General features: G+C 39.7%; 4 protein-coding genes across 11 annotated transcripts; 2 read left to right on the top strand and 2 right to left on the bottom strand.

The window, feature by feature from the left end:
• Positions 1–23282: 23282 nt before the first annotated feature.
• On the bottom strand, positions 23283–51861 carry MEMO1 (mediator of cell motility 1). 2 transcript variants are annotated; one of them, XM_051614170.1, is made up of 9 exons: positions 51457–51861; positions 39007–39088; positions 36752–36820; positions 34638–34750; positions 33109–33220; positions 32021–32163; positions 30808–30884; positions 25305–25409; positions 23283–23992 (listed from the first exon to the last, which is right to left on the bottom strand). In XM_051614170.1, the coding sequence occupies exons 1-9, from the start codon at positions 51515–51517 to the stop codon at positions 23861–23863; spliced, it is 894 nt and encodes a 297-aa protein (XP_051470130.1). In that variant the 5' UTR covers positions 51518–51861; the 3' UTR covers positions 23283–23860. The 2 variants fall into 2 exon arrangements, with proteins under 2 accessions (XP_051470130.1, XP_051470129.1); XM_051614169.1 differs by lacking the exon at positions 51457–51861 and adding an exon at positions 51333–51370.
• A 4636-nt stretch (positions 51862–56497) lies between these two features.
• Positions 56498–62189, bottom strand: DPY30 (dpy-30 histone methyltransferase complex regulatory subunit). The gene is made up of 5 exons (XM_051615369.1): positions 62064–62189; positions 61547–61618; positions 61415–61462; positions 59977–60119; positions 56498–56794 (listed from the first exon to the last, which is right to left on the bottom strand). Exons 2-5 carry the CDS (start codon positions 61580–61582, stop codon positions 56722–56724), a joined length of 300 nt encoding a protein of 99 aa, XP_051471329.1. The 5' UTR covers positions 61583–61618; positions 62064–62189; the 3' UTR covers positions 56498–56721.
• A 3670-nt stretch (positions 62190–65859) lies between these two features.
• SPAST (spastin) lies at positions 65860–103467 on the top strand. Of its 5 annotated transcripts, none has more exons than XM_051615818.1 (17): positions 65860–66340; positions 70274–70360; positions 71625–71708; positions 77124–77219; positions 83110–83294; positions 84341–84474; positions 84787–84880; positions 86444–86518; positions 87768–87839; positions 88337–88412; positions 88942–89033; positions 90805–90884; positions 91687–91729; positions 92357–92436; positions 94877–94947; positions 96648–96688; positions 98242–103467. In XM_051615818.1, the coding sequence occupies exons 1-17, from the start codon at positions 65941–65943 to the stop codon at positions 98362–98364; spliced, it is 1833 nt and encodes a 610-aa protein (XP_051471778.1). In that variant the 5' UTR covers positions 65860–65940; the 3' UTR covers positions 98365–103467. The 5 variants fall into 5 exon arrangements, with proteins under 5 accessions (XP_051471778.1, XP_051471779.1, XP_051471780.1 ...); XM_051615819.1 differs by having other exon boundaries at positions 65867–66340; positions 70277–70360; XM_051615820.1 differs by lacking the exon at positions 70274–70360 and having other exon boundaries at positions 65867–66340.
• A 3096-nt stretch (positions 103468–106563) lies between these two features.
• SLC30A6 (solute carrier family 30 member 6) lies at positions 106564–120749 on the top strand. Of its 3 annotated transcripts, none has more exons than XM_051615814.1 (14): positions 106564–106649; positions 108925–109011; positions 109640–109724; positions 110665–110707; positions 111896–111961; positions 112360–112440; positions 113626–113661; positions 114484–114578; positions 115427–115475; positions 117396–117515; positions 117793–117895; positions 118178–118225; positions 118771–118839; positions 120231–120749. In XM_051615814.1, exons 1-14 carry the CDS (start codon positions 106647–106649, stop codon positions 120726–120728), a joined length of 1383 nt encoding a protein of 460 aa, XP_051471774.1. In that variant the 5' UTR covers positions 106564–106646; the 3' UTR covers positions 120729–120749. The 3 variants fall into 3 exon arrangements, with proteins under 3 accessions (XP_051471774.1, XP_051471775.1, XP_051471776.1); XM_051615816.1 differs by lacking the exon at positions 106564–106649 and adding an exon at positions 107085–107158; XM_051615815.1 differs by lacking the exon at positions 112360–112440.
• The last annotated feature ends 986 nt before the right edge of the window (positions 120750–121735 follow it).

The raw sequence follows: 121735 nt of genomic DNA, 5'->3' as shown, positions 1-121735 counted from the left end.
TGTAGAGGAGTTGATTCTCTCCACATGGACCCTTGACTCAAGCAGCTATGTTCCCATGATGGCAGCCAGCACTAGTGGTTTGCCACTTGAGTTTCACAAGGTCTGTTAGTCTCTTTTCTTCAGACCATGTGAAAGAGACTTGGGGAAAAGTTTTGCCTCTTAGTTGTCACCAGAACTTTACCCTGAGGCTTAAGGAGAGATAGAGGAACCTCTGAGGGATGAAGCAGTGAGATTTTTTGTCCCTTCTCTGGTTGTCATCTTCAGGCAAATAATTTGGCAAATAGACTGCAAATTGTGTGTGGTTTGGCTATGAACCCTCATAATTCCTCCTTTGTTCTCAGTTGGATTTTCTCTCTGGAGCATGCAACTTTTGCCTAAAACACATGTGATTCTTCTACCAGGTTGACTTCTGTTGATGGGGGATGTGTTCTCAATAGATAGGTTTAGGGTTCTTGGTCTGTATTTCAGAATTACAGCTTCATTTCCCACATCAACACCTACAAAGGGTAATTTCAAAATCACTGTTTGACACAAAACTACCATGAGGCCAGTACAAAACTGGTTGCACATGTGACTTCAGAATACCCACTGGTGTTCCACTATTAAACCGTAAAATATATGGAGGTGGTTTCTTTGGAATCTCTTCTAGGTTCATTCTGTCACTAGGTAATGAACCAAAAGTCCGTAAGTCTCTAAAGTCACAAACCATAGGTAGGAATGTTGTGAAGCAGTCTCCAGAAAATAATCTGAGGTGATTAAGAAGGTAATTGAAGAAGCTGAACTTTTATCAACAGTGTTGATCTGGTGGCAAAAAAGCAGATACTGCTCTTGTAAAAGCAAGACTGTTGAGTGCAAAACATAAGAAATTACTATTCTGCTCTACTCGGTGCTTGCTAATGACTCAACTGGAATATTGCCTGTGTTAGTCTGGCTTACATCCCTACAGATGGAGAAAGTCAAGAGCAGAGCAGCGTAAATGACTGGGGATCTAGAAAATACGACTTAAGAAAAAAGATTTAATGAACTGGGTTCTCAGGCCAAAAGAAGACTGAAGGAGTCAGAAAGACCTTTTATGTCCTTAAATCCATATAAGGTTGCTGTACAAAGGAAAGGAATAATCTGTTTCTCATATTCACAATGAAAAATACTAAGCTTAACTTACTGCAAAGGATATTCAAGATAAACATTAAGGAAAACAGTATGGAAAATATTACAGTATTAAGGGTTACAAAGTGGAGCCTTTGGGTTTCCCAGTGCTGCAGGTCTTTTTCAGGAAAGGTTTAAGTACATGTGATGTAGCCTTAGGGAAATAGACTGACTAGTTTCAGAAGTCCCTTTACAGCCTTTGTTCCTAGCAGCCTGTGAAGCTGTACCATTTAAGATAACATCTGAGAGTTGGCCCACATAGCCAACTGTCTCCAGTTTAAAGAGACAAGATGATTTACAATAGGCAGTTCTTCATAATACTGATTTATAGTGCTGTAATCAGGTTTGTGTATTATTTTAGTTGAAAATTATGTACATGAGACTATTCATAAATCCACATTGTAGCTGCTATTTGTTTTGCACCTGGGTTGTATTTCAGTTATGTCTTGAACTTCTTATGACTTTGTGCCTTTTCCCTGTTAAGGATCTGCTTGTAAATCATTATGTGCCTTGAAAACCTTGACTGAACTCAGATGAACTTAGTCCATCCAAATAGCTTTTATAATCAACAAACTTTGTTGCCTCACTGTTCACACACTTCTGATTGTTTATGCATACGCTGAAGAGCACGAGCCATCCCACTGATTCATGAGGGATTCTGCTGACATCCTTTCTCCATTGAGAAAACTTTGTTTTCTATTATTCAACCATTTTTTAATACATAAAATTATCTTCCTTCTAGTCCCCTGGCAATTTAATTATTTTTGAAAAGCTTCAAAGGAATCTGACACATGTAATTCCTCTTCTCTACACAGGGTGAAACCTTTCCCAACATACCACATTTGTCTGTGTGACTGCTTCTAGTCTTAGCCTATGCTATGGCCCTGAGTGGCAGTCAAAATTGCTGATCTGTTTCCTGGATTAAAAATTAGTGTCACATCTGTCATCTTCCATTCCTTTGGCACCACTGTTGGTTTAATGTCTGGATGGATTATATATCCACGTAGTAGTTTCATTATTTTATATCTGAGTTCTAGCTATATTCAGAACTCCAGTGTGAATACCTTCTGGTCCTGCCAACAAGCCATCATTCATATTATTGATTCTGAAGACTCATTTATTTATTCTTTAGTTTTAGGAAGTTTCTTTGCCATAAAGAAAGGCTAAGGTTCAACACAGGGGACACCAAAGCTTTTCTGCTAAACTTATTGCCATAATCTCTTACCTGTCTTGCTTGATCCTTTTACTTCTTGATATCATATCAGTCCTAGAGACTTTTGGCTAGTTTCTGTTAGAGGAAAATATATGCTGGATCTGACAGCTCGAGAGAGGCAAGGCTGCCACAGCTCCGTACCCCAAATCAAACCAGTAGCGAGGCTGAAAATGTATTCCCAGTAGGCACATGCACACAAATCACCCCCAATCACCTAAATCCCCACCTTTTCCACTTTTAGTTCCTCCCCTAAACACCTCATAATGGTGGGATGCTCTTCCCCAGCATCCCATAATGTGTCCTACAGCTCCAGGCAGTGACCTCCGCAGTCTGAAAGGAAATCTGGAGAGCTGCTTTCAAGGTCACCTCCTGATGACACCCTCAGCCTGAACACTGACTGGGACTGAAGCCATCCTGGCACAGCTCTGGGAAGGGCCCACCTTCTATTTGACAAACTTCATGCTTTATTCCTTGCTTGAAATAACCTCTTTTTTGTTGTGGGGGTTTTTTTGTGGGTTTTTGGTTGGTTGGTTGGTTAGTTTGGTTTGATTTTTTGTTTGTTTGTTTGTTTAACTTTTGTTAGCTTATGCTGTTTAACCACACTGACTTATTTGGTTTATCAGGGGTCTTTCAGAGTTTTTATTAATTGGAGAGACACATTTATTCTAAACGTTTAAAGTGGTGTTCTTAAGCAACCCCTGTGATACCTGCAACTATATTATCCTCAGTTTCCTTTTAATTTCTTATCAAACAGCTTCTTCATTTCTACATGGATCTCTTTTTGAAAAAAATGTAAGTCATTATTGTGGTGTTTATGTGTGCGTTTGTTATTTTTGTTCCTGTCAGAAGGCTGGATTTCATACATTATGATACTTGCATGGAGTACTGCTTAAATAGTTACGCACTGAATCACATGCACTGTATCAAGAGCTATGTCTCTGCTGCAGGTCTTCTAAGATCATGGCTACAGCATGACCTTAATCACTTTAATTAGTTTGTGCTGCCACTGAAGAGGGTGGTCTTGCCTTTTCGCTTTGCTGCTGCTCCTTCCCTCTGGATGGGGAAACAGAGAACTAACTCAGTAAAACTGTGTGACACTTAGCAGTGCCATTTAAAATCTGCTGTCTTTTACTTTGGGAACAGCATGTTAAACAGGGATTTGAGCCATCAAAAGCTCAAGCTCAGTTCCCTTTCAGGTTTGGCTGGGGCGGAAAGTGATGCCAACAGCAAAATTTTAAAAACATGGCCTAGGCCCAGCTCTGGTCCAGGTTCCTGGTCCCAGCTTACTGCAGACTGTTGAGCTACACGTCCTTTAATCTGTCATTTGCTGTGCTTGAGCAACAGTGCCTCTAATTGGCTTCTAAAAAAGCCAGTATAAGGTAGAACAGGTTTATCAGGAAGAGGTTCAGCACATTTTGGAGAAGCAGCCTTTTGCAGTCTTCCACAACTCTCAGGGAAAAGCTTTGGCCTCTGCAGCTGGTTATTTTACTGCAAAGAAAAAGAGATAGAAAACATCACACTTTTTATCAGCTTTGCCAAAAGCCCTTGAAAACAACTTCAAAGAATGACACCTCCCTCCACGCTCAGAGTGCAAAACATCCCTTTGTAAGGAGTTAAACCAGACCAATGAGATGGGGGAGAGGCATCTTTGATCATTTGTTGCTCAAAGTCCTCAGTAACAGTTTCTAGGTTAATTAAATATTTCTTTGTACTGACAACAGCTGAGCTTGTGTCAAAGCCTCATATAATTTCTTTCTGGGGCAGAAAGCTTCCTCATAGTCAAGGCATAAGACACAAACCTTCCAGTTGAGTAACACACAAACATAACAGCAAACAGGAAGGTACGAGACATGCCTTTCTGGCTTAGGCATTAGAAGTAGTGGAATGAGCTTCCCATGTCAGAGAATTGGTTATTTTCTGAAATTTAGAATTATGAATGCATAGCTCTCCAAAACCATTTCTTTACTTTAACAAAAGGAAGCATACATTCCATTTCTATGAACAATTCCTTTTTTTCCCCACTGTTCCATGATCAGGCTGGCTCAGTCAACTCACTTTCTCTACACAAAGGAAGAAATTAAATAGGAGGAGAAAACAATTCTTCCCTTTCCTTTAGTAAGAGGAACAAGCAAGTTATGTGTGGAGGGCTCTAGGAGCTCTCTTACTTTCCTGAGGATTTTCAATGTCTATAAGTCAAGTCTTGCAAAGTTTAATGATAGTACAAAACCCCTGCTGTCTTGGGAAAACCATTATTTGTGCTACCTATAGTCTATCTGAAATAGTTCCTGTCATAAGGGAACACTTAAGACAGAAGTTCAGCTGTTACTTGGTCAACATCTTCCTTTAGCTGTACTTTGTTCTGGGCAGTTGTTCAAAGATTTCAGAACGCTTCAACTACAGGAATGAACTGAGCTTAAAAATACCCTATGGTGCTATGAATGTCAAGGCCCTATATTGGCAAGCCTGTGAATGCTACCCCTGGAAAAGTAGGGTCTCTAGTTTTCTTTCTATAGCTCTAGATACCTCAGGTAGCATCAGGTCCTGCAGTGCAACTACTAGATAATGCCTGGCAGTGTCTCCAGAACAGATCCAATGCAGCCAGGAATGGGAAGGTTTAACTGACAAACAGACATCAGGGTCCAAATTTCTAAAATGTGCATATGGTAAAGCAGACACTAACTGAGCTAGCATATGCAGAGTATTCCTATTCACAGAATTGCCAACTACACATGTCCAAACATCACAAATCAGGCTCTTCCTTCATATAAAGAGGCCAGTTTTAAATTAATTACCTTAAAAAATAAAATACCCATGATCTTTTTCTTGTTTGAACCCTTTAATCAAAACCAAGTAAAAATTTCCAACTTCTCTCTAGTTCATGGCAGGTAGAAACTGAGTTATTACTTCTGATCAATTCTGGGATTGTCCTCCATTTCCTGAGCTGTTAGAGTTAAGGCTCCGAGAGACCCTCTGGTAGTCTGAAAATTGCTATAAAATGCCTGAATTCCACAGAGCACACCCTTGGCAGTGGAAGGGCAGATCTGCTCATGAATTTTATTCTAAATAGCTGTTGGATTAAATTCTGTTCTCCTTTGGTTTTTTAGGTTTAGAAAAATGTGTGCTTCTCCATGAATGGGCTCAGGCCTCTTACACCAGGAAAGACAGTCCCACTTTCATCCTGACCAGTGAGGGTCATGGAAAACCATTACCAGAGTTTGTCCCCATGGCAACACAGGATTTCTGCTGTCTTTGCACTGAGGAAGGTACAAACAGCTGACAGGGTGGCTTTCATACAGAACATATTCCAATGGAGCCACTCTCTTTTAAAGCATCTGAGTGCTGTGCAACCCTTTTGAGCTGGTATTTCCAGAGAGAGGAACTGCATGTCAGCATTTAAATCAGTATGTGTGGAGCAAAAGTCTGCTGTTGTTGTGACCACCACTTGCATTTTTACATAGAGACACTGACATCTCTTTCATTGGAGTGACGGTAGTTTTTACCACAAAGGTAGATAGATGAAAGTAAATTGAAGGCTGTGAGCACATGGCCGATCTCAATAACTCACAGTCAGTTACAAAGCACCTGTGCCTTTTTTCTGGGAGGTTTCTATCAAGGCAGTTTTATTCCAAGGTAATAATTTTAAGTATCTGTCCCAGGGTCAGCAGCTGCTCCAGAAAGCACAGAAGAAAAGACCAGGCAGGAGGAATTATGACTCAGAAGGCTAGCTAGGCTCCAGTCTTCCCAAATTTATTTTTGCTTTTCATCCAAAGGCTAGAGTGCAATGTGTAAGCAGACCTGCCCTCTGTGCCCCTAGTGCACTCTCTCATCCCCTGGCTACAGGCTCTTCCTTGCTGAGTCTCTCTGATGTGGGTTTGAATGTTCTCCAGCAAAGAAAGTCTTAAAATGCATATGTCTCATTTCCTGAGCAGGTGTTCAAACCACTAATTTAAAATCTAGTCATTACCACAAATGCCTTTTTTTTTTTTTTTTTCTTTTAAAGGATCCCATGATCCTATTTTTGGTTCTGAAAAAGCAAGATGTTATCACTGGCCATAAAGATAGAACAAAGGTTTGGGTGCTCAAGGTCTGGAGAAGAGCACTAAGTCAGGACCTTTGCAAGTACATCTCCTGGTGGCAAGCTGTAAAGGATCCCTGACCCATAGAATCACCTGGGTTTCAGTCCTCTTTAAAGGGTACCACAATTTACCCATTGTATGTGGCCTTTGAAAAAAGTGGCAGGCCACAGCAGGGAAAGAATCAGAAGGGCTGCAGCTGTCAAAGATAACAAGAAAAGCATTAACAACAAAAGGAGGACTAAGAAGACCCTCTATCTCTTATTGGATGCAGGGGGAAACAGTAATTAGGTATGAGAGAAGGCTGAGGTGCTCAATGCCTTCTTTGCCTCAGTCTTTAGTAGTAGGACAAGTTGCTCACTGGGTACCCAGTACCCTGAGCTGGAAGACAGGGAGCAGTTTGAAGCCCCTATAATTCAAGAGGAGGTGGTTAGCAACCTGCCGCACCACTTGGACATACACAAGTCTACAGGGCCAGACAGGTAACACCGAAGGGTATTGAGGGAGCTGGCAGAAGTTCTCACCAAGCCACTTTCCAAAATTTCCAGGAGCCCTGACTAACTGGGGATGTCCCAGTAGACTGGAGAAGGGCTGGAAGGAGGATCCAGAGAACTACAGGCCTGTCAGTCTGGCTTCAGTTCTGGGGAAGGTTATGGATTAGATCACCTTGAGTACCATTAGGCAGCATGTGTAAGACAACCAGGTGATCAGGCCAAGTCAGCATGGGTTCATGAAAGGCAGGTCCTGCTTGACTAACCTGATCTCCTTCTATGACAAGGTGACCTTCTCAGTGGATGAGTGAAATGCTGTGGATGTCACTTACCTGAACATTGTTTTCCACAGGATTCTCCTGGAGAAACCTGGTTAAACATGGCTTAGACCAGCATACTCTTTGCTAGGTATAAAACTGGTTGGCTAGGCCCACAGTGTTGTGGTGGAGTAAAACCCAGCTGGTGACTGGTTACAATTGGTGTTCTCCAGGGCTCAGTTCTCTTTAATATCTTTATTAATGAGCTGGGCAAGGGGATCAAGTGCACCCTCAGTAGGTCTGCAGATAACATCAAGTTGGGAGGGACTGTTGATCTGCCTGAGGGTAGGAAGGCTCTACAGAAGGACCTGGACAGGCTGGATTGATGGGCTGAGGCCAATTGCATGTGGTTTAACAAGGCCAAGTGCTGGGTCCTGCACTTGGACCACGACACCACCATGCAAAGCTAGAGGCCTGGGGAAGAGTGGCTGGAAATGGGCTCATGTTGTACCAGGGGAGGCTTAGATTACATATTAGAAGAAACTTCTTCATTGAAAAGGTAATTAAATACTGAAAGTCTCTCTAGGGAGGTTGAATCACCATCTCTGGAGGTATTTAAATGAGTTACAGTGTGCTGCTTCATAACATGGTAAAGCACTGGACTTTGTAGAGTTCAGTTAATAGCTGGATTATGGTTGGGCTCAATCTCAAAGGTCTTTTGCAACCACAACTGTTCTGTCATTCTGTGAACACAGCAGGAAAAGCATACTACTCATAATTTAGATTTGATGTTTGAAAGCCTGAGCCAACTAACTAAAATATAAGAAGAATTGGAAAGGAAGACTTTTCTGAACCAAGCCAGTAATAACTTGTTCTTGAGCATGGGCACTAGTGCACACACATGTACAAACCACATTTTACCAGGTGCAGCTCTGCAAAACAGTGTGACACTACTTTGTCCCAAGGAGAGCGATTTATTTGTGATGCCAGTCTGATCTGAGGAGGACCACTGTCCTGCTGCACTCACCACTACTTGCTGTGGGGGGAGCAAAAGCAAGCAGTCTTCATTCATAAAAAACTGGACCAAAAAAAAAATTAAAAAAAATCCAATTAAAGGTCAAGATGAAAAACTCTTTAGTTGTCAGGATTTGAGGTACATGAAGAGCATGTTCTGGAGCAGTGAATGCTTGCCTTAGTTGAATGTATCTTTTATTGTGATTGATAGATAGATATCTGTGTGCTTAATATAGAAAAAAAGACAAAGATACTCCACCTTCATTCTCTTCACTTCTTTGTTGGTTCTTCATATTTTTACAATTCACAAGGAATGTTGGGGGCATCTGACATTCTATTAACACAAGGTGTAACACATCAAGATTAATAAAATGTCACAACAAAATTAATAAAAGCAGAAGAAAAAATAGTTGCAATTTTTTTGAAAGTGGCATGGCATGGCCATTGCCAAGGGGTTCAGCACAAGAAGGCTGCTACATCCAAGAGGTCTTCCAGCACTGAGTCTCAGGATAGGCACCTCCAGAAAAAAAAAAAAAAAAGGCAGAAAAAACCCAAATGTTGCAACTAAATACAGATTTCATGACACAGCAGAACTAATATTAATACTAATGCTAACATAAAGTACACAAAGCTATACTCAGCCCAGTCTACACACAGCACTCCCAACAAAAAGGAAAACAGCCCCTAGGAGAAATATTCTGAGAGTCCCTCCAGTAATGATGGCCCTTGAAAGGAAGGGAAGGGTATTTCCCCCTTTATATCTAGCCTGTCATTTATGGTATGGAATACACCTGCTGGCTAATCCAAGCCACCTGCCCGGGCATTTACCCTTCCTAGGTTCAGCTCCCAGCTGACTCACAAGTGCTCACAGCCCACATGGCACAGTTGGCCTAGGATTCTATCCCAACCAAACCAGGACAGCATTTCTGTGAGTAAGAGGTTGCCTCTGGAGGTTTGAAAGCTGATTTTTTGTTTTTTAGAGCCTTTAAAATCATCCAGTTGAACATTGATGGAAATTACTCTTCTGTTGTCAGACACTCCACTATTAAAATACCACCAGAAAATAAATATTTAGTGAAATTACAAATTTTAATAGATTGCTATCTTATAGCAAGAACCTGGATTAGTTTCCTTTTTAATAAATAATCTAAGACTTTTCCATACAGATTTAAGAGGCTAATACGACTTGGAAATCCAAAAAGAGAAAGCACTTTTTAAATGCAAAGCAGTAATTTTCTAAGCATTTAACTTTAGGGCATGTTTTTTGTAAAAAAAACAAATAAATTACCATTACTAAGAAAACCTTGTGTGTTGTCACTCTAAATATAGAATCCACCTGCTGGAGGAATACTGAATACTCCGTTCTGATCTTCAGGACAAATTAATATTTTTCCTTCAGCATGAAACAATATTCAAACTTCAACCCCTTTCTGATTCAAATTAAGACAATTGCCTGTTGCAGACAGAAGGAACTTTTCCTGAACTGACATAGAATCATGGTTTCTTATTCCAGGATTAATATAAAAGTGGTATTCCTTCTCAGGCTGAGTATTTAATGGTGCTAAAAGCAGAAAGAATAACAGATAAATGTTTATTTTGTCATAAACAAAGTGTTGCTTTATTCTCTGAGCATGACAACATCCAAATAGCATTTCAGATTCCCAGAGCAGTGTAGTAATCCGCTCAAGTTCATCAGACATCCGAGGGGATTCACCACACAGACCACCATGGAAGGTGGTATCATGCTCTGAAGATGGCAAATTCTTTGTTTTAGTAAAAAATATCTGCTCAACTGTTAGTTGCAGGGCCTCTCCTGCCTTTTTAACTTTTCTGAAGCTGATGCCTGCGTAAGTAACATTGCTCCCTGAGCAGCAGTATTGATAAATCCTGGTTTCATGTGGATTCACCTCCCTTCTTGACCCCTTTCTGCAGACTTTTTATAGGGTCCCAATCTCCTCCTCCTTCGCCCATAGGGCTGGTGTGCAGCTCTGCTTTCCCCCACTGAGTCTGTTCTTGTATTCCCTCTCCCCCGACTACCTGCTCCAGGCGATGCCCTCAGCACCTCAAGCTGCTGGGGCAGCTGGCAAGAGCTTCAGACCTTTGCAGCAGGTTGGTTGAGTATAAAATTGCTGGTCTGGTGGGAGAGGCAGCGATAGTGGTCCAACATCATCCCTTCAGGTGTTGCACTGAGCCAGGCACACTTGGAGGCAGAATCTCCAATTCTACCTTTCTGTCAGGGATGCCCCTCCCTCATACCAGAAATCAAGGCAGGTGCTGATACGGGACCTTCCTTCAGTAGGAACCAGAGCTTGAGCGAATCTGTCTGTGAGGGATATTGCACTTTGTTCACAGGATTTTTTTTTTTTTTTTTAAATGCTTCATAACAATGAAGGGAGAAAAACTGTTCAAGGCGTTAGTTCTGTCTGCAAACTCTTTCCCACTTCTTGGCAGTGGAATTTATTAGTGGTGCTTTGGCACCATCATTTACTCCCAGGATGAAAAGAATAGTTTTAGTTGTTTCTAATGAATATACAATTTTAAATCAATTTTCCAGACCTTTACACTCTTCAGTAGTGCCAGATGGACAGAGCCATCTGTCAGAGATTAACATTCATTAAAGGACCACTTAGTTGTTTTTTTCTAAAAAAACAACAATAATGTAGCATTCTAAGAAAATTTTTGCTTTGTACATTGATTAAAGTAAACAATTGCATGTGAAGCTGCTCTTTTTATTAAAAGATCAGCATTTATGGCTGCTTGTATAATACTTCACTGAATTGGAAACGAGATCGTTGGACGTTTAACCCGTTTTTACAGCCTGGGGACAATTCTGAGGGTCTTTGATCAGGGATGATGATGCAAATGCTGGATAAAACATTGAAGAGTAAGACATAGCATGGCCAACACAGAGCCTTGAGCAAGTCCCAAGGAAATCGGGGATTGTTGCAGGAAAGGGTAAAGCCCTGAATAAAGTGTCTTTCCCTTTGAATTGAGAACAAGAAGTGGTACAAAAATTAGCAAGAACATTGTTTAGTTGATGAGCATTGCTGTTATCCTGCAGGTTCCCTCCTGGACATCTTATTTGTATTTTCCCTCCTCACTGTGCCACCACCAGCCCAAAGCCCTGCACCTAGCCCAAGCCTTGCACCTCTCCCTCCTTGCACCAAGGGCTGAGGGAGAGGTGGATCAAGAACTGGTTGAAAGGAAGAAATCAGAGAGTTGTAGTCAATGGGGAAGAATCTAGTTGGAGGTCTGTGACTAGTGGAGTCCCTCTTGGGTCAATACTGGGACCGGTGTTGTTCAACATCTTCATCAACGACCTGGATGAGGGTACAGAATGTACCCTCAGCAAGTTTGCTGATGACACTAAGCTGGGAGGAGTGGCTGACACACCAGAAGGCTGTGCTGCCATTCAATGAGACCTTGACAGGCTGGAGAGTTGGGCGGGGAGAAACTTAATGAAATTCAACAAGGGCAAGTGTAGAGTCTTGCATTTGGGGAAGAAAAACATAATGTACCAGTACAGGCTGGGGGCTGACCTGCTGGAGAGCAGTGTAGGGGAAAGGGACCTCGGGGTCCTGGTAGACAGGAGGATGATTCCATGAGCCAGCAATGTGCCCTTGTGGCCAAGAAGGCCAATGGCATCCTGGGGTGTATTAGAAAGGATGTGGTTAGTCGGTCAAGAGAGGTTCTCCTCCCCATCTATTCTGCCTTGGTGAGGCCGCATCTGGAGTATTGTGTCCAGTTCTGGGCACCTCAGTTCAGGAAGGACAGGGAACTGCTTGAAAGAGTCCAGCGTAGAGCCACAAGGATGATTAAGGGAGTGGAACATCTCCCTTATGAGGAAAGGCTGAGGGAGCTGGGTCTCTTGAGCTTGGAGAAAAGGAGACTGAGGGGTGACCTCATCAGTGTTTACAAATATGTAAAGGGTGAGTGTCAGGAAGATGGAGTTAAGCTTTTTTCAGTGATGTCTAGGGATAGGACAAGGGGTAATGGATGCAAACTGGAGCATAGGAGGTTCAATGTGAATATCAGGAATTTTTTTTTTTACTGTGAGAGTGACAGAGCACTGGAACAGGCTGCCCAGAAAGGTTGTGGAGTCTCCTTCACTGGAGACATTGAAGACCCACCTGGATGTATTCCTGTGTGATGTACTCTAGGTGACCCTGCTCTGGCAGGGGGGTTGGACTAGATGATCTTTCGAGGTCTCTTCCAACCCATAGGATTCTGTGATTCTGTGAGAGGCCCTTTGGCCATGACAGCCCATGCTGGAGCTTCACTCCTCAGGCCACCACAGCAACCTCCTGCCTTCAAAACTGTTTCCCCTGGCCTTCCTTTTCGGCCACAGCCTGTTTTGCCACCCAAACAGTGGTACCTGGAGGCTTGCAAAGGCTGTTCACCCAGCAGGGTGGAAAGGCAAAAGGCAGGGTAATATCTTCCAGGCAGGAACTTGTTAAAGTGGGTTTGGCATGTTAGGTGCAGAGACTTGTGTAGTCTGCATTATGTTATACCTGTATGACCACTGGAGTGAACTGGGTAGTCCTTTCCCTACTCCCATTTCTATCACTGAAATCTATCAATGCAAATAATGCCAATGTTTAATAGATTTATTTATGTTTCCACTGAAAGGGTCATGTGATTGGACAGCTGACAAAGCTGCCTGAAATTTCAGGGTGCTAAAAAAAAAAAAAATAAATAAAAAAAATAAAAGAGGTATCTAAATCTGTCTTAAAAGACCATTTAAATAAATTAGATTTTTCAAACTGGCTATGCCTAGTGAAATTCCCCACAGGTATTTCCACCAGTGGCAGAAGCTATCTCAGTGCTGCCTGAGGTTGCCTGAGAATCTGGGGAGGGTGACCAAGGTCATGGCAGACTGACTACAGTAAAGCTTTGGCATTTTCTCATTTATCATACTTGTAAGTGGAGGTGACTTGAGTCAATGTGACACTATCATAAGAGAAGTTCAGACTTGATTAGAAAACTTGTTCTAAAAAATCATTGTCAGAAAATCCCTGGACAAACTGGAAGGGTGCATCAAGCATAGATTTCACTGAAGCTGTTCTATGGTACTACACTGTATCTGCATTAATGCCTTGGACACAGAGAGCATGGATTATGATTATTACATTTGCAGATTAGGGCTAGGGTGGAAGGACTTCCAATACACAGGAGACAGCCTAGGAATTCAAGATTATCTAGCCAAACTGGAGAAACTCTAACAAACAGAAGGCAGTGTGATAAGGACAAGAGAAAGTGAAAACCTTGCATGGGTTTCTGGATGAGCAGACATCTGACAAGGCGACAGCTGGTTACACAGCTGTTCTGATGAATCTAGGTGTTAGTGTGTGTCACCACCTTGCTGCTGCAGGGAAGAGTGAGCATCATGCTGGGTCACACCATCCCATGGTGAGATGTGTGAAAACATGAAGTGATACTCCCCCCATTTGGCACCAGTCTGGCTTCATCAGAAATAAGTAATTTAGGATGCTACATTTTGAAGAAGCATTGACCAGCAGCCTGGAGGAAAGCAGCAAGAACTACTAGTCATGGCATAGCAAAGGATGGAGAGAATTAGGGCTGTTCCTGCCAGGGAAGAGAAAACTGAGAAGAGATGCAATAAGATTTTCACAATCAAAACTGGTAGCTGCAAAGGAGGTGGGAGAGTTTAACCAGTCTGCTGGGATAGGAAGACAATTGGAATTAAGTTGCAGAGAGGACATCCCAATGCAAGTGCCCCCTGGGAACGGCAGCAAAGCCCTGGCAGGCCCATGCTGGGGAGCTATGGGTCACCACACCAGAGCTTTTCATGTGCGCATTGGAAAAGCATCTGCCAAAGGCAATTTGAGTGTGCTCTGAATGTAAGATGGCATGGAGGACCTCCCAGGTGTCACACAATATAATACTGCTATTTCTCCAAATGCCTGCAGACAAGAAAAATACCCTGATAGCTGTGGTGGAGGTCACTAACATTTCTCTCCTGCTGCTTCCAAAGGGAAATCAAGTACCATTGTTTCTGTTTTAAGGATGAAGAAAGCGAGGAATATATCTCTGCTTGGATGAAAGTCTGGCATTCTGTAGAGCACAGAGCTGGGAAAGAAGACCAGTGCACTCTCCTCAAGAACATGCCACCATGTCGGCATGGGTCTAGTGGAGAAGTTGCCAAGCTGGGAAATGCTTTTTTATACCATGATTGACATCAGAGCCAGGGGTCATTTTTATATCTCTCTCATGTTTGTCAGGGAAATAGTTAAGAAAATAATTGTGTTTCATTTATAGAACAGTTTAGAAAATGTTTAATCTATTTCATTAGGTATATGAATAAAATAAAACTGAAGATTTTGTTGCATTTCATGTTTCTGTAAAACTGATGCATCCTTCTTACTCTCCAAGAGGGTCTTTTCTCCCCTGTACATTTCTTTCTAGAGTTACACACTGCAGAAGATGAGGCATTTGTGTTTTGCCAAAAGGAAGAGGGCAGTTAAAATAATAGATTTAATCCTTCTGATCTGTAGATGAGAGGGCTGAAGAAGCTTTGACCTCCTTTGAAAAACATCATGAGGACAGAAGCAGAGAGCTGTTCCTAAAACATTCTTACAAAGCATTTTGAAATCCCTTGATGAAATATATCCTATGCCAATAACTAAGTCAGTACCTAACTCTGCTGTATCAGCAAGAGTGCATCCAGCAGATCAAGGGATGCAACTAACCCACACTGCACCTGAGCACTATGTCCCATTTTAGTCCCCCAGGTCAAGAGGGACATTGAAAAACTGGGGAGAGCCCAGGTGGATTGAGAGTGGTAAGTGCACCAAGTTAGTCATGGGGTTGGAGACCTTGGAACATGAAAAAAGGCTGAAGGGATTGGGTTCATTCAGCCTAGAGAAACAAGGACTCAGGGGGATTTAATCCCAGTCTTTCAGTCCTGGAAATGTAGAAATGATGAAGGCACTCTCTTCATGAGGGTGTACTGTAGTGCACAGTCAAGTCATTTCAGGCAAACTTTTGTCTCTAGACACAAGAAAAGCTTCTCTACTGTGAGACAAACTGAAGGCTGAAATAGGTTGCCCAAAGGTGTGGCAAAATTCCCCTAGATGAAAATCTGCTGAATTTAGCTTGGCAATGCCCTAAATCACTTAATCTAAGGCCCTGCTTCCAACATGTGTTGGCTTAGCTGCTCTCCCTGGCCCTGGCCAAGGTGGGCTTTCCCCCAGTTTTTGTTTCTCTCAGTACAAAGAGTTGATGGAGAGTCAAAGAAACAGTGTCTTCACAAGACTTACTCTTACCTCTGCTTTGTCTTTCCTCCTGTGGAGATACAGCTCCACAGTAGCAACAGCCAACAGCAAAAGTGCATCTTTAGCATGCTGTCAGCTACGCCCATCAAAGCTGCTGTGTACAACACAGACACAGTAGCTACACCACCCATTTTAGCACACATCTTGCTGCTACCTTAGGTAGAGCGTCACTGGTGCTAGGTCTGCAGTGGCATGACTCTGGAAGTGACTAGTGATGGCAAGCTCCAGCTGTACAAGGTGCCAGGGCCTGGATGTTCACCAGTGGCAACAGCAGCTCAGCAATGGAAAGCGAAGAATATGAATTGCAAAATGTCTTCACTGGCCCCACTTTATTCCAGATGGAGTCAGTTGGAAAAAAAGTGGACATTGTCTCTTTTTCTTTTTTTTTTTTTTGTCTTTTCCAGCCTAATGTTTTACTCCCTCACATTCTGACTTCATTTTCATGTTTGAGCTCTGCTTCATTATAAAATAAGCTGGATCCAGCCTGAGATTTCTCCCTCAGATAAGATGAATTCAGTTAAAAGAAACTCTAGTCATGGAAAAGCTCATATGTCAAGAAAATGGAACCTAGCAGTACTTTAAAAAAAAAAAAATAATAAAGAAAAACAGCAGCTTGGCTCCTATCCCCCTTTTAATGAACAAAATAATCTTGTAAAGTCAACTGGCAGATTAGAGAAACAAAACTTCTGCTTGGAGTTAAAAAGTGCATCTGTTTGTCTCCAGATACAATTTGAGTGCATCATCTTAAGCTCCAGTTTCGTTCCACTGCATGAGCTGCCCACAGTGTCCTTCCGCAGCCTCCCCCCAGGTTACACCAGCTCAGATCTGGCTCCCTCACTGCCTTCTTCATGAGCTTCATGTCTCCTTAAGAATGTAAAGCATGATCCCTTTCATATTGACTTCAGTAGGAGCTTGGTCAGACACAGAGGGTGCTTTTTTTCAAGCTTTGTGAAAATAAGTATCTGTGCAGAGACAGGATGCCACATCTGTGGCCTAGTGGCTGCCCTCCTGGGTGGCCAGCCCTCCACGTGCCAGGCAAAACCAAAGCACATGGACTAAAGTCTGGGAAGCATCCTGACCCTGAATGCAAGGGAGGGAGATGCCACAGATGCTCACAAGATGCTCACAAGGGTCCTGCCACCCCCAGCTCAGTGCCTATGGGTGATGGCTCCAGCTGCTGTCTCAGGCTTTCTCTGCTGAAACCCACTACAAGAGTAGGAGTGCATCCTTAACATCCTTACCTGCAATGCACCTTGCAGTGCAGCTTGGGGGAAACCTTTTGCTTTTCTCACACAACTCATAGGGTGAGAGTAGGGTCAGCTTTTAGCCCAAATTCCCACCTCACCCCTAGCAGAAGGACAGCCTTTTTGAAATAACAAACCAAGTCAAGTAATTTTTGCATGACCTGCAGAAAACAGAGAGATAAAAGAGAGCAGAATGGTCCCTGTCCAGAGACACAGCTGGAGATGTGCTTTATTTTGAATGTCTGCTTTTTCAACAAAAAAACATTTATATTTAATAGATGCCGTTGCCATTTTTTTACTGTAATTTGTGACGAAGGCAACTCAGGAGGTGATGATCTCAAATGTTGGGGGGGGTTAAGGTTGTTTTGGTTTCTATTTTAACACAGTATTGTAAAGTGACCGTTGAAAAGGGGGCTTTTGGATACGGCCACAAAGTTCAGGACAAAGGGGAAAACGAAAGGCTCTAACCGATATTTTTAAAATCCCAGGAACTCCTGCTGCCGGCGCGGGGCGGGCAGGGCTCTGTCCCCGCCGGGGCTCCGGTGGCTCCCGGGTGGCAGCCCCACACTGACACCTAGTGTCGGCCAGCGCCCCTAAAACACCGAACTGCCAGCGAGAAACCTACACGGGGCACCGAGGAAAAACCTGCTTTCCACAATACTCTGCCACAAGCCGCTGGAGAGGGTGGCGAAAGGCAGGCGAGGGCAGGGCTGCCCCCGCTCCCTGGTGCGAGGCCGGTCGCAGCCGAGCGGACAGCTCTCGGCGGCTTGGCCTACTGGAGCTGCCACGGCACCGGTACCCGGCCCGCACTTGAGGGGCCCTGACAGCTGGGAAGCTTGTCGTCTGGAGAGCGAGAAGTAATGGCAGCAGGAAACTTCTCCTAGTCAACTGCTGCACAATGATGCGAACACATCCCTGACCCCCAGCACTTCCATTCAGTCTCGTGCAAGACTCTTCTTGCAGAAGTGCAGTCTGCTTGAGATTCTTCCTAAAGTTCATTCTCTAGTATGAGCAAAGGCAGTTTTTCTAAACACTTGCTGATCAGAAGATACTTCACCTGCATTTAGCAGAAAATGCTCTTCCTTCTGGACCAGGAATCTTCAGCCTGCCCTGAGGTCCTCCTGATCCAGGAAGACCCACCAAGGGCACCTGCTCTCCAAGAGCCTCAAAAAGCAGCTTTAGTCCCAGCCTCCATGAGGAGGTTAACCCTTGAGTTAAAGTTTTCCCTATTCTTTGTAGAAATATGCTTACAAATTTTTTAAAGTTTTTGGGGGGGCTTGTTTGTCTTGGTTCTTTTTGTTTTTTGTTTGTTTGTTTGTTGTTGGTTTTTTAAGTGAACATAAGAATAGTCTTGTAGCTTCCATAAAGTACAGGTTTACACCTGCCACAAGTATCTGTTACCCACTTTACTGGAATTATTTTCCCATACAACTCTAGTAACACATCCCCTTGCCCTGCTGTCTAGGCAACCTCTCTGATGGATGAAAACCTGTGTACCAGACCTAAGTGCTTATGCTTGCAATAATCAGCTCAGTTTATTTCAGAATGGCTTGAAAGAAGCATTTGGTTACATCTCAGCCCAGCAAACACAAAACCATTTCTTGTGATTCCTCCCTGAAAGCAGTTGTGATGCCAGTTAGCATTTCCAGACCAGCTATTTATAGCAGACAAGTTATTTGTAATACCAGCTCTTTGGACTTTGATCAGAAAGGAAAACACATTCTTATCATAAAAAATATGTATGAGCTCAACACTGATTGATCACAGCTGAGCTTCAAAGCTCACTTGTCAAGCCAATAGAGAACCTATATAACAATATATAACAATTCTGGAGACAAATGGAAAGTCAGTTTAAGTATTTAAGTATCAGCCAAGACACCCCAGGGAACACCTTTACCTACCTGCCCGTGCAGCCTGGCAGCTCAGTCAAGCCTCTGTGTCCCAGGCACTAAGATGATAATACCCCTCTTTATGCTGCAAGAGTTCAGCAGAAAAATATAATAAACACTTTTTACTTAAGAAAGGGCTTCACCCAAGAGCACTGCTGCTTTCAGTCTTGGGAATCTGCAGTCACAGGCTCAGAAAGTAATTGCTCATTTTTAAAAAAATAACTAGAGAAAAAAAGTAACTCCAAGAAGTTAGGTTCTCAGAGTTCCTGGAGTGTTTAATACTTCACACAATGTTTTAGGTCTTGTAATTTAGGTCTTTGTTATATACCAAGCAGATACTCTATCACTGAAGTCTAGTTTTGTTACAGGCTTCACTCAAAGCAGATTTTAAGCCCTAGCTAATTCTGTAATAGGATTTATATATAACTACTCAAATTAGGATACATTTTTGTTTGAAAACAGTAATAAAGTAACTTTGGTTTCACAAGCTTTGAAAAAGGTGTATAAAACTGTTGGGAGGGAATACATATTTTACATTAGCGTCAATGGAAATCACAAGGCTGAGATAATTAGTTTCTTCTCTTACATCCACAGAGAACCAAACATGTCACCTTAGAAAGCTGGGGGTGTGAAGGTCCATCTGTCACTCTTACATAAAGGCCAAGACAATTTTATTTCCCTTTAAGGGGAATTTAAGGATGTCAGCATAGGATTCTCACCCTTGAGCCTCAAAAAACTGAGCTACACTTGACAAAGGATCTCCATTTTTTCTCTTTGAAGTACCAGTAAAAGCCTGCCCACCACTGCACCGAGACCATAGCTGCGCTGGGCACTATTTTGCAGCATGTCAGCTCCCAAGCAGAGTAGCAGAACAGTTGCTGACTTTCAATTGGAAAATAAACCATTTTCTTCCACATCTATGCCCACTCTCCTTATCTCTCTGCCTTTTCCAAAAAGATCCAAGCCTCTACAACCCCTGCAACCAACCAAAACCAAAACATACAAGCAAACAAACTGACATAATCTCTTTCCAAATTAAGAGATAGCACTACCATGGCATTTTCATTCCTGGGGTATAAGCAATGAGAGTCTCACATCCTGGCACTAGGGATGCACATAATAAATAAATACCAAACAAGACAGGAAGAAGCCAATGCTGAGTTGTCAGCTAACGTTGGAATAAGATCATGCCAAAATGACACCAGGCATCTGGAAGTTGTCTGCAGTATGCATGGACACATTGTTTCAGAATTAGGCAAAATCAAATAAGAAAAATAAATGTTTTAAAAAAAAGCTCTAGAGACAATTAGAATAGAGGCAATAGATTTTGCATCACTGAAAGAATTAAGGCAGTTCATCCCTACAGACCAATTCCAAATCATGTTTTGCAAGCATCTATTGAAAAGGCCATCCATCTGGCTGCACTGTGGGCCCCACACCAAAAGATCTCATGTCTTCGGGGTGCACTAAACTGGATCCTGAAATTCAGTTTGTCTTCACACTGAAGATCTATCTTTTCATAGGCTAGCTTGAAGGCTTAATGTCAGAAAGTTTCTCACAGAAATAGGAAAGCAAAAGGTCACCCATACAAGGGAATTTAAACATTTCTCCATGAATGTAATCGTCTGGGCTGTTTCTGAGAGCAGATCAGATGCTAGTTAGCACATGGCTCCGCCTGAAGAAATAACTGCAAATCTTGGTGACTGATGTTAATTAAAGCAAGCCCCCTTTGATGCAGAGGAGAGCATTTTTCCTGAGGGAATAAGGGGAAAGGGACAAATGTGAAATGGAAAAAACCTATCCAAACCACCAAAACATGTCAAAGTACCAGAAAATGCCATGTGCAGGCATCAAATGGAAACCCCCTCCTTCATTTCAATGCCAGAGATTTCAATTCCAAATTCCCAAGTAAAGCCTGCAGCAATATCCAGAACCCCCCAGACACAGCAATGAGCCTATGTCTGAGAAACAGCAAGAGCTGGGTCTAAAAGTGCCCAGGCAAGCTTGACATTTCTGTAGGCTCCAAGAGAAGACCACACTGGAGCAAGAGCTCAGTTCAAACAACAGTGGATCAAAGCCACTCAAGTCACAATTTTTAAAACCAAAAAACAGTCATTATGAAGTGAGGATGGCTGAGAGTTGATGCAGCTTCATCCAACTGGCATCATGCTGAGAGAACCTGGGTGCTGCCAGGTGCACGTCTTCCCAGATGGTGTTAAGCTAGAGGTGGCTTCTGGTGTCCAGGGAGGCATTCACCACCCAGCAGTTAAATGATGCTTGTGCCTGTGCTTTCGCCCTGTTCTGCCCATTCAACCCAAAGCAGTGAAAATCTACTGCTCTGTCTAAATGTCAAGAACATTAACCTGAAGATTTAAGAATTCAGAAGATGGTACTTTAAAGGCACTTTCCAAAAACAGTATTTAAAAAAAAAAATAATGAAATCCAGAAGGCTCTTATCTGAATGAGAACGGAAAAACAAATGAGTACTTTAATCTTCATGCATTGAATATCTCTCTATAAAAATGCCAAAATCACAATCACAGAATGGTTTGTGTTGGAAGGGACCTTAAGGATCATCTAGTTCCAACCCCACTGCATGGGCAAAATTTTTAAAATGAGACTCATGTCCCTGACTGGGAGTATTGCACCAGAAGAGTGGTCAAAGCTCAGTCATCCTATGCATAGGATGAAACCTCCACAGAAGTGACCAGGACTGTAAACAGTCAATAGTCTAAATCAGACACTCTTTGGTCCAAAACACTATATTCAAATATACATTTGAAGTGAGAATAAAATGTGTTGTAAAACTAAAATAATGAAATGGTGATCTTGAGTGAAGATCTTTTCAGGAAATTTTTTGCTTTTCCTGCTGACACATTTTAAACTGACACACCATGAAACTAAGCACTTAAGTAGACTCCCTCCAACCCCACCAAAAGAGCAAAAACCCTGAGTTCTTCAAAGCCAGGTGTTTTCTGCTTTTAAACAAACAGGGGTTTTACAACAAATCTGAGTTACAGTAGATTTCACAAAGCTTTAAATTTCTGAGTGGGCTACTGAACTGTCATTGCAGTTTATTATTAGTAGGCACAGAAATTCCCATTTTAATTAGAAACTTTATTTTGAAATACATTACACAGTTTACATGTGAAGTGCTTTCACTCTAAGATACTTCATAACATTGTGCTGAGCAAAATGGCTGACCAATTTCCTTGAAGCTCTTCCAGTTATGTTTTATTTTTATTAAAACTGTCTCACACAACTAAGATGCACCTTAGGCATTCTATGCAGAAGCTAATTACTAAGTTTACCTTAGGGAGAAAGTATATACTTAACTGTTCCAATTAACTATGTGTTTCAATAATTACGATAAGCATTTGACGTAAGACTGAAAGAAACCTGAGTCCTAATTAAACTTGTATTCACCAAAGATTAAAAAAAAAATCTTCATTATCAAACTACTTTTTTAATAAGGCACAGTCAGACGAGTATTTAAAAAGACTGGCTACCAGTTCAGTTAGACCTGCACAGCCCTCCTGCTGGTCTGTCAAAAGTCAGCTGAAAGTTGTTTTCCATGTCTGCTGCTGAAACTTTTCAAGAACGAGGCAGAGGAATAAGGCAACTTAAAGAAGAGACAAATGCAAAGGAATTTAGCATTTGGGATGGATTCTGAACATCTGCAAAGTAGTTCATTTTGTAAATGGAGCATCCGCCTGTTACAATTAAAATGGTGGGCAACTGTGATAAGGAAAATGGAAGTAGTGCAAACAGTGCCTGTTTGCAAAAGGGTATTTTAATAGGAAAACACAAGATGTCTGGTATGCTTTCAGGTGAAGACTTTGCATGCAGCAAGTCCCACAACTTTCAAAGACAATCTAAATTGAATTCTGAAATTCCCTCTGCCACTCAGAAAAGCTGAAAGTACCAGAAGGTTGCTTGACAACAGGTGAAAAATCAGCAAATGAAGTCTCTATTTAGATAATGAGCCAGTATTGCCATCTTATTAGAACTAAAGGAACTCTTCAGGAATGATAACTCAAATAATTTGGCTAGAAGGAAGTTCAAGAACTCTCAAGATGTGATGACATTTAAATAACATGAAACAATTCTACCCACACTCAAAGAATAAAGAATAAAAAAATTTAAAAAGAAAAGTCTTACCTTCCCCTCCCAATCAAATCTTTGAGGAATATCTGCTTGAGCTGAGCACTGTAGGGCTTCTGTGGCCTATGAATGGCTGACAGATACTCTAAGAATTATCAAGCTACTGTTTGTTTTCAATTTTAAGTCATTTCAAATAAAAATACTGGATCTATTTCACTTTAATAATCAATTTGAACATAAAAATCATTGAAGTGTATTTCTGATACAAATTTGTATCCCATACTAAAATATACTATTTTATAGATAATTGTAAAACAAAAAAGAATTAGAATATACAAAAGGTTTTTTCAATTGTTTTGCACAGCTGAACTCATATTGCAGGTTTAAGATTAAAAAAATCTGTAAATGAAGTAGTTATAACAAAGGTTGAATAAAAAATACATTCTAAAGTATTTTTCAGAATGGCTGAATTATCAAGCAAAAGAACTGAGGATAAAGGATGTTCATGACAAGCAGCCACATACAGAACACAAAGCAATAAGTTTAAATCAGACTATTTTGGTTTGTGTAGCCCTTTATTAGCAACTAAAATAGAAGATATCTGTTGTACATCACGGGTAGTAACTGACTATACTGGAGTTTTATTATATTCTAATACAGGATCATTTATAAATGCATTGTTTTCCTTTTTTTCTTCTTTTATGAAAAGCTTCCACCCCTTTATCTGTTTACAACTTGCAAAACTATTCTGAAAGCTGAGTACATGTGCACAGGTCTGCAAAGAGTGCGAATTTAGGATATGGTAAATGCTTTACATGTCGTATTTGTAAGGACTGTCTGCCACCATGCCTTCATAGCCATTACTTTTACAAAGAAAAATAATAAAAATAATAATAATTAAAAAAAAATATCACAAAATGTTTCAACACCAGCCTTCCTTCAATTGTTCTAAACAAGAAAGCATTTTTAAATGAGTTTAAACTAAGGAAGGACTACACCTACTAGAAAAGAAGAGAGTTCTATTAGTTTGAGGTTTCAGTATACCCAAAGACCAGGGACTGTATCTTTGTAAGGACTAGGCTGGGACCCCGTATACAGAGTGTGTGCAGGTGCCATCCCTGAGCATTCTGCGGTTCAGTGGACCATGAGCGCTCCAGCTGCGTAACTCACGGAGCTGTCTTGCCAGTTTCGACACTGGCTCGACTGAGCATAATTCAAAAATGAAAAGCTCATGTTCATTCCATTCTTCTGGAGCTCGTTGATAGCCTGAGGAGAGTAAAAACAGCTGCTTTAAAAAGGTATCTGTGAAATTAGGGTATTTTCTAGATCTCAGTCCTGTCCACAGGCCACCCAGGGGTCCTTGCACCATCTCTCGTAACTGATGCACCTCCAAGTGGACCTAACCCATTTCTGTGCCGTTCCATTCTCTGACAGTCCCCCCACTGCACTATGTACCTCCATGGAGTTCTATAAAGCAATACTAAACAACCTTACAAAAAATACTTTAGAAACAATGTTTTCAGTTCCATGGGGAATTTAAACAGTAACACAGATGTAACAGAACAAACCTCACACTATTAACACTTTCTAGCTCCTTCTTCTTCCCTTACGGAAAAAGGATGTGTCATGATTATTTATTGAAGTATGACCACTGGTAAAAGTGAATTACCAGAATTTAGCTCAGATTCACTACAAAAACTAGTAATTTTCTGAAGTTAAGAGTTGGATATTTTTGCAGAGTTGTCATAGTACTGACTGTTGCTACATGCATCCTCAATATTGCCAGCTCATACAAGCTTTTCTAGACTCCACTTCAAAAGGTTCCTCTATATATTCTCTATATAGACTACATTTCCAATGAATTAAGTTTTCCCTTTTAAAAAGGTTAATGTGCTTCTTGTTTCAGATTTGATTTACAGTAAAAAAACAGTGAGATTAACTCAAGCAATCTGACAAATCTGCAGCATACCAGCAGTGCTGTAAAACTGCTGTGACCCAATTTAGACAACTAAGTTAAGCCAGGTTTATGTCTGCACTGCATCACCAAAGCAGAATAAAGCAACTAGAAAGTACCAGTTAATCTCAATTCTCATTGACGTTAATTTCCAAGTTAACAGTGCACTGCACTGATATTTACAGATGCAATCTCTCATCATATTTGCAAAACTCAAATGTGCTGCCAGACATCAAAAGGCACTCACAATAGCAATAATAAAAAAGTATATATATACACCTAAAGTACTGACTAAAAAGAATAAGTATGTATTTTTTCAGGAAAAGAATTTATTTGTTTGTTTACTTAGGGCCAAGTGAATTATTGTATTTCACTGAAATTCAAATGGAACATAGTACCTCAATCTCCCTTAGAGAACTGAAAACCTTCAGTCCTTGTAAAAACTTTTATTTGTCTATATGCAAGACATGGAAATTGTAGACTATGTTGAGAACACTTGGAAAAATAAGTTAATTGAAGACTTGCCATTTTAGAGCTAAGGAATACTCCAGAAATATTGTGTTTAAAACAAATGTAAGCATTTTGCTAGAAGTTACATTTTTCAACAAATCAACAGTTACTTACGTTTAATAATACGCCAATAGGATGTCTTCCACATATTGTGTTATGGTATTTCTTCAAGTAATTGCTAAAAGATACAGGATCTAGCTGCTCTATAATGCTCATACCCTGAAAAAGAATTGATAGCAATGATTACTTCACACATGCGTAAGCAGGTGTCTACGCAGCACCCATTTATGACAACACAGAATACTCTAGGAGGAAAAAAGCCTCTACTTTGTATCACGGGTATCAAGGGAATCTCAGCACACAAGCTGTAGCTTGTAGTCGTCTTGCTGCCATCCCTTGCCAAGCTAAAAGTGCAGGAGTGCTTCCAAAGCTGTCAATGATCCACAGATCTGTGAATCTATCTTTGCAGATACCAGTGAAGCTCATGTTAAAAAAGCTCCTCCTGCAGACTAGCAGATCCTTACCTCCACGGGTGCCCTACTTCCATAGGATTTTGTACAGTAATAACTAGACAAATTTACTAAAACAGCAAAGCAGGAAGAAATTTTGCCTCCAACCCCTCTCCCTGGTAACAGAGCTTGGGCTGAAAATTTGCCTGGGACCTCTGGATGTCCAAAACTCTGGTCAGACCATCAATATACACACATGCAATTCAAATATGTAGCAAGTGTAATGTATCTTAGACACATCAGGCATGCAAGGCAGTTGATATGGGCACAGGCTGGCCATCTGCCTAGAGTGTAACAGCAGATCCAGAACATCTCTAAAGCACTGGAAAGTTGGTGCACGACAGAAATATGAGAGTTAGGAGATGATGTTTCCACCTTACATGATGCAGTCACATATATACATCCTTTTTTCCATCTCCAGTGAGACTCATGATCTCATGGAATCATATTATGAAAATGAGCACATGTATGGGAACCAAAACCTTCCACATATATAAACATTTGCATTCTTAAAAGCAAAAAGAATCCTACAACTCTAGATACTGCCTATTCTCACTTCATCCCACAGAACAGATCACATACAATGAAAGTAGTTTAAAGCAAGACTACATCAATTATTGCCTGAGTTTTATTGTGGCTTTGCTGTTTTGCCTGTATTAGACTCCATCCTCTTGTCTTTTTCCTTCCTCTGAAAATTATTAATTCCCTTCACCAGGTAAATGAGCTCCAGACACTCACTAATCACAAATAGCTGTGCTTCTTTCCATGTAAGTTGATGAAATAGGAAGGTCTTCCCATACACTTTGCATGGGAACAGTGGGAGGGAGGTTGATATCAGCAAGTGAGAGAATTCCTCCTAAGGTTTCAGCAATTGTCCCAGCCCCTTCCCCTACTTTTTGGAAAGTGTGGGTGATAAAAGGAGAAACCACTATGCAGGAAGCAGCCAGCCTGTCTGAGGTCTCCACCTCAAGAGTGAAACCTCTTGAATACCCTGTAAGGGTGTTGGCCGATTTGGCAGATACACTAATTACTCAGATTGGATCACAGTTTACAGTGGAGAAAATGAAGATTCCCAGGAGAGTCAGGGAGGATTAGAAAAAAGCAACCATAAGCACCATCTTTGTGTACTTTTAATTAAAAAACAGACATCAGATTAATTCACAGAGATGCATTTTATGGAAAAATAAAACCAGGCTATGCTGACCAATTGCAGACAAGAGCTTGCTTCTTCCAGAGTCATGGAGCGGGTGTTTGGACCCCTGGCTGGTAATTACAGCTGTTACTCACTCCAGATCTACAGAACCTAAATGAGTGCCAAAAAAACAAAGGCAGCTATTCTCTAACCAGCAGTGATTACATAGATACCATTGCATTTCTAAAGTTTAAGCAGCATGTCTTGAATCATCCATTTACTTGCAAACTGTACATATCAATACACAGCCAAAGAAAGCAGTACCTAACTTAACTACACACTCAAGTGAAACTAAACATGCATAAAGCACTTTTATTCAGATATCAAATAGCTCCTAGGAATATATTCTATCCATTTGTAAATCCTTTCATGACTTTTCAAAAAATCAAAAAGGTCACTCAATTGAGAGACTCATTTTATAGCTGTAAGTCATTGGAACATACTGGGCAGAGGCATTTGAGCATTTGCCTCAAATGAATGGACATGGATTTGTCAGAATGCCTAGTAAGCTTATGTCAATGCATAGTTCAGCACCGCAAAACATGCAGAGCTATGCAGTTCATCCCAGCAAATGCTAACAGAGCTCCATACATCACAGACTGGAGAAAATCCATAGGAAATGGAACACATCCTATAAGCATTCAGCTGTACAGAGCTTTTCAATCTTTTGGATTGACAAAGCATTTGTGGCAAAGTAGCAAAGACTACCAAGCTTACATCTCATTCTAAAATGGTGTTGAGGAACAAACAAAATGTTTTTGTGAGGTTGTGTTTTATTTTTCTAAAAAGTACAAGTATTAAGCTAATTATCTTCAGTACTCAAAGTCAGCCAGGCATGGTTTAGAACAGAGTTAAAATACACAACAAAACCCACATGATAAAAAAGCAAACCATCACACAGTTCTGCAGTTTATCACATGGTTATAATGGGACCACATAGAAATTGCATATCCCAGTTAACCAGACACTGTAAATAGCACCTACAGTATCCTAGAACAGTGCACTAAATATGATTAAAAGCAGCTACATTCTTAAATGTCATCCTCTATAGGATCAAGGATCTACAAGCTTACAAAAAAAGCCCAAAACAAAACAAACCAACAACTCACAGGTTTGTTTTATACTATAATCCCATACTCCTTTGGCTGGTTTTGCCATCAGTTAATTCAGCTGTTTCTTCACACTTAAAATAAATATAAACTAGTATCACACTTGTGGAAGTAGTAACAATCTTGGGCTTCGCACTAGCCAGTCCAGCACTCTTTGTGTGGGTGAGTCACCCACCCTAACCAAGAGGAAGATTACTGGCTGGGCAGAGAGTCATGGTCTTGCATTATGTCCAAGCTAAGAAGCCTTCCCAGGCTGGAGCACTGTGGAAGGTGCAGCAGTGCAGAAGCCACCAGAATTCAGCAGGTCATCAGAGCCACCTGAGAAGCCACCAGTGCTGGGCACAGCCCCTGCACAACAACTGCTGGCTGTTCCTGCTCAGCTCTCCTCAGCGCCTGCATTATCCTTCCCCTTCAGCATTTTGGTAACTGAATCCTGTTGACTCAAGTGAGGCATAAGGTTTCACAAATAGATAAAATGAGCAGTCTGGCACTGAAGATTGAAGCGAGCAGCCTGCATTTTCTGGCTAGCCATCATAAAAAAAAAATTATCCTTCAATGACATCTTACAGAATACTCCTCCACTTTTATTTCAAAAGATGGTAGGTATCAGGTTGTGATATACAAACAAAATATTGCACATCAGCTGCTCAATTATAACTCTTCATTTGAGGATTCTTCCCTGAGGTACCCCTGCTAACTGTGCGGCTGTTTACTCCTTTCACTGTCCCTTCACAAGGTGCACTGTGGTACCTCCAGGATAACAAAGCAGTCATACCAGGAGCGACCATGGAGAAGTCAGTGGCTGCCCAGCAAGATTTACTTTTTTTTTTTTTTTTTATGCTGGATTCTAAGGGTTCTGATTTAAAATTTCTCACAGTAGTTACCAAGTTAGCAAATCTTCAATACCCTAAGTGTTTAGCACTGCTATGCACTACCTAGGAAAATCACTGTACGCTTGTACTTAAGGTTCACTTTAAATAAGGAAGAGCCTGTTGTATTCCCACACAGGCATTTCTAAGGAAGAGTAATTTCATCTTAACTCACAATATCTTCCTGCTTACAAAGCTCTCAGTCAGCTGCTTTTCCAGTTAGACCCAATTAAATTATTGGGCCAGTAATCACAGAATTTAAGACCTCTGATGGCTTTAATACAGTTTTGTCTCTATCTTAATGCTATTTTCTCTGTGGAGAGGCCTAGTGGCTACAACAATACAATTTAAAAAATTCAGTACTTATCTAAGGAAACAAGAAGTATCCAAGTGGGACACGCACACAACTGAATAAACTCCTTCCAAAAGCTGGAAGAAACATGACAGGGAGATCGTTGTGGCACGATGGATAGCATCCCTAGTGTACCCACAGTACTGCTAAAAGGAAATTTCTGAAATTCATGGAAAACAAAACCCATTCTGTACAGAGTTTGAACATGGAGTCATGTGTTCATATAAGGCATGATATAAACAGGCAAAAAATAACCACCATTTCCTGCTACACGGCATGTTTTCCAGTTAAAATTGAGATTGAAAAAGTATTTTAATATTTATTAAATAGTAGACAACATTTTCAATGTTACAAAAAAAATTTCATTTCCTTTTGGCTGAATAACTTCCAAAAGAAAGAGTAGGTGCAGCAGTGTATTCACTAAAAGTAATTAAATGCCAAAGTCCAGTCTTTCTACAAGCTTTCACCACAGAAATTAATAAAGAGAAACTAATGTTAGCTAATGCACCTTAATCTGCTCTCCTGGAAAAAAACACTTAGAGCTGCAAACCCTGGAACTCTGTACAAAAACACTTGACTTTAAAAAGAAACCTCTCAACTGACAACAAGAACTATTAAAATTGGGATTGAAAGAATGAAGGCAAGTTATTTACTGTTTCCATTCCAGCAATGAATAGTAGAAAAACAAAGAGATTCAATATGGATACCAAAGCAAAAATCTCCAGAGATCTCTCCAGCGGATAGGATTTATTTCTTCAAGATAAGGAAAAAAAAACAACATGCTCTGAATAACAAAAGTTCTTTCTTCTAACATATTTTACAGAAATTATCCCAACAGTTTCATAACAAATTTAAGGTTACTTATTTCAAGAAGAATTACTTCTATTCTGTGCCTTAACTATAGTCTTGAATGTTAACACGTTTTTTTCATTTAAAAAGAAATCTTTGGCTCCTGTGATGGCAAAGAAAATGACCAATAATTGACATCATGATCTTTATGTATTTAGCGTTGCTTTCAGCCATTTGCCAAACTCAGACCAAAGTGTGGTCCTACTGCTTTTTCCCACCACCTACTACAGAGCAAGGGGCTGGGGGAAAACTATGCCCAAGGAACAGTGACTCCTGTTCTCCTGACCAGCACAAACCCCTAGAGCCTCTCCCCCTCAAAGGGATGTTGCTCAAACCATGAGCATAATCCCAGTGCCATTTCAATATGCAGCTATCGTAGCTATCAGGCCTCAACTACCGCAATACTAAATTCATCATTCTTATTGTCTCTTGAAAACATACAAGGTTATGTGGACAGGAATTGCATTACACTAGGGCATTTTAGGTAGGCAAACATGCATTTATTTTCATTAATTATGCTTACTAGATTATACCAGCAGTATATTGTACACAGTCAGTACAATGGAGGACACTAGGTAAAAACAACAGCTAAGTTGTTACTGTGGTAAACAAAGGAAAAATATGCATTCCATAAAATAGCTAATCTATATTTTATTAGAGAAATTTCTAAAGTGTTCAAAGAAATGTAATGTACAGGAGAAATTTGTTAGTTAGTTCCACCAAATCTGAAAACTTACCATTTTATCTAGGTGCTCAATGGATCTATAAATTTCTCCTTGGGATTCATCATAGTAACTGTAACGGAACCTCTGACCTTGAAACAAAAATCATGTATAAAATAAAAAAGGGAAAAATTGTAGCTAAAACACTCCCTACTACTTACTAAATAATTGAAATTCTAATATTTTTGAAGCAGTAATCTTCATTTATTTTATACCTTTTAGCTCCACTGAGTAAATTTCTAGGACATTCATCAAAGTAGCAGCCCAGAAGTGAACAGTACATGACAGGCAGCTACGTCCCTAAATGAAAACCTACTACACAGAACTGACACTGCAGCATCACTTATTGCCTGCTATTGCCTTGAAATGCAATTCAATAAATTCAAAAGTAAAGCAACATTTCATTTTACTATCCCTCTTGACAAAGTCAACCCTGGACACAGGCTACTTCTGCGTGCACAGCAATTTCCACAGTAAATGAAGAAAAAGTTCATGATAATTCAATTAGCAGTTAAAGATGGTTCATTAGCCACAGTCATTCTTGTATACCTCCACCTATTCCACAGTTCAAAGACAAGTAAAATATGCTCTTAATTTCCTAAGTCGAACAATGATTGCAAAGAAAAAAGGGAAGAAGGTCTGTTGTGTACACAAAATGTATCTTTCTGAAGCAGTCCCTTTTCCAGCTATTATCACACCTAAAAGACAACGTATTAAAGCAGGACAGAAGTCAAGGCTTCTGGAGTCATTATAGCTTTGCCACCAAGATGAACTGGGATAGCTCTGGTGAATTTGCATAAATACCCCATCTGCTATCTTACCCAGCAGTAAAACATACTAAACTTTATTTCCATCAGAGGGATGTTGCCATGACCAGTGAATTTTAGCTAATTAGTTTTGCAAGTTGCTTTGAGGTGCTTAAAAGAAGAGTGAAAAAAGCAAGAAATCTGAGACACTTATTTCATTGCAACAGTAAAGAGATGCACATAAACCCACATACCTTCACCATTTATTTCCTCTGCTACACTGAAAACACATCACCATATTATTATTTTTAATCTATTGCTCCAAATTAAGAAAAAATACTTTTTTAGCTTTACAAAGGCATTTAAGTTCCAAAGATACATTAACAAAAGTTAAAATGTTCAGTGTTTAATAAAAGACATTATTTGAAAAATCACTACAAAATATTTATCATACTGTTATAATGAAGAGATGTGAAACTTACCCCAATGGCAAAAGTCAGAAGAAACCACAAAGAGGTTACTAGGATCAGCTAGGTATTTACTGAAGAGTTTTCCAAATTCCTGCTCTTTTGACTCACTCAGTGCTCCGACCAACACAGGAATAATAGTAAACTCATCCTTATGGCTTATAAGCAAAAGAAAAGAGGTTGTAATTCAAGTAATATATGAATTTTTTTCAGGGCTTGCTAACTGAAATTGCAGAATGCTTTAAAAGGGCACTATTGAATTGAAGATACAGTTAATTTGGAAAGGTCATACTAGGAAGTTGTTTTAAAACTTGAAACTACTTTCATTTCAGAAACCAATTTCCCCCCCAAACAGTATTTGTCTTTGCTGCAAAGTGAAAACACCAGGCAAACAAAAAGACAAAACACAATGAAACCAGCAATAAAAGTAAGAACAAAATTCTCCCTGTATAGATACTGTACAGATGTTGGGTAATTTTCCAACATATACGAAAATGCTCAAGATAGCACCCAGATGTAGATTGATACTCCAGGGAAAACTACAAGTACTATGGAAGAAAATTAAAAAAAAACCCTGAATTAAATAAAAAAAAAAAAGAGGGAGAACACACCACAAATTGACAAAAATATAATCACCTTAAAAGAAAAATTACTCAAAGTATTCATCTGAAATAGCAGATGCAAAGAGAACCCTGATTTCAAAACTAGCATTAAGGCTCCAAACAAACTTAAAATACCACAGAAAACACCTACTAGTATTTGAACTTTCAGAGACATCTTGCAAAAATTAAAAATAAATAAAAAATCAGCCATTGAGAAAAGACTCATGAAAGAATGTCTAATAAACATATAAACTTGTTTGTAAGGGGTGTTGCAATTTCATCATTCAAGTGTTTGCTCCACTCACTGTTTCTATTACAGCAACTACACCTAGTCTCTGATCCTCTACCCCTCAGAATTTTTACTAGGGGGTGTGGAGGTATGGGTATTACACACCATATACCATAAAGGATATTATTACTTCCTACTGCACTTCACATGTGGTTCAAACATTTAATGCACATAATGTCCATTCTTGTAGAATAACTAATTAGCCCTAGTACCTTTCCATGGCTTTAGCAGTATAAGGCAAATGCATTTCAATACTGTGTTCATCTTCATCTGTCTGTAGGGACATACGCTCAAACATTCCAGTCTTCCACAGTTCTCCATAAACTGAAATGAATGAAAGATTAACTATCACTACTTGTTGCTTTTTTTTTTAAAAAAAACCAAAACAATACTGTAAAGCAGCCTACAGTGCATCTGTATCAGAAGAAGCCCACTATAATGAATTACTTGCTTCCAAGGGCCATCACCATAAATCACTTGTTTTCAAATTAAATTCAGGATTAAAATTATGTTCAAGTCATTCGGATACAAACATAATTGATTCAGATTTAAAACACTTATTTTATTAACCAGTTCACCTTGTTAGTATACAGAATATTTCCAGTTATGACACAAAATATAAGTAACACCAACAAAACACATTTGAAAATATGCATGCATTTGCTCAGTCACTGAATTCTTATTTTCACAAGCTACACCATCATATGCTTTTAAAAAAATAAAGAGATATATATATATAAAAATTGCTGATCAGCTGACCCATTGCTGGATATGTTACTATTTAATACAGTTCATTACCAGCTGAATCATGAAATCTAGAGACAGTAAAAACTGATTAAGTAACCCACGTTTATAAGTTATCTTTTCTACTCTCAAGTGCGCTTGGTGGTGTGCAGAGTCATCTCTACATTTCCAAAACTCTCCACTGGATGAAGAATTTGATGTAGGGCTGTGCCTCCTTCTCCACTCCATAAAGGAGTTCTACAGAAACCAAAACATTTGTTACCTAAGGAAATTTCTGCAGGCATTATGTAGAAAGTCTGAACTAGCTTGCTTAATCACAGTTGTGACAGAATAGCAATATATCTGTGCTAATTAGCCCTTCTGAAAAAGATACCGTATTATTTAGGTATACCTCACAACACATGAAAGTCAAAACAAATGTATTTTCATTGCACCTTCAAGCTTAGTCTGAAAGACTGGCATTTCGTGGACTGACAGTGTATAAGTTCTGTAGGTACTCTGCCAGTTTTTTTAAAACAAAAAGGTCACATGCAATAATGCATCCAAATAAAAGCAGCTTTTTGTTCCTCTATTATTCCTCTACCAGAAAGAAACTCACACCAACTAAAGCACTATCTTTTTTTCAGACTACTTCACAGAATAATGGAGCAGGTATGCAGAGGACTGTTATTCAAAAGTAACACTCTTAAATTTTGCGATCCCTTTTAAACATCACTTGTCCAAGAGGCACATTCTCATAATGGAAAAGACAATCAAAGGCTGAGAATTCTTTGCTTGCATAAGCAAGAGAGAGATTAAGGTTACAATATAGCAGTGCCTGCAACCACCCAGGATCTTTCAGAAGTTAGCTTTCACTGCAGTCAAAACATATTTTTACCTGCATGCCACTTAAAAGCAACCAAGAGACCAACAAGAGAGTCCTCAGCACTGCAGTACCACAGTTAATACTTAAGCCTCAGCAATCTTCAAGATGTAAGCTTTATCATCATGCACTTACTCTTTTGGTCAATTCGGAGATCATACAGAGGTGTTCTATAAATGTCCACACTGGAAAGTGCACATCGGGAAAGGGGCACGTGATGGGAAGGCCCAAGAATGAAAATTTTTCGGCTACAACAATTAACACAAAAGCCCACAATTTAGACAACTGCAATTGTACAGAGACTTGGTTTAGAGTAAAAAGCTTAATATAAGCGCACAAAGTGATACCTTCTCATGGTTACCAATATAATTTTACTCTGCTGTGTGTAAGAACACAGCTCAAATCCATGGCCTAGCCTTGCTCAGCATCTTGGAAATGATCATGAGATCAGTTCAGTAATGCTTCCTGTAGCCTTAAATCTCTAAAGCAGGTTATATATCAGAAGGCCCTCATCAGCCAGAAATCTGTCTGGACTCATTTGGAGGCTGAATGATCAATTATAGCCCCTCAGTATAGATGTTTTTTATTCTCTTCTTGGACCAACACAACCTTCAGTTACACACCACCTTCAACAACTACAGGTACATGCCCTCAAATGAGGATTACGGATTTATCATCTATTCAGAGCTTTTCACTTATTTACTTGATTAGCCTTACTCACATTTCACCAAATTAAAATTTAAGTCATTCTCAAATGCTGTTTTTATCCAGCTGTTGCATCAACAACAGGGCCTTGGACCCGCACAGTCGCAGCTTTAGCTGATACTGCAAGCTTTCACACATTTCTTGATGTTATTTCATCAAGTCCTCAGTTCCTGGCTCTTGATTAGATGTTAAGGGTCTCCTGCCACAGGACTTGGAGAAAAGAAGAAAAAACCCTATTGGAAATTCAGTTTTTCTGATTCAAGATCATATAATCTTACTTCTGGTGCTGAACTAAAGGGGTGGGGAGACATGTAAAGATTTTTTTCTTTCTCCCCTTACACGTGGAGTGCTACAGTAAGTTATATTAAATGCTAAAACTTTGTACAGAGCTCATAACAACAAAATATCCAAATGTGCAATACTTCAGCTGAAAGACGAATGACTGGCCAACTCTAAATATCATATGTAGTAAAATAGCAAATTATCCAGAAAGTTCAATCAACTCCATGTCACTGAACCTGGGGAATGTAACTTGTTCTAGAAATTTTAGAAAAGCTAGTTATTACACTGTTAGTTTCACTTTGTTTACAGTAGTTGAGAAAGAGTCAAAACCATTGTCTTTGGAGAGCGTTACAACATCTCATAAGCAACTGAAAAACATTGCCAGTTTTTATTTTAATGTTGCAAAATACATACTTTGAGTGAATACCGCAGATGTTTTAAATTTTTGTCATTTAAAAAAAACGTTGCAGTCAGCAGAACACAAGAATTATATTCCTTTAACTGAGAATAAGTGGATTCCTATTTTCAGAGGCAGGCACAGACTAGAGTAGCATGCTGCTGGTTTGGGTTTTTTTTTTAATATTTGGGGTTTTAAACTGTTGTGATGTTAGAAACACAAGTCCATTTAAAATTATTACAGCGAGTAACTTTCACGGACTTCAAATATTATATACGCACACTGATCACTTTCTCCACAGCAGAAGAGAATCCTGGTAGCATTCAGCCCATAATCCTGCACTGATAAACCAATGCAGAACCATAATCAAATATTTTAACATACTTAAAACCAAACAAAGCTTCATAATAAAAATAAAACAAAAAAGAAACAAAGAAACCCTGCAACCAGGAAAAATAAACAAACTAAAAAAAAACCCAAACAAAACAAAAAACCCAACAAACAAAAAACAGCTTGGGCTTTTATAAAAGCAGTGATACCTCGAGCAATAAAGTAAATGATATTATATGCAAAAAAGAACACTTTTAACCCCTCCCTTCTACAAAGTTAGTTACCAATAATTCTCAGTGATTTTTGAAAATAGTGCTTTACATTTTCATTTTCTACAGTACAACATTACTTTTTATTTTGTAACATCCAAACAATTTCAACATTAATAACATTAAAACAGAAGTGATGCTTAAAACCTTAAAAGAGTACAAAATGAAAATGTGAGTCCTTTGAGAGGCAAGAATACAAAGAGAACATTCAACTTCTCAGAAAAATTGCAATGGCATTGTCTTACACTCTGTAAAGAAAAACTTACGTAATATTGGGATCCACTTGTTTGTAAGCATGGGCTGCACAAGATCCACAATAGGTGTACCCTGCATGGCTGCAAATCAAGGTGTACAAAATGTTAGCCATCTTAAATACTGTTCAACATCCTAAATATGTTGATATTGCTATTAAATGTCAGTTTCTTAAACATTATCTGTCCCCCATGACCTCAAAACAGTAAGAGTGATCCAAAAAAATCAACTCCTGAAACAGCTGGAGAGCACTGTTCCAGTACTGAATGTACAAGGGATGTATTTGCTAAAGAGCTATCAGTGACCATTTACTTGAAAGTTAGTAAGTAAGCATCCACACCAAAGCACCTTCCATTACTTGTAAACAATACTAGTAGGCACACGACACAACGGCTCATTATCAGTAGCCCACGATAATGCTAAGAGTGCAGCCAGGGGACATGGGAATAGCAGGCTGCTGGAAAGAGCTCTGCTAGCCACACTGAATATGATGACAGTAGAGGGGTTTGGCAAAAAGAGACCACACGTTATAGCAGGTAAACAGAAAATACAAATGCTGTCGTCAAAGAATACCTCAGCAACAAAATGAATACACAAGGAAAGGAGTGAAACAGCTTGGTAGCTTTTACAGCAGAGAACATGACATATGCTTTATCATTTCCAATCACTCTGGCCTGGAGCATTTCTCAATACGTGCTCAAAAAACATCTGTAATTATTCTGACTACTTCTTTCAAATCTTAACACCTGTTCCCTTCAAGATTGTTACAAACAGGAGAAGATTCAATTTACGGTGCTAAAAGCAGTAATCCCAGGGAATGTTCATTGTTCAGGCCAAGTGGTGGAGAACAGCTCCCGGTCACTCTGCAGTATGTCCACAGCAGAAGGCCGTGCCCACATCGCCCAGTGCTTGGGCCACATCACCTCTGGAGCTCATCTGAAGTGCCTGTGACCCATTGGTCAATATTTATCATTTATTTTGAGCCAAGTATGGGCAACAACACAGCTACAGCTTTCTAGATGGTCTTTTTATACAATGACACTGAGAACAACACATGCTCCAAGTCCTGGGATGTAAAGTATATTTCGAGATGCAAGCTCCCCATTGACAGTACTGGAGGATTTTTCATTTACTTGTATGTTTGCATACATGCATGTGTACAGATCCTCAGAATGACACCTGGAGGAAGTTATCCTGAAAATTACCCTGGGGTTTTACTTCACTTACTCATTCTGAAGAGCTCAGAAAGGTACTAAATACACACGCTAAAGGGATAAGCAGGACACTGAAACTTAATGAACCAGCAAGATATGTTATATGACAATGCCAACAGAGCCTTACAAAGGGTTCTCTCTGCTGCAGGCTTTTTGAATCCTTCACAAAAGTATTATTAGCCATATCCCACTTCACAGGTGGGAAAACAAATGCACGGTTAATGAAACAATTTGGTGAGACCACAGGAAGACCTCCAGCAATTCTGGAAAAAACCCAGACCTAATCCACAGCTGAAGGGCCCCTTTCCAGAAATTCCTGTGAGAAATACCAAGGCAGATTTGGGACAATTTCTTCTGCATATTCAACAGTACTATGGAATATTTCAAACATGATGTCAATGCTATGTCAGCACAGGAAAAACATTTTTAAGGTGCTTTTTCTAGTGTTTCCTTCCCACTCACAATAAATTGAAGTGACCAACATACTTTTCTTATTATGTACCTCAGCCATCTCCAGTAAATTGAATTCTACCTAAATAGTCTATTGATGATACCTATTTCTCCTGTGGACTAAAAACTCCAAGCAGAACCCAAATAAAATAACAAAAGTAAACAAATTTGGATAGCTGAATAGTGTTTCATTACTTCTGTTAGAAGCTTTGCTAAGATTTTAGTTGGACTTGATGCTGATGTTTTGTTATTTATTTTGTACGGGTTTTGGTATTTTACAATGTGTAGCTGTTCCATATCAGAAACGTGCTGGAAGAGCCATCAACTTTATAGACTACCACTCCAATAATACACCTCTTATCCGTCTTACTGGATCACAAGTGAATGTTATGTCTTCGGACAGTCAACAAAAGGAAACTAATCATATTACCAAAACGAGCACAGATTTCTTCCTTTCAATGCCATTTTCAAAATACTTTTGTAGAAGCCACATGAAATTCCTTACAGCTAAATATTAGCTTTCACCAGTTTTCAAAATCACTCAAAATAAAGAAGCATTTAACTAATCAAGTATTACATATACTAAAAACAGATTTCAAACTTACGGTGCAATAATGGCTCTAGCAGGTCTCTTTGTGGACTGTACTTGAGAAAGCCAGCCTTCTAGCTGTGCATTCAGCTGTGGTCCTATGAAGAGACAAGGAAATATTGAAGCCATGAAAGAAATTAAAACATCAGGTCAAAAGTCCAACAGATTTAAAATCACTTAAAATTTAAATTTTAACATCAAAGCCTGTGTTTATATCTCAAAACAAAACAGAGTAAACCCAACATGCCTGCAATGTTGACGGCTACAGCAGGAAAGTTTCAACGTCCTAGTCCAAGAAGTAATTTATTGCTGTTATGGTTTGAGTGGACCCAGCAAGTTGTTGACATCTAGAAGAGGAATTAGAGAGAGAGGGTCTGTAGGACCCTGAGGGACCTGAGAGGGTTGGAACAGAGAGGGGTCAGGATTCCCTCTCACTTCCTGCCATACTCTATAAAAAGCCAGGAGAACCAGAAGCTTAGTCCCTTTTTCCTGTGTTTTTCTTTCTTGCTGCTGATGCTGCTCAGAGGTTCTTCAGCTTGCCATGTGCTCTCCAGAATCCAAATCCACCAGGTGCTGTGTGGAGCTGTGGACCCCTCTCCTGAAGCAGCCTTCCACAAAGGACTCTGACCTACTTACTCCTGTGATCATCGAGATCAGTTTTGTATGTATCTGTATATAAGTTTATATATCTGTTCCTCATCCCACGTGTTACTCTCTTTGTCCATGTTACAATAAACTTGTTCCAGTTTTCAATTTCCAACCTTTAAGTCTGTCTTACTTATTCCCCTTTTATCTTCCCTTGGGAGGGCAGAGGGGGTGTAATAGAGAGCAACTCTGCCCTCTAGTTTGTGGTTTGCAATAACCACTCAACTGGGACAACTGCCCAACCAAACGCATACTTTTTGTTTCTTCTTCTGTGGGCTGATGCACATATCATCTCCTCAATAGACAGGATGGCTGCTGACCTCAAAAAGAGAGGCCAACAGATGATCAGTTCCTCTGGTAACCATATTTCCAGAATACAGAGTAAAAAGTTAAGATGACCTATACCAAGAGAGCCCATTATGGGAAGATTATATAATTCAAAGACCTTACATACTGACATGTATTCAATGGCTATGGTATTTAGTCCTTTCCAAGGATAAGAGCAGAACACAAAGCACACTGTAACCTGGAAAACATGTAAATACACAGGAAAAAGCTAAAAGTAAGAAGACACCGTCCTTATACTCATGCTTCCACAACTTCCAAACAACGAGTATATACTATAAGCACATAAACTTATTTGCAATATTAATGTTGATAATTTGTCAATCCACTATTTAACTTTTTTTAAAAAAAGCTAAACCCTGTACCTCAACAAGTGGCAAACATACTCAAATGGCCGATGGGTGGTAAAAATGCCTTCTAAAAATACAACATTAAAAAATACCTTTTGGTTACTTCCCATCACAAACTTTTTTAGTGTAAAGCTATTCCTGAAGAAGCAAGTCTGGCAAATAAGAGTGCAGCATTCTTTAAACAACACAAAACAAACTTTCAAATAAAGCTCATTCAGCTGCTATTGGTACAAGTAACATATCAGTAACAAAAACAGATGCACTTTTTCAGTTGACACTAAGCTTTTGACAGAACTGCATGGTACAGTAAGCAGTTTTCCTTCTACCACACACATAGATTTTTATATCTTCCCCATGCAGCTGTAAAACCACCAACTGCAGGAAAAGCCAAAACCAAATGAAATACCTAAAACTACTTCCCAGCTATGTTCAAAACAGCCCAAATCTCAAGCCAACAGCTCTCCAACGAGCTGACAAGAACCACAGAGAACTGGAGCAAAAGCATGAACTTTGTAGAATCCCAGCAGTCACTCACTAGTGATAGCCAAAAAGGTTTTTCCAGAAAACCCAGGAGGTGTCAAAGCCACTAAGTTTTTTTACAAAACTTAGATCGATGTGTTTCATCAAAACAGGACAAGTTCTGTGGTTGTAAAGAACCCTGCCTTCTTACATGAACAAGGTAAACTAGTACAATATAGTTTTCATTAGAGTAGAATCATCTTGAATGTCTTCATTGCTGTCTACAGCATTGCTGTAATACAGTGACTTTGTGAAATTATGTCCATGTTGTGTCCCCCCACCTCCCTCCCTGCCAAAAGAAACAACAACAACAAACCCATACCAATTTTGTTCTGCTGCTTCTGTTGCTTGGGGAAATTATAAGCAGCACAGACACATGATAGTGATAAGGATAATGACATCTTAGAAATTGGAGCCTGATAGAGATCTATTTATTTGTACTTAGCTTTACTCTTTCCATTCTCTTTCTAAGTTAGTAGGAGGCTAACAAAACAGTGTTCTGTTGTAGTCTTACCAGTTTTATTTTTTATATATTTAGGAGTGAAGACACAAATCACTTAAAAATATGACTTCCTAATTCTCCTAAAGTATGCAGAAGGATAAAGTACTTTCTGAATTTAGCTCTTTAGAAGGACACTTTTTTCCCCAAGCACCTACTACCTAGAGATTTAAAATAAAACATGTCTGTGCCCAACCTGAGCCCTTCTCAAAGAAAATTATCCACAGGCAAGCACAACAGCAGAAGGCCCAGAACCTCTCAAGCAGAGTGAGACAGCCTGGGGACTCTCTTCCCCAACGAAGCACAGTGCTTGCCCTTCCTCCACCCCTTCTTTAGCAAGGATTTTTTATTAAGAAGGTGGTTAAGGCGATTTGTCTTTGGTTAAGACAAATCAGATAACTTGTTGAACAGTTTAAAGACAAAGGTCAGAATCTCTGATAATATTCTAAAATTCCATACGACTGTTCAAATCTGGCCAAAACTTCTGGTCTTGCAGCACAGTAGCAGAGTAAGAAGCCCAGGTTTGCTTAGTCTGCTATTACAGACACACATTCTGACAAGGAAACAATCATTTTTTGCCTAGAGATAGTAAAATAACAGATATGTTTGACCCAAGAGATGAAAATTCTATCAGCATTTTCTTAAGGATCAGGTAACACTGCTTTTCAGACTTCTTCCCTGTAATGCAACTACAAGGTGCCTTTTTAAATCATTGACTCCAACCTAATATAAGTTTCCATATCAACCAATATTTATTTGTATTATTTTAATAAAACATGTCATCAAATCTCTCTCTTCAAAGGACTAAGGGAAAGAGAGAATGGGGAGTACAACATACGCCCTGACCTTTTTTATCTGAAGAAAAAGAATGAAACAGCACCCATATGAACTGACAGGAGTCTAGCTTACCTGCAGCTTCCTATGCTTAGAAATACTTTAATACTGTAACTTTCTTTTTACCAAATTAGCATCAACTTTTCATTGAAGTGTTCAGAGAAGCCTTTCATCCAGTTTCTCAAGCATGACAAAGCTTAAGTCTAAAGTCAAAACATTTGAATTGGATATACAAAATGTAAATAAACCCATACTACCACAGTAGATATGCTCTGCCATATGGAATTATATTATAGATGAGTAGCTTCTTCATGAAGTGCTCCATAAGTAAGTTTTATTCATATGTAAATTAAGTTAAACTGGAAAAAAGTCTTTGCAAATAGTCACTGAGATAACTGCAGTAAATACCCATCTCCTAAGCCAACAAGCATGGGTGAGAAAGAGCACTGCTTCCTATGGATCCTCCTACTGCCCATGTGGGAAGTAGAATTCCCTGCTCCTCGAACCTCAGGTAGAAAATCCAGCCTGAGGAAGCTGGCAGCATGAGCACAACAGGGTTTTAAGACTAACTCAGACAGAAGGATAGAAAGCTCTATGGATGCAACAATCAATACAATTCAGCAGTAGCCCTGTAAAATCAGACTTTTTATTGATTAAAGTAAGATTAGGCAAAATAGTAGGAGCATCACTGAAGCAAATAACATTCAGGTCTGCATTTCAGTCCTATGAAGATACAAATATAAGTATATAACTATAGAATGCTCACATTACTTATGGATATTTCACATCCTTTTTGGTTTTTTTTGGAAACCAGTGCAAGATATGCAGAGTTAAAAATAATTGCAAGCACAGATCAAGTCTCCACCAGACAAATGTACAGACACAGCTACAGGCAGCATTTTTATTCAAGCATCTTGCATAAAAGGATAGATTATTTTTGCAATCAACATCCCCTCACAAAGCATTAGAGGAAGTGAAAAGGAATCCTTCCATGTTAAATGCATGCCAGTGTACAAAGACATCTGGTAGTCACATGCTTAGGCTCATCACTTCAGTTTACAGCTGTCATGGTCCATGTTTTGTAGATTAAGCCAAACCAGCACATTCTTTCCACAGTCAAACTCACCTCACCATGTGAGGCAGACAATATGCCAAGTGTCAACACAACAGAACAGGAACTTGCTCCTGTCCCAGCAGCCACCATTACTACATTGGTAGGGATGATGCAGTGCTTGCTCTGAATCCTCAGTCTCAGGGAAGGCTATTTTTACTGGAAGAGCATAAGCCTCAACCAAAATTAAGAGCAGCACCAGAGAAAACTGCTCAGGTCTCATTTGGTTGCACATGTACAGCACGTGCAGCAATGCAAGTAATGCCAGAGCACACTGACAGTAATGCTGCAGTCCCAGCTTTCACATTTCTACTTGACAGCTTTTACTTGTCTAAGCATGTCTCCTACCCTACAGGAGCCTTACTCCATTTATCTTTTAATTCCCTTTACCCACTGATGAAACAGTTTACACCTCAAAAACACTTCTAATAAATATTATAGCATATATACATACTAGGAAGTATGTAAGTCTTGATTCTTGCAGGGTGTTAGAAGATTTAAAGTAAGTAACAGTGAAACTTTGTAGGCTGACATACAATTAGTTTAATAACTGGTACCAAGGGAACTCCACAGCTTTAGAGGAGATTCCAAAACATTTAATTCAGTTGGCAAACTCCAACCTGAAACATGAGAGGGGCCTAGCTAGTTTCTCTTTTTAGTTAAAACTGCAGACAGTATAGAGATTGTTTTCAAGAACACAGGCCCCTTTCGAAAAAGAAAAATAACCTGTTTTCAAGCCAAATCCTTGAACAAAGAAAAGGTTTTATCTGTGCAAAGACTAGGATTTGTCAGGAATAGAAGGTGATTTCCAGCTTATGTTGATGGGCACATTGTCTACTGCTACCATATACTTTCTTTCAATACTGAATACTGATGAAATGGTGAAATCAGCCTCTATAAAAAATTACGTATGCAAACCATAGGAGTGGGGGGAAAAGTTAACATACAAATAAAGATTATACTGATACTACATAAACTCTATTATATGCATTGTCAGACCAACATAAAACAGCAGGTAATGCTTGAATGGGGGAAAATAAAATGGAAGCCACAACAGAAACATTCAAATCTGCTTTTGTGGCAGTTCTCACTTGCAAGTCCCAGTTTTCCAGTATTCCACTAACTCTTTAGTTTTCTTTACTCAAAGGCTTTAGAAAATAAATAAACTGTAACACCACACATTAAGAATATCAACTGACAAGCACCTATCTAGATTTATTAAATACCTTAGCAGCTAGGTCACCACTCGCATGTAAACAAATGACCTTCTGTTTTACAGCTCTGAGAAAGTTCTTTTGTCTCTAATACATATTAAATGTAACTTGAATTTGTGAAAGCATTCATTAAGTGATACTTGCAAGCCTCTTTAAACAAATTCAGGACTGCACCAAATGTGAAGCACTTTTTCAGCTTTAATTGTACAATAAAAGTTTAATCTACATTCTTGACTTGCAGTATCTTGATTCTGCCTGTATTTAAATGATTCAGCTAGAAATAATAGCCTGGAAATTGTATGTTAAATTATTCCAGTATACTTCTGCAGTATACAATGTTAAATAATACAGTATGCATATTAATACTGTGCTTAATGATTAATTCATAAAAAAGCCAGCAATTACACACCCACTTTCTCCATAAAAAGTCTAAAAAGATAGAAGACCAAGAAGGGAGAAACGTTACATTTAGTATTTAACATTACAAAACGAAGACTATATAAATGTGCAAGACACCATGACTAGTTGCTCACAGATTGCAAGGTAAGGACTTAAATTAACAGCTGTATTTGCAATGCTCCAACTAATGTTGCAACATTAAGATTTCATGACCAATACATTAATTATCCTGCTACTGCAGAAAGTTCCTTTCACTACAACAGCAATCAGGTCAAAACTTTCTCTTTTCAGCAACCCTACACGCTTTTTACGTGTTTTCCTGGATCCGTTTGTCCATGACCATCTACAAACAACATAGTGATTCATTACTTGTATGTTACATTTATGGATGAGCTGTGATTAGTTATGCCAATTCCGGGGAACACTCCAGGGTTTGTGGCAAACCCAAGTTAAGTACTTTCATTAAAAGACTCTTATGATATAGTGACCATCTTCCTCAATCCCTCATCTGCATTCACAGCCTAACACCCAGGATTGCACACATTAGTTCCTTCTAGCCACTTCAGCTGCTGACTCAGATCCAACACACTATGGAGAAGGGCTTCTGCTCCAAGTTAAGGTAGGATGCAGCCACTCAGTGAAAGACACCCCAACAGCAGTGTTTGTCCTCAGAAATCACGGGTAGTAGGCCTGGTGAACATATCACACATAATCAGCAACATCAAGACAGAAGAGAAACAGCTGTAACCAATCTACACGCTTTCCCTGATGCTCATCAGAAGTTCCAGCTCATACCAACCAGCACACAAATGCTGGGATTTCATTACTATTCACTTTTATGTCACTGTCCAGGGCCCCCAAGGCCCAGAAGGTGCAAGTGAGAAAAGCTGTACTGTCTCAGAATCACACTGCTAGTCCATGTTGAAACTGGCTACCACAAAGAGCTATTAACAGAGGGTCAGTGGGTTTTGGCATCAGAAAAATCACTATTTGGTACAAAATCAGCAAAAAGGCATTAGTGCAGGTCTTACTGGGGATCACAAAGGAGTAGAAGAGACTGCAAATATGCAAAAATAGTGGACAACTTTGAGGGAAGCATCATTTCCAAACAGATAATTCATGGCACACAACTGCCTTTTCATTTATTTTCTGATCTGCAGAAGTTCAGAATATTATCCTTTCCAGCTGACCTAGACACCATCACGCACACCTCAGCCCAAAGACAAGGTCTGAACATCCCTGGCTGCATTACAGTTCTGATGTTTCCTGTCCTAAGAAGTTAGAAGCTTTATCTTTACAAATGCTAGCAACAAGATGTCAGTGCCTCCCTCCTTTGGGGTTCTTTTACTTACAAGTCAGGGCAGCATAAACCCAACTCTGAAAACAGGAGTATCATAAAGTTTAAACTCTCTTCAAACATCTATGTGAAGACAGACCACTTACTTGGCCCATCATAAAAAATAGCTTTGAAGACAGTAAGTGCAATGGCCTTTCAAGTAGACACAGCAATTACTCTGCCAAGTCACATTTGCATCAATAAGCATATAGAAATTAAGGTTCTCCTACTTCAAATTACTTGGCATAGACTACCCAGAAAGCACACCTGATTACTGTAGCTTGTTCAAGAAAAAAAAAAAGATAAATAAGCCATACCTAATACAATGACAAACTAACTTTGCAGGGCAAGTTTCAGATCATGTACCTTGTTATTGACACTTTTTTTTTTTTTTACTCCAGTGACCTGGAACAGCCTACTAAAAACCTTTGTGTTTTGTCTGTATCAGCATGCCATTGACTGGGGAAAAGTTGAGACACAAAGTCTTACTAAAAGTTTTAATAGTATATTGAATTGAATAAAAGTATTCAATTAGCACTTGCAGGAGCTAGACAAGGCAGGCCAGCTGCCGGTGAATAAGCCATGGTAAGTGTTCTAATGTGTGACATAATGGCATTCTATACTGGAAAAAAAAGATGTTCATATGCTAATGTTACTTTCATTTCAAAAACATATGACTGATTCCCGACAGAACTGCCCAGCAGTTACACAATCTACTCATATGGAGGAGTAAATCAGGAAAGAGCATTAACACCCTGTCCTGCAAATAGTCCGTGCTCCGGTTCGCATGTCATTCCTGTTACATTCCAGCTGCTCCTTTTGTATCTAGGAATGTATCTGTTCTGCATTCAAAATAATGAAAATTATGCCATTTTTGTTTCAAGTTGTCCCTAATCTTCCTCTTCCCGCTGCTGGTCAAAATCAATTTCTCAAGAGGTCTGTACACTAGATTGTTGAATTAGCTCAGCATGAGTGGGACTTTCTTCCAAAAATAAATCATAGTATAATACTTTTCACTACACAAAGATTTTTTTTTTAAACACTCTAGATGACAGCAGTGCAACAGGGTGATACTATTATCTAAATGGTATGTCTTCATCTCATTTTTCCAAATGTTCTTAGCAGCCACCATGCACCAGGCTACTAGTTCACAGAAGCAATGGCACGCTACATGCAATTTTTAACTTTTTGAAAACACACTATCGACCAAGATCTGCAAGTGAAAAAAATAGGTTATTTAGACCAGTGGCCTACTATCAGTAATGATCATAGCACTATTTCAGTTTGGAAACTCAGCTGTAAAGGTTCCCATATTCAATGCTGTGTTAAGCAGGAGGAGGAACAACTGACCACACAGATTTCATTGTTAGCTTGCTGCCAGACAAATGCTCCACAGGTCTACATCTAAAGTCAATTAGGTTGCTACGAAGACTGATGTAGAATGAACATGAACTTCCTTCACTACACCAAGAATTCTAGAGCAGAAGACATGATGACAATTTAAGTCAGATTTTTTGTGCCAAACTCAACCACAGAAACTTCTAAGGAACTTGCTTTTAAAATGTTTCTTACAACAACATATTGTGGATGAAGAACACACAGCAAGTTAAATGCTAACACCACCATGAGCTCATCCTCCCCTCCCTGGCCCAACTAAGTTGTTTACTTAATAATTAGATGTGACATTCTAAGACATGTACATGCCTGGATGTGCATAATTGCACAGCCAGTCTCACCTGCTCTAAAATATTAATTAGCCTCATGCAATTAGGTGATGTATTTGCACTAGAATATAGTGTGTGTTTATATTTTCCAAGGCAGAACCTAAGCAGTGCATATCCCATAGCTGAAGACAGTAGGGGAGCAAGGATCTAGTTTCAGCTGAAGCAATTGCTGTCCCACAAAAATGAGCAGTCTCTAAAGACAAGAAGTGCTATTTCTTCTAAGCCCTCTTGCACACATTACATTGACACTCCATGAAGGGTACTAGCGCCCTCTTACTTGGTTGCAGCTTTACCTCTGATACTGCTTCCACTCCTGGAGCACAAAAGAACCAGCTAATCCAGTTCAAGGGTATCTTCTGGCCACAAAAGCTCATCTGCATTCTGGATCCGTCCTTCGTCCTCTTCACCCTCAGCTGGCTTCAGCTCTTTCTTCCTAGGACTGACTTCTACAGCCAGATCTCACAGATACAATTCTTTTTAAGCACAGCAACGGGTGCTCTACTTTTGCAGTTAATACTACCCCCCTGCCCGGCCAATCCAGGACAACACGCATCACACTGGATATTTTGTTGATGTTTTACTTTCAGGCACCAAGCACATCAGGATAAGCTGCCACTTGAAAACCGCATACTCACACAGCCTCTTTAAAATGCTTTCAGAATTAATGATTTTGAACACATCCTTCAAAAATCACGTTTCTCATTACCCTTTCAGACAGGGTCATCTTAACTATGGAGCAGGATGACAGTTTCCAGGGTGTCTGCTTGCCCTGTGTAATCAAACTCAGCTCTGTAGAAAGAGAGCAGTTTTCAGGAAATGGAAAGCTTAAATGCTAACCAGTTTATATATAACCCAGCAAATCGCTTCTGGGCCGAGACGGCAAGCACGAACAGAGTAGGTAGGAGGACCTGACAACACAATCCCCAGAGAATCAGGGGAATGCACGGAAGAACAATCATAATTTCAACTCTAATCCCTGCCTTGGCATCATCCTTGAAGCTATGCAGGTTGAAACCATATGGGAAAGCCCCAACTTTCTTCAAACAGTATGGCTGAGGAAACAAGCCTATGTTACCAGCTTGAAATAGCAGTCAATGTGTGCGTTTGGCCTAAAATACATGAAGATTTTAAGTTAAGCCTATGGCAAACACATACCCTCTTGGTCCTCACTTGTATCCTCTTGAGTTTTGATGGACCCTTCTACATGGCATACAAAAATTAGCTTACAAGCAACAAACAACAGGTAGCCCCTGTCTTGCTGAACAGGGAGAATTCCTGATCTCTCACACTATGTAAATGCACAATGTAGTTCTAAAGGAAGATACATAAATAATGTTCTTTTTTTGTTTACAGAAAATCCTACACAGGAAAAGCTAAATACACCTCCTAAAACTCCAGCCTAAGCAGCAGCAAACACTAACCCCACCACACACACACTAACAGTTAGAATTTAACTTGTCAGAAGTACAGTCACCCCAACTCGTTACAACATGATCCAAGTTTGTTGTTTTTCATGCAGTGTAAGTGTCTGGGCATCCATCCCACACTCTCTGAATAAGCAATACCCAGAGGTCTGCCCAAAAGTAACAGCAGCAACATGCTTTTTAGATGTCCTATAACAGACAAGTAGTACTGGCCAAACTAGTCACACAGACATACCAGGGTGTAGTCTAACAAAATTATTAACTGAATTTGCATAGAAAAGAAAACAGCCAAGCATGGCACCTGTGCCTCTTAAATTACAAAAAAATTAAAATTCTTATTTGCACATATCCTGCAGTAACTTGATATATCAAAAAACCTACAAAATTCATTAGTAAGGTCACCTAGCCATTCCACATCGCAAACTAATTTTATGCCTTATTCATAAATGAAAATATAAATAGCACAAGCAAGTTGGGTAGCGATACCAGAAAGCTTCGATGTTTTGATGTCTTAGCACGTGTTCAAATCTGTATTTCTGGCATGATTTTGTTTCCTTTCTGTAAACAGTTCTACCTACCTCTCCAGACTATTGGAAAAAAAAACTGTAATTGCAAGCTATTAACACTGGATGAAGATTTGAGAACAGTTTTGTAATGGACACAACAGTTACCTTTGGCACATTAAACTCGGAAGGAAAAGAATCACCCTCTATTGTTGTCTCCAAACTGCCTACCCACCATGTGAAGCCCAGCTACTTCACTTGCAGCCTGCTGCTTCCAGTGTTACCCTCCTCCCTGTGTTTCTCCCCTTTCAATTTCTGCCTATTACCTTAATTAATTAACTTGTGGAGGAGAGGGGAAACTGCATCTATTATAGCCAAGAGAAAGGTGTGACTTTTCATATCTAGTTCTTCTTAAATGTCAGTTTTGGATCCTAAACCCATCTCTTCTATTTGTTTGGGCTTTTTAAAACTCTATCTCTTCCCTCCCTCTGAACTATTCTTTCATGACAGCTGCTTGTTCATCTAAGCTTATCCACATGGAGTTTTGTAAAGATCTTTGCTCCCGAGGCCCATAAAAAGACCATTCCTTACAAGTCTCCTTATTAACAGCTCTAAAAATACAAATGTGCATCCTATCCACAACAGCAGAGTTCTGCCCCAAAATCCAACAAAACTTATTTCCAAACATACAAGCCATTAGTACACGTTTCTATCTTTTTCTGGGAGAGCAAGGGAGTGGTAATCCTCCTTCCAACAACACATCGTGTCTTTCTCCTGCTGCTTTTCTGCAAACACTAATTTTTTAAATGGACTGAGTCCATTCTGAACTCCTGCTTTGTAACTTTTCACTACTAACAGAGAACGTGCTCTAGAAGGTAAAAGCTCATTTTGGACTACAAGAAGCGAACCAAACCTTATTTCACCCCACGACCTGCCTTCTAACCCTGCAAGACACCTGTGTTCTCTAAGGGGAAAAAAAAAACAAAAGCCAAACCGAACTCCACAGGAGCACTCCGAAACACCTCGATCTACGGGTGTGCTTTCACACCCATTCAGCGCAGCAGCGGGTCAGAAGCCACGCCACACAGGCTGGATCCACCGCCGGCGCCTTGAGGCAGGAGGCTGCAGCAAGGCGGGGGCCAGCACCCGAGAAGCACCCGGGGGGACCGACAGCAGCGCCGGCCGAGCCCCAGGGTCAGCCCCGCGGCCAGGGCGGGCGCCGGGCCGGCCGAGCGGCGCCGCTGCCCGCGGGCAGGCTGCCGGGCCGGAGGGGCCAGGGGCGGCAGAGCGCGGTGTTCAGCCCCCGCTGCGGCCACCGGGGGCACAACGCGCACCCCCTCCCCGGCTCTGCCCGCCCCACCGGCCGCCCGGGCCGCTTGCCGCCCGGGCCCCCACCCGCCCAGCGGGCCCCGGAGGGCCGCGGCCCCACCGCCCCTCACCCGCCATGTGCCGGCCGAGCCGCGGGGGCGGGGCTGGCGGCCCCTCCCCACGCCCGGTACCGGCCCCGGCCGCGGCCCCAGCCACAGAAAGTGCTGATTCAGCCCCCGCCCCCCGGCCGGGTACCTGAGGCTGTGTACCAGCTGCCGGCGTGGCTGGCCTCCCGGCAGAGCACCCGGTTGGACATCTTGGTGCCGGAGCCGCCTATGGTGTTCGGGGGAGGCGGTGGGGGACGGGCCCGGCCGCGGCGGCGGCGCTGCTCCCCCTCCTCCCCCGGCACGGCCCGGGCCCCGCGGGCGGAGGCGGCGCTGCCGGCGGCGCCTCCGGGCGGGCGGGCGGGAGGGGAGCGGGAGGGGGGCGCGCGGAGGCGGCGGGCGGAGCGGCGCGGGCCGGGGGCGCGGCGGCGGGCTCGGCCGCAGGCGGTCACCCCGCGGGGGGACGTGGGGACAAAGCCCGAAGCTGCCGCCGCCGCCAACTCCGCGCTGGCAGGTAAAGGGACGCGAAGAGAAGAAGGCCGCGGCAGCAACTGGGTTTGGCCCGGCTCGGCTCCCGTGGACTAGGGGCTGCACGGCCGCCGCTCCCCCATTGGGCACGAAAGCAAAAGCCTCGCCGCCATTGGCCGCTCGCTCTCGCCGGCCCCGCCCACTTCTGGGACAAGCCCAGCGTGGGGGCGGTGCCGCCTCCTGGGGGAGGAGGCGGGGCCGGGAGGCAGAGCCCCCCTCTGATTGGCCGGCCGCGTTGCCGTGGCGACGGCTGCTGGCCTCGCTGATTGGCGGGGCCGTGTCTCCGTGGTGCCGGGGCAGATTCCCGGCGCGGGGCAGAGGAGGGGAGGCCCAGGGGGGAGCCCCGCCCCGCGCTCCGCCCCCTCCCCCGGTGGCGGGGGCCGTTACCCTCGCGAGACGCCGCCGTTGGGGGCGCGAGGCCGCCGGGTCCCCCTGCATCCCGGCCCCTCCGCCCCGGCGGGTCTCCCGGCGCGGCCACGGGGCGCGGCAGCGAGGGCGGCTGCCGGGGCCCCGCGTCACCGGCGGCAGGTGCCGCCGCTGTTGAGGGCTGGAGGGACGGAGCGTCGTTTCCCAAAGGCGGCAGCTCCGGGACGGGAGGAGGCGGAATTCGCTGGGGTGAAGCTGGTGCCGGAGGCAGTCCCACAGGGCCTGTCCGGCGCCCCTCGGCCCCTGCCTTTCGGTCGCTGGTGCTGTGGCGCCCTGCGAGGGCCGCTGAGGTCTCCAGCTCTCAGGTTGATCCTTCCCCGCCTCTGTAGCGTTATTTTATTAGCTGGGTGGATGGATTGCTGCCATGGAGACGTAATGGCCTAGTTCATAAGGGCTAAGGAGGCAGAACTGGAAAGGGGAGTATGGCCGGTATGAAAGCAGGGAAGGGAAAAAGCAGTTTTAGCCACTGACGTATGAGAAGCAACAAGGAGAGGGAAGCAACAACAGGAGAGGTGAGGGGCTGCAGCCATGAAGGTATCGAGGTGGACTGATGCTTTGTGAAGTGGAAGATGTTTGGCCAGGTCAGAAACACATTCTCCTTCTCAAGCTTGTCATTTTATGCTCTGAAAAGTCCTCCAGCCAGTTACAAATACATGCAAAATACAAAGTGATTGGTTTTATTTGGGTTTTGTTTTTAACAGTAAAACAAAGGAAATGGCAGAGGCAAAGGCATCGTTTTTGGTGTGTCTTGAAGATCAAAAAGGCTTGTGCTGCAGCTGATGTCATTTTTTATCAGTGAGGATCCTCCTCTGCACCCATGACATCGGCCTGGGGTCTCCATTTAACTGTATTTGTTATACGTCAATGGAGCCTGATTATCCCAGCAAATGTCTAATGTTATAAAACATTGGCCTTCACTTTATCTGTCCTTATAGTATTCCAGTGCTATTTTACAAATAGTGTGTTGGAAGAGTTTAATGTGGGTTATAACTGCTGTCTAGACTGGAAGATCTATCCTGCCTGACGGCTTTAAAATAAAACTATATTGGCGGTTGTGATATCCATTTGTAAGTCAAACCTTGTAACTTCAGTATTGGAAATAGTTCCTGAACTGACTGCTAATCCCTCAAGCAACTTAAATGCACCAGAGAATAAATTTTACCACACGGGGAAAAATAAATATTGTGATTATGTACTTCAAAAAAGTCATGCCAGCATGTAGTTCAAGTTGTTGATGCACCATTGTCCCACAATACACCAAGAACTGTTAGAGAAGACTGTCAAAAGGAACATTTTAGGGAAACTGGAGGTTAAGATAATTATTAATTATCTGGTATTCCTTTCTACCATTTAGAGGAAGAGCTTTCATCTCCTCTTAAGCAGTTACTCTCCAGTGAAAATAAAATTTAAGAATTTCCAAGTGGTAATTTAGATAGTTTAAAAAATAAAAACATAAGTATTTTCTTCTTGGTTTACTTATGTAGCATTTTTTCCTATTCAGCTTGGCTTTTTAGAAGTCTTAAATTTTCTTTTTGTTGTTGTTGTCATTGCTACATAACTCTTAGGCTGAATCCCTTTTCTCCTACTGCTTCCTTTCTTAAGTTTCCTTCCCCCTGGCTTTCATCCTTAGGCTTTCCTTCCTTGTGTATAGTTTTTTCTCACTTGGATTAGGTGTATTAAGTTTTTGCTTTAGGTAATGTGAACATAGTATCCATATAGATGCAGAGGAACAACTGCACCTCAGTGTTAGCAGATCATAGAAGGCACAGGCTTTTTTGCACATGCCACAAACAGCATGGCATGGCAGCCTGTCTTCTGGTGAGTTTCTGTCCTTCTCTGTTATCCATTAGCACTCTCAAACCAGAGCCCAATGAAGCTGGAAGACGTCCTCCTCAGTTTCTGCCTGCTCTTGCCAAAGCTTATCATCCATAGTACTACAGGAGGAATTTCTGCTGTTTCCACTGGCAAGGGTGACAGTAGGATTTTTTAATTTGTTCCCTGTCACAGGTGGACATAATACCACTGAGCAGTGTTTAGTGATTTGTGGGTTCCTTTTTAAACTTTTCACTATCACCTCCTGATCATGGATCATTTCTTTGCTTAAGGGATGGTGACGTGCTCCCTCAATACCATGTAACACAATTGGAAGAGGCAGAAACAGGAAAGCAGGCAACTTTTCAGTTAAATAGAATGTGGCAGTGCTGGGCTTCCTGGTGCTCAGGACATGGAGGTATGGAAGTGTTCTAGCCAAGGGCTGAACAAGGGGTTAGCTTTCAGTGAATGATGGGAAGCATTGGGGATGTTGTGAGATCATGCTGCGTGGTCTGCAATTATTCTGAGCACTGTTTGTACATGATCACTTGCCTGTTCAGAGCTATTTCAGTCATTTTTCCCCACGACGCAGGGGAGAGTTGACACAATGCATGGACAGGTCCCCCAAGTCAACATACCCTTGAAGCACAGACCACTGCTACACGTGAATGTCTGCTGGCACTTTGCTCCTTATGCGGAAGAAAAGCATGAAGGCAGATGTGGCAAGAGTGACTTGCCAGTGAGTATACCCTTAGCATGCAATTTTCTTTGAGTAACACCCTGTGCCCAGCTTGGGTGACATGCCTTCAGCTGGCTGAGCTTTAAAGGTATGTTGTCTTTTTTGTTTTGGCTCTTGTTGTCCTCTTGCATGTGGTTTACTTTGCCCTCTTTCTTCATGGTTTTCCAATTGTCCACTTCCTGTCTCCTCCCTTCTCAGGAAGCTGTTCACTGCCATAGTTATTCTAGGTTTTTCTTTTTTACACACTGTCATTCTCCATCTGAGGAACCTGCTGTTCCTAGCAGTCCTTCCTTCTACTGTTAGAAACACACACACCGCACCCCCCCCCCCCTTAGCTTCATACTCCTTACAAAGGAAATATCTCCACTGTATCTGAGACAGTATCAGTAAGTAATTGCCATCTTGTAAGTACCTCAGTGTACACCAGAGGAAAAGGAAGGCTGCATGCTCTCCAGGAGGTATTTCTCAACCACCCAGCAACCTTTTACTAACTCAGGCTCCTTTTAGAAAACTGGTTTATTATACACAATTGAAAAACTTCAAGAAGATAGAAGCCTGTTGGAAAGAGGAATATGACACATTCCTGGATGGTGTTGCCCTAGCAGTGCTGTTGCACTAGCACAGCATTTACATGCAAGTCCTCATTTAAAACTGTATTTGAATATTGAACATTAGCAGAAGCAACACTGATGCTTTTTTCATCACGGTGAAATGCTTCTTTGTGCAACAGCTGGCATTCTGTACTTCTGTGATCTAGGCTATGTAGTCATTCTTAAAATTAATTCTGTCTATGAAATAGAATAGGGAACACAGGCTAAGAATAATTTGTTATGTAATTAGTACAAAGAATAAATCAAAACTTGTATTCTGTCAAGGATGGTAGGCGTAAGGATTCTTCTCTTGTGCTTTCTTTCCAGCCTACTGGTGTCAACTGCTTGCATCTTTCAGAATTTTTCACATTTTTCATTTGTTTGAAAGCAGCTCTTTTATTTCTGGAAAGTCTGATGAGGATAGAGAAGTTTTTTTGATCAGGCTGCATTTACAACAGTGACAGCAGTTGAGAAAATACAATCAATGTGTAGCCTCCATCCCTACTGAGGAGACTACAGGAAAAAATAAACAAGGGGTCAAAGATGTTAAGAACAGGAATAACAAAAAGGTCTTAGTAATCCTAAGGGGAGAAAAATTCCCTCAGAAAACTCAGTATTTTACTCGCTATATTAGGGATTATCTTTTGACACAGAAGGAATGCTCCCACTAAGGAGTAGCAGTACAAAGAACTGAACTTTAGAAGTCCTTTCAAACATTATTCTACATTTCGGTTGAGTCCAGCACACAAGGCACAGGCGATCAGTGACAAATGCTGAGCACCTCATTCATGTAAATACGCAGCATGTTGGACACTGCAGGATACCTGTTCGGCTGCTGAACCTCTGTTTTCATTTAACCCTTTTCCTGCTATTCTGAAGCAAGATCTCTCCTCTTACTTAATCAATCCATCCTCAAAATAAATCGTAACTGCCCTTTATTGATTTGCCTTCTGTTTAGGTACTTTGAATGTACAGGATGCTATAAAAAAAAAAAAAATCGACATTATCACTCATGATTCTCATAATAAATTATTCCCCTTCGTTTCATGCATTCAGATGATGCAGCCCCACAGAATTCAGACTTTCATCATCAGTAGTACTGTTTCAATATTTTATTTTGAAATTCTCTCTTAATAGCTAGTTTAAAAAAAATGAACAAGTGAAGTGTAAAGTGTTCTTTATTAAATAATTCAAAAGATAAAGCAAATTGTGCGATTCAGAAAGACAACATCACTGTTCCAAAGGATTTTTACAGCAGAAAACAAATTGCGGCAAATGAGCATTTCAGTCCAGCAGCCAAATTGTCCTCATTTTTATGGAGTTAATTTCGGTCCTCAAATTGTGACTTGTTTTTTAAAAGATAGGCTGCTAGAAATTCAATGGGATTTGGCGGTCTGTAAAGAAAAAAGTAAATCAAAAGCAATTATTTTTGTTATATGAAAGTAGGCAGCTGAAGAACTAATGACCTTTCTTGAAAAGCAACATGACTCCTAAACACTTACCAGCATTGATTTAGGAATGACCAACTACCTACAGTTGCCCTGTAAATTTCTAGTTTATGTCTCATAAGTTTTTAATGGTCTTTTTCACCATTGGTTCAATGTTACTAAACTGCTAAAACGGTTACATGCCTGGAACCTAGGGTATACTCTGCAAATGTAAATACTGCATGTACATTATTGGAAGTTACATGCATTTGCCTATTCCTTTAACTTGTGCTATACAAAGTAAAAGTTAATCTCTCAGTACTTTCTTGCTTTTTTTCCTGAAATGCTTATTGTGTAGCTTCTGCATTAGAGCTGTTTTCATGGTTTCTGGTAACTGCTGCTTCTTTTTAAATGAATCCAACAAGAACCCAAAGTTTGAAAAGTACCGTAACTTGCAGTTAGTCCATAATACACACTCATGATCACTGGCCTTAGTCCTTAAGTTTTTGTTTTAAAGGTTCCTTCAGCTACAGTGCATGAATTCTGCTAATCTAGATTCTGTCTGCAGAATAAATGGCATGTTTACTTATTCCACACTGGCTCAGTCAGGAGGTCCTGGTAGTGAGCAAGCATGCCTATAAAGAGCATAAAGAATGGAAGAAGAGTGCAGAGACATTTCCCCCCCTAGACCATCTTTTTGGCCTCCAAGCCAGTACAGTTAACCAGCTTCCTGAGCTAGCACCTTTAATACTCCTGGGTGGATTCTTCTACAACTTTGACCAGTTGGACCTTGAGCCCAAATAAAACGTTAATGTCTACAACCTGATGCAAGTTATACAGCTTAATAATGTGACCTATGAAGGATCACCACTTTTTAATAAACAGTCTATCCCAATATAGCATCTCCATGCTGTTAATGATGTATCAGATTCCTACTATATTCTCTCTCAAAAATATCTTTTCCAGGTTGAAGTATGCTCTTCACTTCCTACTAGTCACTCCCTCTGCAGGTGGTGTTCCATAATTCTGACCACCTTGTCACTCTTCTTACTTTTTCACATTCTACCAGAATACAGTGGAATTGGAACTACACATAACATTCAAAAGAAGACTATACATTTAAACAGCAGCATTATCGTTGGTTTTACCCCTTCAATTTCTACATCCTACCATTCAGAATTTACTTTTGATTGAGCAATGCATTGACATATACATTTAACAATGTAAAGATATTTTTTACAAGGGTGATTGTCAACTTGGAATCTATCATCTTGCCACTAGCATCAGGGGATTTATTACCCTCCTAAGTGCATAAAATTATGTTTATTTGAATTGGATTTTTCTTTTTTTTCATAGAGTCAATTTTTCATAGCAATCTTCCATAGTTTCACATCAAATTTATGACATTCCTGTGCAATTATTTACAATCCATCAACCTAAAAACCAAACAAACAGAAAACAAAAGACAAAACCCCCCAACCTATTCACTGAAACTCAACAGCATTAACACATTTTGGCAGACACTTACTAAAATAGTTATAATTTATCCTACGATTCTAATGTTGAGCTCATTTCACCATGAAAATTCACCATTTACTTCTACCCTCTATCTCGTATCTTCCAATCAGTTCCTCATCCGTATAAAGGTTTTATCTTAAATCCTACAGCAATTTCCTCTTTTCAAAAGCCTCCAGGGAAAGACCCTGCCAGAAGCCTTTTGGAAATTTAGGCAGACTGTATCATCTGGATTTGTGTTCATGTGTGCTCACTGACTCCTTTGGTGAACGCGAAGAGACTTACGAGCCCTGAAAAAAGTTGTGTTGACTCCTCCCAAATACGTCATTTATTCATATGCTCACTATCCTGCTGGATGGTAATTTCTACTTAATCTCAGACAGTGATCAGATGTACTGGGCTGTTCCCTGAGGATCTCTATATTCCTTAGAAAAAAAAAAATTAGCATACATTAGCTACTTTCCAGTTCAAATTTAAGCAGAAGATTACACAACAGAACTGGTCATTCAGCTTTGTCAGCCCTAAGATTTGAATATGCTTGAATAGACAATTTGACCTTGGCAGTTTGTCCCTGTTAGGTTTTTTCCTATACCTTCCCCAACCTCTTCTACCAATGTTCCAATTTCACTCCTGTGGTGAGTCCCCATAAAGAACAGCTCCTTTCACAGTGAAGATTTAAATAAAAGTTGAAAAAATTGTATGTGACACAATGACCCAGATGGTAAGTGTGGGGTATTGACCTCAGGATGTGTTTTACATTATCTGCAGCAGAACTCCCACAGATGTCAAGTGAAGGTCTGCACACTGCTCAGGTGTGCACACAGGGTGTGCCTTCTTAGGTGACCTTGTGCCCAGTTCAAATTCACAACTTCTTTTGAGGTTAAGACACTGTTGATGGTTGTTGTGACTGTAGGTACTGTGATGCAATTACAGTCATCCATGCCAGCTTTTGATACCATTATTTGAGAAATGGTTTACATGCTGTAAGACTTGCCAATAATTCAGATACACGAAAAGGCTAGAAATTAATTTGGGCAAGATGAACACCTGTTTACTATTATCGAAGAATACACTTCTATATTGACTGCTAAGAGATTCAGGGCACCTTGGCAGCACAATCTTTACTCAAAGGTTTAACTACCAGCTTGCTTCTAGTTGTGTTGACAGTGCAGGGTCAGCCTTATCCTTTAGAAGCTGTTTTAATCTACAACAAAGATGCATGTCAGGCCCAATTTGTCTGTCTGTCCTTCTTTTAAATGACAAGCAGAACTCTAAATCCCTGCTACAAAAACCTTGTTCAAAACAAGAACTCCTTAATTCTATAATGTGAATTCTGTGATAAAATTAATTTCAAAAATACATTTTCCCCTGCAAAACCTTTGCAGTAACATACCTCATGGGGAGATCACAAATTCAGTACGTAACTTTTATCACACCATATGCAAATAAGTGAGGAACACATCCTGCATGGTCAATCACAGCAACTCATAGGTTCATGAACCTGTTGTAATGGCTCTCTTACGAGCAAACTAGCAAAACCATGTCTGGTGTGCAAGGTCTGAAAAGATTACATACTACCCAAGTTTGAGACCTAATTATTTCCTAAGAACAGGAGGAACATTGAAGCATCTTACCTCTCTTTTGCAAGAACAGCAAGTCCCTGTAGCAAGATAGGTACAACTGTCTGATCCAGGTAGGCACGGGTGGGTAATGACTGAAGATCCACCTTCTGCTTTGATGTTTTCTCTGCATTTATTTTCTCATTTTCTACTATCCTCTGAAGTAAAGAAAACAGAAGTGCACGAACATTGGTAATAGTGACCACATCTGCAATCAAGTGCAAGTGGAAGCAAAGTGCCCATTTCTCTGGCAATAAATTCTTTACATTTTAAGAAAATTTAAGTGCACAAAATTTGTCCTTGCTCAAAAATCTAACCCAGAGGACCCCTCTCTTAAATTCATGTTTTGGGGAAACAACGTTAGGAAGTTGTAAGTTTTTGAAAACAGAAGACACCCAACCCCTAACATTGTTATTTCAGCTTCTGCATTCAGATTCAAATGCTACACCACTGAGGCAGGAATGACTGCTAACAAACGTGGCCCCAGATACAGGGTTCCTGTGTGCAAACACTTGAACACAAAATGCTAAAAGTACTAGAAAATCAGGTGAAGTCTAACAAAGAGGATGCTGTTAAAGTCAGGAACTTTTAGACCATGCACTACTGAAGTACAGATGGACACTTTAAAGGAAGCATATGCAAAATGTTTCTAGCTGCTGTTTGGTCAAAAAGTGCTGACACCATTAACTGTAGTTAAAAAAAGATATCCTGCCACTGTCACTAAACCAAATGTATTCAGCGTAGCACACACAAATCTACCGACATGGGACCAAGGTATCCAATGTGTTCCTGGCTCAGTAGTGGAAGCTGAGGTATACAGGCAAGCAGTTATCAAGGAGATAAGTCCCAAAGGAGATTTAAGAAAGGTTTCTGAAAAAAGCTTTGCATAGAGTAGGACCTTACAATGGAGGAAGACTGAAGGCTTTTCTTTAAGCATAAAACAAATATTATAGTTATTATTCTAACCCACACTATTACCAACAGCCAAGAAAATGGATTTTGTCTACTCTTTCTCAGCATAATTAAAGATAGCTTGGGTTATTCCAATCCAGTGTTTCCACTGACTTAAATATGAAAATCATCCCTCCCTTTGATTGCTTTTTTGTAAATTGAAAAGCCATCAAATCCTCCTATTCCCCTCCCTGTAATAGAAGACTGGCTGGCTTTTTGTGGCATAGTATGTTAATATAACACAGCATACTTCCAAAACATCCTACCTCATTAAAATGTTCATCATTTACTTCAGTACCATTTAGAATAATCAAAGCAACACAACAGAAAATGTATTAATTAAAAGCCGGTTATGCAAGGGACTAGTATCTCTTGGTTCAGTTTCCACCTAACTTTCTTCGAGACATTACATCAGCCCAAGCTACATTCAAGACTCAACATCTTCCCCCTCGATCAGGAATGGGACTTCCACTGTACTTTACAGCAGCAAAGTCTTTGTTACCTCTACATTTTCAGTGAGACCATATTCAGCATGGGGATTTTCTGGAACCTGTAAAACAGCACATGGTCAGCAAAGTGGAAATTCTCCTTTTACACATATAGCATGACACACATGAAACATTTCTTACAATACCTGTGGCTGTCCCTCCATAATCTGTTCTGCCTCCATGATGTGGAAAGCAGAATTTGCTGGACGTGCGATAACCTTGGAAAGCAATAAAAGCATCGGTCAGTAGGCTGAGATGCAGACCAGTGTTTGCTGGCTGATATTGCATCACTTGGTTACTAAGGCACTACAAGGAGAGAGAAAACGGAGCTGCTCTCCGCTCCCCCCCGCCAAACTTGTGCACGTTCTCCCCGCACATAAGATTGGGAAGCGTCTTAAGGTTCGCATCACGCCCACTGGTGAAAACGGCAGCGGGATTAGAAAATACGGCGTTGGTCATTTAAAACAGAAGCTCCCAGGGATGGGCCCGCTCCCCTGCCCAGCCGGGAGCGCCTGCGGGATGTGGAGACCCTCCCTCATTTCCCCGGCCCGCACACCTGCCCGCCCCACCGCGGGACCCCCCGGCACCCCTGCGAGCCACGTGCGGACGGCCCCGGACAAACCGCCCCGCGGAGAGGAAGCCACCAGCCCCCCCGCCCCGCACCGCTCTGCCCCGCCGGTGGGGCCGGGCCCGGCAGAGCACCGAGAGCCTCCCCGCAGCCGCCGCCGCCGCTCCCGGAGCTGTCGCAAACTGTTTTGACGTTAAGCGAAACGGTCGCGCTGCCGCCGCCAACTGCCCCCGCGCCCAACTGCGCCTGCGCGCGGCGGAGCCCCGCCCCCGGGGCGTGGCCTGCGGGGGCTGAACGGTGCGTGCTGATTATGACGTCACTATTGGGCGGGGCCTCCTCCCGCCCCAGCCCTCTCCCCATTGGCGGGAGGGCGCGGGGCGGCGCGGGGCGGGAGCGCTGCGCCTCGGGGCGGGCGGCTGCGGCTGCCGGTGCTGGTCTTGTCTAAGTCATGTTTCTCTCCGACGCAGAGGACGCGTCGTGACCTCTGCTAGGTGTGCTGAGGCGTAGCCCGGGGCGCTGGGCTGGCTGTGGGGGAGCAGGCAGGGGATTCCGCTTGTAGAGGCCCTCGCAGGGCTCCCAGCTGGCCAGCTGTTCCTGCTCTCCAAACCAGCCTCAGAAAAACGCCGGCCCTTGCAAATCCTGTCGCACCGAAATCTGCTGGTAACCCATGCAGTTCGGTGTCTGAGGAGTTCACTGTGATCTCTGTGCAAAGAAACTTCCCCCAAGTTAACTTTTCAACTGAAGGGCGGTTTTGTTAGTGAAGCCACCTTTCAGAGCCGAGCGCGGTTTGCACGACGGTGACTGCTGGCCATTGATGTTGTCCTCCTGTGTGAAGGCAAATGCAGCTGCTCAGCTTTATCTAGGTACCAGCTTTAATCATCCTGTCTTGAAGCTACCAAGAAATGGAAAATGTAGTGCTACTTTGGTATGGTACTGCTAGAAATTGCACCAATATCTGAACATCTATGCTTGATTTGTTTGGGTTCGTTGTTGATGTTAATAGATGTATTAGGAAATTGGTAACGTCTGTCATAGTAGATTAAAAAGGTCTTTAGAACCTTGGCTTGAGAAATAATTACATTCCTGTACTCTAAATATTTAAATTTTTTTAGAAAATAAACTTTTTTGTTGTTTTACAACAATAGGTCTATTCTTTTTCCTGTCTTCTTGCTGCAATGACAACAGTGCACGTGAATGATGGAGCTGATGCTCTTAAAAGTTCAGTGATATGGAGAAACAACAGAAAATGCCATGGTCTCATTAGATTGCGCTCTGATGTAATCACCTAATTCCTAATAGTAATGATGAAGTGTGCTTACATTTGAAATTATGTTTACAGAACTGACAGTGTTACAGACTTAAAAACTGTGGTGCGGTTAGTCCCAGATTTGATACTCAACCGAAGGACCTGGACATGGGGCAGAAACACACACTGTCTTTGTGACAATGCTGAATGCTGGAGAACTTTGCCGGTGTTGGGGAGGCCAGCTGAAAACACTGAAGGCAAAATATGGAGATTTTTTTCTGAAGCTTAAACAAAGTAACATTAGGAAGAAGTTCTGTACTGTGAGGGTGGTGAAACACTGGCTAAGGTTGCCCAAAGAAGTGGTAGAAACCCCATCCCTGGAGGCATTCCAGGTCAGGCTTGATGAGGCTCTGAGCAACTTGACCTAGTTACACAGGTCACTGCTCACTGCAGGGGGGTTGGACTAGATGACCTTTAAAGGGCCCTTTCAACCCAAACCATTATATGATGAATAAATTCATAATGTGAACAGTTGTGGGTGAAGAGATGTAAGCTGTTCATTCTAGCTTGAGGCTCTCTTCTAATTTTTAATCAAATTCTCTAAAATGTCATTGATAGAAGTATATGTAGATAACCAGAATTTGTTGTACAATCATTACCAAGGGAAAACAATTGTTTTCCCCCTAACCTCCTATTTACCCTTTTATACATTCTCTGTTGTATTCAGTTTTTGCAATGATGTAGTGTTGGGAGTGAGCAAAAGTTTCCCAACTGGACATTTTGTATGGTAGTTAAGTTGTGGTGTCAGGGTAATTGCACCTTTCTAATTCCTATGTCTGTGGCACTTGTCTCTGATTCCAAAACATTTTGCATAGACACCAAGTTGTTGCTCCTGTGTGTTATGAGTCCTCAGTCCTCAGGCTGAAATCAAGTCAGTTGGATGAGCTGAGCTAACAGTTGCCTGCTGCTCCAGAAAACTTTTTTTTTTCTTTTTTTTTTTAAGAAAACCTAAATTCATTTTATGCCAGACTATTTATTAGAATACTTTGCAGGCAGGTTTCTATGAATGCTAGAGCCATCTTAAAGTATGAGGGGAGGGTGATTAAAAGTACAGATTACCAAAACTGTGAATTGATTCCACAGGTTCTCACTAAATGCAGTATCATTTGCTCACAATTTCTGACTAATGTCTGCTTCTGAAGCCACATTTTGGCTTAACAAGTTGTTATTCCCCTTACAGGTGCATTGTTTATTATGGCATCAGTCTATCTTTTATTGCCATGACGTTGTCAGGCGACTTACAAAGGTGGCAATCCAAATGCTTTTTTTTTTTAAAGTAAAAGGAATAGATTGAGTACCTGGGACTGTTTGAGACTAATTTTATTCCTATGGTCATTTAGTTTGTCCTTTAATTTATTAATAACCTACTCTTTCCCCAGTTTTTCTACTATTTTTCTCAGGCATGGGATGATACTTCAGATATCAGGTGGATAATAAGAGACTATAGATGGGTCTGTTCTCATGTGGCTCATTTCACTTGACATTTTTGAATGCTATATAATATTAACACTGCTTGAAGTTTCTGGAATTTTCTTGGTACTTCAAAATTTCTTAAATTCTACATAATTAAGACATTTTTTTAAAGGTTAGGTATAGTGGGAAAATTCAGAGACACTGAGTTATCCCCAGTTATGAGCAGACTGAAAATACTTAAAGACATTTTTCACAACAGATGGACGTCATCCTTCTTACACTTGGAAGAAGAAAAAAATCCTTAATGAACCTTATTGTATTTTTTCAGCACTGATAGGTCTACTATCTCTGTTTCATAATGGCTCTCGGTCATGAATAGTAGCTTCCTAAGTTAATAAAATTCTCTGTTTTACAGAGGAGTAAAATAACGAGGGCAGAAAAAGAATTACGATTCCTTCCCCCCCCCCCCCCCCCCAAATGATGTATCTGCAACGCACACCCACTGGCATTAGCTTCCTCCAGCTGAGGAGACAGCCTGTCACCGCAACTACCGGCGCAGAGAACGCGCTGAGCGCCCTCCCGGGGCAGCTCGGCCGCGGCGGGAGGACACACCGCCGGCCACGGGCTGTTGCACGTCCCGCAGCGGGATGGCCCGAAGGGGGAAATTCCCCTCAGCTCTTCTCGGAACGCGCCCGCCCGCAGGCAGCGATGCCGGGCGGCAGCACCGCGGCTCGCCTGCACGGCTGTCCCGCCCGCCCGTGGTAATAATTAATTGCATCCCGTTATTAATCGTCTGTCCGTTCGGTGTGCTTCAGCGCGCGGAAATCCAACGGCCTCGGTCAGGTCTGGAAGAAGACGATGCTTTCCAGCCACAGCGCTGACAGGACACGGACCTCCCCCCCGGCCGCCCCGCAGGCCCTTTCCCTCCCTCCTGCCGGCTCCCCGCCCGACACCGACACCGACACCGACACCGACACCGACACCGGCCCGCGGCCCCGCCCCTCCCGGCACCCGCGCCCCGCAGACCGGCCGGCACGGGCGCTGCCGCCGGGGCAGGCCGGGGGCTGTAGGCGCCGTCCCCGCAGCGCCGTCCCCGCCTCCTATTGTCGCTGGGGCGGCCGCGGCCCCGCCCCGCATCCGGCCCGGGCGGCCGCGGCCCCGCCCCTGGGGCCGAGCGAAAGGGGCGTCGGCGGCGCCGCTGCCATGGCCGGTTGTTGTCAGTGCCTGGCAGCGGGTTATGGCGACGGCGGTGAATGAATTCTCCGGGCGGCAGAGGGAAAAAGAAGGGCTCAGCCGGCTCCAGCTCCGCGCCCCCGGCCGCCGGGGCCTCGCCCTCCTCGCCGCCCGGGCCGGCCCCCAGCGTTGCGCCGGCGGGGGCGGCGGCGTCCCCCCACAAGCGGAACCTGTACTACTTCTCGTACCCGCTCTTCGCCGCCTTCGCCCTGCTGCGCTTCGTCGCCTTCCAGCTCGGCCTGCTCTTCGCCTGGCTCCGCGAGCGCCTCTCCCGCCGCGCCCTCATGGCCACCAAGGGCGGCAGGGCCGGGGCCGACGACGCGCCCGAGCCCGGCGGGGCGCCCGAGACGGTGCGGGCCTGCCACAAGCGGGCCTTCGAGTGCATCTCCCTGGCGCTGCGCATCGACGAGGACGAGAGAGGTAGCGGGTGCGGGGGGACGCGGGCCGGGCCGAGCAGGCCGGTGTCGGGAGGGCGGACACGGCCGGGAGAGCGGGGCTGCCCCTTTGGCTTGAAAATCAAAGCAGCCCGCTTTGAGGAGAAGAGGGGGCTGGGAAGGGTCTGTGCGGGAAGGCGAGCCGGCCGGTGCCCGCACGCAGGGCCGGTGCCCGCACGCAGGGCCGCTGCGTTGGGTCCGTCGCTGCCTCCAGCAGCCGGCGGGCGCGGGGCCGGGCAAGCAGCTGCTGCCCGGGCCGCTTTCCCGGGCAAAGCAAGACTCTGTGTTTCGCTCTAACGACTTTAAATTAAAGGGCGCGATGCAGAGGTCGGGGTGAGGCTGTTAAAATCGGGGGATGTGGCTGTAGCTGCCTTAGGGTTGAACGAGGCCACCCGGACAACAAAAGCAAGAGGGACAATAATAAGGGTGCCTTTAATGTACTGTCTGACAAATGGTGAAGTGAGTCTTCAGGCTTGGCCCCCAAACTACCCATTTGGAGTCCTCTGACTATTAAGGAAATATACATGTAGGCATATTTTAGCAGGTTGCTTTTACAAATATTTTTATTGGACTTTTCTGCATGCTTACTCTTAGAAAACACGAGATGGTAGAAGTAGTTATGGAGGATTTTGAGTGATGGATGAAATAAAACACAGTAGTAAGGATTCGTTTATTTTCTTCCGTCTAGAGGGTTAAGAAAGCAATTAGTAATGCATTTAATTTAGGCATTTAGTCTGAACGCAGCAGCACAACTCTTGTCAGCATCGAAAGGGTACTCCTTAGGGGAATGCCGTGCTGGATTTTAAAATTCTCCATAAGCATCAGAACACCTGATTATGCCCTTTCAGCTGAGCTTTAGAGAAGCTGCTATCCTAGAGGAGGAGGTTAAAAAGTACAGGAATAGGCCTTCGATAGAATTTACATGCAGAGAGCACCATAAAAGCGACGAATGTGTCTTGCTTTGTGTTGACAATTTGGGAGTGGCAGTGATAAGCTCTGGGAGAAAAAAAAAACAACCACCATGTGCAGCAAGGTTAGTTCAGAAGAGATGTACAGTCTAAGAGCATTAAGGGTCATAGGAGCAAAGCATGAAAGAAGGTGAGGTAGCAGGAAACTTCATTGTTGGTGGTGATTGCTCTGTGAAGAGTAGCTAAGTCTTAAATTATCAGGTGCCTGTTCCATTGTTGTGGCTTATAATTGTTAGAGGTTTCAAGGGTAAGCCTTCAAATACTGGTTTTAATCACAGGTCATGCATTTAGTAGGAAAAAAAAAATCTTTGCTGCTAAAACAAACAGTTGCAAAGCTGTTACAACCCTGCAGATTATTTCACTGAAAAAGAACTCACTTTGCTGTAATATACAGATTTGTTATTTGTTTATCTGCTTTTACTGGAACACATGCATACCTTTGAATGTATTTGAGATGTAAGTAAGGGTTTTTTTTATAACTTCCAACAGAAAACAATTTATTAGGCACAGTATGACAAATGGTTGGTATTTCTGGATTGTCTAATATCCTGTTAATTTTGTGGTGATTTTGCTGGCCTGGAAGCTATGCACGCTTCAGTAATTATGGTAGCACTTCTGGTAATTTTCATGCTTCTGAATTATTGGGGAAGTTAGTATTATTGTTTTGCTATTTTCCAAATCAAGCTTAATGTATTTTCCAGGGACTGAGAATGCACAGGGGTGAGTGGACCCCAGCCAGCAACTAAGCATCCGCACACGTTCATGTTTACTTTCCTCAGTGGGACATGGGAGAGAATAGAAAAAGTGAGAAAGCTTGTGATTCAGCATAAAGACATGTTAATAAGCGAGGGAAAGAGGTGGGAGGAAGACAGGTGATGCAAAGACTATTGTCTACCAATGCCCAGCCAGTTGTTGAGCAATGGCTGCTTTGGAAGACAGCCCCCCCCCCCCCCCCGGTCTTCTTTTACTCAAGCTGTTATTGTTGAGCATGGTAGGGAATATCCCTTTGGGTCAGTCATCATGCAGGTGTTCCCTCCCATTTTCTTGTGCACTACCAGCCTACTCACTGGGGATCTAGACTGAGAAAAAGAAAGCCCTCAGGGCTGCGCAAGCTGCTCAACAGCCAAAACATGGAAGTATTATCAACACTTAGTCACAAATCCAAAACACAACATCATAGGGACTACTATGAAGAAAGTTAACTCCATCCCAGCCAGACCCAGTACAGCAAATCAATGACTTCTAAGGAATGTGATTTTGAAAAATTGTAGTTTTAATGTCTCAATCACTGAGAGCTAGTGTTCTGTGTGGATTCAGAGCACTACCTTTGCAAGCAGCTCAGTTTGGTATCTTGCTTTTAAAACTTCTCCAGTTAAAAGTTGAAAGTGAGATTTTAATTATGACTTGGGCATGTTCACAGCTGCTGTTCAGAATAACAGAGCAATTCAGGCAACAGCAGTGGTGGCTGGAATAATCTGAAATTTGATTTCTAATAGTCATAGTCAGCATTAGATTTACACTGCAGTCAACACTGTTTCTGTAGGTGATGGGGAGAATCATAAAGAAAAAAGTCAAGAGAGAGGATCATGGTCACTCAGCCTCAATGACTTAAATTATCTAGCTTTGTCTTTAACAGTAAGGATATATGAGGCTGGTGGAGAAGGCGCACTAATAAAATTATTCCCAAGGTGTGTAATGTACACAAATGTAGGAAGGTGCTGCTCCTGTGATTTGTGTTAGCAAGAGCAAAGCATGGAATTACCTGCATAGGGAAAGTTGCCAAATATTGTTCAAAGATTTTGCATCTGGAGAGGAGCAAGAGAAAAACCTTTTAGGAGTTTCTCTAAACATATTGAAATATTTTTACTGGCACTAAAATTTGCTAGAAATCAGGTTTGAGACTAAAGTTAGCAAAAGATTTTAGTGCAGAAGCAATACGGTCACTGGTAACTGGCACTTAGGAATGGTTCTGTGAAACATTTTCTCTTCGGAAACAAGGGTAGTGATATCAGCAGGTTTCATTCTAGGCATTTTGGTTTTTTAGCACAAGCAGCTTGTTAATGCTAATCAGGTTTAGATTGTTACACCTAATACGCAGTATTACTGTGTTGAAAGGCAAGCTTAGTGTGACATAGTTACCTTGCAAAGCTGTTTCCATACATAGGCAAGTATATTTTTAACGCAAGGTATTTATAGAAGGGGAGCAATATAGAACAGGTAGGAGTATCTCTTCAGTGGATTATTTGCTGTCATGGTATGAGCAGATTCATGGTTGTATTTGCTGTAATGTTCATTTAGGGCCTTGTTGGTACAGACACATACTCTAATTCTACAGATATCGTACTTCGTGTGAAAGTTGACATATACCTGTAATGCAGCAATTTTGTGATAGGATGAACAAAGAAATACCCCCATGACAACTGTGAGCTGCTTTGTACAAACATTAGCCAGAGGAAAAGTCTTCTCGTACATCACTGGTGTAGTTTCATTGGTTTTCTTCTTGAGTTTCAGTGCTTCTTTTGTTACTTTGGCATTAGCTATCACTGAAAGTGATGTTCCAGAAAGAAGAACTATTTAATTTCACCATTTCTATGGTGAATGAATGTATGTAGGCTAGTTGTGGGGTTTGTTTGTGTTTTGGTTTCTTGTTTGTTTTGCTTTTCATTTGTTTGGGTTTTTTTAGGGGACTGATCCTTTAAGGTGGGTGGAAAAGTATTCCTAAAACAGGCAAAAGTGATTTGAGGCTGGTGTAGTACCCATTTTTAATAGAAAAGTTTATTTGAAAATAAGTAGATACAAAGTTGACAGTGTCCCTTTAAGTATTTTTTTAAATAATAGAATTTTGTTCAAATATCTCTTCCTTCCTCTTACTTGTTTTACACAGCATTCTGCAGAACCATTCCTAAGCTTTAATTTATTACAGAAAATAATGGGTTCACTTCCTTTTTAAGCAGGACAAAAGGAACAAGCTGTTGAATGGTATAAGAAAGGAATTGAAGAACTGGAAAAAGGAATAGCTGTCTTAGTAATTGGTAAAGGTAAGCGAGTTTTGAATTTTGTGGAAAAGATTTTGGTTTATGGCTTCTTCAAAGTGAGGAATCAATATTGCTAAATATGGTAGGTGCTGTCTGAATTAATTCATAAGAGTGTTTCTTATTTCTGTTCTAGCTGTAGGTGAACACTTGTCCTTTTCTTCTGTCTTGATGTCTGGTCTGTAATATGTACAAATCTTGCTCCAGATGTTTTCAGACTATCCAAACTAATAAGCAGTTCATGAAAATCCTAAAGCAAAAAATCTCTTATATCATGGGAATGCCAACATTTTGAGTTCTGATTTTATTTGCTGAAGTTCACTGTTGATGTTCTTCTCGTTTATGCAGAAATTTATATTCCCTTCAGTAAAAATAAAATAGAAACACCCTGATTTGGAATGGTCTGGCATTGTGTTTCTGAATCAGTTATGCCAAAATAGCTGAGCGTTTCCTCCCAAGGGAGAAAATCCATCTGTGTACATGGAAGTATTTTAAGCTGTAGTATAAAAGCAAGTATGGACCATAGAGAAATAGGTGTAATGAAGGATTTGTTGAAAACTTCTGTCCTCAAATTATTATTTATGATAATAACTCAACTCCCCAGAAAACCCCAAACCAGTAACTGCTTTTGCAGACTTCTTTTTTGTTCCTCAGCTGTGTTTAGGAGTGTTTGTGAACAGTATATGGTGAGGTGTTAACTTACACAGTGATACCAGTAGCATTTGATACAACCCATCTAAATTGAACAGTTTAAAACAAACCAACCAACTTTGACTTGAACAGACATTGATTTTTAGGAAGGGGTGATATTAATGTCTGTCATTATCTGTGTTTTGAAATGTAAAGGGACACAGTCAACTGAATTTAAATCTGTTAATTTTGCTAAAGTGAATTATTTCCAATTGTACTTGCCTCTCAGTCACTTTTCAAGCTTCTTAAAAATCTTTTTTATTTGACTTCTGTTTAGAAAAATGTGGGACAAAGAACATAGACAAGGTCAGCATGAGATATTAAAGAATATGCAAAGCAACGCTTGGGTTCCCACTGCTCTACGAGCAATATTGTAAAGAAGATAGTGTTAACTAATTTTAAATTCTTGATTAAATAGAAACATTTAGGTTTTTTTTCATTAGTTCTGCAATCACGTTTCTTAGTGGAAGGGGTAGATAAGGGGTGGGAGGAAGTAGAGGGAAGGCTGGGTGTCAGTATTTTAGCACTTAAATTAGTTAATTTGCCAAGTTGTGTTTTAACATTGATTTTTCTTTGTAAGGTGATCAGTGTGAACGGGCTCGACGTCTGCAATCTAAAATGATGACAAATTTGGCAATGGCCAAGGATCGCTTGCAGCTTTTAGGTACCAGTTACAATTAATGACTTTGGAAAGTTTGTCATTCGCACGACTTCATGTAATGCCTTCTTCTAAAATATTACTTTGATTTTTGAAGTCAAGGTGTCATTTTCTGTGTAGGGTCTCTTAAGTTTGGTTTTTAGCTGTGAGTAAGCAATAACTTTTCAATGTTATTGATAGATTTTGAAATTGGTATCTCATAACCTACTTCCCTATGCCTTAAGAAATAGGTATAAAAGTAACCGAGAAGTCTTTATTTCATAGCATGCATGACTTATGAACTGGAGAAGTCTTGACTAACTCTTGTTGGAGTTAGTTTAGGATTTCTGTGTTAGAAATGTAGTAAAATTTATGATATATCGTTGATCATGAGTGGAAGTGTGCCTTCTGTAAGTGTAACTACTTAATTTTCTGTTAATTTTGTTGTCTCTTAGATAACAATTTTCGCCATTATTTGTATACACTGTAATAATTTTTGAGAATTATGTAGACCATAAGGCTGTAAAATTATAGTTCAGTTTATCCTGTAATGTTCTATTTTAAGACTAGCAGGTAGGCTTACATTTCATAAGAATAGTGTTGTATTGTTTTAGCTTTATCAAAATTGTGTTGTATATAAGCTCTTAATGGACAGAGTAAAACAAGCAGGATTGGAAATAGCATCTTGCTGTGCATGATAAACAAAGATCATGCAAAAAATCCCCAGCTTTGTATAGTGTGTCCTCTAAACTGAGAACTTTGGAAATGCTGCTATTTCAGGCAGTAAAATAAAATTAAAGATATATTTTTTAATTGCTCTCAAAGGGGTAACTAACAAATGCACTTTGGTTTAACTTGTGTATCTGCAGCTTTAATCTGGCACTGTTGTTTTGAGTTCTGCTAACTCCCTCTCCTAGAAGTGTATAGAGCAGACACGAAAACTTACCTTCTTTTCCTCTTAGACTTTGTGATTCTGTGGTCCTGACTGGTGCTTGACAGGGAAGTTCTGACAACCACAGAAGTGAATCCTTTTTGTTTCCCTTGAGTTCTTTGTGTCCTTTGTTCTTTTTGAAAAAAAGTGAAGGGAACATGGGGTGAAAGAGGCTTCCGGCTTTTATGCTTTATTATGGGAGTTTGTCAGTAGAACTTTACTTAGCATATGCAGGAAAGGTATTTTCTAGTCCTAAGGGCTAAAGACTGACTTTTAGAGGTTATATAAACTAGTGAACAAAAGAGTGAAAACGATTGCATGTACTAACAAACTTAAGTAACTTATTGCTTATTACTGATGATGTAATTGCAAGTAACTAGGGTTCTCTGGGCCTTCAAGTAGCAATGTGTGTGTTTAGTGGGTAGAGCCTCATCCTTGCTTATGTCATTATTGTAGCACTTGTGATGTTCATAAGTGGCTTGTTTGCTGTGCTCTGATTGACAAGATAAAAAGGGTAAACATTGCAAAAAAAAATCTAAGGTTGAAGTCAATTTGATACATTCATCTTTACTACCAGAAGGTGTGATCACGTGTTATTTGTGCTCTTCATTCAGAGTGCAGATTGAGAAGCAGATAGGATAGAGTTTATTGCATAAGCTGATGTCAAATATGGCAAATTTTTATCTATCAGTTATCAGAAGTTTAGTACTTTGTTGTGCTTAGGTTCTTGTTCAGTCGCACCAAGAATCTGCTTCAAACAAACTGAGAGTAAAATTTGCATAGAAAGGAGCAAATGAAGTTATTAGCCCTTTAGGAAGGAGGATTATATTGTTTGGAGAGAGATTCTGGTGGATTTAAGTCCCTGCAAGCTTGACAATTTTGGATCTATTTGAATATCATCTAACCAACTTTTGAGTATTAACAGCATCTGTTTTTATTAATTACAAACATAACTTTTAGCTTGTTCTTTAGGGTAACAGATATTTGGAAGCTTTTAAGTAGTGTAGATATGCTTTTGTAGTTGAACTAAACCTGGGGCTCTTGAAACTCTAAAGGGTTCTGTTAAGTGATTTTTTTTTTTTCTATGAATCCAGCTTTTAAGTTCAAAGAGTGTTTCCTGTGAAATTTCTCCATTTATTAAGGGAGAATAGGCAAGTTCTTTACCATTAGCAGGATAAAACAGTAAACAATAACATAAAAGTAGATAATAACATTAAATATTACGTTCCACTAGCTAGGCAGAAATGTGCCTGCAGACTGCCTAGCTGAAGTGCCATCCAGTCAAGCAAGCTACATTGATAATACACAGAAAGTGACAGATCATATGGATTATAACTGTCCCTTAAAAGTGCTCAGTGTTTTGATTTTTTTTTTTTTTTTGAGTTGGATCATCAATGTAAGTTTAAGTTGCATGACACCACTGATGGGGGTGATCATCACATCACTGATGCCTTTTAATGTTAGACCAAGAGGATGTAGCTACTTGCTTTGGATGATGGCTTTACTATTTTCAGTCCTGTTTCCATCTTGAGTCTAAATTAGTGTAGCATCATATTCTGTTTAATGTACTGTGACATAGCTTGAAAGCTGAAGTTAGTCCAGGTAGGTTTCAGAGCACTTCAGGGTGCCACGATCACTTTGGCCATCCAGAGACAATATTGAGTTGTGCCAGCTGTCAGGGGACTTCTACCATTTAAATTGGTGGCTGTCCTTGTTTTACATGCTTTACGATGTGTTAGCTGTGCAATTATGTAGAGGAGTGGATAAATCTTGCTCTCATGGTCTTCATCTCTGATGATCATCCTGATCTCTCCTGGATGACTGATCACCCATATTAGAATCATTATATTTGATACATTTATAATCAGAAGAGAGTATTTGTTTTCTACAACTGATACATAAAACTTAGCAGTTTGCCATTCCTAAAGACAGACAACCACAATGCCCAGTGCAACACTATTCCATTCTGATGCTGCACATGTGTTGTACTTGTCTGTGTTCTCCTATGTCAGAGAGGCTTTGTAGGGGGACGTAGTTCTGTCAGCGCAAGTGCCTTTCTGTCTGCTAGATTCAGTATTTCAGTTGAAGGATGCATGTGGCACATAATTAGAGTAACTTCTATTAGTATCCTCTTTGGTAATAATTCTACCTGTGTATAGATAGGGGCTTTAATATATATTATTTAATATATATATTAATATAATATATTAATATAATTAATATATTATTTAATAGATATTATTTAATAATAATATAGATAGGGGCAACTTTGGAGATTCTTCTCCTTTCTGGGAGGTGATGGTGTTTTTACTTTAGACTTGTATTGTAAGGCAATATTTTTTGCTAGAAATCAATTACCTTGAACTCAAGGTCTAGTGTTGCCTAAATAAGACAACGGTTGCGCTGGTGTTTATTTGGCAGGTTTGTGTCAGTGTTGTATCCTCAAGGGGAAAAAATGAGATTCTGTAAAATTTTTGGTTTTCCTCCTGTCCCCATGTCTGGAGACAGGGGAAAAAGCATTTCAATGGAAGGTGATAAGGTGTCCTGTTAATTCCTCGGAATAATATTTAATAGCTCAATTTTGATTATTCCAGAGGGCTCTACAGCTACACTGTCTCTCAAGAAAAGTGATGTATTTGCTTTATGTACTTTTATGTGCAATATTAAACTTAATACATAATATGATGGGAAGACAGTGTGTGAATTGAAACTGGACAGCAGTTGGATTACTTTTTTTTGTTGCAGTTTTGAAGCTCCTGAATATGCATAACTTGTTAAGCAATTGATAATTGTGGTAAAAACCCAGTCACAAGCTGTAACATTGAAACAAGTAGCATTTCCTGAATTCCTGCCCAAGCCAATTGACTTTATTATCATCACTCACTAGGGAGTTTTTCTGTAAAGTTCAGAAATGTTTATCAAACCTTAACTGTTTATCTAATACCTTATCAAGTCTATTAATACTAATTTTGTTTTCTAAGCTTTCCTATGTACTTTAAGGTGGCCATGCACTCAGAAGGGAATAGACAATTCTTCTGTCTCCTTCAGTAGTGCTGTGCCTGTTAAAATAGTGCCCTGTGGTTGTGGTTAGTCATAGAGCAAGGATTTCCCTCAGACTTCTTTAGAGGGAGGTTTCTTAGAGTAACTTCTGGCAGGTTGCAAACTTTGTGGTTGGTTGTGGGCCGTTCTTGGGTGACTGATGTTTTTATTGTTTGACTGTGCCTGACTTCAGCGCTCTCAATTTAAAACAAAGTAAACCTTGTGTGCACTTACTAATCTTGAACTTTAGCTTTTCATGTTTGCTTGTGTGTGCTTAGTTTTCACCCTAAACCACATCTTGTTCAGTCTGGATATTATTATTAAACCATCATATAAACTATTGGGTCTAAGGATACTTTCCAGGGAAGCTAAGTGGTGAGTGATCAGGTGCAGACAGAAGAAAGGAATGAAGTAGAAAGACAGGAGGAAAAAAAAAAAAAATCTGTAACAGGCAATGAAGTGGAACCAAGGAAGTGTTGATGCCTTTTGGTTGTATGATCTACAACTTTGGAATGGCTGTTCTTCCTCCAGTCATAGCATTTATGATCTTGGCTGTGCACATTAACAGTAGCATTTGGCTTCTTTTGCAATATGTGCTTTAATGTTACCAGGGGACATCTCTCCTCTACTCGGCCATCTGTTTTCCTGCAGCTTCTTGGTAGTGTCGTATCCTGGGAGGCAGGAGATTAAAAAAAAAAAAAAAAAGGGGAGGTGAGGTATGACAATGTATGCCTTGCATCCTTACAAATAGTGCTTTGCTTTTTTAAAAAACAACCCCACACGTATGTGTGTGTGAAGTAAAGGTGGGAGAGGTTGTAAAGTACCCCAAAAGTAAGACCTAGACATTTTTATCTGCATTGGGAAAAGAAGGAGTGGTAGGTGAGCTGCAAAGGACACAAACTCCAGACACTCTTGTGTCATTTGCAGCGTTATGGTGACTTCTTTTAGTTAATTTCTTTGTCCTTCATCTTTAACCATAAGGAATGGTGTTTTGCTTGAACAGTTGAGGTTTCTGTAAAATGTTGACTGGCTGTTACTACTTAAGAGAAGCATGTAATATGCAGGAAAGTGATGATTCCTTGCAGTTGGTCAAAAGTAACGCTTTTGGGAGGACTTTCAGAAATGGGTTATGAACACAAATATTTAGCGAATGAAGTTGAATTAATCCTGACCATTGATTTTTGGGAAGTAGCTACAATCACTAGACTGGAAAGGTTGTTCTAATTAATTCAGCTGTAAATGGCTAGATTGAATGCTGTTTTCTGTCATGCCCGTACTGAGAATTTTCTTACAAATTTGCTAAGCATGTAGAATAGGTAGAAATACTCCTTTTATGTTTAACCCCGTATCAAGTAAAACAAAGCCAAACTTGACATTTGTGTGTTCAACATACATAAAATTTCTCGGTTCATTTTTATTTTTTGTTTGTTTATTTTGTCCTTTTTCCTCCCTCCCCTCTGTCTACTATGTAGAGAAGCTGCAGGCAGTTTTGCAAATTTCCAAGCCGCAAATGGAGGTCTATAATGACAGTACTAACCTGGCATGCCGCAATGGACATCTCCAGTCAGGTGGGTTTGGTTTTACCAGCGCCTATTGAGGGGATGTCTTTCAGTTTCTGGTGTATTACAGGGAAGAATATGCAATACTATGTTCTGGCCCCAATCAAATTTTAAAAAAAATTGTTTTCTATTTCTGTTTTTAAGGGCTTTATATAAAATACATTGCGTCCTTTCTATTACAACACTGTTTTATTTTGTAGTGTTCAGTTCTCTCTCACAATGACTATCCTAGAATCTAAAACTATTCACTAGTTGAATAGTGAATAGTTCACTATTTCTAAATAGAAAACATTTAGAAAATAATTCATGTGTTCTAATCTTGAAGGAATTAATTTAAACCTATTTAAGAAAGTGTCATAGTCAATGTAGAATATGTAGGTTATATATTGTGCCTACATAAGTCATTCTTCCTTTATGATATTGTGAGAGTGAATGTGCATTTTCATTAAACTGCCATAAACTTCACGGTTTTTTACCTCGAGAAAGTTAAATTAAAATAAGGAAAGAAAACAAAAGCCCAAATATCTTTTGCTTTTTTCAAATAAGGTTGTTTCTGTTCTTTCCCAGAAGACTGCAGCAGGGCCACTAAAATACCTGAAGGCGTAAAGTTACTGTGAGGATTGTGAATTCTCTTCAGGGAAAGTTTTAAGCCAGCACTAAGCTGTTGTCACAACAGTGATCTCAACCAATAATTTGTACAGTAGACTAAACTTGAAACTTAGTGTAAACCACATGCTTTGCTTTTGGCTCCATTTCTAGGTCTGAAGTAATCTTACTGTTTAGTTTTATTCCTTCTAATGTATGAGAAGTTAAAGTAGTGGAGCTATGTCATGTTAGGCACCTTTAGATTATTGTATGCGTGCTTGTTTTGTTAACTTATTTGTCAAAAAGGTGTAGTTAAAATGGATCTTTGTTATTAGTTCCTATGTGGATTGAGCTTGAGAACTCTACCTTCAATGATCCAGTACAACTCTTGTCTTTTTACCTGGTTGGCAAGAGATCGAATGGACAAATTCTTATTATGCACACAAAAACTGGCAACATGCTTCATCTGGTTCAATATATACAGCTTTTTCTTTATAAATCTTTCCTTATGTCTTTTTACATTTTTCTCAACATATCTCAGAACTGATACAGGAGAAGGTTAGACTGAACTTTCAATGTTAAAGCAGTTAATGTTGTTATTTGTTAGTAACAAAGCAAAGAATATCCATTGGCAGCTAATGGAAATGAAGAAACATTTTGCCAGTTCTTTAGCAGGTGTTCTTACTTACAGAAATTCCTGTAGCAGGAGGTGGTCACTGTTGGTAAAATTGTGGAAATTGGTATTAATCACTTTACCTGTTTGAAGTCATATTCCTGGTCACTTATAGAAAATGGGTGACTGAACCACTTTTGCAAAACTGTGGAGGCAACGGTAACAAAACAACTGCAAAGGGCCTTGTTCTTCTGGGATGCTTTTTTCAGAGAAGGTGTCTTCCAGCTTTCTGAAAAGGAATTAATGCAGGCTAATAGGAGAAGCTTTGATTTATGAGGCTCAATGTGATCTGAGACAGAAAGACTGAAGAGCAGGTCATAAAAAAGTTAGATACCTGGCATCTACTGATTACTTGGAACAAGACTAAGAGGCTTGTTCTATTTTCATTTGCATGGGGTTGTTCAGCCTGAAGAGAAGACACTGAGGGGACCTTGCAGTGCCTGAAAAGAGCCTGTAAGAGGGCTGGAGAAGACCTGTTCACAAGAGTATGTAACGATACAGCAAAGGGTGGTGGTTTCAAGCTAGAGAAGGGTAGATTAGGTTGGACAATAGGAAGAAATTCTTTATTATGAGGGTGGTAGATCACTGGAATGGGTTGCCTAGAGAGGTGGTGGAGGCCCCGCTCCAGAGACATTCAAGGTCAGGCTTGATGGGGCTCTGAGCAGTCTGTTCTAGTGTGAGATGTCCCTGCTTACTGTAGACAAGTTGGACTAGATGACCTTTAGAGGTCCCTTCCAACGCAGGACATTTTATGATTCTATGTTAGACTGCTTGTTACTGAGGAAGTAGAGGTGCTGCAGAAGTACTGAGCCACAAGGCTCTGGCATAAGCATAATTCTTCTGTTTACATAAAGTATTAATGGTGTTGTTGCCTAATCAAGATGAGCTTTTAAAAAGTCCAGATTTTATGGAGTGTGTAATATGGTCATTCACAGTTTTAACATGAAGGAAATGCCTTTTTTACCCATTCTTTGATCAAAAAGTGGTTTGTTTTCTTTCATTTGCCTTTGAAGACCAAAGTCATTGAAGATGTTTTTGCTTCTTAATTCTGTCTGATATTTTAGTCTCACAGCTATACTGCACATTTTGATATTACCAGAATGTTACTGATTGGAGATTTGTTCCTTCTTTCAAGATACCATTTGTCAAGCATTTCAGATCAATTCAGACCAACTTGATTCTAAAATTACTGTTTTAGAAATTACTAAAATTACTATCTGTCCCTGACTTCCTCATTCATAGTTCCCTAACTTACATTAATTGCTAGAGATTTTTCTTGAAAATTTATCTGATAGATTGATATTGAGGTTTAATATAACCTCATTACAGCAGTATCACTTGACTTTCAACTGCAGAATGCTATGCAGTAACTTGTTGTAGGAGTAATAATAAATAGCCTTGACCCAAAACTTTATTTTGAAATATGCGTTTATCCTTTATTATATTTTATTGTTTTTCCAGGGAACATTCCCTGATGATTTTTAAGGTTTCAAAACTAAAGGCTGGAAACTGTTCTGCAATATTGGAACAGCTGCCATTAATTTTAATTTATGTTGATTTTTGGATCCTTAAGAAGTTATAAAACAGCAGAAAGTGTTTTATTAAGATGAGCCTTAATCTGTTTTAGGTGCACAAAAGAAAATATCATTGGTTTGCTTTTTAGAAATATAAAGCATGTTCTTTATTAAATAAGCACGTTAGAGCTGCATGTCTCTGAGATTGTTTGTTTCTGTGTTTCCAGGTGTGTAGTATAATAAGGCTTCTCACTGAGTTGTTCAGACATATCCTCACTTCACTTTTCCTTCAAAAATGGTTAAATACTGTGTTTGGACATTTCTTTCTGTAAAGGAGTCTGAAATTGAACACCCTTCTCTGCAGCTTTTCACAATTTAACCAACACAAAACGTCAGACAAAAATTTGCTCCTTGCTTATTTGTTGTTTGTTGGCTGTGTAAATATTTGGATGACAGATCAAAGCTGCAGAGATGCTTTCATGACCCATTAGTTATTGTTTCTGTATGATCTAATGGCATTAGTTTGGAGCTTTGAAGTAAATTATTCTGTCCAGTCAAGAAATAGAGAGAAAATTCAAAATTATAAAGTTCCTATTATTATCCTACAAGTATATATGAAATAGACAATTGAGTTATTCTGTGTTTCAAATACATGTAAAAAAGTACCATGGTCTTTGTGATTAGAACTTATTTTAGGCACTTTTTTACTGTTTGATATGAAACAGTGAAACATTTGGCAAAAGGCTGCTGGAGATGCTACAAAGGTTGTAAGGCCACTTGCAGTGTATTTTCAGTCTTTCAGCACCTGACAAATACAAATGAATAAGCTATGTGTCCTGGGGGTTTTGCATTTGTTACAGCAAAATACGTATTTTACATAACAAGATAGTAGGGGCTGTTGATCTGCCAAGAGACATTAATGCACTCTTAAACACTTCACCCATTAGAAATGGGTAAACTATAATTCTGAAAAGTTTGATCACCTTTTTTATTTGCTTCTCCAATTAAAATTCGTAAAATTAAGCTTCGCTCTGAAGTTGGCAGTGAATATCCATGTTCAAAAGTAGTAAATCAGTGCTTTCTGTGTTACCCATCAGGACTGACCACAGAATGTATGTAAATTTAGTGATCTTGATTCCTGGAGGTACAGCTAGAATAAATTGTAATTTGTATTTAAGCCTGTTTCTTTTCCTTCCCCCAGCCCTTATTTCCAGCTTCCTGAGCTACTCTTTGCCTGTGTAGTTTTATGCTGCTCAAAACTGCAGTGTATGTGTATTGTTCTCAATAGATGGGGCTAGTTCTGGGAAAGTGTGATAATTGAGCAACATGTTAAGGTGAAGAAGATGGAGAAAAACTACTTCATCTTTTTGAAGCCTTCCCATGTTGAGTCTAAACCAGTTGTGCAAATGAGGATGAAGGAAAAAAAGAACCAGCCAAACAAGAGTTCCACCTTTTGATTAAATTAGACCAGGCAAAGTGTTGAGTAGCTAGGTTTTTTAGTAGATACAAATACTGCTTTTTGAACTTAGAAGTTATTAAGCATGCCTAATTTTGAAAAGTTTTTCACTTGGAAACTTCTGTGCAGGAATGGCTAAGTTAATTTAACCAACTCTGGATCTTTGTGTGATTTAGTCAGTAGCCAGTTTTTTGGGTTTTGTTTGGGTTTTTTTAACAAGGCATATCTTACAGGTAAATGTAGTTAATCTTCAAGTCCCCTTGGCTTTCACATATTGATACATCTGCATTGTTTTATGGTGACACCTGCAGAGTTTCTGTACCTCATAAAATTTGTGACTGAAGAAAGGCTTTAGAAGCTTATTAGCCATGTAGTTCAATACATATATAACTGCAGGCTGTGTGAAGATTTGTTCCTGTTAGGATGCAAGACTTTAATGTTTAAAGAGGCTGAGAACGTAGTAGTAATTTATAGAACCTTCCATGATACTGTTTCTCTGAGTTATTAATATTTGAATTTTCTAAATACAATATTCAAAATTATGACGTTTTCTCCTTTAAGTATTTTTCACTGTACTGCAATATTATAAATGAAAAATTCTATGTAGAGTTACTAACTTAAAAATTGGAGTTCTTTGGCCTGTTGCTTAAGACTAACAAGTCAAACTGAGTTGCAGATGTCTAAAGTCTTAGTGAAGAAACTGGTAGCTGGAATCCATCTTGAGCTTCCTCTGATGCCATATTTCTCTTATCTTATCAAAAGGTTCCTTAATCCTTTTTGAAGGGTATAAAATAAGGCAGTATTTACAGTTTCCATCATAGACAACAATACCGTACTAGACAGCTTCTAGTATTGTGTTCCCACCACAAAAAAAAAAACTGATCTGATTCTGTGCTCTAATAATTAACTAGCCTGACCAACCTGTGTAGAACGTTCTTACCTCTTAGTGTCTGTTTTGATGTTTTACACTTGCCATTTCTGTGCTAAGGAGCCTTATTTTGTATCCCATATGGAAAATGTAGAAATCAAGTGCTATTTCATTTACTCTGCACCAAAATGGCCTTTTGTAGTTTAATTGCCTGTAGCCAATATGTAAAATTTTATCTGTCACCTAATTTGAGACCTTCCTGCGGCATCATGGAGATGAAGCACAGTAAGGGTGAATGGAATTTGTGGTAGTGTTTGAATTCCATTGGATAATACAGTATTTTAAGACTTAATTTTAAATGTAGGAAGCTAAATTGCTTCAGAGCTGTTAATCCAGAATTTACTTACACCTTGAGATTCCTGGAATGAAACAAAGTTGTAAGAGAAAGATCCTTGTAGTTCCTTGCAGGTATAACTAATTTTCCCAAATTAAAGTGTGTTGGTGAAGCTTCTGTGTGGAAGGTGCCAGACAGTGTTAACTAGCTTCCAAAGTAACTAGCCTGCTAACAGCACTGAAGGAATGAATGTTCTCAATCTAATTTGTGAGTTCCTAAAAATTCAAAACTTAGCTTTAGGAGAAAGCTAAAGTTACTGTGCCCTTAAAAGTACTAAACTTCTTTAAAAACTTATAATACAGAACTGCAGCAGAATAATACATGTGTCAATAACATTATCTTCGAGTTAGAATTGATGGTAAAAGTAGGACTGTTAAAAATGTTCTCACAATGTTGATTTTCTTTGTAGAAAGTGGAGCGGTTCCAAAAAAGAAGGATCCCTTAACACACACGAGCAATTCCCTCCCTCGTTCAAAAACTGTTGCAAAAACTGGATCCACAGGACTTTCAGGCCACCACAGAACTCCTAGCTACAGTGGGATATCAACTTCTGTGTCTAGACCAGCACCTAATCCTGTAGCTTCAACTCATAAGGTATGGTGAGATAAACATAGCAGTATATACTTGGGAAGTCCATGTAAATTCCAGACTAAACTTTAGATTTACTGCCTTACTGCACTATCGTAGTAGCAGAAAGTGTTTCTTTTTTGGGGGGAGGGAAATCTAACCCCCTAAATATTTGGCCAAATCTCTTGAGCTTGACTGCAGAGTGAATTTCAGAAATTGGGAGGCATCGGTTGGCTGCATAGGCAAATGGATTTTAATTGTGATCACAGTAATAAATTATAATACTTGTTTTGAAAATTGCATGGGAAACTGTGGAAAGCTTATCTAGGAAAAAAATGTTACTCCCAGTATGTAAAAAATGGAGAAAACCCCGTCCTACTCCATAGCTACAGATTTCTGCCCCCCCAACCACATGTTCCTTGCCTTCCAAAGCATGTAATGCAAAGGTTGTATTGCAACCACATTAAAAAGTGAATTGTGGTTGGCTTGTGGCTGAAATAAGTCCTATACTGTAGGACTTCTACTAGTGTAAATGTGACTTAACAAAGTGCTATACTAGTAAGACACAAAAATGCCCCACTGCTTACTCCCACAGTAAAATCAAGTAAAGACCAGAATGAACAAAACATAAATTTGGTTAAGCATTATTGTTGCTGTAATATGAAGTCTTTAAAATCACCTCTTAGCAAAGTATGACAGCAATAGAAATTTTTGCTTATAGGTAATGAGAATCTGAAACAGTTTGTGATGCTTGTTTTCTCAAATGTGCTGAGGATGAAATACTGTTGTCAAATAATTAATTATCTTTAAAAAAAAAAACAACCACACAAATAATCCCCCAAATAAAATCAAACCAAAAAATCCCTTTCTACTGGAGCCTAAGATGTTCCACCTGTGGCTGAATATGATAGTATGATTTGCAGCAAAATACAGCACCAGACTATCTGATATGCGTTAACATGACAGGTTTTACTGGACCATATGAGTTGTAGAAGTAATTTTGTTAACAGTATGCCTTAAAAATATCAAGTTGGAGTTTTTAGCTCACTTCTTTATCTTCCCCCCCTCTCCAGGCTGCTCCTAAAAATAGCAGAACAACTAAGCCTTCTACTCCTACCCCTGCTCCTCGTAAAAAGAAAGATTTGAAGACATTTAGAAATGTGGACAGTAATCTTGCTAACCTTATCCTGAATGAAATTGTTGATAGGTAAGTAGGCTTTTCAATGCAGAAAACCAGGGGTTTTTTGTTCAGTACAGCCTTGGTCTACTTGAAATGAAAATCAGTACTTAGTGTTTGTTGTGAGCTTTTTGGGGTTTTGGGGATTGTTTTATTGTTGTCATTTTGGCAAAAGTATGAAGATTCAAATCAGAAATGTTTATTGTTTTAAATTCTTAGCAATGTAAGTTGTATGTTTCCTCAAAAGGGTTCTGTATAAATAGTCAAATGCATTAAATTAGTCAGCTGCAGCTGAAAGAGTATCCCATTGTTAGACTAATTAGTATTCCATTTCTTTGTTAGTGGGCCAGCTGTCAAATTTGATGATATCGCAGGGCAGGAATTGGCTAAACAAGCTTTGCAAGAAATTGTTATCCTTCCTTCCCTTAGACCTGAGGTAAGCAACTGGGTTTTGTTATCACTGTGTCATAAAATCAAATGTATTGTCCTGCATACATGAAGTGGTGATTCTTGAATCCTGTCTTTATTGGTTATGATTGCTGTCAATGGCTGTGTGGTCTTGGTCATCTTTGAAAAGGACAATGAAGAATTTGTATTAAAATACTGCTAGGAAATTCCTCATCTTCTGGTTAGTCAATTTTGGAGAAAGTGACTGAGGTGTTTGAGAAAATAGCTTTTAAAAAAACAAACAAACGCAAACCAACCAAACAAAACCCCAGCAAAGCACAAAAACCTAAAACCAAACCCCCCAAAATCCTGAAAATTTGTGAGGCTGACTGTTCCAGGTAGCTCTAGCTGTGTGTCCAGCCCTGTATGGATATGTAAAAGACAAAGCCTATAACTGGAAGAGTGAAACAGATGAGATTTGTGTAAGTAAATTAAGTCATGACATCTGATTTGAAAAGTATTACATTGGTAGTGTGGTCATATGAGTTCTCTGTGTGGATGTTGGTTAGACACTCTGAATAGTCTGTTCAAAGCAGGAGAGGATGCAAAGAACTGTAGTAGCAAACAAGCTACTCAGCTACACTGAGGTGTTTAACATTTGAGGGCATATTTCCTCCTGTCTGCGTGGAATTTGGTCATTTAGGCATTTTTTGTATTTATCGTAAGTGGCAGCTCAACTACTGTGACTGCCTAGATTGAGGTCTGGTCTATGTACTGCTGGAATTTTCTGAGACACTTTTTAAAAAAAATGAATTGGTCATGTTCTAAGGCTGGACTTGCTAGAAGCTGGATTTTTGCAGAAGTTGAATGTGATGACTTACTGCAGTGCTAATTATTCAAGCAAAGTTGCTGGTTATTCTTTCTGGTTATTCTTTCTTTAGTTGCTTGTGGGTTTCTTGTCAGGTTGGGAGGTGACTAAAGTTGCTCTGTGGTCTTCCTCTTTCCTTTAATGTGGTTTCTGGTTTTGAAACATTGCAGGGAGGAAACCTGGCATAGCATGATAACCCTGAAGAAAACAAAGCTTTGGCATCAGATATGTGTTCTCTGGTATTCTTATGCAGAAGGAAAATGTCATTGTTCCCTCTGTTTTACTACAGTGCTTTAGTACATCTAGTTTGTTGTTCAGTAACACTGATTCAATGTAATAGAAAAAAAAGAAAGATTAAGGGTTCTCCCATATGGAGTTAGTAGGAACGTTCCTTTAGCTCTTACTACATACTTGCAGCTTCCCCTTTGTAAATGCAATTGGTGCTTTTAACTTGTTAGGCAGTTCTCTCTCGTGGAATGTGTTGCTGCCTTTTATACTCCTTTCACAGAGCCTCTGTGCACAGAATAATCATGTAACTTAACTGTTGGGTGGGAAAGTGACATCATTAGGTCAAATTAGTAATAGTGTGTAGTTCTATAAAAACCTGTACTGTTGTAGCACTGTTACTATTGCTACCACTTATGGCCAGTGAGCCATTCCTCTACCTTAAACCATTTGTTTACAGAGGTAAATCAACATTTTCTGTACGTTTTTGAAGATAACTTATGATGCTGTACTTTTCAGTTATTTACAGGACTTAGAGCTCCTGCACGTGGTTTATTGCTGTTTGGCCCCCCAGGAAATGGGAAGACGATGTTGGTGAGAAAATCACTTCATTCATGAGTTGATGGGCTTAAAATGTTGCCAGGAGGGGTGGCTTTCTGTTTGGGTCTTGTAGTAAAAACCTATATATTCTTCCTGGATAGGTGTTACGGTGTCAATTTAATACAAAAATGCAAAATTGTTCTTAACTGTGGATTTTATGGGGGAGGAAACTGCGAAATTGTTGCCTATTTAAATCTTTTCAATATATCGTAAGTAATATTTTAAAACTTGAACCAGCAAGTCCAAGGTTAATTTTTAGAGAGAATGTGAAAGTACTGTGGTTAATTGTTTGTGTACAGCAGTGATAAGTCACAAATGGTCTGCTTTCCACTAAAACATACTAGATGTGCGTTTTGAAAGTGGGGAAGGAACACGGTAGCAAGAGAGGAGGTGGTCTCACTTTGCACACTGCTGTGCAAAGGGCATAAGTGTAGTGGAACTGTCTGGATGCTGCTTGTTTTCTCAGCTTGATGTGCTAGATTCAGGAACTGGAGTGAAAAGGCTGAGCATCAGCCAGGGAGCATTGTGTGTCCTGATGCAGCTGAGCTGGACACATGGTCCTGCATCACATGGCGTGGCTGCAGCTGCACACCCTTCCCTGAAGCTGGTTCAGCTCTGAGGTGCAGGCATGTGAATGTTGAGCACCTTGGGCTTATCTCTTGTGTTCTACATACTGGAACATAATTGCTAATTGCTAAAATGAGGCTGTATGACCAGGGAATCATAATTTCTTGAATATGGTTAAACTCTTAAAGAAGAAGGTACTGTGTATGAACATTCTGGCTAAACTGATTATTTTTCCTAGCTTTCCTCTGAAAACAGTTTTTCTATAGGTAGGGTAAGGAAAAAACAAAAATTCAATCTTTAATGGGATTTGTTCCAACTTCTGCCCTAAACTGCCACCCTAAATTACTTAAAGGTGTTTCAGATGTCTACTCGGGCTACGTTGAAAGGAGCTGAACACTCGTATTCTTCATTAAGCAAGTTGTGGTTGGCTGTGGAGATGATGTGATTAGAGAAGTCTGAGGGAGTCAGGAAATTTCTCTAGTGGTTCAACTGATTATCTGTTCTTATTTGTACATGGCCTGTACAGAAGTTTTCTGTAGCATCTACCACGTGTTCTCTTTGAAGGAATATGGGTTTTCAAAATAGTCAATCAGGAGGATGTAAGTGCAATCTACAGCAGAAAGCTATCTTCAATGTAAGGTTTTAAAGATTACTTTTTTCCTTCTCTCTCTCCTAGGCCAAAGCTGTTGCAGCAGAATCAAATGCTACTTTTTTTAATATAAGTGCAGCTAGCCTAACTTCAAAATATGTAAGTAGCAACTGTAAATTATATTGATCTGAAAACACACATGCTGTAACTGGGGCTTAAGAAGGCCTGAGACGTCAGATGAGTCCTTGGGAAACAGCCTATAGTGCACATTAAGTTGTAAAAAAAATGACTTGTTTGTGCTTGTCATAACGCAATGTCAAAGGCTTTTGCAGTTCAGAATAACTCTGGCTGTCATACAGATGAGTCATTGTGGATTTTTTTATTCTTTAAAGAGGAAATTAAGTGGGTCCCAGCTCCCTTTCACTCTGATAATTTAGGCACCAGAATCTCTTCCCAACTCAACTGTGATCATAAGTGAAGTTGTCATCTTTCTTTTAAGACATAACCAATACTGTCATATGTCATACTGAACTAGTGACAGTCTGAGTGTGTGTGAATGAACTCCGTGTGGTTGGTTATCAGTAAGATTTTCTGCTATTCTTCTTGTAATAAAAACTTTCTAAACCCCCTCCAACAACAGTTTATTGTTGTTTTAGGTGGGTGAAGGGGAGAAACTGGTGCGTGCTTTATTTGCAGTAGCCAGAGAACTTCAGCCTTCTATAATTTTTATTGGTAAGACCTTAAATGTTTTTGGCTTTTGTGTATTTTCTTGAATATTTTTACTTATTAAATTGGAATAATCAGGTAAACTTCTCTGGGTAATTCTGCAGTGCAGAGCAAGTGTTTTGGATATGACCTGCTTGCTAATCAGTAGTTCTACATAGAGCATGTTAGATTACTGGTAAGTTATTTGATTGGTGGTGATAGTAGGAAGGAATGCCCTCAAAACCACAAGTGTTGTACTGCCTTTAATAAATATATGGACTTACTTTGTACACTTCAAACATGAAAATGAGTTTTGCTTGTCTTGTGTTGCAGTTTAATATCAGCAGGATTTTTTTTCACTCATCTCTGCTTGGTGTTACATAGTCAAAGGACAACACATTATAAAAGCTTTTAAACTTTACTAAGGTCTGTCTGTCTCCTAAGGTACAAAGATGTGATCTGTCTTACTGGAACCCTATATTAGCAAAAGAACTTAGGCAAATATGAAGACTTTGATGTTGTATGCTTAATTAAGATGTATTTCTTTTTTTTTTAGATGAAGTTGATAGCCTTTTGTGTGAAAGGCGAGAAGGTGAACATGATGCTAGTAGACGTCTTAAAACTGAATTTTTAATAGAATTTGATGGTGTAAGTATTTAGTCTTGGGTATTGTTTGATTTAGCTGAATTGGCTAATGTAGTGGGTGCCAGTAGAAGCTACAGATGAAGCACAAAGGGGATTTGGCTGGTGGGGTTTACCTCTGTTCCCTTTCCCCCCACGTTGTTTGGCAAACAGCTTTTTTTCTCTTGCTGTTACTTTTTCACCTGCTAACTGTAGTATTCTGGAAAATTCAGTCTGGTGTGAAAGGTATTATCTGGAAACAAACTGAAATAATGGGCAGAAAGACAGAGAAGACTATGGACAGAGAAGGAAAGATAACAATTGGCAATAATGAAGAAGCTGGGAGAACAGATGGCCTTACAGGGCAAGAGGAACACCAGAGGGTTGGGCAGAGCTGAATCCTTGTTTTCAGTTGTGTGTTTTGGTGAAGCACATCTCTTCATTCTGGCAAAGTAAAAGAAGATTAAATGGCTTTTAAGTGGTGTCTTTTTGGTTTGTAAGGTGTATGTGTCACAAAAGCAAGGTCAAGGCATAAGGTGAGACTTGAGGGATGAAGATTTCAAACAGACTGGTTCAGATCATAGGTATACACAGCTTTGATACATCAGAAGGATTAATTTCTGTGTTAGTATGCTTTCTATTGAGCTATAATTTTTTTCTTGACATCATGACCTAGAGATGACAGGATGCAAGCTATGAAGAGTATTTTTAATAGCATGTATGTAATACCCAGGAAAAGGCGCTGGCTTTCATAATTAGGGGGAAACAAATGAATATTAGAATATTTTTCTGTCACACAGCACTGTTTTTTATATCAAACAGTCTTAATTTATATTCCACTTAGTACAGTGGAATGTTGCTATGGTGGTGAAGCAATGGTAATGACATACAAGAAGACAAGATAACTAGAGAGAGAGAGACAATGAGATCAGGAAAAACTTCTCCAAAGTGGGATGAATCAGGACAAATCATGCAATGTGACAAGGATATGCAGAATTTTTTACACCAACAGTTTTCTCTTAAAATGAAAAAGGGGAAATGAAACATAATTAGTAAGTTAGCAAACTTTGGATCAAGGTGTAACAGTATTATACAATGTTTTTATAGTACTTTTTGGACTCGGTAAGGCAGCAATGAACTTAAGTCAATGAATGACTGGACACCAGGTGAATAATAACATACCTCTGATACCCAGTGTTTTCTCTGAAGCTGGAGGCTGTAAGTTTCCAGATTCTTGGATATAACTTGTGATTGAGTGAACTGGGAGGAGAATGACTGTATCTGTGGACTATTTGATAGCTTTTCATTCTGATGACTAGCTCCTTGTGAGACCTGTAGTAGATGAATCTCTGAGCTGCTTACCAGTTCTGGTTGTAGCTTAGTCTAAAGTTTTGTTTCTGTCTTTATAGGCTTTAAGATAATGTTTGATGTTAAAATTCACAACAGCAGAAAGTCTCTTTTAAACATAATTATCTCTGGATGACTAAACTTCTGAGTACTTTTTGTAGTCCGTTTTCTTCAGGCTTGTAATGGGCAACATCTGAGCACTTGCAAGTCTTTTCTAGCAGCGTGGACACAGTGTCCTGCATTTAGGTTCCTCCTTTTTTTTTTCTTTTTCCATTTTCCTAGGTTGACTTCACATTTATCTAAATAATGTTTTAAATTGTGTGGAAAAAAAAATATAGCATACAGTAAGATCCCATCAGTGTGCTGAATGCATGGCAAGTCTCTTAACTGGTTTGGTTGTATTACTATTTGATGTAAACTGAAAGCTGTCTTACCTTCCTATATTGTATAGGTGCAGTCTTCTGGAGAGGACAGAATACTTGTGATGGGAGCAACAAACAGACCACAGGAGCTTGATGATGCTGTTCTCAGGTATCAAAATGTCTCTTCCTTTATTTGAATGCAGTAATACAATGTTCATTATGAAGAGCAGGTTTTGTTACTTGGTGTTTTGATTGTTAAAAGTTTTGGAATAAGTAGCAAAAGCTGTTTGGCAAGGTTTAAATATCTAACCTCTCAGAGGTATCTGTCTCTTCTCTTTTGGGATATACCTGCACAAGCATGATGCCCTTGGAATTCTCTAAAAAAAGCATTACCTGTTAAGACCAAGTCAGCATTTTATAACCCTCTTGCATCTTACGTATTGCTTTTTTTTTTTTTAATTTGGATCTTAATGGCAGGATGAAAGAAAAAAAATTTACTGGTGAAATCCAGTATTTGTTCTCTGTGAATGTTGGACTTTGATGTCCTGTGCCATCACAGACCTTGCTCTTGATTTGCCTTAGGACTTTTTTGCTAAAAGTTCTCCTACATTCTCCTCTTTTCATTTTTGATTGAGGAAAACGGGCATGTCAGCACTGTCTGAACAAATAAAATACATGTGTAATGATTCCAAAGGCTTTTTGTGTACCATGAAGAGATGCTTCTGTTGCTGGTAGTCAGTGGTATTTCTACCTGTAGAGTGTTTCCTCTCTGGGAGGAGTAAGGTGGCACCATGCATGTTTGTTTGGGTTTGTTTGGTTTGTTGGTTTTTTTTTTTTAAATCTGTAGTTCTACTCCCAGAATTTGTTGATATAAGTGAAATTTTGACATTTACTGAACCAGGTATAAGTTCTGTATGTGCTTAAAAGTTATAAAAATGTGTACATATCTATAGATGTCTTTTTTATTCTAGACGCTTCACCAAACGGGTATATGTGTCTTTACCAAATGAGGAAGTGAGTATTGATTTCCATGCATTTTCTTTATTTTAAGATCAATTTTGTTTAAAAAAGTATTAAATGTATGCAATAGGCTATTCTTAACTTGCCAAGTCAATTATTACAATTCTGTGAGTTAACTTCTGGCCCAGCTTGGCTGTATCCCTCGTGCTTTAACTCTGGCAAGACTCTTAAGTTTTTGCCTTTTTTTTTTTTTTTTTTTTTGTTCATGCTAGTAGCAAACCTGGTAGTAGCTACTCAGTTTTCTTGGCTAGGGAGGTTTCCTTACATGCTGGCAGGCATGGACAAGTCTGAAGTAGGGGCTTGCAGGAGCACATTTAGTTGGCTGGAGAAGTGTTTATTGCAAAAGATGAAAGTAGCATTCTTAAAGTAATGTTTGTCAGCTCAACAGCAGATTAAAGTTTGTGATGAAGATTCAAATGTATTATTCTTGAAGTAGTTTGACAGAGATTACCAAATCTGTCTCTGTCAGCGTACAGTCTAATCACAAAAGCACTATAGGCAAGTTTAAACTAGCAAAGCACAAAAGCTAACCTGACAAACACGTTGTTTTGTTGTTGCAACAGAATTTTAAATGTACCGTGAAAATTAGTTTTACATCTTACAAGTGTGTGTTCTTTTCAGACAAGATTAATTTTGTTAAAAAATCTTCTAAGCAAGCAAGGAAGTCCACTGACCCAAAAAGAGTTGGCACAACTAGCTAGGTAAGTATTTTTGTAACTATTAACATATGTACTCAACTACTGCATTCATTCAACCAGCTTTATTCGTTCCAAATGTAACTAATGTAAATAATCAGATAGTGACAACACTTGCTGTGAACCAATTTCATGATTTTTGGAAGAGGAGGAGGGAGGGAAATGCTTCTCTCCACCCATCCCCCAGGCAGTCCAGCTCTCTTCCCTTATGCAAAAAGGTGGTACCAGTTTTCCACTCAGAATGCATTTCAAATCATAAGCAACTTTTCTTAGCTCATCCATTGCTAGATTTGTTGAAGGTATTATCACTATAGCAGAGCAAGCCCTGGATAATTTTGTATTCTTTTAAATTTCATATTTGATTGGGAAAATGTGGGTTAAGTGCCCTTCCTCCTGTGAAACTAAGTTGGTTTGTGTTTTTCATCACCAAGACTGACACTGTCTTGCTGTTTGTCATCCTCAGCAATTAAATGTAACAGATGTGAAAGAAGTTAGACAAAAAAGCAGGTAGAGCTCCTAGGGCACGAAGGAATGAAATTAGAGCATGAGAGATCCACTTGCATATTTTTTATGTACTTCAGTCTCTGTTTTTGTTTATAGTGGTACACAGGAGGTCAGTATAGTCTTGGATGTAGCATTTGTGAGCCTCTTAGTGTTAACAACAGTGCAAAAATTTGAATAAATTTTCTCTGTACTTGAAGGATGCTAGCTCAGGCTTATTTATGCTGCAGTAAAAGCTAAATGGAGAATAAAGACAGTATCTTGGATTCTAACTGCAAGTTTATGAACAAAATTGCAAATGCAACTGAAGTCCACTTCTGTTTAAAAGGTTTAGAGAAAATATAAAAGTTGAGGGTTCTGCCTTTTTTATCTGCCATCTTTCTTTGTTTCAAAAAAGATAGCTAATTAACCTTCTTCATGGTTTTGTGTTCATTTGCTCCTCTGCTACTTTATAGAAAAAGTATAACAGAATAAATGATCTCCAGAAGACTGAGCTATGAAGCTGTTGTTTCTACAGCTAGTCACTGCTCTACCAGCTGGGTGGTTTGGTTTTAAAAAAAAATTTCTTTAGGTAACCCTTACTACTTCTTCTCACTTACATTAGCAGTATGTATTTGTGGCTTTCTCATTCAGTGGAGACCCTTAATCTGCACATTGGCTAACTTGGAAATTGAGTCAAATTACAGTAAAGGTACCATAGAGATTGGGTCCTGTGTTTGATTTCCCCTTCCTCCACCCCCCTGCCTTGTGGTTCAGAGGATTTGGATGGTCTGTATGTCTGCCAGTCAAACAGACAAACCCCAGTACTTATGACAATTTATCTTCCTTTCAGTCCACCTAAAGAACACCTGCATGTTTACACTATATTATTTCCCAAGTCAATGGGAAGTCTGTACAAGACACTGGATTCTTTCTGAATAAGGACCTGTCCACTGTATTTCACTTCCAAGCTGAATGATAATTCTTATTTGAATCTAAATGTGTGAAGTGTTCAGGCTTCTGCAGATAACCACAGAGGCTGTGGCTCAGGCCGTTGCAGCCACCTCTAGTCCTTCAGTTGGTTTTTGGTCATGAACAATTCCAGGCTTAGGCTTTGATGTTGGAATCAGTTGATGAGTCAGCTGTGCTAGAGATGGTTTTCCATGTGTAAACTATAGGAGACCGTTTCAGTTCTTTACTAAAATGCAGACTCTGAATTTCTAGAGTTGAGAAGTTTGCTTGGTACTTTGAGAGTATAGTCTGTCTGTTACTAAGCCTTCAAAACTGAAAAAAGTCTTCCACCAGAAATAGTGCTGGCTGTACTGTCACTTGCTGAGCAAAGTGGTGCTGCTTTTCAGATCTGTATTTTCTCTTCTGAATTACTAGAATTTTGTAATCTCTGGAGTCCACTGGCCAACTGCTGCTGTGGCTTTCCCTTAGCAGCATACTGTAAAACTATCACTTATGTTCAAAACCAAACACTACTGTTAGTGTTTTAGCAATGCCTGCTTTTGCCCTTTGGCTGGCTCTGATGTCAACTAGAAGTACACAGTTTTATTTGGAAAACTGGTCATGTGATCACATCACAGTAAATTTCTGGGATTGGATTCTCTTGGTATTGATCGGGTTGAAAGAATATGGGACAGTTGAGTTTTGGGGTTTATATTGATCTCATAACAGGAATAGGAAACATGCTTGAGATTAGTTGTCACCTACAAATCCAAGTTGGCTGCTGTCTTTTTGCTTTTCCTAGAATGTTACTTTTGACTTGAATATCTGGGAAAGACTTAAATACAGATCACTTACTTTGAATGCACTTCTGATTTATTAAACTTGAAAAACAACATAGAAATAATATTTCTTCTGATGAAGTAAACTTTTAATCATATGCAGTTAAAATCATATGGTTTAAAGCAGTTTTGTTTGCTTTTCTTCCTCCTTTCCCACACTTTTTCCTTTGACAAAGAATGACAGATGGATATTCCGGAAGTGATTTAACTGCATTAGCAAAGGATGCAGCGCTGGGCCCTATTCGAGGTAAGCTGTGTAGCTTTTTATTTAGGTTTTGAAAAAGACTCTGTGCTCTTGATAGTAGAGATATTACATTTTCCTGCATATTTATAATTCTCAAACCTCTGAAATTAAGCTTTTTTGATTGGATTTTGGTCAGTTCCTTGTAATAGCGTCTTTTATAAGATTTCGCTTACCCAAAACCCCTCATTACCTCACCATGTGAAGTAGACACTTTTTCGTGTCATGAGGAAAGCAGGGTGAAGTGTTTTTCACAGATTTATAGTTTTTTTAATTAGTGTATCCTTCCTAGGCTGGTGTCCATTCTGTTGTATCTAAAGTATTACTTGATTAGCAATCTCTGACTGCATTACTTGTCTTTATAAAGTGGGCTGATCTCTCTCAAATCTGAAGGAAGGAGATACTGAAACAGAAGCAATTTTGTGGTTCGGGTTGTGGGGGGGTTTTTTATATGGTTTGAATGGTATAGCTTTTTTCTTTTAAAATCTTCTTTATGTTGAGTTGTGATCCAGATGACAATTTAGACTCAGGTAGAGTTTTACCTATATTTGTTCTTCCTCTGACAATTCCAACTTTAAAACCCCACAATTTTAATGCAAAGTCATTGCTTTTTTCCACTCCCCACCCTACCTCTTTGTTCTGTTTTGCTGGCCAGTGATTATGTGTCCTGCGTCTGCATCTGAACGGGCTGATTTTTTTCAGTGGAAAGCAGCAGTGGGATTTTGTGAAGAAAAGATTGTGAAGACTTTATGCTAGTTTTCTGTTTGCAGATATATTGTCTTACTTGACAGAAAGGTACTTAAGGCAGGTAGAGCAGAAGTGTTCTGTAGTATCTCTGTTGCATGTAAATAAAAGTTGCTGCAACTCTCTTAAATGTTTTATGGGGAGGAGAGGTCTGGGCATGTTTTGTGGGTGTGTTTGTTTTATTACTTTTTTCAATTGAGTCAAAAATCCTATAGCATGCAGTTTTGCCAGTGCACTATCACTTTGAAAGCAGCTGCTGGAAAGTAATGTTTTTTTACCCACTTAATTTCTGCTCTTGAGATTGTAAGGCACATTTTCCAAAATCTTGTCTAAAAACAGGGAAACAGAATTGCATTAAGTAGCTCTCACAAGAGACATCGTGTCTCCTAAGAGTTTGAATATATTTATTTAGAGTGGTTGAATAATGTATACATGTAGGTATGCAGGCTTTACTTTGCTGACAAATCACTTCACATGCAAGTCCATTTTGAGAAGAGACCATGAAGTATTGTGCAGTCTATTTCTTCCACCTCCTCCTGTCTTCTATATAAAAGAATTTGTTTATTTTTTTTTAATGTCAGCCTTGCTGATCCTGCCTAGATGCTTCTTTTCTTGCACCCTCAGAACTAGAAGTTTGCTGTAATATGTTGATATGTAATATGTTGATACAGTATTGCAAGTAAAAAAAAAAAAAAAAAGTGGTGAAGGATACAGGAATTATTAGATCCCACCAGTACTGCATGGAGCAAGAAGCACTCCTTGGTGCCCTGATTGAGGAGCTAATGAATGGAAGAGGTGGTAAAAACACCATGTATCATTCTGTACAGATTATGTTGAGACAGAGAGGTATAACTTTTAGCTGTGGGTTTTTTCAGAATAAAAAGGCTTTTATCATGCTGTAGTTGTCAGAAGTAATGAATGTTTTTTCTGTGAAATTCATGGATCTTCCTTTATTTTTACAGAATTAAAGCCAGAACAGGTGAAGAACATGTCTGCCAGTGAGGTATGCTGTTCTAGCAATTGTGTTTTCCTCTTTAAATAGACTGCATGGTCACCCTTTATTTACACTTAGTATCATACAAAACACCTAGCATAATTTTGGGGGAGTATTACCCATTTTGATTACTTCTTCATGGAAGAAAATTATTTACAAATAGTGATTGAGAAGAAAGCATGTCCTCAGATGCCTGAGGTTCTTTGTGTAGTTTGTTGGTTGTCGAGCTTAAGTGTAATAAGTCTTCACTGTTCTTGGTTTCAGCTGACTGTCCTGTTGTTTCAGTTAGAGGCCTGGGTTTTATTTTCCTGCAGTGTTACTCCCCCAAAATGTTCCCAAAAATATTATGTCAAATTATTTATTTCTACTCCTGTCCCATCTTTCCATGAAACAAGTCATCCTAGGGAGGACCTCTGAGGGATTTTAAAACAAGTTTGTTTGTTTGTATGTATAACGCTTACATTCATGCACATGGTCCATTATAAAGTAAAAAAAAAAAGTTACTCACCACATATTGCATCTGTAAACATCAAAAGAAAAGGAAGAGTTGGTCCAGCATATAAAAGTTTCTATTCAAATGTGTGTGCAAACCAGTTACTTACGGAAAATGAAGCAAAACTCAATTCCTCTGTTGCTTTCTGTGTTTAGCCTGAGATCATGGCTAAGGCTATGATAAGCTGAAAGGATTTGTTGCAGGAAGATGAGAACATCTGCGATGATTGTTGTGAATGCAAGTTTACCCCCATAGCCTCTAAACATTAGTTCCAAAGAAACTTGGGGAATCTTCTCCAGTTGTAATGTTTGTCCCCCTTTAATAATGAGACCGCTTGTTCCACACACTTTGGTTATCTCTTATCAAGTCTGGATGTTTCTCTAAATGGCAGAGGTCTGCTTGTAGTCATGTCCTCAGTAAACAACTGAAAGGCAGGTGTTGAATCAGAGAGGTTAGATAATCGGGATGACTTGGCTGACAGCACATTATGGTCTGAATACACCTGTGCTAAGTGTGGGAAGTTTCTGTGCCTTCCTCTCCTGGTATGCAGAGGTGTGCCATAAACACGTTAAATCCCGTGGCTTGCCTTTTGCTCAGGTCTGTGCGTTCACACACACCAGCCTGCGCCATCTAGTGAAACTGGAAGTAGTAATACACTCTTGTGGGCTATTTAATAACAAGGCAGACCTTATGATTACCAAATGTTGGTTTATTAAAAACGGTAAATACCAATAGTCTTAAATTAGAAGATTCTTGCATCAGCTCATAGAATCATAAAACAGCCCTGGTTGGAAGGGACCTTGAAAGATTATCTGGTCCAAACTTTCCTGGGGAAGGGAGCCCAGATGAAACAATCTAGCACCTTACCCAGTCACATAAACTTCTACCACATCCGTGGGGAGGCTGTTCCAGTGAATGACTGTTCTCACTGTAAAACAGTTCTTTCTTTCTTATATCAAGATGAGGCTCTTGTAGAATATGCTAAGTTGAAAGTGAATACTGAAGTGTTTTCTGAATTAACTGAAGCACATAAACAAACCGCTTTTGATCCTGATGTCTTTCTGTTTAGATGAGAAATATCAAATTGTCAGATTTCACTGAGTCTTTGAAGAAGATAAAGCGCAGTTTGAGCCCTCAGACCCTGGAAGCATATATTCGCTGGAACAAGGACTTTGGAGATACTACAGTGTGAAACACTACTTGAAGTGCTATCAAGTGCTGCCTAAGGAGCAATTGGTACAGGCTACTGGAAAGCAGCCAGAGTTTACAGGACTTCACAGATTTTTAAGTATCTGTGTTAAAACGTGAGATTAAGAAAAAAATATACAATGTGAAATGTGTTCATCAAAGTCTCTCCTTGCCATTTAGTGAGGATTTACACACTGTAAGTAAGAGCACAATAGGACTTGAGATAAGATTCCTAGCAATCCAATTATGGTTTGAACAATAATATATGTACTTCGTTTCGGCTAGAGGGCTCTGATGATATTGATCATTGGAAGACCTTTTCTTTATGTTGTGTGTGTTTCTTTGTTTTTAATTTTGCTATGACATTGATGTCTGGTTATCTTCCTGGTAACTACTAAATTACAATTGGAGGTTTGTAAACTTTGGTTCAGTTTTTGACTTTTTTATCCTTAATGTGCCAAATAAACCGATTTCCCGATGCAGAGAGGAAGAACAGCATTGGGGGATTACAATTATTAAAATGTAAAAAGCAGCTGGTCTGTTATTATTTGTCTTTTTGTTCAGTTGTAATGTGACTGTACTGTTCACAGAACAGTTTTAAAGAAGATCATTGATAGCAGAACAGCAAAAAAAAAAAAAATCCCAACCCCCTATAAACCAATTCCAACTGTTTTTAAAAAATAAATTACTAAATAAAAGAAATTGACTAGGACATTCATTTACTGGCAGTATTTTCTCTTAATGCATTTTGTAATGTTTCCATTGGTAGAATGTTAGCTTACGCATATGGTGTGCAACTTGGAGCCCAGCTGATGTTAGAAGGAGTAAGTGATGCTACTTGTGCAGTTTAAGAAACTACATGTTCCTACTCTGTATTTTGCTCTGTTTATGATAATTGAAAGTAAAATTTCCATTGTGATAATTTTTTTTAATCTACACACGTAAGCATTAAAATACGAGGCTACATGTTTAATATATGGCACACATTAATGTTTTATAGCTTTCATATGTTTTGGTTTATATATTAAAGTATGAAACACTCAACTGATCTGCCTTTTTAAAAAGAAACTGCATCTTTGTACAGTACTTCTTTTTACTATATAAATGACAAGCTATTAAAAACCCTTAAGTGATAGCCTTTAAATGCTGTAATAAAGGAAAACATCTTTGCCTTTACTTCTAAAGGCCTGACATCTTGTTTACAAATTCTACATGGATCAAACACAGATGTTTGCAAGGCAGAACACTAGTTCCTTGTTAAAGCATGTCTGTGGGGTTTTTTTGTTTGTTTTTTTAAAGGCAATGCTCCTGACTTGGTGGTATTACAAAAATGTATATTGTTTACAGTTTTTTTAACTAAACTGAGTTATAAACTTTGTTTGCTTTTAGTCTTAACATAAGATTTTGTTCTTAATTTTTCTTCTAACTTATTTTTTATTGGTAGGAGTAAGTCAAAGATTTCTGGGACTACTCACCTGAATGCTGACTCTAAATAATATATTATATATATATTTAAAAAAGCCCTAGCTGATAGATGTATTATAAGTACAGTGATACCCAGAGAGGACTCTATGCTGTCTGTGTAGTATTGGGTACTAAGTAGCAGAAACTGTGTCGAACTTGAGACACACAGATGCAATATGTTTGGGATTGTTTTTTTGAACCAGAGATGCTTTAACTTATCATAAAATTAAAAGCAGTTAAATAAGATTGTGTTACACTAGTATGCCTTTTGAAATAGTCAAACCAAACCACATTTAGCTTTCTAAGGGTATGACTCTTAAATGCCTGATGTAAATGAAAAATGTGACTTCTGCTCCCATGAATCACTTTCCTGGAGAAGGGAGAGATGCTAAAATATTTCAGTTCCTTAGATCTCATGTATTGCTTGCTTTCCCTTAGTTCAGTTCCCTGCCTTCAGTAGACCTCTGTTGTTAAAGTTTCCTGTCTGACTTGATCTGTATTTGTCATAGACTTCTTAGTGCCAAGCGTGAACATTACTGTTTTATTTCAAATACATGCTACCTGAAACGTAGAGGTAGAAGTTCCCATCTGCTAATACACCACCAGTATGCAGCACAAAGGGTCAGAAGGCTGAGCTGCTACTTCAGAAAGAAAAGGGACTAACCCTTTCACTTGTTTGTACAACCAGTTCAAGTCGAGAGTTTCTGTGTGACTGGCACCACTGCTTTTTGGTTATCTATTCTGCCCTGATTGTTCTCTGGATAATGGATGAGCTACAGCTCTATAAATGACTTCCTAGAACACACCAGTAAGAACTTAGTCTTGTTTTGCAGCATCAGCCTGCCCAACAGCTGCTGGATTTTTAGCCTATGACAAAGTGCTGTTTGGTTCATAAATCTCCCTAGAATGTCTTACACTATTTTCTGCATAGTGTTTTTTGAACCTAATTCTGGTCCTCTTAAGGCATTATCTCACATCTTCTGGTTTCTTGTTTTATAGGTACAGAGTGTGTTCCAGCTCAGTTATTTCATCTGTGTGTTTGATTAATTGTGTATAAAAGCACATCTGGGAAAAACAGCAAACCAAAAGCAAGCCAGCACCCCCCAGTAAAAACCCCCAAATACCTGTATTTTCCAAATCAATGGTATTTTGTATAGAGCTTAGCAACTGTATTTGCCATAAAATCAGATTATATTCTAATACAGTATCTTGAATTGGGATAGGATAAGCAGGACAGCAGCTTGGATGCTTTTAACCTTTGCAAAGATTCGTGTTACATTAGCTCTCTAAACTGCCTTTTTTTTTTTTTTTAATGAATTTGCCCACTGCTAGTGAATGAGTGATTTGACCCACTTTTTTGAGATTATTAGGAAGCAGCATATCTGGCCCTCTGCAAGTGTGTTTTACTGACTTAAAGTGTAGCAGTTGCTGGAGGGAGAAAAAAAACACCCAAGCCCTCTGTTCTTCTGACAACCTTATTACATTTTTGCTCCTTTTTGTTAAGCAGGAAACACACCTTTTATCTTTCTACATGTTGGAAGAACAATGTCTTCTCAGGCAGGGGATTGCTGCTTTTGAATGGGGGGGAGGGGTGAGAAAGTCAAGCACTGCTTGATGCTCTTTCTCCTTAAAATGAGACCGTCATGTGTTAATGATGTTCCCTTTACTAATGTTGACTTTTCTGTACAGTACACAGAACCTGTACATGTTCTCTCCTTGTGGCTAAGACAAAAACAACACAATATTAAAGATAAGCCTTAAACTAGGATATTTATGCACATATAAGTCTCCCTGTCCTGATAGTTTCTTAGACTTTACAGAGTTCACTGTATTAGAAACAGGCATTCTGCCCCTGAGATGTCTTACCCTTCTTCAGAAAGTCAGTCACTAGAACAGTTTTGTTGAATGTGGCCCTGCAACTTAATTCACGTAGATAGTAAATGTGATAGTAGCAGTTTAAAATTGAGAATGGGATCTCTGAGCTGAGAAGGTATTTGTCACTACACCAATTAGAGGCGTTGTTGATTTAATTGTTAGATCTTCTCAAATGTTTTTAAAATGATAGGGTTTATTTTTTAGCTTGGACAATTAACCTTACCTTCTGGTGTAGAACAGTATTTTTTCTATTCTAAACAAGTGCTTTTTAGTAGTGGTTGGCACTGCTGCCAAGTCCATCTTGCGAAATATAAGGACTTTGCACTTCGAAAATGCTGGCAAATTCAACAGACGTGTGTTCTGCAAGTGGTATAGAAAGCAGCATTCTCCCTAGAGCTTCCTTAACCACCTGTGGGGAATGTTTGTGCCCTGGATTCTTACAGTGTTTTCCTGCCAAAACATGGGTAATGCACGGTTGTGCCTAAGACACTACTACATAGCTGTTCAGGTGCTTGCTTTAGTGATGCTTCTGTGTGTGGCAGCTTCAGGAGGTGACAAGTGCTGTTGTAGGTTTCAGATCTTCACTCATTGTCTGTGGTGGTCTCAAGCTTTCATAATGTTTTTGGTGGTGGGGACTTATACCAGATACCAAAAAAGGAATGAAAAGTAGCAAGCAGGTAGAGAATGCAAGTAGTTCTCTCAGTCATTGTCCTAATAAGAGGCAGTTGCTAATTCTGTTGTTGGTTCTCTTGAGCTGCTATTTAGGGTTGAAGGATGATGCTTTACTCACCTATGTGAATTTTCATGCTTAGGGTGATCTGCTGGTCATCCTAAGAGATGACTAATTGATCAGTTACTTCCTTTTAGAAATTTTTCTTTAAATATTCTTTTAATATTTTTTTTTTTAAATTGTAACTATAGTTCCACAGGATGAGGGAAGCTCAGCTGCCACTTCTGCAAATACAAAATCATCTTCTGAAGTATGGGGAAATGTGTATTGTGGTTTTCCTGCTTCTCATGTAAATAATTAACTGTCTTAGCGTGGAAACTGTTTACTTTGTCAATAACTACCTCCTGAGTTTGGCAATAATTGGCAAGGTATACACTCCTTCAGTGGATTAAATGTAATGGCTGAACACTGTGGGTTCTTCAGAGTTTGATCTTTTGATTTGCAAGTTCTTGACATGATGTCTGGAAACAATGGTGATCAACCTTGGTTTGGTGTCGGACTTTCCTTGCTCTCACAAGACGGAATTAAAACCCTATTTCAGAGACATGGCTTTGAGAATAAAGGTTATTAACGTTCTTTGTAGTTGGTTAATAAAGGTGTATTTTAAGGTGCTAGGGGTGTAGCCTCTTGGTCCTGCAGGTTTTATACCATTAGAAGCAGGGAAGAAAGTACTTTATCTAATACCCACACACCTATCAAAGGGACTGGAAATACAGAAACTGTTTTTGCCACATGATTCAAATCTGTATTCATGTGAAGGGCTAGTCAGTATTTTTCAGAAATACAGATTAAAGTGACAAAAACCAAAGGTGGAGACAAAACACTAAACCTCACCCCTGTTAAATACATGGGACAATTCCAGTCTGGGATGGGGTTAGTTCTTTTATCTTCTTGGTTTGAAGCATTTTTGTTTCATTGTTCTTTTAAGAATGTTTTCTGAAATGTTAAACACAATGATTACATTTAAGCAATGTAAAAAAGCATGACGAGCAGTCACATAGCTTTAGCTTCTCAATAAAATGTTGAATTTGTCCTGTTCTTGCTGTTTTCTTGTCGGTTTATCAGATAAAATGTCCAAAACTAAGAGCCTTCTTATGAAACCTGAAGCTGGTTTAATTGCTGCTGATTTAAAAGAAAACAAAAAATATCAGATGTTATATACCAGATCATGGAAAAATAAACATGTAAATACTTCATTTAGTTTCTAAAGGATGAAAGTTCTTAAAACTAATGTAAACAGAAGTGCTACTTCCTAAATAAATGTGCTGAAAACTGAAAGTGTGTGCCTATCCTCTCCCAGCCTTGATAAATCAGTGGAAACCAGGAGGTTTCACGTAAATAACTCTGCTGGTCATGGTGAAGTCCTGAAAATAGCAGCCCTTTGGAGCCAACTTACATGGTTTCAAAATTGCACCTTTTCGTCTGCTGGGGGGAGAGTGCTGCTATTATTTTTGAGGTAACAATCTACATTCTTCACTTATCCCCATCTCCTTAATGTTTATAATTCTTTCTAGCCATTGTCCTGAGGCTGCATCTGGATTGCGAACAGCTACTGGGGCCTTCTGTACTTGCATCTGAAGATAAGATTTAACAATTAAAAAAAGTTGGATTACAGTAATTTTAATATTGCATATCTGGCAGCATTAGAGGTCTCTCAAAAAGCAGCCATGACCACTGCCTTTATGTAACTGTATCGCTGTTAAAGCAAGCAAATCAAATAAAAATCAAGACACCAATTAGGAAAAAAACCCCAAGGTTTTGGACTGAAGCATAAGAGCTGAGTGTTTCTGTCAAGCCTGGATTCCTTGGCGTAGAAAGACACTGTTGCTGTCTTTCCAGGAGAATTATCTAGTGTCTCTCTCTGTTGCTCAAATGCTACAACGTGGAGGTGGATTCTGAACCACTGACATTATTTCAATTAATGATGTGTATAGGTTACAGATGTTCAAGTAGACTTTTATTTTTGTAGAGATGCTCAGATGAACTTAGTGAAAAAGCAAGAACCTGAAAACAATATCTCAGCACCTGCTATGTTGAAATTCACAGTTACAGACTTGGCAGCACAGCCAGGTTTCAAGTGTGTTGGACTGCTTGGAAGGTAAAGCTTTTCCCATTTCAGTCAAGAGGGTGTGACACAAGACTTCACACCTAGAGTCAGATGCAGGCATATTGCAGATGAAATCTGTTTCTGCATTTTATTGTTTTAAGTTTGCCGGGAAAAGTCAAAAAGTTAAGTTTAGTGTTTTGCGAGTTGCTTTTTTTTTCCCCCACTCAAGCCATCATTCTCCAAATTTCCAAATACTTTGTGAACTTCTGAAATCCAGCCTGTTTCCCACAGGAGCGCATGTGGCTCTGCAACAGAGAAGTTACACAACGTTCTCCAAGAAATGTTTTATTCTGTATGATGATGAAGTATTATGTAGTGCTGAAGGCAGAAAGATACAATTTAATTAAAATCTAACTCTCAGTACATGTGAGTAATTTACTGGTGCTGTGGTTTAGCTAAAAAGAAAAAAAAAGGTGGGAATTTCAGAAGCCTAAAAACAATAGGTCAAGTGTGTTGTTTTTACCAAATTCTTTTGAAGCTTCCACTTTTTTTTTGCAAGTATATGTGAGCACATGCTCTTCTAATACTATTGTAACTTCTGTTTTTCCCAAATCCCATTTTACTAATGTCTGAAGGCCTCAAGCTTGCCTCAGTTGTAAGACATCCTTGAAGACTGATCGTTTTGCTATATGCAAAAATATTAGTATCAGCAGACTCTTAGATGTAGTATTTTTCTTCTATGAATTGCAGAAGTGCAATTTCTTGTAACTGTTTTCCTCTTCTGTAAAGAAACACACTGTGATATGAAATAATCAAAATGCCTGGCAATATGTCAATGATGAAGTAACCAAACTAGTTCTTATTTGTGGAGCATATAATGCAGTTAAAATGTTACCCCTGTGGTTCACCTGATTTCCTGGTTAAATTTGAGTGAAGGCAGCAGATGCAGCCTGTGGAGGGTGTACATACTACAACATTGCAGTTGGGATTCTCTTACCTGTCATGCAAATTTTACAGACTGTAAATGGATTTTTAATATTATTATTTTTTTAATGTTGTTCCTAAAACTACTTCTGTGCACTGGAAAAAAATTCTTAATTACAGCCAACAGGTTAGAATGAGCAGGCCTGAGACATTAAATACATGTCTTGTGGAACACAATTACCTGCCCAGTCACTCCCAGCCACAGTCAGGTAAGTCTTTTGGTATGTTTCACAGGACATATTAGATGCAAATAACATTTTTGACCACTGTAACTACAGTCAGTGGACAACTGAGCAGAGCATTGAAAGACCAAAGACAGGACAGTGTTACACAGAAGGTTGTTTCAGTATCTTGCTACTCACAGTAATTTGTCTTTAGAAAATATCTAGCTGAAATTTTTATTCCTACATCTTTTCACTTACTTCCTAAATAAGTAACAAATAAGCTGTCTTGTGACTAAATCTTTCTGTACATAAATCACATGTAGGTGTTCTGTAACACCATTTTCCTTTAACAGAGCTATCCTAACTTCCAAGTTCTGGATTTCATTACTAGCAAGCACTGACTCCACGTCAAGTGATCTTACCACCCATGTTCCTTCTCACAGAAACTATAGGGCACAGTCTAGTGGTCTGGTAGCCAGGTCACACAAGGAGATTGTTGTCACCTTTCAGCCCTTGTGTCTTAGTCATCCAGAGCCTCAGTAGTAGCCACAGAGCCATCCTAAATGTGGCCCCGTGATTTTCCTCCCTCAATGTCTGCTTTCTGCTTCTCACCAGAAGAGACTCCTCTGAACTATAATGCTGTTATAACACCTTCAGAACAATGGGAGCAGGGCTCACAACTTGAGCACACGATAACGGGACTGATTTCAGCTCCTGCACTTCAGAAAGCTACTGTCCTTTAGGGGTTCTGCTGGGAAAACATCCACCCTGAAAGACGAGTACTTACTGCCATGAATGCAGAACACACCGGCAGAGAACAGGCTGGCTGCAGTGATGCTAGCGCGGTTTTAGCTCGGTTATATATACATATATTACCCTCCGCCGGGGCACGTCCCTTCCGTCAGACGCCACATCCGCTGCCGCGCGGGGCCTTACGGGCCCTTTCGTTGCCGTAGCGACGGAAGCCTCCTCCGCCTCTTCCGGCTTCGCATGGCGCCGTCTCTTCCGGTGCGGGGACTAATATGGTGAGTGGGCCCTGCTGGGGGAGGGGAGTCACGCGTGGGAGCGGGCTGGGGAGGCGGCCTGAGCCGCCGCTGCTCGCGGGCAGGGGCCCTGCCGTTGCGGCGGGGCCGGGCCGGGCAGGGCAGGGCCCAGCACGGCGCCCCGGGGCGGGCCGGGCCTAGGAGCCGCGCCGCGCTGCTCTGGCCCCGCGCCTGGCGCGAGCCTCGCCGGGCCGGTGGTGACGCGGCTGCGCGCGGGGGTCCGGCCCCCGTCCCGCTGCCCGGGCTGCGCGCGGGGAGCCCCGCAGCCGTTGGTTGCCGTTGGTTGCCGTTAGCCGGGCGCTGCAGCGGGAAGTGCCCCCTCGCCACGGCGGCGGCACCGCCGCTTCCGGCGGGGCGGCTGCTAACGGCCCGGAAGGAGCGCGCGCCGCGGCTTTCCGCTGGGACTGCCTCTCGGCTTTCCCGCCCTGCCCCCCTTCGCGGTTTCCCGGTCGCCGGTGGTTCTGTAGTGGCAGCGGGCGGGTGCCGTGCCGGTGCGTCCCGAGCGAGGGCTGTGCCTGCAGCCCACCTTGCAGCCCCCGGGCTGGGCTGCGGCTTGAGTCGCGGCCTTAGGGGTTTCCTTAAGCACCAAACCGGTCAGAGAACCGCAGCTGGCACCGGGAAAAAGCGGCTGTCTTGCTGCTGCTGCCGTGCGTCAGTGAAAGCGCAGGGCCGGTACTGCTGGTACGTGGGGCTCACTTCCCAGAGAAGAAACTTGGTTTCTCTGGGAAAGACCACCCAGCAGGCTTGTTCGGCTGGGTGCCTGAACTTTCCCTTTCGATGCTGAACGCAAACCAGTTGATATCAGTGCCAGTAGCAGGTACTTTCACCTGTTGGCATTGTGGAACAGATGCTCACACGTGAAGAAATACTTCTTGTGGAGCTGTTGTGACACCACACGGGGACCTTCAGTGACCGAGGTCTGGGGTAGTTGCCCTGCTGCTCAGCACACAGGTTTCTCTGCATGGTGTTGCCAGAAGTCTAGGACCTAAGAAGCTTTAATGCCAAAGTGCAAATCTGCTGAATTAAAGCTTACTTCCAGGAGTGAGCTGTGGCTGCTATGCCTTTGCATGAGCTTCTCCTCCCACAGCTTTAATGCACGGCATACTTGACGTGAAGCGGGAGGTGTGGCACAGCGCAGTTAGGCAATGGAGACGGTACTACCAGCATGGGAAAGCAGTGGCTGCTAAGCTGGTAGAGTAGCCTTTGAAACAGGCAGTCCACTGCCTGCTAGGAAAGCTTTTCAAAGCCTTCTTTTGTCCTCTATGTGTTTCCTGAGAAAAAAATATAACAAAATGAGTAGCTAGTGAAGAAAGTAGTGGGTGCCAGCCTTTTGCCTTAGGTGAGCAAAACTTGGGCTCTGTAGTACTGCTTTTTTAATTGGTGACACCAAGACATACGTGTATTTCTACAGGTGCAATGAAATGCAGCTATGTTGACAAATTGAGAGTGTTTTGGTAACCAGCCTGTTGATATGTCTTGCAGTTACAGATGCTATAGCTTACAGTCAAACCTTATTTCATCCAGCCCTAAATCATGTGTATGACCCATTACAAGTCCACAAATTTATCTTGCAAGTCTTTTTATGTGGAACATGGACTTCTTTGTGGGGAGAAGAGAATGGGAGACAAGTAACTAGAAGCTTGGGCCCTCTGAGAAGAGGAGCAAGTGGCATGGTTGATTAATTTTCTGTTAGTTTGTTCCCTATCACACTTTCAGGAGAGCCACGTAACACCCTCTCGCTCCCATCTCCCACATGAACGTGTCCTCTCTGCCCCAGGAAAGGAGAGGGAGCACCTGCAGTGCCCACATGAGCCCTGTGCATTTAGGTTAAGCCATTACTGAGATCGTTTGTATGTCTCATGTTACTGGCCTTGTGTTCACCACGTTACAGATGATACCAGCATTGTTTTTATTTCTCTGATGGGTTCTTTTGTGTGTGTGTGTATATATATATATACATATATACACACTCAATATTTTTCACTTTAATAAATCAGTTGGCTTTGGGTGGGAAGTGTGCTTTGATATTCTGGATTATACCTAAATTAAACTTAATTCTGAGTAATTAATAATATTCTAATATAATAATCAAGTTAAATGGTTAAAAAATACTGCTTAATTTCATTTTTACAAGCTATCTCTGGTAAAATACTCATTGTCTTTGATATAATTGTGAAAATAGTTAATGAAGATTTCCTTTTTGTTAATTTAAATTATGGTTTAAATACAGTTTTTAATTAAATTTAATTTTTTTAAGGGGACAATACATCTGTTTCGCAAATCACAGAGGTCATTGGTTGGAAAGCTAACACATGAATTTAGGCTGGTCGCAGCAGATAGGAGGGTAAGTATTTCTTTCAAAAAATTAATAATAATTAAAATCATGTTAGCTGTGATAGGTTAAAATACATTATTAACTTGAGTATATTTTGGAACTGTTTATTTGACATGTTCTAGCTGTGCTTAAAAAAAAACACAATTCACGTGTGAAGCTGAATTCCTTCCTGTGCTTTATCCCGGTCAATTAGTGTTCTCCAGAATTTTACTTACATTTAATATGTTCAGTAATAGTAAACTGAGTACAGACAGATAGTTTTAGGACCTAATTTCCAGCACAAAGAAAGGAACCCGCTGATGTGAAGTTGTGTAATTCTGTCTTCAAAAGTCAGATGGTATGTGTTGTAATTAAATGCAAATATTATACAGGGGTTATATTTTTAGACCAAAAAGGTATTTTAAGCATGGTGCACAAGCACTGCTTGCTTATAAATGAATTTTGAGACAATCTGTAGAATTCAAAACAGAATATGGGCTTTTTGTTCTAAAATAAGTTGTACATTTTTGAGAGGGAGGAGAAGCCAGTTCTGCTTGCATGGTGAGGTACTGCAATAGTGTTTTTTAAAACAAGATAGATATACTTTTGTCTTATAAATTTTGGAAGATGTAAGATACATGTTTATTCTCATCCACAGTCCTGGAAGATCTTGCTTTTCGGTGCTATAAATTTAATATGTATTGGCTTCCTGCTCATGTGGTGCAGCTCTACAAACAGCATAGGTAGGTGGCTCTGGTACTGAAACTACAAACAGCTACTATGTGTTTCTTAGTTTGTGGAGTTACAACATACTAAAAACCCACAAAGTTCAGCATGTGAGGGAGTTAGGTGGCTGCACAGCCAGGTTTGGAAAGTGCTTCCTTTTGATTTGACACAGTCAGTTTAGAGGCATTTCTTGCAGGCTAGTGTGGATGGGTTAAAGTCCTGCAAAGTTTGCAGTGTTTTCCAGACCTGCAGGTCATTTTCTTCCTGCAGTGTCCTCATTATCTTTAAGGTTGCAAAAAAGTAGACTTTTAAGCTAGTCCTCAAACCTGTTCCTCATATAAACAGTACCAATGATGTATGAATACCTTCATTTGGAGTTGAATTACAATGTTTGTAGCATGGCAAAAGGCTTCTCTGATTCCAGGAATGTCCCTTTTCAGTATTTTGTCTATCTTCTACTTTGATATCGGGGCTCCAAGATGTTTCCCATCATCTGTACTGAAGGTAGAATACCTTGTGTGTTTGTGACACAGGTTTTCTTGCAGTTTCAAGATGGGTCAGAGAAGGAACACAAGTAAAAAACTTGATAGAGCCTACTTACTGCAGTAATGCACATAGCATATCTCTTGCTTTGGCAGATGATGTGTTACTGGAAGTTCTCCTGACTTTTCTGCATTTAAATATTAAGTCAGAAGCTTAATACCTTTTGGATCTGGGTATTATTCTGTGCTTTATTAAAATTGGGATTGCCATAGTCAACCTGTTTATGAAGTTAAATATATTGGTGTGTTTAGGACATTCATATTATGTAGATACACAAAAGACAGACTTGCTTTATCATCAGAGACAGTTTACACAGATAGAAAATGAAAGAGCTGCACAAAGGGACTTGGAAGAACACAAGTTATTTCTGCATTGAGAAGTTATATTAAATTATAATATTTGCTCTTTTCACAGCTTTAACTGCTTACACATATTTGACAATCTTTGACCTTTTCAGGTGAGTTTTTTTCCCCCATTTAGTCTTACTGTTAATTTATGCCTGCCTTTGTATATTTCTATACATACAACATTTATTTGCAGATACATGTTATTTAGAGTCATCAATATAGAAACACTAACAGGTTAAATATAGCTTAAATTAGTATAAAATTGTACGTCACAAAAAATAGATATGAGAAACATCATAGCTGTATTGAGGATTACTAGAAACAAATTAATTCAGTCCTGGATTTTTCTGTGCACGTGCAAAACAGAATCTAGCATCAAACTGTTATTTGGTAGCTCAGTCTGATCATTTCCCTCGTGCCATAGTAATTGGTTCTGAAGTATCCTTCAGTTTTAGCATCAGGAAACAAGGAGTATGTAATCCTGTTTCTATTTAAAAATACTTCAAGAGCCAGATCTCATGCACTCTACCAATAAGGTCATTAGATATTTTTAGCATTTTTCATATTACCTAACAAAATTATACTAAAACTACTTAAACTACAAAAGTTCTGAACGCTTTTGATAATATTGATACTACAGACATGAAATATATTGAATTCTTACCCGAGATGAAGCTTGGTAGCAGTGGCTGGGAAAGAAACTGCATAAAGTGCATGTGGTTGTTGGTAATTTATTTTAGTAGCCTGGGTCATCTTCCTTACTAGCTTATAAAAAGTATAAATTGCCTATCTACAGTCTGTTTTGCCCACTACTTACTGTAGCTTTTCTGACTGATAGTAAAACATTTATTAGTAACAGCAGCAAACATGAAGAAAGGAAAATCAATTATTGATGTGTAAGCACAAAAATACTTCACTTGGTCTGTGACTGCATTAGAATTGTAATACAACTTGAATGAATCTCAGATTTCTCTTAGAATTTTTTATCTGCTGAGGTTTGTGGTCTTGTCTCAAAACACCTTTTTCAACTTGGGGGAAGTTTTGATGTTGTATTTCGTATTTGTATGGAATATTATTCTCTTTTGGTGTTAGGAGAAGAATTTCAGTTTTATTCCCAAGCACAATCTTTTCTGGATTCACTGGAATCCAGTTGTGACAGGGGTGGAAGGATTGAGTTCATGATAAAAGGTGGTTATATTGATTTGTTCAGATCTGTTGGCTAAAGTGTGTATTTCTAGATTATCCAGCTTGCAAAGGCTGCAGTTATTTATCACAGTCTCATTCTCCCCTTTTTTCAGTTTGGTAACTTGTCTAATAAGCTACTGGGTAATGATGAAGAAACCCAGCCCAGTCTATTCATTTGGGTAAGTACTAAAAACAAGATCTAGTGTTTGATAATGCAACATTTGACACATTGCAGAGTATCGTTGCCTGTATCCCCTAACAGCCATGACTAACAATCTGTGTGTAAAAGAGCCTGAATATAAAGAGATCCAAGACTGATGCTGTAAAGGACAGTGACAGAATAGGAGAGGAGAGGGGAGGGACAGGAAAAATAATTAAGAAATGCCAATTTTTAAGCTGTTTGTGGTAGGTGGAGTGTTGGCTTAAAAGAAAATAATGCCATAAAACTTCCAGTGTCTTCCTATCTCTCTGTCTTGAGAGAACTGGAAATAGTAGGTCTATCTTGCTGGTTCCTGCACATACCACAATGTGTGTGATGCATTGTTCAGTGTTTCTAAACTTAATTCTCAAATTTCAGGTTTGAAAGGTTTGAAGTTCTAGCCGTATTTGCATCTACAGTTCTGGCACAGCTTGGTGCTCTTTTTATACTGAAAGAAAGGTAGGGATGTGTACCATGTTCTTTAATTTTTTGTTACATACAAAGATATTCCAGATTGAGCAAAAGCATATGCATTCTACAAATGCTACCTGCAGAGAGAGATTGTAGAAAAAAACCTTCAGATTTTGAAAAATACTGCTAAACCTTATATTGATTATGCTACATGAAGGCTTCAGATTAAATTATAGGAAGGAAAATGTTGTTAATAATCATGTTTTCCAAAGAGTTATTTTCTTTAATACATTCCTCTATGCATCTTAACTGTTTAAGTTCATTAATAAATAAAACTTTTTTTTTACTTCAGTTACTTCCTGAAGTAAAGTAACTTCATAATATGTTAAGGGTATGAATATTTAAAGTATCAACTTAATCAGTCCCTCAAGATTTGCTCAAGTCTTAGTTTGACGTGCCATCTATGCTTGGAAGTATATGTATTTCAGGATGTTAGCCTAAAAAAAGATTTGTCTTTTAAAAATGAAGAGGCTTTTGTTAACTGGAATTTAAAACTGAGGCACCATACCTTCCATTTTTCTGTTTCTCTATAAAGGGCTACATTAACAACTTAGTGAGTTTATTCTATAGCTCTATCTGTTGTACTGACAATACACTGGAATGGTATTCTAATAATGATGCACTGTCAAAGCCTCTGAGTTTTTGAACATCCATTTTAGAAAATTCCCAAAGCTTACCATAGGTTTTCCTGTTACAGCTGAAGCTCATTTCTTATTTTACTAGTGGGTAAAAAAAAATGTTTGTATCTCCACCACAGTATCCAACATCTACTTTATTTGGCCTTGCTTAGTGAGAGGCTGTAAGTCAGGGATTTCAGACTTAGGTTGTTGTGGTTACCCATATGGGTGGTAGCAGTAGCAGTCAGCATACTTGGGCATGTTCATTACAAGCATCTTTACAAGCTCCCACTCATGGTAGCCAGCACCAGTGTGGCACAGTTTGGAAACAGCTGGAAAATCTAAATTACGCCCTGCTGATTTTCAGTGTTCAATGCTTTCATCACTTCTAAAAACTGCTGTGCTTATTTAAGCAATTAATTAATTTTGTTTCAGTACTGCATCTGTCAGTTTTTGTTTATGAATGACAGCTAATTCTTCAGAATTGAAAAAATGTTGTTCAGGTGTCAAGGTTTTATTGTATGAATATAACTGAAATTTTCAATTATTTTTGTAGTGCAGAGCGATTTCTGGAACAACCTGAGATACACACGTAAGAAATTATTTTGACATGTAAAATATTTTTTTTTCAGCATCTGTTTGTGTTTCTAATTCTTAATCTAGCATGTATTAATTATGCAAGTACATTCAACACCAAATTGGCTTGGTACCTTGGCATGTGTTTCAGACTGTGTAAGCTGTATTGCAAACAGTTTTTTCAAGGTACAATTCAAGTGTAATACACATGATCTCTGAAATGATTTAACTATATATTGCTGGTTTTTCTAGTTTACTCTCATTTCTTATGGAGGCCTCTTAGGAGTCCTGGTATGTGAGGGGAAGGGTGGTGTGATCATTAGGGAACTGGAGGTATTGCAAAGATGATGAAGACTATAAAGAATATGGGGAAAAGAGAAGAAGGTGTTAAGGTGCAAAAGCGTGGGACATAGGATGTATGGTAAAGCTCTAGTTCTCCTAGGCAAGGACAGGGGCATAGTCTGTAATTCCATAGGAAAATGAAGTTTTTTTATCTCTACTGCTGAGAGTACTACTGCCATGCATTTGTATTTTCAAAGGATAAATATGTATGTATGTGCTTTTATGCAATTATTTAAGAACTGTTAACATTATGAACAGTATGTACAGCCTGCTGTGATAACATTGACGTATGGAGTGCAGTGATCTGAGATAATCCTCAAAAGGAAAATACACTGCCAGTTGTTAGCTTTACACTGGTTTATCTTACTCTTGTTTCCAGTCTTGGTGAACGATACCAAGCAAAGTATTTTGATATTGTTACTAGTAATTAGAGCTTGATTTAATGTTTTGTGATGATGTGAAATTAAGATACTTTTTTTTTTTTCCCCCTCTCTAGGGGGCGACTGCTGGTTGGTACTTTCGTGGCTCTCTTTTTCAACTTATTTACAATGCTTTCCATTAGGAATAAGCCTTTTGCTTACGTCTCCGAAGGTATGCGATAAATTAATCTATAATAAGAATTGGGAAAATATTTAAATGTTTCTATTTTTATGAAGGTATAACTTGTCTGGTCACCTTACCTTTGTTACCCCTATTACCAGATATATATATAGCTATTACCTCTATTATTATAACTTCATGCAGTTTAGAATTGCCATCCAGATTTCAACTCTGGTTTACTTATAGAGCTCTCTGAGTAGTATGTTGTTATTAGTATGATAAACTGAGTATTGTTTTAATGCTGAAGTACCCTTTATTTTCAGCCTTTTGGATCCAAGCAGTGAAGCTTTTCTGACAGATCTCACAACTTTGAAGACAATTTGTGGATATATTAATGGATTAAAAATAAATTAATGTAATAATTCTTCTTAATAGCTCTTTTGCCTGTGACTTTTTCCACTGTGAAGTTGGCTTGCAGTCTTTCCAACTAACTGCTGGGAGACCATTGAGCATTGTGAAAACTAGTAAATATTGAGAAACAGTCTTCTCTTTTTCCTGGTCTTCCATGTATTTTGCTATAAATAATGCCTTGATTCAGTGAATACGGTTTTGCTTGAATTGTTTATACTTATAATTATATATTTGTATATAAAATATAATTATGGTGGTTATACTGTGCAATTAGATTTGTATTTAATCAGTTCAGATTATTATGAGAGATGGAAATTTTACTGGAAAAGTCAGATTTTTTTGTGGGGTTTTTTCAAGTTACTGAATCTGTTGAGATGCATGTACTCATTCACAGTGTATTGGGTTCTTCCCTTAAAATAAAATGTTAAGTGTACATTAAAATAAGTTCCTTTACTCATAGTAATTTTATTACCTTCTTTCTTTTGCAGCTGCCAGCACAAGCTGGCTTCAGGAGCATGTTGCGGATCTCAGTAGAAGGTAAAGCTTTATGATGTTTTTCAAAATTGTTAGCTCCCGAAAAGGCAGTTTTGTGGTTTTGTGTATAGTAATGATTTAGATGGGTATTGAGGCATAAACTGTTGTGTATTAGAGCTTTTAAAACAGCTTTTACCTCCTGTAGGTCTTGTGTGTGAACTCTAGAGCAAACATGGTCTCTCATATTTCCCAGATACATCAATGTAATAGAAGTACATCTTTCTACATAACTTTCCTTTTGAATGTGTTCAGTACATTGTATGTAATTCTCCTTGCATGAGGTGAACTAGCTTTGTCCTGAATCGACTTGAACTGCATTTCTCAACAATCATTACCTGAGGGATATATTTTGTAGTAATTTGTGTTTATTTACTCTGTGGGGTGGGCAAATGACTAGCATGGTTGCAGCTTAAATGTGTTTTATGAAACAGGTTACTCACTGAAACACAGCTATGGAAACTGCTCACTTGTCCAGCAGGAAACTGGAAAGTCTGTGCCTTCCAGGGGCTGAAGAAGTGTTGCTCGTTCATCTTGTCTGTTAGATATCTTGCTTGTATTGGATATCTGCATGTGAGATAACACTGCTTGCAAATAATTTTGTCAGCTGTCAGAAATGTTTATTTTGAGCCATACATGTTATTCCAAGGACTTATGCTGTCAGTATCAAAATAAGAATGTGAAACCATATTGTATAACATGTTATGTGTGCCCACCTGTTTCTGCATGTTGTGATTTTTCTATACAGTTGAGGAAAGCAGAGAATGCTGTTTTGTTACACAGAAGATTTTCTTTTATATGGGTATAAGGTTTTATATCACCAGACCCAAATTCTACCTAACAGCTTTGGAAGACTAGCAGTAGGGTTGCCCCAAGTACCTGGAGTTTCAGCTTTAAAAAAATTAACAATGTGGATAGCTGTCACAGACACGAGCAGAGTTTTTCTTGAATGATGTAGTAACACAGTGTTACAGGGAAGGACATTAATAACTTGAAGGGCTTCCAGATCAAGAGTCTAGACAATTATGCCAACAATAAAAAAAAAAAAAAAGTAATTCAATTTGGTTAATACTTATAGAGCTATTTCAGATGTTTTCTATGAAGCAGTCCTGATTACAGAATATTTGCACTTTCATGTAGTTATATTGATTAAAATTCTTGCAAGAGTAAGAGCAGACCAGCACATGATGTCTAAACATTGGTTGCTTCCAGAGCAACAAAACTTTTTGCATTGTCTTTTCTTTTAGATTTTCCAGTACATAACATGCACTTATACTCAATGGGAAGTACAGAGATCCTCTTCTCTCTTCATGCTCCTGTTGATAACTATAAATAAATAATTTTTGCCAATATTCCCTCATGGATTTCTTGGTCTCCTCTTATTCAGATAGCTGGTCTCCTCCCTTTTTTCTAAGACTCCATGAATTAATTAGCTTTGGCTTTAAAACACTTGCACACTGCGGTGGCAGATGGATTGAAGACTATATGTAAGCCCCCCCAAACTTGCATATATATAATAGCAGTGTCAGAACCTCTTAAATTCTTGTGTTGTGTACAGCTGACACAGTTATGTTACAAGAAAATAGAAAGTAACACAAGATATGTATTTTAACATGCAGAAAAGCTGTAACAAGATTAGTGTATGTACATTTTGTAGATGGGAAGACAGACTTAAAGCAAAGAGGTATTAGTTTCAGATATGAGAGAGAATGTGATGTGGATCTAAACTGGGTGAATTGTTCCTGACATCAGACAATTACAAAACTTGGCACAGAATTAGAAGGGTTTTTACAGCCCTCAGAGACATCATTTGCTGTGTCTGCAGGGTGTATTTGAAGTCAAATGCTGCAATAGTGGGTGTAACGTTTGGGTTTTGAAGTAATGATGAGCAGCAAGTTGACAGATACTTCTTCTGTTTCGTTACAGTATTTGTGGAGTCATCCCAGGATTGAGTAGCATATTTCTGCCACGAATGAACCCATTTGTCTTGATTGATATAGCTGGAGCTCTAGCTCTTTGCATTACATACATGCTCATTGAAATCAAGTACGTACAGTTGTTTTTTGAAAAAAGGAACAGTTTATGGGAAATGGCATTTTATACTTGAAAGGTGTAATCTTATAAAAAGCTGTATTTTGTATAAAAGGGATTGCAACTCCATGAATATATATATTTTTCCAAAGACATATAGTTCAGATGAGATTAGTATGTGTAATATTCTGCAAGTATATGCAATTTAAAAGAATGAAAAAGAACAAAATTTCTTACACCTTTAAAAAAATGTAAATACCTGTTTTTCTTTAAAATTGCTTTTTCTCTCTAGCAATTATTTTGCTGTAGACACAGCCTCTGCTATAGCAATTGCTTTGATGACATTTGGCACCATGTATCCCATGAGTGTCTACAGTGGGAAAGTACTACTCCAGGTAAGGCAGTGTCACAAAACAAGGGGTTTTTGTGGTTTCAGTTTTGTTAAATGTCCTCATCAATAACAAAAACAACCCATAAAATCTGTTTTAAGCATTTGAATAAGGATAAGGGGAATTTGTGATGTGGTAGAATAATTTTAAGGGTAGTAGAAATAAACATAATGAATTTGTATGAATTTATTGTTTAGTGACATTAGTCCCTTGTGTAGACCAGACTTATTTTAAACACAGCTAGTAAATCTATATTGTAACTTTTTTTTCCTCCTGTTTTTCTTAAAGACAACCCCACCACATGTGATTGGCCAGTTAGATAAACTTCTTAGAGAGGTAAGTCAATGCATGACACAGTGTGTTACAGTTAACATTAAATAAGATTTGGGAATATTAAGAGGTTTTGTGAGTAGTCCAAGAAGATTGCTAGAGTTATTTTTTAATATTATTTTTGAGCTGCATGTAGAAATACTGATCTTGCCATCTAAGAATAGTGTTATACAGTCATCTGGAACAAATCTGTTGAAGTAGTGAAGGTTGTTTGTGACTAACTAAATTTGAACTACCATTGAAGTGGTTTACAAATGTGAGGGAGGGGAGAAGGAGTGCAGGCAGCTGTTGACTTACAGTATATCAGGTTGAGAAAATATTGCCAGTAGACAGCAAGAGTTACTTGCAATGTAAATCCATGTTTTTTATGGATTTGGATGTTTAAGGGTAGCAAAAGTACAGTAGACAGACATTGTCTGTTCTGTGTATGGAAGCTTTTATTTCACTACTGAAAATGCTGTATTATTCACCTATGTGTAAAAGTACATTTTTAAAAGGATTTGAAACATTATTTCTAATTTATTTTCATATTTCTGGATGTGTCAAATTAGGTTTCAACTTTGGATGGTGTCTTGGAAGTTCGAAATGAGCATTTCTGGACATTAGGTTTTGGCACTTTGGTAAGATTGTCTTTTTAGCCTTTAAAAAAAGGGTATCAATTACTACTTTAATTTTTTTATTTAAATAATGGAAGATATTTTTCTCAAATCTAAAAAAAATTGATGGAGATGCAGCTGTGGATTTAGAATTTTGCATGCATTTTGCAACTGCAGAATTTCTTTTGTATTTTGGCAGTGAAGAAAATGATGAACAATAGTAGTTTGTGTTTTTTTTCAAATTAAGTGTATTAGTGTAAATTGTCTCAGAGGGTAAACACAATGCCTGTAAACTTTCTGGTATGAAAGATCTTCAGTAGAATCATGTTTTTATCCTTTCTGGGGGAGGATGTAGAAGAAAAACACCTAAAATTATGTACTGTCATTCTGTAATCTGAAAGAAATTAAGAGATTTTTTTGTGATAAAGAATGATCACACAGAATTTGTTTATTCCTAAATTGACGCAGGTATGTTGTGACAGCTGGAAAATTCAGACTCAAAGAATTTTTTTCTGTTTCTGAATTCTTCCAATATAGTACTCTTGTTAAAAAAAATGAAAAAAGGAGCCGCTCTGACTTGCTGATGTGAAAATAGCTTTTGGTTTCATGTTCTGCTGCCAGAATACTGGATCACAGCATTGTTGGTTTGATCACAGATGTTTATAAAACTTTTGGATGCATATTTATGTATTGGCATCTTCTAGATTGTAGTACAAACTTCCTGAGACCTGGGTATGTTTTCAGCTGCACCATCTGATGTAAAAACGGCTTACCTAGCACAAGCTTTGAACCATATTCTTTATTAAATATGAACTGGAAAAGCATGTGAGGGGTTCTGTTTTGTGTCTTGTTCTCTTCTGCAGCGGTAGTTCAAGGTAAATGAGATACTGAGAAGGAGGGAAGGGGCAGCCCACAGTTATATGCACTTCCAGGAGGAACTCTTACTCTGTGGTCCACAGGGGGCATTGCCTCTTTTCTTGGTGATGGTCCTGATTTGAGTGTGTCTGCCATGTGTGTTGTCCCTCTTGCCTGCTCCAATATCACGGTGATGACACTTTTTCCTAAGTTTGGCATATGAAGTTCCACTGCACTTCATTCTTCTTTTGGGCCACTCTTTTTCCTGGCTGTTGCCTTTCCTTTCCTGCCATCACGTTGTAGTTTGTAGTTTGATTTTAAGACTCACTTTTCCTGTATGATGATCTTGATACATTCATAAGACATAAACACATCAGGAAATACCTAAATGTGTCCTAATTATGTAGTTATTTACTAAGTTTCTCAGTTTAGTCAGGAGTCTCCACTGGGAAAGGTCTTTACATAATTCTCTGCAGGATAACTTGCCTCCTCTTGAATGCATATGGAGGATCTTTATTGAAGTAGCAGTTAACAGCCAACTTATTTTTATCACTTTCTAGGCTGGATCAGTCCATGTCCGAATTCGGAGAGATGCAAATGAACAAATGGTACTTGCCCATGTCACTAACAGGTTATACACGTTGGTCTCTACCTTGACTGTTCAGATTTTCAAAGATGACTGGATCAGACCTACCTTATCATCTGTGCCTATTGCAAACAATATTCTGAACGTTTCGGATCATCATATTATTCCAATGCCATCTTTGAAAGCTGCAGATAATTTGAACCCTGTGACATCCACTCCAGCTAAGCCCAGCAGCCCACCGCCAGAATTTTCTTTTAATACACCAGGCAAAAATGTGAATCCAGTCATCCTTTTAAACACTCAGACAAGGCCCCATGGATTGGGCTTTAATCATGGATCCGCACCCTACAGCAGTGCACTCAATCAAGGATTTGGAATACCAGGAATGGGAGCAACTCAAGGGTTCAGAACTGGTTTTACAAATGTCCCAAGCAGATATGGAACAAACACTCATGGGCAACCTCGACCATAATAAACAGCATTATTTATTGTACTTAAGGGTATTGACTTAATTCTTTTATTACCCAATTTTTATAAACATTTGGAATGTCAGATCATTCTAAATGGCTGGGAACAAGTGCATTGTTCATATTCATGAAATAGGGAAATTGCATTTTTTTTCTTTGCTTTTGCAGTATCCTGTGTAATGCCACAAATATTTTCCAGACTTACAATACTTTGCATAGTTTTTATAGAGTGTCTGTTTCTATTAATTTTTTTAAATTTTATTTTCCCAAGAATGTATTGAAATACAGCACAACTCCATAAGTGAGTAAAATTGCAACCAGGTAGCTTTTTTTTCTAATGAGAATTCCTTACTGAATGTTAAGTATCTGAGAGGATAGGAAATTGCAGAAATACAAGTCCCAGTTTTCAGAGATGTTTTGATTGTTGTATTAAGCCATCTTTTGGCAAAGTCGTAATTATTTTTTCATTGCAAAAATCCATCAATATTCATATTGTAGTGATTGTGAAGACAATCTGGCATTTCAAATTCTAATTCATTTTGTAAGTATTCCATATTCATCTCTGATACTCCTTTTTGGTTTAACTGCAAAATTATATAGCAATATACTGGGAAATAAAGTGTTTCAAACTGAAGATTTTACAAGAACCTCTTTTTCACAGTTAACCCTATTTAAGATACAGAGCAGATGGCTGTATTGTTTCTGAAGCCAGTATTTAATTTTTAACTATGGAAAGTATTCTCTGATTCAATTGCGACTTTGTACTTTTCCTCCTTGTATTTTTTTCTGTAGTTTCAGAGGAAAAAATATTTATATTCCTGGTTTATATCCAGAGTACAGGTCAGTGATCACTGACAGTTCATAAAGTCATTACTAGAGTGCTTAAACTTTGGGGTACACTTGGAACAAGACTGCCTAACTTGTGTCTGCATTTGCATTATAATTCTACTCTACATCTAGAAGGTCTTGTTTCTTCAGGGTCTTTCTCAGAGAGCTCTTCTCTCTGCTTTTT

This window comes from Apus apus, chromosome 3 (assembly GCF_020740795.1).
Source record: "Apus apus isolate bApuApu2 chromosome 3, bApuApu2.pri.cur, whole genome shotgun sequence".
Classification (NCBI taxonomy): Eukaryota; Metazoa; Chordata; class Aves; order Apodiformes; family Apodidae; genus Apus; species Apus apus.
This window is presented reverse-complemented; position numbering and strand designations above follow the sequence as displayed.

Coding starts and splice junctions, on each gene's coding strand:
- MEMO1 (XM_051614170.1), bottom strand. CDS start 51,517: ATGTCCAACCGGGTGCTCTGCCGGGAGGCCAGCCACGCCGGCAGCTGG. Junction 39,089..51,456: donor CAGCTGGTACACAGCCTCAG/GTACCCGGCCGG, acceptor GTCTCTTCATAG/GACCACAGCTGAATGCACAG. Junction 25,410..30,807: donor TTGAGCACCTAGATAAAATG/GTAAGTTTTCAG, acceptor ATTCTTTTTCAG/GGTATGAGCATTATAGAGCA.
- DPY30 (XM_051615369.1), bottom strand. CDS start 61,582: ATGGAGGCAGAACAGATTATGGAGGGACAGCCACAG. Junction 61,463..61,546: donor TTATGGAGGGACAGCCACAG/GTATTGTAAGAA, acceptor GCTGTTTTACAG/GTTCCAGAAAATCCCCATGC. Junction 56,795..59,976: donor GCTGTTCTTGCAAAAGAGAG/GTAAGATGCTTC, acceptor TTTTCTTTACAG/ACCGCCAAATCCCATTGAAT.
- SPAST (XM_051615818.1), top strand. CDS start 65,941: ATGAATTCTCCGGGCGGCAGAGGGAAAAAGAAGGGCTCAGCCGGCTCC. Junction 84,881..86,443: donor TTCCTTCCCTTAGACCTGAG/GTAAGCAACTGG, acceptor TGTACTTTTCAG/TTATTTACAGGACTTAGAGC. Junction 88,413..88,941: donor GCCTTCTATAATTTTTATTG/GTAAGACCTTAA, acceptor TTTTTTTTTTAG/ATGAAGTTGATAGCCTTTTG.
- SLC30A6 (XM_051615814.1), top strand. Junction 109,725..110,664: donor CAGCTCTACAAACAGCATAG/GTAGGTGGCTCT, acceptor CTCTTTTCACAG/CTTTAACTGCTTACACATAT. Junction 118,226..118,770: donor TAGATAAACTTCTTAGAGAG/GTAAGTCAATGC, acceptor GTGTCAAATTAG/GTTTCAACTTTGGATGGTGT.